This window comes from Nyctereutes procyonoides, unplaced genomic scaffold, assembly GCF_905146905.1.
Source record: "Nyctereutes procyonoides isolate TBG_1078 unplaced genomic scaffold, NYPRO_anot_genome, whole genome shotgun sequence".
In the NCBI taxonomy this organism is placed as follows: Eukaryota; Metazoa; Chordata; class Mammalia; order Carnivora; family Canidae; genus Nyctereutes; species Nyctereutes procyonoides.
Window position 1 is genome coordinate 5,897,415 of NW_026575121.1, and position 144,179 is coordinate 6,041,593.

Below are 144,179 nucleotides of genomic sequence, written 5' to 3' on the forward strand. Positions count from 1 at the left end.
GCCAGCCTACACAGAAATCCAGTTCGAAGGGCTGAGATGGAAGTTTCAGCGACCCCTGGGGAAGGGAAGGGGGGGACGCGGTGATAATACTGATGACAGCTGTAATCAATCATTGAGGGAGGAAGGAAGCATCCCGTGGGGACCCAGGGTGGGTGGAGAAAGATATCGCCCTATTACAAACCCCGGTGTCTTGCTTAATTAGCAGAGGATGAAAACTGGGGGGGGGGGGGGCGCACAGTGGTGGTGTCTGGATCTGGCTCCGGGGGGCAGGGGGGATGTTGTCCCGAGTGGAGGGGGAGTTCTCTCACGTGAGAGTCCCTGTGCAGTGAGGGCTCCCCTCCTTGGTGCCGCCGCCTCCTTGCACGTTTTCCCCCCACGCCCTCATTTCCAACCGTCTCTCTAGGCCTATTTTGGCTCCACCGGGCATCTGTGGACAAGGCACCAGCCCTGGTCAAGACGCGTCCTTGGATCCGGCGTGGCTTGGCAGAGGGAGCCCAGTGGAAGTGTGGTGCCCCCCTGTGGCATCGCTAACATTTCCAGCTCCAGCTCAGCCTCCAGAAACCAGCCCCAAGCCGGGGTTCTAAACCCCTAGTATTCAGACAACAAACACCTGCTGGTATTTAGGAAGCAGAAATAGTCTTTCTCCATGGATCAGTGCGTCCCTCCTTCGCTCCTCCTCTCCCACAAACTTTATGGGGTTCCCATTACATTTCAGTTAGGCCCCAGAAAGACTACAGCAGACGAGAGGCTATTAACCTTCTCAGAGCTCACAATCCGGGGGTGGGGAAGGGACAGAGCAAGTGAGCAGCGCCTCAGAGTCCTAAGAGCAAGTGGGACGAAGAGGGGGGGACCCCCTGGCCGGGGAGAGTGTGTCAGCTATGAAGGTAGAAGACTCTGTTGGGCTGGATGTTCAAAAACCACGTCCCTCCACGTTGAAAGGGGACATGAAGACAGTCCTTCATCAACAGGGGGCTGTGTCATCAACACACCCCGGAGCATCACACGCAGCAAGCCCATCTTTATCTGGGTCCATGTGCTTGCTCCTCTGAGGTCAGAAACAGGCACAGAGGGGGATCCGGGGGGTTCAGCGGCTTAGCACCCACCTTCGGCCTGCGGTGTGATGCTAGAGCCCCGGGATCGAGTCCCACGTCGGGCTCCCTGCATGGAGCCTGCTTCTCCCTATGCCTGTGTCTCTGCCTCTCTCTCTATGTCTATCATGAATAAATAAATAAAATCTTAAAAAAAAAAAAAAAAGAAACAGACACAGAGAGAGTGTGGGGAGAGGGGACAACCTGGGAAGGAGGTGTCCGGGGAGGCTGATCCAACACAGCCCCGTGGGCGCTGGGCCTGGGCCTGGGAAGGACCAGCCCGGTCACTGGGCAGAAGGGAGGTGCATGGGTGAGCCCAGGGGTGCACACAGAGGCTGGGGGGAGGCTCCCACACAGCCCCAGCTGCAGCAGGGAGGACATGGCCCCTTCATCTGGAGGCCACAGCGTCACTGCAAGATGTCACGTGGGGGGAGCAATACAATCAGGTTGGTGTATCACGAAGTGCCTATCTACGGCCTTGTGGTCATGGCTAAGTTCAAGAATGACCCCTGCGCTCGGGATTGGGGGGCCTAACATGAGGGGTCTGTTCACAGGCAATCTGGGAGGGGTCAGAGGACAGCAGCCGCGCCTACTGGGTTCTTATAGAGCCTCTCTGACGTATTCTTTGCTTCTACAAACACATTTTGATTTAAAGCAGGTAACGGATCCTGGTTGGTCATGTGTTGGAAGGACCTGTGAGCATCGAGTAGAGATGTCCAGCAAGCAAGGGACTGAAGGAAAGCCGTCTGCCTAGAGACTTCATTTTTTTTGGGAGGGGGGCTTTTTTTAAAAGATTTTATTTATTTATTCATGAGAGAGAGAGAGAGAGAGAGAGGGGCAGAGACACAGGTAGAGGGAGAAGCAGGCTCCGTGCAGGGAGCCCGACATGGGACTCGATCCCGGGTCTCTAGGATCATGCCCTGGGCTGAAGGTGGTGCTAAACCGCTGAGTCACTCGGGTTGCCCTCTTTTTTCTTTTTTCAGATTTATTTATTTATTTGAGAGAGAGAGAGAGAGAGAGAGAGAGAGAGAGAGAATGCATTCACGTGTAGGGGAAGGGAGTGAGGGAGAGTAGCAGACTCCCCGCTGAGCACGGGGCTCCCCATGGGGGGCTCACCGCCGGACTCCATCTCACCATCCTGAGATTATGACCTGAGTCAAAATCAGGTGTCGGACACTTAACTGACTGAGCCACCCGGGCATCCCTTCACTTAACATATCTTGAAGATGGTTCCACATTAGGATGTATATGCAACTGACTCATTCTTTTATTTTATTTTATTTTTTATTTTTTTGACTGATTCTTTTAAATAGCAGTGTTTCAATTTCTTTATAGCCTGTCCCCTAGGCTGGGCATTAATCTCTTGCTCTTGCAAACACGCTCAATGTAAAATGACATGTCATTTTCTCCTCGTGTGGGTTTACCTGTAGGATCAATTCCTAGCAGTGGAATAGTTCTGTTGTATGTGATTTTTATGAATAGTCACAAATCGCCAAAAAGGCCACCCCAGTTTATAGTCCTTCTAACAATGTGAAGAACACATTTCCTACCACTCTCGCCAACAGAGCGTTTTAACATCTTTTTTTTTTTACCTTTCTGAACCTATTAATTGAAAAGCGGTTTCTTAGTGTAGTTTTGATTTGCATGTCTTTTTTATGAGCAAGGTTGACTTCCTCTTCCAATATTTAAGCTTAAACTGTTTTATTTCTATGAATTGTACTAGTTTTTGCCCATTTATCTGTTGACTTGTTCATTTTTGTTGTCGATTTTTTTTGTTTTGTTTTTTAAGTAGGCCCCGTGCCCATCCTAGAGCCCAATGCAGAGCTTGAACCCACAGCCCTGAGATCAAGGTCTGAGCTGTGATCAAGATTCGGCTGCTTAACCAACTGAGCCCCTCAGGAGGTGCCCCTTGTTGTTGTTGAATTTCTTCTCGACTTTTATCAGTTAATCAAATGCTAAGGAAATCACACTTAGGTCTGTGATGTGAGTTGCAAATATTCATTCGTCTTTTGACCGCTTTCTATGCAGAATTTTTCTTTTAATATCATCCAGTTTATCAACATTTTATTTTAGGGCTTCTAGATGTCACATTATCTTTTGGCAGTCCCTGCCCATTCTGAGATCATGAAAATAAATTTTCTCACATTTTCTTCCAGTACATTTATGGTTTCATTTTTTTTCTTTTCCTTTAAACATATAATCTGTCTGGAGTTTGCTTTGATCTACAGCATGAGACAGAGATCCAACCTCACTTCCCGTCCACGTGTCTACTGAGAAGTCTGGACACCATTTGTGGGATAATTACATCCCCTCTCACTGATGTGAAATGCCTCCTTTAGTATCTGTGTCTGCTTCAGAACTTTCTGTGACAGATGACTTTTCATCCCATTCCCAACTTTATCCTTGAAGGAAAGTTGTTGTTGTTGCTGTTATTATTTTAGGATTTTATTCATTTTTTATGAGACACACAGAGAGAGGGGCAGGGACAGGGGCAGAGGGAGAAGCAGGCTCCCTGCGGGGAGGCTGAATGGGGGCTCCATCCGAGGACCCCTGAGCGAAGGCTGACCTTCAGCCCCTGAGCCCCCCAGGTGCCCCTGCTATTATTTTATTTTTAAATACGGGAGGGCCTTGAGTATGTTTGCCTGGAGGGGGAAGAGGGGCCTGGAAGGCGAGTGCAGAGGGGGTGCAGTGGGGCCTCCAGGGAGAGGAGGTGAGGATGGAGGCAAGGGCCTGGGGGCGGCGGTGCCTGCAGGTTCCACCGGGTTTGCATCCTAGGGGTGGGGGGTGGGGGCCTCCCGGGGCCCCTGGCCGCCACCTCGTGCCCCCCCCCCACCTCCCACTTGGAATTCGCACTCCTCCCCTCAGCGCTTCCGCACCGACCTTCTCCGTCCTTCTGGAAGGCTCGCAGCTCAGCCTGGACGTCGCCTTCCACTCCTCCGGGTCCGGGTCCCTCTCGCCTGCCCCCCGCCACCTTGGCGATCGTGCCCAGCGTCCGGGGCGCTGACCCCTTCCTCCCAGCAAATGACCCCTGGCACCCGGAGTCTGCGGGGTGGGGTGGGGTGAGGTGGGGGGGGCTCAGGAGGCCAGGAAACCGGTTCCCCGAAAACACGTGCGGAAGGTGCGGCAGGTGCGGCAGGTGCAGTAGGTGCGGCAGGTGCGGCAGGTGCAGTAGGTGTGGTAGGTGCGGCAGGTGCGGCAGGTGCAGTAGGTGCGGCAGGTGCGGCAGGTGCGGCAGATGCGGCAGGTGCGGCAGGTGCGGTAGGTGCGGCAGGTGTGTGGCAGGTGCAGTAGGTGCGGCAGGAGGCAGGTGCAGCAGGTGTGGCAGGTGCAGAGCTCATCAGTCTCAACACCCCGAGAGGTTCAGAGACCCCCACCTCAGCAAATCGAGGGGGGCTGGTAGAAGCGTTTTCCTGCTGCGGGAACACTCACCGACGGGGACCGTCGGCACCCCCGTTTCCCCGGCCTTTGGAGGGCGGCAGGCGTCCTCGTCCCTCCTTCGAAGCCAACCCTATGCGTCACCCTGAACCCCAGCCTTTTCCACCTGATTATTCCTCTGAGTCATCCCCTCCCCCCCGCCCCCGGGCTCCTTCCTTTCCTGCAGGCCTGGCCCCTGGATGCGCACCCCACGCCCCTGGGTGCCCCCTCCCGCGGCGCCCACCGGCTGTGCAGGTGCCTGCCCCCGCGGCCTGACGCGGCTGTGCTGTCCCCCCTGGGACCCCGGGAAGCTGGGGACCGCGACCATCCTACGTTTCTACCTCTAGGCCAACGTCTCGCACGCCGCGGAAGCTCCACGCATAGGTGTAGGCACGAGCTCATGGATTTCCTTCTGCTCTAGGCCTCCTTCCTCTGTCTCTTCTTTTCTTTCTCCCACCCCCACCATCAAAAGTATTTATTGATTTACATGTTATGTCTTTTCTTGAGGTATTGAAATCAGAATGAGAAAGTCGGGTTTTTTTTTTTTGTTTTCTAAAGATTTTATTTATTCGGGGAGGTGGGTGGGGGGTAGCTGGGTGATGGCACTGAGGGGGGCATTGGATGGGATGAGCCTGCGATGAGCAACTGTATGTTGGCAGATCGAATTTAAATTAAAAAATGTAAAAAAATAAAAATAAAGATTTTATTTATTCAAAGAAAGGTGGAGACACAGGCAGAGGGAGAAGCAGCCTCCCACCGGGGAGCCCATGGAGGGACTGGATTCCAGAACCCCGGGGTCACGCTCTGGGCCGAAGGCAGACACTCAGCCACTGAGCCACCCAGGTGCCCCAAGAAACAGTTTTCTATGGAGACCCACCATAGGTTTGTCCAGAAGTAGCACCACTTTTCCCCCCCTCGTATTTCTTTCCTCTCTCTCTCTTTTTTAAAAGATTTTATTTATTTATTCCTGAGCAATACAGAAAGAGAGAGGCAGAGACTCAGGCAGAGGGAGAAGCAGGCTCCCTGAGGGGAGGTGGAGCAGGACTCGATCCCTGGACTCCAGGATCACGCCCTGGGGCAAAGACAGGCGCTAAACCTCTGAGATACCGGGGCTGCCCCCTGATTGCTAATTTTAAACAACAATTTATTACAGAACGACTTCCACTTGACAACACTTAAAAAAAATCCATTTCCAACTACTCCCTGTCAGGCTTTTTACTGACTAGGGTGTTTGCTTTCAAGTTTTGCCTGCCTAGGATATATTCCCTTCTTTAGGTAAAAACGCCTCCACTTCCCTTTAGGGATACTTCATGGCACAGAGACTAGAACCGGCAGAGCGCCCGACGAATCCAGGGGCCCATCGGAGCCCTCACGGTGCCAGGGGCCGGCTAGGAGTTGCTACCACGAGGCTGCCATCTTGGCCTTGAGAGAGTGAAGATGCATCCAGCTCCCATCTTGTTCCTAGTTGCCTAGGGCTGCTGCTGCTGCAAAACCCCAAAAACCTGCCGCTGACTTGGCACCTGAAAGCAGCAGAATTTATCTTTCACAGTTGTGGAGGCTACAAGTCCGAAATCAAGGGGTGTCAGCAGGGCCAGGCTTCCTCTGGAGGCTCCAGGGGGGAGTCGTTCCTCCCATCTTCCAGCTTGTGGGGGCTTGTGGCAAATATAACTTTCTCTGATAAGGACACCAGTGGTTGGATGTAAGGCCCACCCTAAATCCGGATGGTCTCATCCTGAGATCCTGACCCTCGCTCCCAATGAGTCACATTCTGAGACTCTGGGTGGACATGCCTTTTGGGGGCCACTGTGCGGCCTACTGCCCTTGGCTCTTCTCCAGGCCTAGTCCTCCAGGTGCTCGGGAGAGACATTTGAGACTCTCTCCTCCCTCCTCTCGCTTCCACCTAGTTTTATGATCTGGGGGGCGTGGCTCTCACTTTGGCTCCCCGTCTCGAGGGCTTCCTCAGACAGTGAACACCTCCTATCCCAGATCCGTGATCAATTGGCAAGGTCGGGCAAGCTTCCTTGCTATTGGTTGGGTTGAAGCTGGCAACTTTTCATCATTTGTCATTTCCCTTTCCTTTTTCTTGTCATTCGTAGAAAGAAAGGCCGAATCAATCATTTTGGATTGTATCGTGAGCCACACGTTGCAGGTCGCAGTGTGATTTACACGTCGCAGCTGAAGATCCGGTGAGGGCTTCATTTCCCATCGACTTCGTGCTGAGCGTGCTTCTTGGTATCAGAGGACTTGAGGGAAGCCAATAAAGTAGGAGTAATCACTGGGTGGAACCTCACCTGGCACATGCATCTGCGCAGCGCTCAGTGTGTGCCCCCTCCCCACGCTTCCCTGCACACGGGCTCGTAACCCCACTACCTGTGCCAGCATATTCCTGATGGAAAGGAGATGCACGATGTCCAGGGAGTCATACTGATAACCGGGGGAGAACTGACAGGTAGGGGGGTGATCTCTCATTTTGGTAAACAGAATACTGGTGTTCTCATTAGAAAATAGGTGGGAATGAAATCTGGGATGGGGGCTAATGGAAGCATCAGCTGTTTTGGCCTGTTACTTTGTTGCCAGTTATAGCACCTCCATTTTGCTTTAGGGAACTACCCCCCACCCCCAACTCTGAAGTCTGTGTGGTTGGGGAAGGGGATGGGAACCAGCCTGGGTTGCGGGGTGTTGTGTCTCCTGACCACGATTGACTCACGGATGAACAAATGACCAAAGCTTGTCCTCAGAGTCAGTTAGCATTAGTCCTTGGGCTCTGGCTGGAATTTAATGGGAAGGAGAAGCTTTCCTTTCACTGGGTGGCTAAGCTGGTAGGATGTCACTTTAGAAGTGCTGCTATCCACATCTGTCATCAGCTAGGAAGCCCACCTAGCCACGAAGTCCACGCAAAGGAAGGCAGGCTGAGGGATAGGAACCCTGATGGCATAATTTGGGCTTTCAGATCTGGCTGTACCCAAAGCCAGGGCTACATTCTGTACTTTTCATTACATGAGGGGATAAACGATCTTTTTTTTTTTTTTAACTTAAGCCAGTTTGAATTAGGTTTCTATCACTTGCTGCCAAGATCTCTGATAAATATAGGACTACTCTGAGATTATATGAGTGGATCTGTCTACAAAAGTTGTCTCAGCGGACTTCTCACCCAGGGGTCTACAATGATAACCACCGTTTATTGTTGGGTTTTGTGCTAATTGTTGGCACGTGTCATCTCTGTAATCCTCATGCCACCCTTTGAGGTATTACTGGTCTCATTTTAAGACCTATTTGGGCTGAGATAGGTTAAGGAACTTTCTCAAGTCTACACAGCTAGTGGCAGGGCCAAGATTCCATTCCAGGCTGGTTTCCAATGTTTATGCTCGTAATTAGCATAGTATCACTAATTCTCCTATGTTAATGAGGGCTCTTGTGCCCAGTGATAAAAGGAGCACATCTGTTCTCATCTCAGAGCGTTGACTGTATGAAAACTTTAGGACTAAATAACTCATCACATGCCCTGTTTGGCCAACATTACCTCATCCTAAGGAGACCAAATGGAAAGGTTAGATGGTAGAGAGGCGGTTATCAGAGACCTGAAATGAGTTCTGCAGTTCTTTGAAATATTCTAGCATAGGTCCTTGAAAATTTTCAGCTTTAAAACAATCACGCCCCTTTGTTTCTCCTTGACATTCCTTTAGCTACTGTCATTGTTCTTTTGTTGGCAAATGTAGAAAATGGTATCCAAAAAGTAAACTCACTTGCTTTCAACGTTCTTTAGTTAAAATAATTAGCTGTCAAGGCACACTTATCTCAGACCTCAACACTGGTGAGTTTTGCTAAGGAAAAGTCACAAGGCAGAGACCACCTCTGGAGTTCATGGTTCGCACGCGTGTGTTCTGTGCTTCCAGGGTATTCAGCGATCTCTTGAGAGCCACCAGCCAGCGCCAAAGATCTTATAACCTACTCCTCCTCCTGAAGACTCTTCCATTTTATTTATTTTATTTTATTTTATTTTTTAAATATTTTATTTATTTATTCATGAGAATACACAGAGAGAAGCAGAGACACAGGCAGAGGGAGAAGCAGGCTCCATGCAGGGAGCCCGATGTGGGACTCGATCCCGGGTCTCCAGGATCACGCCCTGGGCTGAAGGCGGCGCTAAACCGCTGGGCCACCGGGGCTGCCCCCAAGACTCTTCCATGTTAAAAGGAGCCTACAAGAAGGCAATCTAATGAAACCAAACTATCACTGACAGTAGAATCTTGAGCCCCGTGGTAGCTGGCTGGTCAAAATGTTTGAAGAATATACCCTTTTAGGCATCAATTCCCCAATAGGAAGGACAACTTACTCTTCGTAATGCAAGTTATTGTTGGTACTAGTGGCTGCGGCTGTGCGACCTAAGATGATCATGGATATGGTAAGTGCAGTGATTCTCAAACTTTTTACAAAGGATGACCTGAGAGATGGTTACAAGCAGAGATTCCCTGGGCTCTAACCTCAAGGATTCCCAGAGGGGTGGGCCTGGGAACCTGCATTTGATCAATCTCCTCAGTTGATTCTGATGGCGGTCCAAGGATCACAAGAAATAGAAATATGAAAATCTCCTTCCAAGCCCTGAATTTTAAAGATTCATTTACTCATTTGGTATCTGGTGCTATTTAGCTCTTAAAGAGAATGTATATAATCCTTAATAATTAGGCCTATGGGGAGGAAATGAACAATAATTTATGACAAATTTTGAAAGATAGACAAACGGCCCCGGCTGTGCTTGAAGTAGTTTTGGGGACAAGTATAGGCAGACGTTCAATGCACTTATTTTCTACTGCTGACACTAGTGGAGTACGTGCAGCCTTCAGAGCAAGGGCCTAAAGGACCAATTCAGACATGGCTGGGAATCCTCGAAGGCCAGGAGGACAGATCTTTGGTGTTAGGACCCATCAGGCTAACTCCTGTGTGATGTTTATGACTTGGCCAAAGTATACTCTCCTCTGGGAGGCTTCCTTTCACCTTCTAACTGTTCAGATCCCTTTATCTGGGTTCCTGGCATCAGTAGCAAGGACCAACCCTGAGCCCCTGTATTTCTTACATACTGTCCACCCTGGTGCAGTTTTTCAAACACCTTAGAACTAATGCTTCAAGGCCTTTGCATGTGTGGTCAGTCACTGTTCACACTGCTAGCATCTTTTTCATTTTTTAGGTTTTAGCTTAAATGACATCTCTTCAGAAAGACGTTCCTTATCATTTTACCTGAAAAGTTTCTCATCCTCAACTAACCCTATATAACAAAAAATTAGGATTTAAAAAAAGGAGGGGGGATAATCCCCCCACCCCAAATGATAAAAGAATACATGTGTTCTGAAAGAATTTGCGAAGTAGAGAAAGGAAAGAAAAAAGCTGATAATCAAACACTCCTGAAAGCACCCACCGACCGTTGGAAAACAATGGAATCTTGGTGATAAGCCAGTGCTAGCCCTCTTGTGCCATGGTGCTCTTAAGAGCATTTCCAATTTGTCTTGCAGGTCTAAAGAAAACAGTTACTGTTTGTAATTATGTTGGGATAATGAAAACCTGGCAAGTGAGCTGTCTTCCTAAGACGATCCGGTTGGCCAGAATGTATTTTTGTGGAATATTCTCTTTGCCAAGATTGCCTGCTTCAGATGAGTTAGTAATATTAAAACAGAAGAAAAAGAAAAGACTGCAGCTTCTCAGATAGAGATGAAACTTTATTTATACATAAAAAATTATACATCAGGAATTCTTTTCTAAAAACAGTCTCTTATTGTAAAGTTCAAAATGAAAAGATTCAAAGGGGCAGTGTATAGCTCTTTATAGTATTTTACAAACCACAGTCACAGTTAAACAATTCTTGAAGCTGCAAAAAAATATACCTCTCTTATAACAGGAAATGCATGACCTCTGTAACTGCAGACTTAGATCTCATGATGGTGTCAAAAAACCAAAGTAAAATAAATTAATATCATGAAATAGAAGACTTGGCACGGATGTTACACAGGCACTATCTCTAATCACTTTCCTCCATGTTAATTCTTCCCCGTAGGTACAATACTCAACAGAGAGTTGTTTTTTTCTAACAATGTTTATCATCACCATGAAATGATTATAAAAGACACAAGACCAAGGACTCTTATAGTTTAAAAAAACCTATCTCCCATGATTATATGTTTCTGAGTAATAATATTAACATGATCTACCCCATATAAGAAATAAAAAGTGCCGTGATGTTTGGGGACCAAATAATTTATAGAATAACTATTAATCTATTCTGGAGCAAGGAAATTTTGGTACCATGTCAATCTCAACCTCGCTTCTAAAAAAACTCATTAATTAAAAGAACTATTAAAAGTTCAAGAGATAAATTAAATGTGAAATGGCTGCTATATCCAAACATGACTGAAAACCTCTTAGTAAGACCATGATTTTTTTTGTTGTTGTTTTGTTTTTTTTTAAAGAGCAATGGTTTAATTTACAATATTTTGCTAATATAAAAAGGTTCTAATTTATGTGATAATGAATGGTGTACCCACCATCTCTCATCTTCTGTTCCCGTTCCCAATCCCCTCCCTTGCTAATGCCACCATTTATTTATCAGTAGTGGTTATTCATGGAAGTAACTCAGTCTATCTGAGATGACAACTTACAGAGATGGACAAAAATCGTGTAATTTCAGGTACAATGAACTTAGATGTCACCTTCAATAGAAAAGAAAGTTACAGTATCTGCTTCATCTTTTTTTTTTTTTTAAAGATTTTATTTATTTATTCATGAGAGACACACAGAGAAGAGAGAGAGGCAGAGACACAGGCAGAGGGAGAAGCAGGCTCCATGCAGGGAGCCTGACGTGGGACTCGATCCTGGGTCTCCAGGATCATGCCCTGGGCTGAAGGTGGCACTAAACGGCTGAGGCACCCGGGCTGTCCTCAAAATAATTATTTGAAGAAAAGCCCACACTTCCTCAGAAGCCAAAGACACATAAAATTCTATGCAGGGAGCCTGACGTGGGACTCGATCCCGGGTCTCCAGGATCATGCCCTGGGCCAAGGGCAGGCGCTAAACTGCTCAGCCACCGGGGCCGCCCCTGCTTCATCTTTTGAACTTAGTGTTGCTTTTTAATTTTTCCCTTCATTTTTAAGTTTCAAAGGAGGCCACAGTTCTATAAGACTTAGCCAAGAAGTACAATAAATTAAAAAGGTCTTATTAGAAGATGTCAATGATGCTAATTTTCTGCCAGATGAATGGAGACTTGAATTAATTAGGCTTTTTACCACTTTGGAAGAGGGGAGGGGCTGCCCTGAGCACCTTTCCATTCTGTGTAAATAGCAACTCTGTTCTTTTATTATCAATGCTATTCTACTGGGCTTAGTCTCTCCGAAGGGCATAAAAAACCTCTGGTCTGGCCTCACGTTTGATTAAAACTGGGATGGCATGAAAGAGTATTACACCCAAGGGAGCAGTAAGATGGTAACTCATGGAAAGCATCAGGCAGAGAGAAGAGGTTTTTCTCTCTTTGGCAGAGGACAAAGACGCTTCAAGGGGACGGGAAAAACAAGTAACTACATGATGCAGAAATATCCTATCCCCTTAAGATGAATAAAACAAAGAAAAAGAAGTAACCAAAGGTGATATTTTTACTTTAAAAAATACAAAGTTTCCCAAAACTGTATGTTAGAAATTTATAGAAGGGTGAGGAACTAGAAAACATGTCTTCCTTTCGTCCAGGAAAAATTATAACGAAATTAAATGAGAGCAATGGATGCTTTTGCACAATGTTCTGCATTCAGAAAATATTACTAAAAATGACATCTTTAGTCAAATGGTAGCTCTGTTCAATTTTGCTTAGACAAGAAGCTGTTTCAGTTTGCTTAGGAGAATTCATCTCTTTAAAAGCTACGCTCCTTGAGTAGGCTACTGTTTACGCTGATATCATAAAAGAGCAACGAAGAATAACTTGTGCCATAATCCCAACAGTTTACTGTACTCAATTTTCACAAAGCCTAAACGAACTAAGAATCAGAAATGTTTTTCCATTAAAACCTCCCACCTCCTACCTAGTCTCTCATTTTGTGTTTTTTCCCCCCACACAAAACAAAAAAACAAAACCCCTCATGCTTTATCAAAACTAGAACACAGAACTAGTGAACAATTAGTAAGACTCTGTAAGAAAACATAACTAAGAGAATTTTAATTTAGGCTTTAACTATTTAGAATGTTCTATTTAACATCTTAAGAGACAGTGCCTCAAAGCATTACCAAGTTATGTACTCTCATTAGAGTGGTTATGATTAGAGTTTCCATTCATATTTTTGTATTTCAAGATTATGAACTTGAGTTTTAAAAAAGACTACTCATGATTGATATAAAAGATCAGTCCCCAATAAATTAGCTAAAATCTGTTAAATATAAATGGGTAAAATAAGATAATCTCAAAGCAAAGTTTAAAGACTTAGAAAGCTTTAGCTGAGCCCAGAGAGACCAAGTCTTTGACTTCACACCGCTAATGGTTAATGGCATATTTTGTCCCTTAGATTGCCTCTCCTAGAAGTACTTATTAAAGTTGGAAAGATCAAATTAGTTTTTCTTAGTACATGAGATAACATAGAGGCCCTTCTTTCTTACTTAAAAACCAACCAACCAACCAACACAAAAAACCCAAACAAGAAACGAAAAGCCCTGGTTGCCCAAACAAGCAAAACGTCAACAAAACAGACAAAATCTCCAAGCCCTCTATTTGTAAATGTGTATTCACTGGCTGCAGTTTAGAGGGAAAACCCGAACAATTTCAGATGCATGGATTTACTGCAAGGACTCAACACACTTACTCCAGGGCGGGTTAGGAACAGCTGATGAGGAGGTCTACACTGGTGGAGATTTAGCAAATAGTCCTGAACAGACCTTACACAATACTTGGGAGACACCACAAAAATTAGGGAATAGGTGGGAGATCCTCAAAATAATTATTTTTTTTAAAAAAGATTTTATTTATCCATTCATGAGAGAGACAGAGAGAGAGAGAAGCAGAGACACAGGCAGAGGGAGAAGCAGGCTCCATGCAGGGAGCCTGACGTGGGACTCGATCCTGGGTCTCCAGGATCATGCCCTGGGCTGAAGGTGGCACTAAACGGCTGAGGCACCCGGGCTGTCCTCAAAATAATTATTTGAAGAAAAGCCCACACTTCCTCAGAAGCCAAAGACACATAAAATTCTATTCCACATAAGAAATACTGACTTTAGGTTTCCACGTGACTTAAAGGACATACAGCACAAGGTAAGTTTGTATGGTTTTTAAGACTAAAGTAATCTCTAATTTTAAGAAACTCAAAACAAAGGAAAAAGGTGGACAGACTGACAAAAGAGTGTTCTTCAACTTTTCTTCATTGCACAGGGAAATCCCCCTGAAGTAAGAATAAGAAAGTTTAGTAAGTTGGAAATGTTTCTAACCTTAACCGTATTTTCCTTTATTTTTAATTTTTTTAGATTTTTAAGTAATCTCTACACCCCAACGTGGGGCTCAAACTCACACAATACTGAGATCAAGAGTCACATGCTCCACCGACTGAACCAGCCAGCCATGCCCGTATTTTCCTTTAAAGCCATATTTTAATATTGATGTAGGTTTCATACAATTAAAGATTTTAAGGAGCAACCTCAGCTTTTATGTAATTCCTTACTCACCTTTATGAACCCTGGTCAGATTGGGCTTGGATGAAGGATATGATTTTAAACCTTAACTTAAACAGAAGCTTTCAAAGCAATGAATGTTTTCTAACTGTGACCTTGTTTAACACAGAAATGATAAACACATCTCCTTTCTGTCATTTATTTTTTTTTTTCTTCTCGTTCTTTAAAAAAGCATGCATATTTACCCAACCTTAAACCACTCTTTCCTTTGCCATTTCTTTTAAACTAAAATTTAATTTTAGTGTTTTGAATAGCAATGCCTGGTTAATAGCAATGCTTAAAGACAAGGCTACTTTTCCAGTTAACTACATTTTTTACCCCACAGGGCTGAATATTCAAAAACTCATGGCTGACTTATCAAAAAAGATTTTCAGGTTATAATCTACTTTATTATAAAAGGAGATAAATTTTTACACACAATTACTTATAGATAACACCGTATTTAGAAAAGTTTAAATTTATCAGTTTGAAAATATACCTCACTGAGATATACTTACTTATAAAAACATACTGCCTTTGCCATGTGAAAATCTGGTGTTTAGTTCTCTAGATTTCTTTATCAGAGCTTTTTTCTGAGCTTCATCAAACCGATTAACTTTGAGATCTTTATCACGGTCAAATGGTATTCTTTCTTGGGGCTTATTTTTCTCTTCGGCAGCCTTATTTTTTAATTTCTTATGATGAATGTCCATAAGAGATTCTGATCTTTTTGATTCCTAGGGGAGAGGAAGAGGGGTAGAAATGAAAATCTTTACTTGTACAGAGTATGGACAGAATATGATCATGAAGCAAAATGATTAAGCAGTCATGATGAACGAACATTAAGGAGGGCTTTTACAAACCCTAATAGGTTTTGCCAAATCCAAGACAGGATCTGGCCTGTCCTACAGATTTCATTTTTATTTTTTTTTTAAAGATCTTATTTATTTATTCACGAGACACACAGACACACAGAGAGGTAGAGACATAGGCAGAGGGAGAAGCAGGCTCCATGCAGGGAGAACCTGACATGGGACTTGATCCCGGGTCTCCAGGATCACGCCCTGGGCTGAAGGTGGCGCTAAACCGCTGAGCCACCTGGGCTGCCCTATTTTATTTTATTTTAGAGACAGACAGAGCACAGAAGGGGAGCTGGGGGAGGGGCACAGAGAGAACCTTAAGCATGCTCCACAGCCAGCACAGAACCCACCAGAGGGCTCCAACTCAGGACCCTGAGGATCATGACCTGAGCTGAAATTAACAGTCTGATGCTTAAATGACTGTACCATCCAGGCACCCTTTGATGCATTCTAAGGTAAACTGTAGACATCATTACACAATCCCTAAGTACTTTAGCATTCATTTCATTAGCTAGAACTCCACATTTGTTCACAATTTTCTCCTTTAAGGTAAATTTACATGCATAAATCTTTTTTTTTAAAGATTTATTTTATTTATTTATTTATGATAGACATAGAGAGAGGCAGAGACACAGGAGGAGGGAGAAGCAGGCTCCACGTCGGGAGCCCGACGTGGGACTTGATCCCGGGACTCCGGGATCACGCCCTGGGCCAAAGGCAGGCGCCAAACCGCTGAGCCACCCAGGGATCCCCCAACATGCATAAATCTTAAGTGTACAGTCACTAAATTTTATAATTCAAAATCTGGAACATTTCTATCACACTTTGCCCCTTCCTAGTCAATACTCATACCGTGACCCCAACAACCAGTATTCTGATTTTTTTCTACCACAGATTCATTCTGCTTAATGTAGAGCTTCATATACATGGAATGGTGCAGTATGTACTTTCTTGTACATACTTCCTTGTACTCAGTGTAATGACTTTGAGACTTATCCAAGTTCCATTTATTTGTAATTTGTTCCTTTTTGAAAAAAAAACAAGATTTATTTATTTGATAGAGCGAGCAAGAGCATACACAAGTAGGTAGTTAAGTAAGTGTTAAGCAGAGGGAGAGGGAGAAGCAGCCTCCTTGCTGAGCAGAGAGACCAATGTGGGGCTTGATCCCAAGCCCCTGGGATCATGACCTGAGCTGAAGGCAGATGCATAACTGACTGAGCTACTCAGGCTACCCTGTTATTTGTTCCTTTTTATTTCTGAGTAATATTTCATTGAATTATTTATTGATAAGCATCTGAGCTGTCCCCAGAATGTTGCTATTATGAATAAAGCTTTTTTTTTTAAGATTTTATTTATTCATGAAAGACACACAGAGAGAGGCAGAGACACAGGCAGAGGGAGAAGCAGGCTCCCTGTGGGGAGCAAGATGCGGGACTTGATCCCAGGACCTTGAGGTCATGACCTGAGCTAAAGGCAGATGCTCAACCACTGAGCCACCCAGATGCCCCTATGAATAAAAGCTTCTATGAACATTCTTATAGAAGACTTTTTTCCAATGTGCAAATCTTTTTTTTTTTTTTTTTTTTTAATTCAAATTCAAGGGCAGCCTGGGTAGCTCAGCAGTTTAGCGTCTGCCTTCAGCCCAGGACATGATCCTGGAGTTCCGGGATCGAGGATCACATCAGGCTCCCCGCATGGAGCCTGCTTCTCCCTCTGCCTGTGTCTCTGCCTCTCTCTCTCTGTGTCTTTCATGAATAAATAAATAAAATCTTAAAAAAAAAGAAAGTTTAAAAAAAATAAATTCAAATTCAACTATTTGAATTATTTGAACAGATAGTGTATTATTAGTTTCAGAGGCAGAGCTTCTCACAGAAGTCTTTTTGAAGACATTAAGGATAAAGCATATTCAATCTTTGTGGTTAGGTTTTCATTTGCCTTAAGTAGATGCCCAGGGTGATGCTGTAGGGTCACAGGGGAGGTATAGTATAGGAAATGCCTATTTGTTGGGGAATATAAAAAATAGTGAAAGAGAAAAAAGGGGAAAGGAGAGAAAATGAGTGGGAAATATCAGTAAGGGTGATGGAACACGAGAGGCTCCTAACTCCGGGATATGAACAAGGGGTAGTGGAAAGGGAGGTGGGTGGGGGGTTGAGGTGACTGGGTGACAGGCACTGTGGGGGGGGGGCATGAGCTCATCGGTAGGATGAGCACTGGGTGATATGCTATATGTTGGCAAATTGAACTCCAATAAAAAAAAATAAAAGCACAGGTATTAAACCATGTATTAAAAAAAAATGCCTATTTGGAAAAAGGCCCAGCTTATTGATTTTCAGCTATTCTTTTCTAACAGAACTCATTATGGCTATAAATTTTGCTTCTAAGTACCACCTGATAGTGCATTGCATACATTTTTGATATGTTGTATTTTTGTGTTATTCATGTCTAGGTATTTTCTTTCATTATCATGTTGTCTTTTTTTTTTCATGCAAAATTCAAATTCTGAATTTTTCTAAGTTCCACTTGTATAAGTCTTTTTTTTTTATGAAGTCTTTTAAATTATTCTGAATTTTTACTTAAATTTCTTGAGTTCAGAGAACATGGCTTTAATGATAGTGATTCTTAGTTTTTGTTTTTTTTTTTTTAAGGTTTTATTTATTTATTAATGAGAGACATACAGAGAGAGGCAGAGACACAGGCAGAGGGAGAAGCAGGCTCCATGCAGGGAGCCCGATGCGGGTCTCAATCCCGGGACTCGGGGGTCACGCCCTAAGCCAGAGGCAGACACTAAACCACTGAGCCACCCGGGGATCCCTGATTCTTAGTTTTGTTGAGCTTTGACTCTTAAGCTGGTCAGTTTTCATAAACGTCCCATGTAAGTGGAGTTTTTGGTCAGTTTCCAAGAATGTTTCATGTATGCTCACTGTGTACTGGTCTACATATGTCCAACTAATCATGCTATGTTTTTAACATTTATGGAACTTTTCATTAACTAATACACTGAGAACAGGTAATTTTCCTTAAATACCTGAACACTGCAGGGCTGAAAGGTTTAGTAATTTACATTTATTCTTTGAGCTGGAACAATCACCAGTTTTTGTTTTTTGCTTTTTTCTTTAAAGTAAGAGAATATAATGAAATAACAAAATGTCAAATGAATACTAAACTGTTTAGTTTATAAATTTAAGTTCTTTTCTCCAATATTTAAATCTTCACATTGAATATTCCAAATCTGCTTATAATATAAAATACGAACTGAGGATCTCTAGGAATTAGTAAGGCTTTTGCTTTCTTTTATTGCTGTTTAGTTTTTATTTCACAATCATAAGCTTAACTCTTCAATCCAGCTAGACTTGGGAGGGGAGTAAGGAAAATATGGAATCCACTGCACTGCAGTGAGAGCATAGAGATTATCAGATTTTTTGAGCAGATGAGGGTAAAGGAGTGCTTTCCTGAGCTATCAAAGGAATAGACTGGTAGTTAAAGTAAAATACAAGTCAAATTTATTAGATTTATCTACAGTCAGCAATGGGGATCTTCCTGCTGGGCTTGTCACTCCTGGACCCAAACTGCTCCATCGTTTCCATTATATTCATGCTCTCTCTCACCTTGCCAAAGACCACCTGCCTGCCACCCAACCACAGTCTTGGCAGTGCAGATGAAAAACTGGGAATCGTTCGTGTTGGGTCCAGCATTTGCCACGGACAGGATGCCAGGACCCATGTGCTTCAGGATGAAATTCTCATCAGCCAATTTCTCCTCATAGGTGGACTTACCACAAGTGTCATGGCGTGTGAAGTCACCACCCTGGCACATAAGTCCTAGAATAATCCTGTGAAAGCAGGAACCTTATTACCAAATCCTTTCTTTCTAGTACCCACAGCAGGAAAGTTCTCTGCTGTCTTTGGAACTTGGTCTGTAAATAGCTCGAAAGTGATGCAGCTAAGGGGCTCCCGGTCCACAGTGATGTCAAAGAACGTGGTGGGACTGACCATGGCTGGGTGGCACATGTGGCTCTGGGTGGTAGTATCTGCAAGGCCAGGGCTCTTGTTTTCTGATCATCTGTTACTAATCTCTAGTAATTAAATTTCTGATATATAACTTAAGTAAACTGAAAGGGATGCCTGGGTGGCTCAGTGGTTGAGCGTCTGCCTTTGGGTCAGGTCGTGATCCCAGAGTCCTGAGATCGAGTCCCTCCCTGCATGGAGCCTGCTTCTCCCTCTGCCTATGTTTCTTTCTTTCTTTCTTCTTCTTTTTTTTTTTTTAAGGATTTATTTATTTATGATAGACATAGAGAGGCAGAGACACAGGAGGAGGGAGAAGCAGGCTCCATGCCAGGAGCCTGATGTGGGACTCAATCCCGGGACTCCAGGATCGCGCCCTGGGCCAAAGGCAGGTGCTAAACCGCTGAGCCACCCAGGGATCCCCTCTGCCTATGTTTCTGTCTCTCTCTTCCTCTGTGTCTCAAGATTAAATAAATAAAATCTTAAAAAAAATACAAATTGAAAATATTACATGAATACAAAAAAATCCTACAAAAATCCTATAAAAAGGATTTAAGATAAATACATATAATACAACAAAGTGGGATATTTCTCAGGACATACATGCAGAAAAAGATCGAGGTAAAAAGGAAGATGTATAAAAGAAAGAGAAACAAGAAAGACAATACTGAAGGAGAGAGAAAAAAAAAAAAAAGCTTGGGGCACCTGGGTGGCACAGTCAGTTAAGCATCTGACTCTTGGATTCAGCTCAGGTTGTGATCTCAGGGTTGTGGGATCCAGCCCCAAGTTGGGGTCCACACTCAGTGTGGGGTCTGCTTGAGATTCTCTCTCTGCCCCTCCCACAACTAATACATACTCTCTCTCTCTCAAATACATAAATAAATCTTTAAAAAATAATGACAAAACTTATGACCACTCTTAAAAGAAAAAGAAGAAAATAAACGCTTATATATTTTATTCTTACTTACATTGTATGAGGACACCTGCTCAGCCAACCTCTTTTCCCTTCCTGACAGTACATGTTCTTCATCCTTCTTATTAAATGACTTCCTTGCTTCTTGTGTTTCCTGAAGAATGAACACAGATAATATACTATTGAGCCATATAGTTAAGAAAAACTAAAAAAAAAAAAAAAAACTATTATTTTTATTCAGATTGAGTAATAAGAGACTAAACTAAGATTGATGAATCTTTTCCCAATAGGAATATATATACATATAGTTGATAAGGGATTGTTCAAGTTCTACTCTATGATTTTCTTAAAAACAAGAAGAAACCTGTTCAATCAACTAACTGGAAGAAATTCCTTATTTATCAAACCCGCAAAGGAGTTTGACAAACAATGATGACAAAGAGAATAATTAGGGAAGCCAGGGTGGCTTAGCCGTTGAGCATCTGCTTTGGCTCAGGGCGTGATCCTGGAGTTCCGGGACAGTGTTCTGCATCAGGCTCCTTGCATGGAGCCTACTTCTCCTCTCTCTGCCTGTGTCTCTGCCTCTCTCTGTGTCTCTCAAGAATAAATAAATAAAATCTTTAAAAAAAAAGAGAGAGAGAAAATTAGACTTTAAAAGAAATCCTATAGGGGCAACTGGCTGGCTCAGCTGGTAGAGCATGTGACTTGATCTGGGAGTTTTAAGTCTGCGCTCCACGTTGGGTATAGAGATTACTTAAAAATAAACTCTTAATAATACAAAAAAGAAATCTATATTATCTGTTTTTAAAACTCGTAAAGTCACTCTTTAGGTAGAAAAATAAGACAAGGTTTAAGGAGTTTGGAAAAGAAATAATACATCTATCTTTACTCACAGATGATGTGATTATGGGAAACTCCAGGGCAGCCCCGGTGGCTCAGCGGTTTAGCGCCACCTTCAGCCTGGGGTGTGATCCTGGAGACCCGGGATTGAGTCCCACATCCGGCTCCCTACATGGAGCCTGCTTCTCCCTCTGCCTGTGTCTCTCTCATGAATAAATAAATAAAATCTTAAAAAAAAAAAAACCTCCAAAGCATTTATAAAAATACTCCTGGAACTAATAAGCAAGTACACTACAGCAAAGCTGCAAGGATACAAGGACAATATACAATATATACCAACAATGAACAATTGGAATATGAACTTAAAAGAAAATTTAACAACAGTGCGTACACAAAATGAAGTACTTAGGTAAATTTCCAACAGATTTTAATTAGAAAAAAAGATTCTAGAGACTATAGTTCCAACCAGGAATGATGACAGCTCATAAAAAGACAACTGAAAACCACCATTCTCAAGCATATTTTATACTGCTGTTATCTGCTTAAGAAAACCAAGGAGGGGATCCCTGGGTGGCGCAGCGGTTTGGCGCCTGCCTTTGGCCCAGGGCGCGATCCTGGAGACACTGGATCGAATCCCACGTCGGGCTCCCGGTGCATGGAGCCTGCTTCTCCCTCTGCCTATGTCTCTGCCTCTCTCTCTCTCTGTGTGTGTGACTATCATAAAATTAAAAAAAAAATTAAAAAAAAATTAAAAAGAAAACCAAGGAGGTCATCTGCAATTTTTATCTTAATAATGTACAAAACAGTGCTTGGTTAACTCGGTAGAGCATGTGACTTTCAATCTCAGGGTTGTAAGTTCAAGCCTCACATTGGATGTGGAGCCTACTAAAAAACAATGCCGTATTTAATGAAGTATGTTAAAAATACAGAAATAGCTCAGTTCTTGTTTTCTTATAAATTTTTCCTAGGAAACAGAAGTTCTCATTTATTTATTTTTAAAGATTTTATTTATTCATGAGAGGCAGAGAGAGAGAGAGAGAGAGAGAGAGAGAGAGAGAGAGAGAGGCAGAGACACAGGCAGAAGGAGAAGCAGGCTCCATGCAGGGAGCCCGACGCAGCATTTGATCCCGGGACTCCACGATCATGGCCTAGGGCTGAAGGTGGCGCTAAACCGCTGAGCCACCTGGGCTGCCCAGATGTTCTCATTTATAAATATTAAGAGAACAATGATATTATGGTAAATAGAGACAAAAACTTGACCATCTAGGGATCCCTGGGTGGCTCAGCGGTTTGCTGCCTGCCTTTGGCCCAGGGCACGATCCTGGAGACCCGGGATCGAGTCCTGCGTCGGGCTCCTGGCATGGAGCCTGCTTCTCTCTCTGCCTCTCTCTCTATGTCTATAATAAATAAATAAATCTTAAAAAAAAAAAACAAAAACAAAACTTGACCATCTAATAGAGTTAATATATCTAGTCAAGATTGGGAGATGAGGGGGCAGCCCTGGTGGCCCAGCGGTTTAACGCCACCTTCAGCCCGGGATGTGATCCTGGAGACCTGGGATCGAGTCCCACATCAGGCTCCCTGCATGGAGCCTGCTTCTCCCTCTGCCTGTGTCTCTGCCTTTCTCTCTCTGTGTCTGTCATAAATAAATAAAATCTTAAAAAAAAAAAAAAGACAGGGAGATGAGAACATAATAGATGTCAATTTATACTGAACACGTCCATTTCTTTTTAAAGAGCAATCTTACTTCTTTAGGTCATGTTGGCTAAGTGAATGTGAGACTTAGTGGCATGGGAGATTATGCCGGGAAGTCAAATATTAAGAAGAAAGGTAAGTAGAGGGCAGCCCAGGTGGCTCAGCGGTTTAGTGCTGCCTTCGGCCCAGGGTATAATCCTGGAGACCAGGGATCGAGTCCCACATCGGGCTCCCTGCAGGGAGCCTGCTTTTCCCTCTGCCTGTGTCTCTGCCTCTCTCTCTCTCTCTCTCATGAATGAATAAATAAAATCTTTAAATAAAAAAAAAGATGAGTAGAAGAAATAAAAAATACATGGAAAAAATGAAAACAAAAATACAGTGGTCCAAAACCTTTGTAATGCAGCAAAAGTGGTCCTCATAGGGAAGTGGAGAGCAATATAGGTCCATCTCAAGAAGCAAGAAAAATCTCAAATAAACAACCTAACTTTATACCTAAAGGAGCTTGAAAAAAGAATAAGTGAAGCATAAAGCTAGCAGAAATGGTAAGATAGAGCAGAAATAAATGACAAAAACTAAAAAACAACAGATCAATGAAACCAGGAGCTGGTTCTTCAAAAAGAAAATTAATAAAATTAATGAACCTCTAGCCACATTTATCAAAAAGAAAACAGAAAGGACCCAAAAAAATAAAATCGTAAATGAGAGAGGAGTAATGACAACCAACATCCCAGAAATCATAAGAGAATATTATGAAAAACTAGATGCCAACAAATTGGACAATCTAGAAGAAATGGATAAATTCCTGTTAGAATGGCTAAAATAAAAAACACAAGAAATAACAAGAGGTGGAGAGGATGTGGAGAAATAGGAACCCTTGTGGACTATTGGTGGGAACGGAAACTGGTGCAGCCACTGTGGCAAACAGTATGGAGGTTCCCAAAAAGCTACAATTAGAACTATCCTACAGTCCAACAATCACACTACTAGGTATTTACCCAAAGAATACAAAAATACTAATTCAAAGGGATACATGCACCCTGGTGTGTAGGACCATTATCTTCAACAGCCAAATTATGAAACAGCCTGTGTCCATCAATTTATGAATGGATAAAGAAGAGGTGGTGTGTACACACACACACACACACACACACACACACACACAGAATATTACTTAGCCATAAAAAACAATGAAATAAAAAAAAAACAATGAAATCTTGCCATTTGCAATAACATGGATGGAACTGGAGAGTTTTATGCTAAGTGAAGTTACGTCAGTCAAAGGCAAATACCATATGATGTCACTCATATGTGGAATTTAAGAAACAAAACAAATGAGCAAATGGAGAAAAAAAGAGAGAGAGGCAAACCATGAAACAGACTCTTAATTGAAGAGAACAAACTGATGGTTACCAGACGGGAGGTGGGTGGAGGATGGGGAAATAGGTGATGGGAATTAAGGAGGGCACTTGTGATGAGCACAGGGTGAGGTATGGAAGTGCTGAATCACTATGTTGTACACCTGAAACTAATATTACACTGCATGTTAACTAACTGGAATTTAAATAAAAACTTAAAAAAAAAAGATGGTACCATAGGAATAATACAAAATAAAAAGAAAAGAAAGATGAGTGGAGAGAACCTGTCAAAAAGGAAATTTGGCTAAGAGCTTCCATAACAAAAATTAGTCATAAACTATACACAGGATCAAATATACAAGAAAATGAATAGCTCTCTGATACTGTGTAGTTTATGCCATAAATCTAAGTCTGTGGTACCATATGCTTAATATAGTATAGCATAAAATTTAAGGAGTTATTAATAGCCCCTTTATGAGTTCACTGTAATACTGAGCAAAACACTTTCAGTGCCCAAAAGAAGAGGATCTAAAGAACTCAATCACAGGGCCTAAAATCACCTGTCGGTTCACCTCAACTGTCTATTACAACCTTCATCTTCTGGACAAAAGAGAACTTGTGATTTTGACACATATACAAGGTAGGGTGTTAAAGTCTGGAGACCTCACCATATCATCCACATTGTAAGGAAAACACTGTGCATCTTACAACCAATTCTCCACAAAAATGACAGCTCCTTAAGAAGCTTTTTTCATTTTGCTATTACCTACACCCAACAGAATTCCTGGCAGAGAAGGTATTTGATTTATTGTTACAGAATGAAGATAGAAAGCCTCATAATTCTCATTACTGATGGACAGTAATGAGTTAAAACAGAGTTAGGGGCAGAAATGAAGTGTGGAACTACTCAAATCAAAACTGATAAAGCAAAAAAAAAAAAACTGATAAAGCTATAACCCTCGGGTACCAATTATTCAAGCATTTAAATTTGAATTAAAGGGAATTAAGCCTTCAGATGGAGTAAATTTCAAAAGTAGTGCCGGGGCATTTCTAATTTACAATGGTTCAATTCCTAATTTACAATAGAATATTTGGCAATAAGCAGAAATAGTCAATAATGTATTCTATCCATACTTTTTCTTTTTTCCCAAATTATTTAATGTACTAATGAAAGTGCTTCTTTTTAAAAAAAAAATTGAGGTGTAATCGATGAAATACTATATTAGTTTCAGGTGTATGATATAATGACTCGATATTTGTGTATGCTGTAAAATAATCAAAATAAGTCCAGGTATCATCCATCACTAAACACAGTAACATTTTTTTCCACCATGATGAGCACTTTCAAGATCCACTCTCCTAGCTAATTTCAGATATGCAATGCAGTATTATTAACGATAGCCACGGTGCTGTACACTATATCCCCATGACTTAATTCACTTTACAACTGGTAAGTTGTATTTTTGACTCATTTCACCCACCTTGCCCACCCCCACTTCAGGCAGCCACCAGTCTGTTCTTCATATCCATGAACTTGGGTTTACCTGAGGTAAGTTTGAGAGAGCGTCTCTATGCATCACTTAACTTGCTAGGCCAATGTGTGGCTTTGGTTTCATGGAGAGAGTGTGATGTTGTATATAAACACTAGGGGATTTTGAGTTATAGAAAGTTCTAGAATAGAACTACTGTTCATTACGTACCAGCCCTCTAGTTCCAGAAAAGTTGACCTCATAAAAGTTAGTTTTTCCTTCTATAAAATGAAGTCAGTAAGTCCATGTCTCTGGGTTTTCTTGAGATTTAAATGAGACAGCTCACTGGGAAATAGTAAGCAACTGGGATCACTTTCCTTATTTTCTTTCAGGGGGAAATTTGTATTTTCCCTTGGGAATCATAATTTTAAAAATAGTATCTTGAAATAATTATGCCTTTTATCTTTTCAAAATAGAGCAAACACGGGCAGAAATACAGGAACAAACAAACCCTCTTACCTTGGCTTTCTTCTCCCTGTCCGCTGGAGTGTCTGTCCAGACTGATCGATCTCCAGATTTGTCATCGGCTCTTCTCTTAAAAGTTCTGGGCCCAAGACCAAAGTCTTTCATTTCTGGAGGAAGTTCAGTCATCCATGACTCTCTTGTAATTGGTTTAGATGAATCCTTTAAGAGAAGTAAAAAGTGGAAGAAAAAAAAAAGGAGCCTAGACAGAGTGTGTGTGTGTATAAAATATTCTGTAAGTGGGCATGTTTCTTAATTGAGGCTTTAACATTAAAAAACACTTTATGAGAAAGAATTTAATATAAAGGATTGATTTTTTTCACATATGTTACAAATACCTTTGTCTAATTTATTTTTTTTTTTTTGATTTTGTTATCTTTTGCCATACCAAAATTTTTAGATAGGCAAATTTGCCAGTCTTTTCCTTTTTCAGCTTCTGGGTTACCTTACTCCTAAATTTTCTTTATATACATATATGCATATATTTCTTTCATGAAAGAAGCAATGTTGGAAAATTTAGATTTTTAATTCATTTTGCCTATTTCTCAGAGTACAGTCTTTTTAACACTTACATTGTCTCCTTTGGTCAATTTTTCTTTCATTCGTTGGGCTCTTTTTTCAAACTCTGTTGTGACGCTATAGTTAACTGGTCCTTTTGCAGGCATTGGTCCAACAATGTCCTCATCTTCACTACTATCTGTTTCCTTTTGAAATAAGATATTACCTTTAAACCAGGAGCAGAGCTACAGGTTATAGAAAATGATCCTAAATTGCTTAAAATTTCACCAAAAACTGATTACCCAGAGACACTAAAACAAAAATGCAAACAATATATTGCTAGCTAATTGCTGAGCAATGAGGGCCTTTGCCTTGCCTTCCTAAAGTACACAGAACAGAGATGACAAAATCACGGAATGTGGATTGTCCCCACCCTCCCATGTCCATGGCAGGCCTCATTAAATTATTTCTGCTTTCCTCCTGATGGATACAGATGTGGCCTCACAGTTCTTCTTAATATAACGGCCCAGGTAGTTACTACCAACTGGTCAGAGATGACACAAGTTGAAACCATTTTCGTTCCTGGTACAGAAAGAACTCATTGGAATAAGACACACACAATTAAGACATTCTTGGAAACTGTATGAACTTTCATGACTCAGCACAGTGCACTGAAACACAAATGCTGTGCAACAGCCCCACAAATACTGGCCCAAATGAGTTAACTTCGTTCCCAAAGTATCCCCGTTACTGTAAAGATATAATAGTATTGTAATAAGTGAATTCAATTTGCTTTCAATAAATCATTTTATTTAAGATTTTGAGAGAGAGAGAAAGAGAGAGAAAGAGAGCGTGAGCACGAGCAGGGGGCGGGGTAGAGGGAGAGGGAGAAGCAGACTCCCCGCTGAGCAGGGAGCCCCACATAAGGCTCAATCCCAGGACCCCAGGATCATGACCTGAGTTGAGGGCAGATGCCCAAACGATTGAGCCACTTAGGCATCCTCAATAAATCACTTTGTTTTTTATTTCATTTTATCTTATTTTATTTTATTTATTTGAGAGAGAGTGAGAGAATAAATCATTTTAATAAAGAGTTTATGTATAAGACTCTGTGTTAAATGCTATATATATTCTAGGGCTTGAAACAGTCCTTTGTCCTCAAGGAGGAGAAGGTTAAGATGAACAATAATAAGACATCTGTCCTCAGCTCTGATGGGCAGCTTCTTGCTCTTATTTTTTCAAACTATCAGGATCAAGCTCATTTGTGTTGTTTACATGTTCCCCACTAGATACTCAGTGGTAACTTTCTATCTGTGGTTTCTTCTCTGCACCCTTAAAGCAATTGCTATTGGTATAAATAATTAGATAATTACATATCTCTTGGCTTACTCTAAATCACTTACGCACACAAGTACACTCACTTTAACTATGGACTTTGGTATACAATGCACCATTTGATCCTTTTAACAAAACTGTGAAAAGGCATTATTATTCCGGTTTTCTTTTCAAAGGAAACCTAGGTTTAGAGAAGTGTATTTAGAAAGGTTAAACAACTTGTTCAAGGTTATAAAACTGGTATTTAAGATGAAAATATTCTAAGATTGAGGCTAGTATGTTTTCTACTTACACCAGAGAATGCCCTCTATTTTTTTTTTAATTTCAACTGTTAATGTTTAAACCTTAAGTGTTTATAGCTCATCTCTACAAAGGTAAGCTCTTTGATGTCAAAAACATTATCTTTTTTTTCAAAGACATTATCTTAAACATATTTATAGCACTTACAAAATGATACTTGGTGACATCATAAAATGACCCAATATAAAAAATATAATGAACTTTTACAACTATAAGAGGCATGATATCAATATAGTATTGAAATGTAAGATGATGGGATATGCAAATGGTATTTTTACTTCCATAGAATAAGAGATGATTTTTAAAGATAGAATATGGCACATCTTGTACATCATGGTAGGATGATGCCTGGAATTTTTATTTTTTTATTTTTATTTTTTTCAATGGAATTTTTAGAAATAAAAATCGCTTAGGGTGTTGGGAGTTATAAACTAACTGAGGGGTAAGGGAGCAAACCGAAAATTGGGCCCAACACACTAAACTGAAAAAAGAAAACTGGAATCATAATCCAAATCTAATCTAGATACCTAATCATTTTGGTGTCCTGGTAAAATTTTTTTTTTAAAAGGTGAGTTATTTTATCCAGAAATACAGTAGAAATTATATACCTTACTAGTTTATACTTTGGACTATAGTTAGAACTAGTTCCAAGGCCTCAATTTGCCATTGTATTAGCTCTGTGACCTCAGATGTGCTATTTAGCCTTTTTAGGCCTTAGATTTATGTCTTTTATTTATTCATATATTTTAAGATTTACTTATTTATTTGAGAGAGAGATGGGGGGAGGGGGAGAGGGAGGATCCTCTAGCAGATTTTTCTCTGAGCGTGGAGCCTAACTTGGGACTCAGATCCCAGGACCCTGAGATTATGGCATGAACCGAAATTAAGAACCAGCTGCTTACCTGACTGAGCCACCCAGGTGTTCCAGATTTTTGTCTTTTATTTTATTTTTTAAAAAGATTTATTTATTCATGAGAGACACAACTGAGAGAGGCAGAGACACAGGCAGAGGGAGAAGCAGGCTTTTTGCAGGGAGCCAGATGTGGAACTCGATCCTGGGACTCCAGGATCATGACCTGAGCTGAAGGCAGGCACCCAACCACTGAGTCACCCAGGCGTCCCAGATTTTTGTCTTTTAGATCAGGATTATAACAGTTCCAACCAGTAACTGCTCTATTTTTAAAGAGAACCTCATGTGTTGTTCATCCTCTTTGGAGCCACATCTTTCTTAGGAACCTGGGAACTTCCCTAGCTCCTGGGGGAAAATGTTGATAATTCTAAGCCAATCAATTTGGTCAAATTCCTTTTGCCTACCTGACTGGCCAAGGGATGGGCATGTGATCCATATCTGGCCAAAGAAACACGAGAAGAGGTCTATAGGTACTCTACAAATCTCAGCTATTGTTAAGGGCCAGGCCTCTAACACGAAAAACAGCTTTCATATTTGACTCTAAAATCATTTGACCTATCTTTTCATAAAATGACTTAACTCCCAGCTTTGTTATGTACAGGCACCAGAGCTGTAGAGGTAAGAGCTAATTTTATAGCAAAGATCATTGTCAACAAATTCCTCAGCTTTCTCTTTTTCAGGTCAAATCACAATTTTGTAAACTTTTCATCATGTTCTATTTCCTAGCACTTTAAAGCTTCTCTTCAAGGATGAGAAGCACAAATAGGTAACACCTTTGTCAACATGTTATTGCTTTGTTATTTGTCTAACATCTCAGTTCTGGGACAAGCTTTTGATTTCATCTATCTACCTTACAATCCTAGATTAATGTGAATAGGACTGCATATTTGTTACATTTGAATTAAGTGATTACAGTTATTATTCTATAATAATATAGAATATAATATAGAATAATATAATAATATAGAATAATAATAATTCTATAAAGTCTTGAGTTTGCTACATCTTATTCTTTAATCAGAAATTTTCCAAACCTCAGAGTTGAAATATGATGATACTTGTTGTCCTGGATCATCTCTGCCTTTGTCACTTTTCTGTGTAGATTTAATAAAACCGGGTGGTAATGCAGGACCTATTAACGGCCTGAAAAATAAAATGTACCATTACCATTCTCCCTGACTTCAAAAAGCAGTTTTTAGAACAGAAGTTCACAAATATAACAAAAAGCCAAATAATAACAAATGTTGAAAATGAGAATTTTATTTAACATATTATTTTTTATAACCTATTTTTCCACTTAGTAGTATCTTAAAAATATCTGATTTTCTCATTTTTACTTTCTAGTTGTTAGTCAATGCTAAGATACTAAGCCAGTAATTCTCAATCTTTGTGGCAGTAGTGGTTTTTTTTTAATAATTTTTTTTTAATTTTTATTTATTTATGATAGGCACACAGTGAGAGAGAGAGAGAGAGGCAGAGACACAGGCAGAGGGAGAAGCAGGCTCCATGCACCGGGAGCCCGACGTGGGATTCGATCCCGGGTCTCCAGGATCGCGCCCTGGGCCAAAGGGAGGCGCTAAACCACTGCGCCACCCAGGGATCCCTGTGGCAGTAGTGTTAAACCCACTTCCTAAAAGAACTACATTAAATAAAAATAACAAGTTTTTAAAAAGCCCTTATTAAGAAAAAAAATAATAAAAGCCCTTATTAAGAATTAAAGCCCGTGGAGATCTTTTTCTATTTTGTGCCTTAGCTTTTTTTTTTTTTTTTTTTTTTAGGATTTTATGTATTTATTCATGAGAGACACAGAGAGGGAGGCAGAGAGGTAGAGACATAGGCAGAGGGAAAGGCAGGCCCCCTGCGGGGAGCCTGATGTGGGACTCGATCCCAGCACTTCGAGATCACGACCTGAGCCAAAGGCAGACACTCAACCACTGAGCCACCCAGGAGCCCGGCTTTCACTTTTGATAGTCACTGTCCACCAACACACTCTTTAGGGGGAAAATAATTATAGTCAGAACTCCTTAAGTAGAAATTGACTTCTAAAAACATAAACAGTGCACTCAGACAACAGATGTTGGCAATTTATGGTTACATGTGCCATGGTAGTATAAAAACCTAAACGCTGTCCTCACTAGTAGTTTAATAATGATGTGGAGGTGTACAAGAATGAACATAAGTCATGTAAGAGACCTCCAGACAAGGGTAAAGGTGCTGTGCTAAACACATGTCAACCAGAGCACCTCTGTGTTTCCTCCAAACAACCCTAGTTGGGGTAGGTCACTCCATTTTCCAGGTGAGCAAAATAATGCCCAAGGACATCACAAACAAGTAAGTGGCAGAGCTAGAGTTTGAACCCTGGTCTCCGTGATGCCAAAGTTCATTTTCTTTCAAGCTGACCTACTGCCACATTTCTGAGGGAACTGACATCACTCCAAATGGGAGAGGTGTCTAAAATCTGGGTCTTAAGAGAAAGCCTTACATCAGGGAAAAAACAATAGAAACAAGATATTTTCTACTCTCTTCTGTGCTTTCAAGTTTCTTGGTCCTTTCTTTCATATGTGTTTTTCCCAGAGACATCACTGTGCCAGTATTACCAACCAACATGGCACTGAGCTGAATTTTCCAGGTTGCCCTGTGTTCAACTAGAGCCTCACAGACGAGGTTCCTGGCAGAGGAAAAACAGTACTGAGAGTCAGCAGGTGTGGGTTCTGATCCTGGCCATTTAATAGCCAAAGTATAACTCTCAAGAAAGAAATTGCTGTGCATCTAATAATGTGTTTTCTTGAATGTTATGCCCTGGCAGTCAGCAAATTTTCTGCAAAAGGCCAGATAGGACATTTTAGGCTTTGAGGGCCATTTATGGGTCTCTTAGGCATGCCTGTCTTTGTTTTTTAAATGACCCTTTAAAGATCATTCTTGGCTTGGGGGCAATACAAAATCAGTAGAGTCTTCCCTATTAATTCTAAAAGGACCAAAGTCACGTGAAAATTGGAGCTGACAAATGCGATTACAAAGTTTGAATATTAAAATGTGTAGGAATGCCTGGGTGGCTCAGTGGTTGAGGGTCTGCCTTCAGCTCGGGGCATGATCCCAGGATTCTGGGATGGAGTCCCACATCGTGCTCCCTGCAGGGAGCCTGCTTCTCCCTCTGCCTATGTTTCTGCTTTCTGTGTCTCTCATGAATAAATAAATAACATCTTTTAAAAAAAAAGTACAATAGTCTGAGAAGAAGACTATATACTTACTTGGGGCCAGGCATGATGAAAGAGACATACACACACATATGTATATATATATATATATATATATATATATATATATATATAAATATGAAATCTCGATCATCACAATAATTTTGAAAGCTACTTGTTAAACTATTTTTCAGACGGCAAATTTGAGGTACAGAGAAGTCAAATTGTTTAATGGGGGCACAAAGGAATTGCTTCTTCTATCATGAAGTAACTAAGACAGCATCTGATTTTAAAGTCAAATACTACGATTGCAGCCCCAGGTCTACCAGTCACTATGTGTGCAAAACCTTATCTATTTAAAAAAAAAGGAGGGGGCAGCCCAGATGGCGCAGCAGTTTAGCACCTCCTTCTGCCCAGGGCGTGATCCTGGAGACCCGGGATTGAGTCCCACATCGGGCTCCCTGCATGGAGCCTGCTTCTCCCTCTGCCTGTGTCTCTACTTCTCTGTGTCTCTCATGAATTAATAAATAAAATATTAAAAAAAATTCTCTAAAAAAAAAAAAAAGGAGAAGGAGGAGAACGTTCCAATCAGTCTACTACAAAACACTCTTGTGAGCATCAACTAAGAGATACGGAAGTTTTTATAAACTATAGAAGTATTTATACACAATTAAATAACCATTTTTGTTATAGGAAACGACTACTTTTTCCTATGCATTTCAAATGTTATATAAATTTGTAAGTTAAACAACAATTTCAGATAACTCTTTAATGAATTAACAAGCACTAACTGAAATATTTAGAAGAGACAGGCTTGAACTATTTATTATACGTTATCACCTTGGAGGAGAATCATCCTGCTTTTTAAATCCAGGAGGAAGAGCTGGTCCAAAAAATCCTTCATCATCATCATCATCATCATCATCTTGATTTCTCCTCTGTTTTCTAAAAACACAGTAGTGCAATTTTATGCAAATTATTTTACAGAGAAGTTTTAGGTTTTAAAGGAAGCATTAACTCCAACTAGTTGTATAAATACTGAAACAATAAATTAATCTTGCCCAATAAGAACAAATGGATACCACAGTAGATCTTATACTAACCTTTTCCTGGAATTTATTTTTGGCCAAGGATAGAGATTGGTTAATTCTCTATACCAGGAATACTGTATCACTTTTCTGTATTTTCTACATTGTTAAAGATTCTACTTGCTGAGGTTTCAGACAGTCTACTTGCTATACGTTTTTGAACAAAAAGATAATGACTCTGATTTTAATCTCATTCAGGAAGAGTTTTAAGTTGCTATTTCTCTCTCTTAAGATCTTTAAAATGCAACCAAAAAACTACCCAATACTAAACAAAGATTTCACTTCTTATTTACATGCACCTACGGTAAGTAAGGTAGTTAGAGGGAAACCATTCATTTACTTAAGCAAGAACCATCTACTGCATTAACATTTTTTAAAAGAAATGCTCTGGTTTACTTAGAATATGTAGTCACTTCAGTAATACCTTCAGGAAAATCCTTTCTCTAAGAATTTAATTGAAATTCTAGGTATCTCTACAGCTATCTACTACTAGAATAAATTTCTTTCTCCAATGTATAGCTCAACGAGGCAATACTGTATGAAAGGATTTCTTCCCATGCAGTAAAAATACAGATATGGTGTTCTCTGACTGGCTACCTGATCCAGCCAACGAATACTAGGTTTGAAGCTTGGTTTATCATTTAAGTGACTGACCTTGCCGTTGGACCAGTGTCATCTTCTTCAGATTCCTGATTTTCTTCTTCGTACAATGAACTACTGTCTTCATCGCTGTCTGAGGACTCCGAGCTACTGCTTTTATAATTAGGGGGCAGAGCTGGTCCTGCAACTAAAGAAAATTTCTTGTATAAGTCCTAACTAGCCACAACTATTTCAATGAACCCCCTCGCTGACATACTTTCTTTTCTGATATTTTTTTTTTTTAAAATTTTTATTTATTTATGTCAGAGAGAGAGAGAGAGAGAGAGAGGCAGAGACACAGGCAGAGGGAGAAGCAGGCTCCATGCACCGGGAGCCCGACGTGGGACTCGATCCCGGGTCTCCAGGATCGCGCCCTGGGCCACAGGCAGGCACTAAACCACTGCGCCACCCAGGGATCCCTTTTCTGATATTTTTTATTATCATTTATTTATTTATTCATGAGTTAAGACAGAGAGAGAGAGAGAGAGAAAGAGAGAGAGAGAGGCAGAGACACAGGCAGAGGAGAAGCAGGCTCCATGCAAGGAGCCCCATGTGGGACCCGATCCTGGATCCCAGGATCACACCCTGAATGGAAGGCAAATGCTCAACCACTGAGCCACCCAGGCGTCCCTTTCTTTTCTGATATTAACAGCGTTCCCTGAATATCTCTTATTACGAATTTTTTAAAAAGATTTTTATTTATTTATTTATTTATTTATTTATTTATTTATTTGAGACACAGAGACACAGGCAGAGGGAGAAGCAGCCTGCTGGTGGGGATCCTGATGCAGGACTTGATTCCGGGACCCCGGGATCACAACCTGAGCCAAACAATTGCAGATGCTTAACCACTGAGCCACCCAAGCACCCCTTATTATAAACTTTAATCTTATTTGTTCCTGTTTTGTATGTGGTGGTTTTGTCTTTTTAACTCTAGGAAGATAGAAATCGTGTCTTATGCAGTATGAGATTCACAAAAAAAATTAATACCCAAACTTATAACTGTAATTTCCCTGACATCTTAAAATTTTTCCATTGGTTGCAACTTCGGTTGGTGCAACTGCCAGAATAGTTTTGTGACCTTTTGCTCTTACAGACAGCATTTGATAGACAATACTTATGTTATGGTGCTAACCAAGCAACAAACTTGCCATTCCATACTCTAATATAGCGATAATCAAAACTATCCATTCTGATTTCTTTCTTTTTTTTTTTTTTTTTTTTTTCCCATTCTGGTTTCTAATTAAGAACCACCACTTTAAAGAGTAGCTTTACTGGCATCATCATACTTCTCAATTTTCTTTTTGAAATGTTTTTTCAAGCAGAAACAAAAATTAGAGTCACTCTAAGCTCTACTGCTTACCAGTGGAGAGAGACCCAGAGAAGAGGATGAGGCTGCACCAGAATGGGGATGCCAGGGACGGGGGTGTGGTCTTCTGGACCCACTCACAGTGACTTGCTCTCACTTTACAACTTAGCAAAATCACAAATTACCACATGATGCCACTGCATGATATGATGATGTCACACCTGTCTCTGTTGAACCTGAGCAGCAATGCTAAACCTCTACTGCCAGTTCCCAAGACTGGATGTTTATTGCAATCTCAAAAATATTTTTTAAAAAAGATTCCAGGGCCCTTTCTACAGAGATTCTGATTTAGCTGACCTGGAGTAGGGCCTGAAAATATGATATTCCAAAGAGCTTCCCTGGTATGCTTTCATTCAATATTAGTAACAGCAAAAGCTTGAAAATAATAAATAAAAGAAATAACATGTCTTGAGTTCTGATGTGCCTCTGTACTTTTTTAAAAAAGTAATCTCTACACCCAACATAGGGCTAGAATCTACAACCCTGAGATCAAGAGTCATATGTTCCACTGACTGAACCAGCCAGGCACACTTCTATGCCCTGTTTTAAGAGATTCACATGCAGGGGCACCTGGGTGGCTCAGCTGGTTAAATGTCCAATTCTTGATCTCAGCTCAGGTCTTGATCTCAGGGTCATGAGTTCAAGCCCTGTGTTGGGCTCCATGTTGGGTGTGGAACCTACTTAAAAAAAAAAAAGATTCACATGCATTAACCATCAATTTATTTGATTCTAACAACTCTATTAGGGAAGTGTCATAATTTCTATCTTTGAAATGAGGAACCTGAGGCAGAGAGCAACTTGCTCAACTTCACACAATTAAATAGGAGAGTTGTGATATGAATCCAGGAGTGTGATTTCAGAGACTATACCCTTAGTCACTATACTAAACAACATTCAGCAAACAGTCAACATTCATCCATTCAACAAATACTTGCTGAGTAAATACTTCCACAAAAACAACATAAAAAGTAAGCAAATATAAAGAGTGACCGTGAATATGTGGGAAAATAATTTTAAAGACAGATGTCAGGGAAGGCCTCCCAGAAAAAAACATTTGAATGAAGACTTGGCCATCCAACAATCTGAAGGAAGAACATTCTAGATGGAGAAAAAACATTTGAGATGACACTGGCCATCCAACAATCTGAAGGAAGAACATTCTAGATGGAGAAATAGTAATTGCAAAAGTCCTATGGAGAAAACAAGCTTGATATGCTTGAAGGACAAAAAGACTTGTGTGGCTAAAGTCAAGTTAGCAAAACAAGATGAAGTTGGGATAGTTTAAAGGGGCCAGACTGTATGCTTTGGAGTCAGACTCCTTGGCTTTGAATTCCAGCTTAGCTGGTAACCAGCTGTGTGATCTTTTCTTTTCTTTCTCTTTCTTTAAGATTTATTTATTTATTTGAGAGAGAGACAGAGAGCTCGTGTGCGCAGACACACACAGTGAGGGGAAGGGAGAGGGAGAATCTGAAGCAGACACCTCCCACCCCACACTGAGCAGGAATCGGACATGGGGCTTGATCTCACAACCCTGAGATCACGACCTGAGCTGAAACCAAGAGATGGTTGCTCAACCAACTGAGCCACCCAGGAGCCCATAACATACTCTTGATCTATAAAATGGAGTTAATAATATTTCCAATATACTCTTGATCTATAAAATGGAGTTAATATTTCCAATATAACAAGTCCATTGTGAAGATTATGTTAACACATGCAAAGCATCTAACACAGTAGGTGGAATATAATAAGCACTCAATACATACTGATATGAGATGTGGTAAGGAGTCTGGGCTTTAATAACAGGTAGTCACTGAGAGGTTTTAATTCTGGAGAGACATAATCTGAGTTGCTTTTTTGGATTCTTCTCTCACATTTAGGCCTTTCATCCATTTTGATTTTATTTTTGTGTATGGTGTGAGAAAACGGTCCAGTTGGACTCTTCTGCGTGTGGCTGTCCAATTTTCCCAACACCAGTTGAAGAGACTTTTTTCCATTGGTTATGCTTTCTGCTTTGTCAAAGATTAGCTGACCACAGACTTGAGGGTCCGTTTCTGGGTTCTCTATTCTGTCCCATTGATCTGTGCGTCTGTTTTTGGGCCAGTATTTTACTGTCTTGATAACTGCAGCTTTTTTTTTTTTTAAGATTTTATTTATTTATTCATGAGAGACACAGAGAGAAAGGCAGAGACACAGGCAGAGGGAGAAGCAGGCTCCATGCAGGGAGCTCGATGTGGGACTCGATCCTGGGATTCCGGGATCACACCCTGAGCTGAAGGCAGATGCTCAGCTGCTGAGCCACCCAGGCGTCCCTATGACTGCAGCTTTGTAATAGAGCTTAAAGTCCAGGGACTGTGATGCCACCGATTTTAGTTTTCTTTTTCAACGTTCCTTTAGCTATTTGTGATCTTTTCTGGTTCCATACAAATTTTAGGATTATTTGTTCCAGCTCTGTGAAAAAAGTTGATGGTATTTTGGTATGGATTGCAGTGAATGTATAGATCACTCTAGGTACCATACACATTTTAACAATATTGGTTTTTCTCATCCATGAGCATAGAAGGCTTTTCCATTTCTTTGTGTCTTCAATTCCTTTCATGAGCATTCTATAGTTTTCTGAGTACAGATTTTTTGCTTCTTTATTCCTAAGTATCTTATGGTTTGGGGTGTAATTGTAAATGGGACTGATGCCTTCATTCCACTTTCTGTCTCATTGTTAGTCTATAGGAACGCAATGGATTTCTGTGCATTAACTTTATATCCTGCTACTTTGCTAAATTCCTGTATAAATTCTAGCAATTTTGGAGTGGAGTCTTTTAGGTTTTCCACAGAGTATCATGTCATTTGTGAAGAGTGAGTTTGACTTCTTCTTTACCAATATGGATGCCTTTTCTTTCTTTTTGTTGTCTGATTGCTGAGGCTAGGTCTTCTATTTCTTTCTTTTTTTAGCATTATCTTATTTATTTGACAAAGAGAAGGAGAGAGCATGAGCACAAGTGGGGGGAGCAGCAAGCAGAAGGAGAGGGAGCAACAGGTTTCCTGCTGAGCACAGAGCCTGATGTGGGCTTGATCCCAACACCTGGGATTATGATCTGAGCCGAAAGAAAACACCCACCGGACTGAGCTACCCAGGTGCTCCAGAGGCTAGAACTTCTAGTACTATACTGAACAACAGTTGTGATAGTGGACATCCCTGCCTGACCTTAGGGGGAAAACTCTGTTTTTTCCCCATTGAGAATGATATTTGCTGTGTGCTTTTCGTAGATGGCATTTATGATATTAGGGTAGGTTCCCTCCATTCCTACACTGTGAAGAATTTTAATCAAGAAAGGATGCTGTACTTTGTTAAATGCTTTTTATGCATTGATTGAAAGGATCATGTAGTTCTTTTCCTTTCTTTTACTAATGTAGCATGTTACATTGATTGATTTGCGGATGTTGAACCACACTTGCAGCCCAGGAATAAATCCCACTTGGTCGTGGTGAATAATCCTTTCAATGTACTGTTGGATCCTATTGACTAGTGTCTCGATGAGAATTTTTGTATTCATGTTTATCAGAGATATTGTCTTTAATTCTTTTTGGTGGGGTTTTCATCTGGTTTTGGGATCAAGGTAGTGCTGGCCTCATAAAACAAGTTTGGAAATTTCCTTTCCATTTCTATTTTTTGAAACAGTTTCAGAAGAAGAGGTACGAATTCCCTAAATGTTTGATAGAATTCCCCTGGGAAGCCATCTGGTCCTGGACTCTTATTTGCTGGGAGATTTTTGATTACTTCAATTTCCTTGCTGGTTATGAGTTTGTTCAAGTTTTCTATTTCTTCCTGTTTCAGTTTAGGTAGTTTACACATCTCTAGCAATGCATCCATTCCTTTCAGATTGCCTAATTTGTTGCATATAGTTGCTTATAATTGTTTGTATGGCATATAGTTCTTACAATTGTTTATATTTCTTTGGTGTTGTTTGTGCTCTCTCTTCTTTCATTCATGATTTTATTTGGGTCCTTTCTCTTTTCTTTTTTGATAAGTCTGGCCAGGGGTTTATCAATTTTATTAATTCTTTCAAAGAACCAGCTCCTAGTTTCGTTGATCTGTTCTATTCTTTTGGTTTCTATTTCATTGATTTCTGCTCCAATCTTTATTAATTCTCTTCTCCTGCTGGGCTTATTTGCTGTTCTTTCTCCAGTTCCTTTATTTATTTTTAAAAAGACTTATTTATTCACGAGAGACACAGACTGAGAGATAGAGGCAGAGATACAGGCAGAGGGAGAAGCAGGCTCCCTGCAGGGAGCCTGATGTGGGACTTGATCTCGGATCCTGGGATCACACCCTGAGCCAAAGGCAGGCGTCCAACCGCTGAGCCACCCAGGTGTCCCATCTCCAGCTCCTTTAGATGTAAAGTTAGGCCGTGTTTTTGAGACCTTTCTCGTTTCTTGAGAAAGGGTTGTATTGCTATATACTTCCCTTTTAGGACTGCCTTTGATTCTTCCCAAAGGTTTTGAACACTTGTATTTTCATTTTCATTTGTTTCCATGAATTTTTAAAAAATCTTTAATTTGGGGGATCCCTGGGTGGCGCAGCGGTTTGGCGCCTGCCTTTGGCCAAGGGCGCGATCCTGGAGACCCGGGATCGAATCCCACATCGGGCTCCCGGTGCATGGAGCCTGCTTCTCCCTCTGCCTGTGTCTCTGCCTCTCTCTCTCTCACTGTGTGCCTATCATGAATAAAAAAAATAAAAATAAAAAAAATAAAAAAAAAATAAAAAAAAAATCTTTAATTTGGGATCCCTGGGTGGCGCAGCGGTTTGGCGCCTGCCTTTGGCTCAGGGCGCGATCCTGGAGACCCGGGATCGAATCCCGTATCGGGCTCCCGGTGCATGGAGCCTGCTTCTACCTCTGCCTGTGTCTCTGCCTCTCTCTCTCTCTCTCTCTGTGACTATCATAAATAAATAAATTTAAAAAGATTTAAAAAAAATCTTTAATTTCCTGGTTGACCCTTTCATTCTTAGTAGGATGCTCTTTAGTTTACATGTATTTGAGTACTTTCCAAATTTCTTCTTGTGATTGAGTTCTAGTTGCAAAGCATTGTGGTCTGAAAATATGCAGGGAACAATCCTAATCTTTTGGTACCAGTTAAGATCGGAGTTGTGACCCAGATGTGGTCTATTCTGGAGAATGTTCTGTGTGCACTTGAGAAGAATACGTATTCTGTTGCTGTAGGATGGAATGCTCTGAATGTATCTGTGAAGTCCACAGGTCCAGTGTGTCACTCAAAGCCCTTGTTTCCTTGTTGATCTTTTACTTAGATGATCTGTCCACTGCAGTGAGTTGGGCATTAAGGTCCACTACTACAATTGTATTTTAATTGATGTGTTTCTTAATTTTGTTATTAATTGGCTTATATAATTGGCTGCTCCCATTTTAGGGGCATAAATATTTATAATTGTTAGATCTTTTTGTTGGATAGACTCTTCAATTATGATATAGTAACCTTCCTCATCTCTTATGAGAGTCTTTGGTTTAAAATCTAATTTGTCTGAAATACAGATTGCCAGTTCAGCTTTCTTTTGATATCCATTAGTATGACAAATGGTTTTCCACGCCCTCACTTTAAATCTGGAGGTGGGTTTAAAGCAAATCTCTTGCAGATGGCCTATCAATGGTTCTTGCTTTTTTATCCAATCTGATACCCTGTGTCTTTTGATTGGGACATTTAGCCCATTTACATTAAGAGTAACTATTGAAAGATACGAATTTAGTGCCATTGTATTACCTGTAGTCACTGTTTCTGTATATTGTCTCTGTTCTTTTCTGGTCTGTTACTTTTGGGCTTTCTCTCTGCTTAAAGGATCCTTTTAAATATTTCTTGTGGGGCTGATTGGTGATCACAAATCCTTTTGTTTCTCCTGGAAGCTTTTTCTCTCTCCTTCTATTTTGAATGAGATCCTAGCTGGATAAAGTATTCTTGGTTGCATATTTTTCCTCATTTAACACCCTGAATATATCATGCCAGTACTTTCTGGCCTGCCACATCTCTATGGATAGTTCTGCTGCCAGCTAATGTTTCTACCTTTGTAGGTTATGATCTTTGTCCTGAGCTGCTTTCAGGATTTTCTCTTTGTCTCTGAGATTTGCAAGTTTCACTATTATATGTCAGGGTGTTGACCTATTTTTATTGATTTTGAGGGGGGCGGTTCTCTGTACTTCTTGGACTTGAATGTTTCCTTCCCCAGGTTAGGGAAGTTTTTCATTATAATTTGCTCCAATATTATCTTTCTCCCCTCTTTCTTCTTCTTCTGGAACCCCATTTATTCTAATATTGTTTCACTTTATGGTATCACTTATCTCTCGAATTCTCCCCTCGTGATCCAGTAGTTGTTTATCTTTTTCTTGGCTTCTTTATTCTCCACCATTGTCTCCACTTTTGTCCTGTATATCATTAATCCTCTCTCCTGCCTCATTTATCCTAGCAGTTAGAGCCTCCATTATTTTATTGCATCTCATTAATAGCCTTTTTGATTTAGACTTAGATTTTAGTTATTTCTCCAGAAAGGGATTCTCTAGTGTCTTCCATGCTTTCTTCAAGCCCAGCTAGTATCTTTATAATTGTTATTCTGAACTCTAGTTCCAACATCTTACTTACATCCATAATGATTAGGTGTCTGGTAGTCATTACTGCCTCATGTTCTCTTTTTTGAAGTGAGTTTATCTGTCTTGTCCTTCCTGCAGAAAAGTGGTAGCTTTGCTACTTGTAGAGTTGTAGCTATTCTATCCTCAGCTGAGTTTGTAAGTGTTCAGAATGATTTGATGGCTACCTAGTTGAATTCGTAGGACCAGAAGAAACTAAGTTCTCCTAGTCCTCTGCCATCTTGGATTCCAGCCTTTTCTCTATGTAATGCTCTTCTCTAATACATGGAAGACTAAGAGGGAAGTAGGTTTGGAGGAAAAGTCAAGAGTTTGTTTTCCATATCTTTTTCTTTTTAAAGTTTATTTATTTATTTAAATAATCTCTATACTCAACATGGGATTTGAACTCATAACCCTGAGATTAAGAGTTGCAAGTTCTTCTGACTCAGCCAGCGAGGCACCCCAAGAGTTTGTTTTTCATATTTTAACATGCTCACTAAACATGTCAGTGGCACTATCATTGGTACTTGGGTAAGCTGGTATAAAGCTCAGGGGAAAAGTTAGGGCCAGTTTTGGACACCTGGTCTATTTCTGAACATTTTTTCCTATCTCCTCTGGATTTATTTCTATAGAACATATACATAATTCACAGTAAATTGGCTTAAAAATCCAAACTTTTATCTTAAAAAACTTGATGCATTTTTTTCAATATTCTTCTATACATCATTGAATAAAGGTAGGAATTTTAGAACATGCTAAACTAGTAATATAGCATGCCTAGAAAAGATTAGGCAGCAAAAAGAGGAAAACATTAAGAATTAAGGGATAGGATCTATATCTCCAATTTCTGTTCACTCAACCAGCTCAGTGGTTGAGTGTCTGCTTTTGGCTCAGGTTGTGATCCCAGGGTCCTGGAATTGAGTGCTTCATTAGGCTTCCTGCAAGGAGCCTACTTCTTCCTCTGCCTGTCTGTGTCTCTCATGGATAAATAAATAAAATCTTAAAAAAAAAAAAAGATTGAATAGATAGTATGTGTTTCCCAACTATACATGGAAATCATACCTGACTTGCAAGTGTAATGAATAATGTCTTTACTAATTTCTAATTATCTCTTTATTTATATTAATTGCCAGAGAAAACACCTTTTAGACTATAGTAAGAAGGGGAGGATACCACCTTCCATAAATACCCCTTTCTTCAAAATTCTAGAGGTCACAGTTTATCATCAAAAAGATTGGAGGAATTACATTTCCCTTCTATAGCAATTGCTTCTTACATCTTCCTCTTCACTCTACATATTAAAGAGAATATATATATATTCTCTTTTGCTTCCATCTTTTCTTATATGAAACTCTTACCAATGTAATTTGTCAATTTGACACTAACTAGCTAATTTTGGATTGGTTTGGATCAAGAAGAGATTTTACAGGGTGCCCGGCTGCTCAGTCTAGAGATCAGCCATCTCTTGATCTCAGAGTTCTAGGTTTAAACCCCATGTTGCGTATCGTTTACTTAAAAAATAAAACCTGAGAAAAAAAAGAAAAAATTTACTATTCTTTTATATAGTTCAAATGATTACAAGGCTAAATGGTCTAAATATATGCTGTCCTTGGTATTATAACTAACAGATTAATTTGCCTTAAATTTTTAAAGGAATAAGTGGGGTCCATAAAAAAGAGAACACTTACATAGATGAAAATAAAACTCATCTGAGAAGAATGCAAAGCCTTATTTTTTCAAAATGATCACAGGAAAAATAATGTAAGAGTGAGATTCCACTTAAGTTGTATCAAAAGAAGGAATTTTTATACACATACTGAAGTAACAGAATACTAAGAGACAGTGACCTAAAAAGGAAAAAGAATATTAAAAATATAAGTTGATATAAGCCACACTATAGACTTTATCTAATAAAACTAAGGGCATACTTGGCTTCTCTTTTTTATAGGTATCCTTCTTTAGAGGTGTATAAATTGTCTCAAAATTATTTTAGGCATTTGTAATGAACTAGTTCATCTCTGTCCTAAAACAGTAATGCTATCCTAAAAATTATTATTTTTTTTAAATTTTTATTTATTTATGATAGTCACACACACACACACACACACAGAGAGGCAGAGACATAGGCAGAGGGAGAAGCAGGCTCCATGCACTGTGAGCCCGACGTGGGACTCGATCCCGGGTCTCCAGGATCGCGCCCTGGGCCAACGGCAGGCGCTAAACTGCTGCGCCACCCAGGGATCCCCTATCCTATAATTATTAAGGTAGCTCTCCCACTGCAGTGATAATTTTACAAATAAATAATAAATTCCATGAAAATAGGAGTTATGCCTTATATTTCATTATTTGTCCCCTGTAGTATCTGTAACACAAAATTAAGCACAGAAAAAAATGTACTCAGTATAGTACATAAAACCTCATTACAGGGGCACCTGCATGGCTCCGTTGGTTAAGTACCTGGCACCTGACTCTATAGATTTCTGCTTGGATCAGGATTGCAGGGTTGTGAGATTCAGCCCTGCATTGGGTTTGCACTGGACTTGGAGCCTGCTTAGGATTCTCTCTCCCTCTCCATGTACCCCCTCTCCCTCTATCTCTTCCTTCCCCCATCCTCATGTGTACGGGTGCACACATACACGTTTCTGCTGTCTCTAAAAAACAACAATAAAAAAACAACCCTCATTACAGATCAGGAATGGATTGTAATAATAGAGAACACTAACTTAGAACCCCAATTAAACAAAATGTTATTCTCACCATTCTTCTCATTAGATTTATTTACAATGAAATTGTATTCCTTTATGTTTTGAATCTTTTTTTTTTTAAGATTTTATTCGAGAGAGAGAGAGAGAAAGAGAGAGAGAGAGAGTGCATGAGCAATGCGGAGAGGCAGAGGGAAGGAAAGACGGAGAAGCAGGCTCCCCTGTGAGCAGGGAGCCCAGTGCAGGGTTCAATCCCAGGACCCTGGGATCATGACCTGAGCTGAAGGCAGATGCTTAACCAACTGAGCAACCCAAGCTCCCCTGTTTTGAATTTCAACAATAAAAATTTATGAAAATTTGTTTCCTCTCTTATTGTATACATACTTTCACACTAATCTCGATTTTGCCTGTTAACCTGCAAAGCCTAAAATATTTACTATCTGGTCCTTTATAGGAAAAGATTGCTGATCCTGTGACAAGATTAGGCACAGAAATATCAATAAGGAGAACTCAACCCAGTCTTTTGCAAGGAATAGTTACTTACGTCAGATAATGCTTCCTAGAAAAAGTGATGGTTGGAATGGGGCTGAAAGATTCAAGTGAGTTACCTGGACAAAAGGGGTGAGGATTGGAGGAAAGGCAGTCCAGACAGAGGCAAAAGCAACTCCAAGAACCTGGAAGCATAAGGGCCTAGCACATGTAGAAAAACTGAAATGTAACCAGGGAACTGGAGCCAAGAATGGATAGAAAGGAGGGATTCATGGGGTTAGATTGCTTGCTGTGAGGTCAAGTAAGGTCAGGACTCAAAAGAGTGCCTTGGACTTAGCAAAATGTGCTAAAAAGCAATTGTTGGGTGGTCTTCATTTATTATCACAGTGGAATTGGTGACAACATTCTCAGTGGACTGCCAAGAACAGGAGCCAGAATGCAGTAGGTTAAAAGGCTACAACACAAAAGGTAAGGAGAAAATGGAGAGGATCCAGAGAGAGAACACTAGCTACAGGGGGATGTGAAGTAGAGTTTTCATAAAGACGGGAAAGATTGGAATGCTTTGGTCACATGCTATGGGCTAGGAGCCCTGAGAATAAATAAGCAAAGGAATTCAGAGTAAAAATGAAGGATTAACCTTAAAGGAAGGCAGTGTATCTTTTCTACAGTAATCAAAGGGAAGACAAAAAAGATTCATGAAAGTTTTAGGCATAGTGACAGAAAATCGAGGAAGTTCTTTTAAGATGGCATTTATCCGCTCAGCAGAGTAGAGGGAGAGATAGCCTAAGAAAGAGAAAGACGCTTTTAAGAAAACATGGTTGACTACGGGGGAAGGGAGCTGCATGTGAGAAGCCTTTGAGGATTGCTGGGCAGAGCGGAGAACTCACTTAGGGAGAAGATTATAATTTTTAATAACATTAGCCTGTGGAGGTCTGAGGTTTTTTCCAGCAGCTTTGGAAGGCTAGCCGTAGGCTCACAAGAGGCCAACATTTGGATTCATCCAGAGCTGGGGTTTTGCCGGATAGGTTTAACAGATACCTAATGGGTAAAGCAGTTGAAAATACTGCAAGAGAGTGGATGAAGTGATGGCTCATGAAGTCTAAGTCACGCAGGGGCAGAAGTGATTAAAAGGAGGAGACCAACACAGAGGGCAGAGACTGCATAGCCCAATGACGTTAAAGAACAAAAATAAAAAAACAAGTATAAAGGGAATAACTGAGCGAGAATGATGGCTGAATAACAGGTTCCTGCTCTGAATGAAATTTGAACTTAAGTTTTCAGAGATGGAAGAGTCCAGTGTGTGATTCCAAATACAGCTGAAATTAGTGGAGGTGAAGGTCATTGCACATGAGGAATCTGGAGTTGGGAGTCAGAATAGTTAAGGCTCCACTTAGCTTCCACAAAGCAGCTGTAGGAGTGAGTATAGGGACTGTCTTGAGAAAACATCTCCCCCATGATCTGAGGGGACATTCCTCAGCATTCAATATTCTAGACTATTTGAATAAAGTTAATTTGTTCCATCTCAGATCTGTGTGCTCATTCCCTCCTCTGAACTCTGTCAGTGATCTCTTTCAGAGAGGTAGCTGAGTATGCGGAACACGGGCAGATATCTGGCTGGGCTTAAGAATCCCCAACTGAGGGAAATTTTGGCACGTGCTACAACATTGATGAACCCTGAAGACATTACGGTAAGTGAAAGAAGCCAGTCACAAAAAGATAGATACTGTATGATTCCACTTACATGAAAGACCTAGAGTTGTTAAATTCACGAGACAGAAAGTAGAATGGTGGTTGCGAGAGGCTGGAGGAAGTGGGAACAGGGACTCACTATTTAATGGGTACAGAGCTTCAGTTTTACAAGAGGAAAAATGTTTTGGAAATGGATAGTGGTGATGGTTGCACAGAGTGAATGTACTTAATAATGAACGATACACTTAAAAATGGTTAGCATGGCAAATGTTATGTATATTTTATCAGAATGAAAAGGAAAAAAACTAGATGCACATACATGGTCACATGATTTATAAAGGTGACATTATAGTACAGTGGAGAAGGGAGGGTGATGGATCAATTGGATATCTGTGAGGAAAAAAATAAATCTTCACCCCTACCTCACACCACACACAACTACCCATTCCAGATGGACTGCAAATATGTGAAAGCTAAAACAGTAACATTGGTAGTATAGAATGAAGAACAACTCTGTAGCCTTAAAGGAGCTACGAGCCATCACTTCATCTACTCTCTTGCAGATAAATAAATAGGGTACAAAAGGCTCTAACTATAAAAGAAAACAAACTAAAAATCAAAATGTGCTAAAATTAAGAACTGCTGTTCATCAAAACCTATTAATGAGAAAGTGAAAAGGTAAACCACAGAATTAGAGTAGATATTTGCAACAAGCATGACTGAAGACCCGATAAGAATATATAACAAACCCAACAGGTCAGTAAGGAAAGACAGACAAATCAGTGGAAAAACGAACAAAGACTGACACACATCCACATTTCCCAAAAAACATCTGAAAAAGGTAGTCAACTTCATTTGTTATCAGAGAACTGCAAATTAAAACTACCAGGAGATACTGCTGCAAACCATCAGATTAAAAAGACAGAAACAACTAAGTGAGAACATGGAATGAGTGCAAACTGGTACTCCTTTGGAAACTGACAGTGTCCACTAAAACAGAATATATGCATATCCAATGATCCAAAAATTTCAAATGGGACGCACCATGTGTTCACTGAAAGACGTGTACTGTAATGCATAACAGCACTTTATTAACTGCCAAAAAGGGGAAACTACTCAAATGTCCATGAGAGTAAACTAGGTAAGGAAATGGCAGAAAATCCCCCTAATACACTGCTAGGTAGCTCTGACAATAAACGATCTGTAATAACCGCCACAATAATTCATCAACATGATGGATTTCACAAAATAACGTTATGCCAAAATATGAAGCCAGTTGCAAAAGAGTTCATCTTTGTATTTTTCCATTTACTTAAAGCACACAAAACTAAACATAAGTCAAGACAGTAATTACCCTCTGGTGGAAAAAGGGATGGGGAAGCAGGTAGTGACTGGAGAATAGCACAAAGGGAACGTCTAGGATGTCACAGAGTGCATTTCAAGGATAGTGGTACTCATAAACTTAAGAAACCAGACAGAAGCATAATGAGAAAAAAAAAAATCTCAAACATTTTTTGGGCAACAGTTCTAGGATCAGAATTCCAGGAGGTTATGAAGGGAATGGAATTACAGCAGGGGGCATATTTTGTGTTAAAAATGACAGGCTGTGTGCAAGAATTTGTGCTTGGTGAAGAAGTGAAGCCAACAAATATGTACCAAGGATCTTTTATGTGCCAGGCGGGGGTAAAACTTGGTCAGGATTGGGGGAGGGGGGCACCTGAGTAGCTCAGCTGGCTACGGAGCTGCCTTCAGCTTGCGTCATGATCTCAGGGTTTTGGGATTGAGCCTCTCCTTGGGCTCCCTGCTCAGTGAAGAGCCTGCTTCTCTCTCTGCCCCTCCCCCTGCCTGCACGCACACCAGCACTCATTCTCTCTCTCTCTCAAATAAATAAAATCTTAAAAAAACCAAAAAGATAGTGGAGGGTACATACACACAGTGTTAAGTGTTGAGCATGGGGGGTGAGAAGAGAAGGAATGCACAAAAGCAACAAGAATGGACAGAGAAAGGAGTACCTGAAATAAATGCTGTAGAATGATGGAAGTGAATCAAATAGAAGTACCTATTTGGGAGATAGTGGTTATTTACCTGCAAATCCTGCCTTGGTTTAAAATCAGGAAATACGGTGAATCCAAAACAACATGCATGTAGAAACCCAACCAAAAAAACCTGGTTAACCCCACTTTTCTTCAACTTGAGTTAAACGGATCCTTCCTTGCAAAAAGTAAAAAACATGAGTTTATAGCCCTTATGACAGAAAGGAGATCTGGGGGGGGAAAAAAAAAAAGCTCTAGGTGGAAACATGCCCCCCCCCCCCCAGGGAGTCAAAGGATGAAAATAAATTAAGAAATAAGAGGGTAGGGATGCCTGGGTGGCTCAGAGGTTGAGCATCTGCCTTTGGCTCAGGGCATGATCCCGGGGTCCTGGGATTGAGTTCTGCATACGGTTCCCTGCATGGACATGGAGAGTTCTCCCTCCGTGTCTCTCATGAATAAATAAAATCTTTAAAAAAACAAAATAAAAGAAACGAAACGGGAGGGTTACTCTTTCGGCTTTACTCTTTTCCAACTTTGGTGTCAAAACCAGTCTGCAAATTAGAACAAACATTAAAGGAGATAGATAGGAAGCGTTTATTTGGCATATAGGAAGTGCCCACTCTGTGTGTTACAGCGAGAGGATCCTACTGTAAACGGTGCAGGAAGATATGACACGAGTCATTTTTTAAAAGTGTATTAAGGGGAATCCCCGGGTGGCTCAGCGGTTTAGCACCTGCCTTTCACCCAGGGCGTGATCCTGGGGACCCGGGATGGACTCCCACGTCGGGCTCCCTGCATGGGGCCTTCTTCTCCCTCTGCCTGTGTGTCTGCATCTCTCTCTCCATCTCTGTCTCTCATGACACATAAATAAATAAAATCTTAAAAAAAAAATAAGTAGAAGAAAACCCTGTGGGGAGGGGAGAAAAAAAAAAAGGAAGGCGTGTCAATTCTTGGGAGAGTTTGGAAAAGCTTCCCTGAGGCCTTCGCTGACATTCACGCTGGGCCTTGGAGATCGGGGTAGGAGTTTGGCTGAGAGTGTCAAGAAGCGGAGCGAGGCCGGAAAGAGCCTAGAGAAACTCGGGCCTGGTTTCAGCACTGGACTGTGCGTGTCGGATTCAACGACAGGAAGACGGGCTAGGAGAGCGGGTCGGAGCATCTTCTGCAGAGCATCTTCTGCAAGGACCCCGGAAGGCAAAAGGGCACGGAGGTTAGGAGCCCGGGCGGTCGGGCCTCGGGGTCCCCGTGTGCGGCATGGAAATAAGAACAATCTTACTTCCTAACGATATCACCTTACACATATAATAACCACCTTACGCAGTCGCTAGGAGGATGAAGCGACAGTGTGTACCGATCGTCAGCAGAGGCTCCAGCCCATCAGGAGCTAAGTAAGACCTCACCGTCGTAACGATTCCCAGCATCTCCCCGCCCCCCCCCCCCCGCCTCCTCCCCCCCACCCCTCCACCTCCCGCTACCGCTGGAGAAGCCAGGTTAGCTGCGGTCGGCCGCGCCCACTTGCCCCTGCTCCGCCCTTTAAGGCCTCGGACGTCTCTTCACGGCGGGCCCGGGAAGGGGCGGGCAGGCGGGCAGCGTCAGGCGCCGCCGCTCACCGGGGCTGCGGGCTCGCTCCTCCTCCTCCTCCTCCGCTGTCCCCCGAGCCTTGAAGCCGGGCGGCAGCGCCGGCCCGATCAGATCCCTCGCCATCCGCGGGGGCGGACACCCGTCCGGCCCTACGCCTCTAACCACACAGACTCCCGTCCGCCAAGAGGCAGCCCCGGCTCCTCGCGCCGCACTTTGCGCACGCCCTTTTCCGGCGCCTGCCGATGACGTAGCAGCCTGTGGTTGGCGGAGCCGCGCAAGTCGCGAAAAGCGGAAGTGACGCCTAAAGCCCGTTCCGCATTCGCACGCTGGGCTCGCTGCCTGGCGGGAGGCATGGCTGAGCCGGCCGGCGATTCCGTGGCTTCTGCGGGGTGGTTTCCGTCGTCCGAGCTGACCCCGGCGCTGGGGCCTCTGAGCGACCCTGCCTCGCTGCGGGACAACTGGATGCTCTGGGCAATGCTGCCGCCGCCACCGCCGCCTTCGTCGTCGCCTTCTCTGGGAGGGTCGGAGCCTTCCTCGGAGGGGCGGCCCTCCCGGGAGGCCCAGGCGCTCCCCGAGGCGCCTCCTCCCTTCGACGCCCAGATTCTCCCCGGGGCGCAGCCTCCCTTCGACGCCCAGTACCCCCTTGATGCTCAGCCTCCCCTCAACGGCCAGCCGTCCTGGAACTTCCAGGCTTCGACATCCTGGTACTGGAGACAGTCGTCTGGTGCTTTTCGGGGGCATCAGAAGACTCCGGGTAGGCTGTTACCCCCGCCCCCTCCTTACCACCCTTTACTTTCCTTTACTTTCCTCTTCTTCTCCCCTTCCTTCCTCTCCCACTTTCCCCTTTTTTCCTCATCTCTACTTCTGATTCTGTCCTGCAGTCCTGGAGTCTGTCTGCTCATCAACGTCTCACAATTTGTCGGACGGTAATGTTTTCCCCGCCTCTTCAGTCCGGTTCAGGAGTTATTTATTTATTTTTTTCTTTTTAAAGATTTTGTTTATTCATGAGACACACACACACACACAGAGAGAGACACAGAGAGGCAGAGACACAGGCAGAGGGAGAAGCAGGCTCCATGCAGGGAGCCCGACGTGGGACTCGATCCCGGGACTCCAGGATCACGCCCTGGGCCAAAGGCAGGCGCCAAACCGCTGCGCCACCCAGGGATCCCCTGTTCAGGAGTTATTTATCGAATTCCAGCTGTGTACCAGGAACTGGGGATATAGCAGTGATCGAAACATAACAAAAATCCCTACCTTTATGGAGCTTCACGTTTCCTGGCGGAGGAAGACAGAATAAAGCAGTGTGTATTAGAAGGCAGTGAGGGCCATGGCGAGATAGAGAGCCAAAGAGGAATGATAGGGAGTGCAGTTTTAAGTGTCAGTCTTTTTTTTTTTTTTTTTTTTTTTAAAGAATAAATAAAATAAGTGTCAGTCGTAAAGAGTCAGCTTTGGAGCAAAGGCTACAGGGAGGTGAGGGATACATTGGTGGATGACATCTGGGGGAATAGGGATGCAGGCAGAATGAAGTGCAAGTGCAAAGACTTGGAGGCGGGAGCTGTAGATCAGAACCGAAGCCAAGAGGAACAAGCCTGGGGACAGAACTGTAGAAGATCGGGGAAGAGGGCCGACCTGCTAGGGCCTTGTAGACGGTGGGACTTTGACTTTTTGCTCTTGTGATAGGGGTGGTGCAAGGGAGTGACGTGACTTGATTTACATTTTAGAAGGATTAATGCTGCTGCTAATGGTTATTGACCTAAAGGGAGAGGAGTTAGGAAGGTATTGGAGTTATCCAAGTGAGAGATATTGGGGACTCGGACCACCAGGGTGGAGCTCGGGGGATGGATGAAAGTGTTGGATTCTAGATCTGTTTGGAGGGGAGGGAAGGGCCAACACGGTTTGCTCCAGGATCAGATGTAAGGTGTGAGGTCAAGACAAGAATAACAATTTTTTTTTCCCCCAAACAAGCGGAAGGATGGGAATGGAACAGATTTGGAAGGAAGACCCTGGAGTTGAGCTTGGAATATGTTGGTGTCAAATGGAGATATCGAAGAGGCTGTTAGGTTGTACTTTTCAGGGGAGATTGGTGTCTGGAACCAATCAGCTTATAGGTCATAGTTAAAGCCACAAGATTGTTCACTTAAAACCCTTCTCCAATTCTGCATGAGCTTTAATTTACATCAACTCGAATCCAAATCAGCGTTTACTGCTTGCCGAATGCCGGGAATATGAATGTTCTAAGACAGTCCTGAGTCCGGTGAGACGGGTTCATAAATATAAGTCACAGCACAGCATGACTGGTGATGGAGGCATGTAGAGGAATTTGGGGAAGGCTTTTGGAAGAAGCGCGTTGGGAGATGTGTAGGGTTTAGGAAGAGATACTTTTCAGGTATGGGCAAAGAGGTGTGAATACAAGGGGAGTTCTGAGAACTGCTCTGTTCTTGTGTGAGTGAAGCAAAGTAAGTGGAGGGTATGGGGGAAGAGTAGGATGAGAAAATAAACTGGGATCTCATTAAAGGGCTCTGGGAAGCCATTTATAGATTTTCCAGGATTGTGACCATTGGAGGATTATTTTTGTGGTGAAAATGTGTAGAGTCTGTTGGAAGAGAGGGCTTGTGAACTAGAAGACAGTCTGGAAGCCTGTGCTAGTAATCTAGGTGAGATAAGGTTTCAGAGTTGGGTCTTGGCAATAGCAGAGGAAAGAACGTGAGAGAAAATGTATTTCACAACTCTGTTTTCCTGCTGTAAAGTTGATGCTGAAAGTGCTGTATCGGGATTTTATTATTTACATTTCTAATGTTTGAAATAACTGTAACAAATTTTATCAGGTTTGAGTGGCCATTTCTTTCTTTACTTTGACACCTAAAGCATGTATGGACGTGTAAATTGTTACATGTAAATATGTAACAACATATTTACTTGAAAAATACTTATTTGGTAGACTATAGTCTTAATCTTTATTAGTTTGAACTACTTTTCTTCTTAAAAATGGCAGTTTTTACTCAAGTATTTGTGACATGTTAGAACAAATAAAATTTAAAAATTGTATAATTGCAAATATTTACAGGTTTCTTTTTGTTTTTTAGTTAATCATTCTTATTTTCCACGAAAATATGATGCAAAGTTCACTGATGTCAACCTCCCTCCCAGTAGAAAACAGAAAAAAAAGGTATTTTTAAAGATATTCTTGAATGTGACACTTGGGTCCCTAAGTCACTGTTTTATTCCTTGTGTTTCTATCATAACTGTCTCAGTGTTTTACGTCCATAATTGACACAGTGAGGCCTTAACTATAATGGGATCTTTAAGGATCTTAGCTTTAAGTAAAAACTTGAAGCAAAATCTTTTTGAGAAATAAATGGAGAAATTGTAGAAACAGAAAACAGTCCATTTAAGTATATTTTCTTGAATAAATTGAGAATTATGATTACGAGTAAATGTAACTGTTATTAAATCTTGGTAAACTAAAAAAAAAAAAAGTATATATACGTACACACACGTAACTAGAGAATTGAGGGAAGAAGGGTGGAATTTAGGGAGAAGGATGGAAATCCAGACTTTTTCTCCTGTAAAATTGAAAACATGGAGTTAACAAATTACAATGACACAAATCTTTTATTTTTTATAATCTTTTTTGTTTTGACACAGGGATATTTGAGGAACAAATATTTCTGTGATTAAAAAAACATTTGCAGTAGTTTCTTTTTTTTTGTTTCAAATTCAATTAAAATTAAATGTATTTTTAAAAGGTTTTATTTATCTTTATCTGAGAGAGACAGAGCATAAGTGGACATAGAGGCAGATGAAGAAAGAGAGGTATACTCCCTACTGAGAAGGGAGCCTGACTTAGGGCTTGATCCCAGGACCCTATATTATGAACTGAGCCACCTGGGTGCCCCAGCTTCCTTTATTCTGATGAAGCTGATAAATCTGGTCTGTTTTAAGGTATATAAATGTCAGGGTGCCTGACTGGCTCAGTTGGTACAGCATGTGACTCTTGATCTTGGCATTGTAAATTTGAGCCTCACGTTGGGTGTAGAGATTACTTAAAAATAAAATCTAAAAAAAAAAATGTCATTAATTTAGAATGAGTTGAATAAAGTCTGCAGCTTGAAATTATGTCCTTCGTTTTGGCATGAAAACTGAGTCACTAACACTAACAAAATATTGTGCATGTATAATGTATTAACATAATCCCAGCATTAAACAATGGAAGACCTTTTCCTATGTAGTCTATCGTTGTAATCTTTTTTGTTTTATGTTTAAGCATAAAAATAGCAAATTGGGAATAAATAACTGACCTTTACTAAATGATTCTTTTTTTTTTTCTTTTAAAGATTTTATTTATTCATTTGACAGAGACTGAGAGAGCACACAAGCAGGGGGAGTGGCAGGCAGAAGGAGAGGGAGAAGCCAGCTCCTCATGGAGCAGGAAGCCTGATGTGGGGCTAGATTCCAGGACCCCGGGATCATGACCCGAGCTGAAGGCAGACACTTAACTGACTGAGCCACCCAGGCATCCCCATATGCTGTGCTCTTAATTAGATTACCAATTTGAAATCTATTCACAGATTGTATTAGTTCTACTCTGTTAAAAAAAAATTTTTTTTTAGGGATCCTTGGGTGGCGCAGCGGTTTGGCGCCTGCCTTTGGCCCAGGGCGCGATCCTGGAGACCCAGGATCGAATCCCACGTCGGGCTTCTGGTGCATGGAGCCTGCTTCTCCCTCTGCCTGTGTCTCTGCCTCTCTCTCTCTCTGTGACTATCATAAATAAATAAAAATTAAAAAAAAAAAAAACCTTTAAAAAAATTTTTTTTTAAAAAACTTTATGTATTCATGAGAGACACAAAGAGAGGCAGAGGGAGAAGCAGGCTCCTCGCAGGGAACCTGATGCAGCACTCAATCCCTGGACCCTGGGATCACAACCTGAGCCAAAGGCAGATGCCCAACCACTGAACCACCCCGGTGGCTCTAAAATTTCTTTATCATGCTTGGCTTTTCTTAATACATTTCCTAAAAATAAAGTAAACAGAATTATCCCTTCATTAGAAATGTATTCAGAAGTTTCTCCCACATGCAGGGGTTATATGAAAAATCAAAGTATGTACTACTGGAAGGATGGTTATATTTTTGTTATTGGTTAAAAATTTTTTATTAAAAGCCTAATGCCTCTCTGTTTTTCTTTGCAGAAAAGAAAGGAACCAGTTTTTCATTGTTTTTGTGATACCTGTGATCGTGGTTTTAAAAATCAAGAAAAGTATGATAAACACATGTCTGAACACATGAAAGTAGGTTTTTATTGGTTGTCCTGAAATTAATTAATTAATTTATTTTTAAGATTTTATTTATTTATTCATGAGAGACACATAGAGTCAGAGACACGGACAGAGGGAGAAGCAGGCTCCATGCAGGGAGCCTGACGTGGGACTGGATCCCGGGTCTCCAGGATCACGCCCTGGGCTGAAGGCGGCGCTAAACCGCTTGAGCCACTGGGCTGCCCCTGTCCTGAAATTTATTTAGCAAAATGGGTATATTTGGTAGAAATTCTGAACTTTTTTTCCTTAAAAGTTTATAGTTTTCATAGAAAAGTTGTTTGATGACTTGATAAATTGAGACAGTGACCCTAGGATTTGGGGTGTGAGGGTGGGGAGCCCACTACTTCAGGAAGAGGCTAGATGGCAGCAAAGAAGAGAGGTCTGACAGCTGTGTGTATATCACTTCTGCTTTGTAAGAGTCCTGGGCCTCACCTCCAGGTGCTCTATGCACCTTTGTGTGGTTTTTCTGCTTTAAGGCTACCCTTGACCATTTAATCACACTGTGTAATTTGCCATGGCCCATCACTCTTGAAGGATGGTTTGTACCTTATTAAGTACTTAAAAGTACTCCCGATTTGGAGTGCTTTTTGTTTTGCTGTTGACATAAGTATGGGATGATAACAGCACGTAGATGGGATAACTATGTAATTCAACCAGATTATGTTTGAATATGTAGTAGTAGGATAAATTTAATATGGAATATATTGAATAGACTTTTTTTAAAAATTCTTGCAGTGTCCTGAAGTAGATTGTTCTTTTAGTGCACATGAGAAGATTGTCCAATTCCATTGGAGAAATGTAAGTTCTTGTTGCATTTTTGTTTTTTTTCCTAAAAAATTCATGCTTTTTATTTCATTGATTTGTTATCCTCACAGCTCTACATTTATATAGCCTAATAATAAGTAACATTCATGACTACTTGTACTTTGTATTCAATTTTATCTTCATGAACCACTATGTGAAGTAGGTAACTGTTGGTCAGAATTAATAGATTTTAAAAAAATGACTTAACCAGGGCCTTAGAACTGATTATTGTACTTGATTTTCTTGACCACAAATTCTGTGCTTGTTTTATTGCATGGTGCTGCTTCAAATCATTCTGTGTATCATTATTTCTTCAGCTACCTCAATCAGTTTTGGTTGGTAGATTATTCATTTGTGTATTTGATGTCAGTTGAGAAATGGTCATATACCTACTTCGTAACCAAAGTTATGTTACTCCTTTTCTCTTTATCAGTTGCACCAATCTAAACACTCAAGAAATTACTCCTTTTCCTTTAAAGGAGAAGTCATAATGGATGGGTAAAACCTGCTTACTTAGTTTTAAAATTTTCTCTGCTAGTAAATTTAATGTTGAGTACAGAGTCTCCATCATCACCCATGATACTTGAAATTTATCAGAAACATACGATATGGGTGCATCCGAGTGAGTCAGTCAGTACAATATGTGACTCTTGATCTCAGGGTTGTGAGTTCAAGCCCCATATGGGCATGGAGTCTACTTAAAAAAATAAAAAGTTAAAAAAAAAACAATACGTACAATATGCTTCCTGATGTTCAGCAGGCTTTTTCTCCCTAGATGCATGCTCCTGGTATGAAGAAGATCAAGTTAGACACTCCAGAGGAGATTGCAAGATGGAGAGAAGAAAGAAGGAAGTGAGTCAAGAGTTCAGAACTAGTGAAATAACTTTCTTTTACTGTGGCAAGGTTGAATACTTCCAAATAATGACCATTCTGGCACTAATGAGTGATTTGAAAAAGGAAATTTGGGTTTTTTTTTTTAACATTACAAATATTCCTCTGAAAATGACTAGTACTATTTTTGCTGTTCTTCAGACTAGGTATATAGTGAATTTGAGGTTGTTACTTGATGTTTTAAAAAGAAGCATACAATTTTTATTAGTGTAGTCATTGAATTCCCTTATAATGTTGGTACTAGGGAATGGGCTGTGAGCTCTATTACATGAGGCTATTATTGAATACGTTTTAAGAGGACCTAGTAAGAATTCTTTATAAATAACCAGTCATAATGGGACTGTACTCTACTCTTTGAGGGGAGCTCCTGCATGCCACCTTTGTTAGATGTTCAGTGCTCAGGCAATAATGAGTGGGCACTCTTTTTTTTTTGAGTGGGTACTCTTATTAAAACAATACGTAATACTTTACTTTGTTTTTCTTTTTTTTTTTTTCCAACAAAAATTTGTTGAATGAAGTATGCTAGGTATAGGGAATATAGCAATGATACATGAGTTTATCCTTAATTTTAAAAGACCAGGAATTTTTTTCTTTAAGTAATGTCTAAGAAATTTGAGCCTTACCAGGTGTCTTGTAGCTTTATGCTTATCAGAGAAGAAAGTTTAATAGATGTCTAGCTTGAATATTCTCAGGAAAAATCCCAGTAAGACACTATTTTACTGTCTTATTAGAAAGGAATATGACAGCTCATCCTGAAGCCGAAACTAGGTAGAACTATTATTAGAATAGTGAGATGCGTTTTTAAGTCAAATGATGTTTTTCTGGAATTAAAAAATGAGGAGAGCCTGAGATGAAAAAAGGATGGTTATCTTCCAACGTCAGGAAAAATACTTAAAACTCTTGACTGGCAAGTCAAATTTTTACTTTGTTCTTCATTTAACTTTTTGGTTTATTTTTAAATTCAACATTTTTGTTTGTAACAAATAACTTGAAACCATGTGGACTTTATGAAAAGAAGACGTTAGTAAAATTTTAGGTATTATCACCAGTCATCATCCTTAAAGTCTTCAATATGTGAGTCAGATAAGCTTGATCAGATGCCCAGCAAACAATAAAACATGACATGTTTTATTCGTTCATTTATACGTGCCTTGGGTCCAACATGAGGTTGTGAGTAAATGTATGATGAAAGACACGGCAGCATATCTTACTGCTTTTATACAGCACTTTCTCACTTTTAAGCCTCTTACAATATATATTTCTGTGTTTTTGAAAAGTATTTGAGTATAGTTGACATACAATGTCATATTAGTTTCAGGTATACAGCATAGTAATTCCACAAGTTTATATGGTAAGCTGTGCTCACCACGAGTGTAGCTGCAGTCTGTCACTGTACAACACTGGTGTAATATTCCAGTTGACCATATTCCAATTGACCATATTCTTTTTTTTTTTTTTTAAATTTTTTTTTTTATTTATTTATGATAGTCACAGAGAGAGAGAGAGAGAGAGGCGCAGAGACATAGGCAGAGGGAGAAGCAGGCTCCATGCACCGGGAGCCCGACGTTGGATTCGATCCCGGGTCTCCAGGATTGCGCCCTGGGCCAAAGGCAGGCGCCAAACCACTGCGCCACCCAGGGATCCCAATTGACCATATTCTTATGCTGAGTCTTTTATCCCAGTGACTTATTCATTCCATAACTGGAAGCCTGTGTCTCCCGCTCCCCTTCAGCCATTTGGCCCATTTCCCACTTTCTCCTGTTTGGTAATCATCAGTTTGTACTCTGTATCTATTGGTTTTACTCTGCTTTTTGTTTGTTTATTATTTAGCTTGTTTTATTTTTCAGATTCCACATATGTGAGATCATATGGTTTTTGTCTTTCTCTTTCCGACTTACTCTACTTACCATAATTCCCTCTAGGTCCATCCATGGTATCTTACGTTTTTAGTTTAAATCCACTTATATATGTAGTGTTGTGGCAGGTGTTATACCATTAGATGAAAACGTTAGTTACTGCCCTTTAAAGTTGTAGAGGTAATTCTGAGGGAGGCAAGCATAAACATAAAGATTTAGAACCAACTGAGAACAAACAGAATTTAGTTGACGTATATATAAGTATCAGTTATGAATACTGTGTGCAGAGATGGATGAGGGTGAAAGGACCCGCAGAAGAGTTTAATTTTTAAGCAAGTCGAGTCTAGCCAGTCAGCATGGACTCGGTTGATTTAATAGAGTTTCAGTCACATCTTTGGCTAACAAATGAAGGAGTTCAGGCCATCAGGAATAGGGTATACTAGAATGCCTTTTCTCTGTATTTCCGTGGCAGACTGCTGCTATCTTGAAATACTAGTCTTAAATGTCACCTGATTTGTCACTCTCTCCTTAATCTTTATTTTCTTTATCTTGGTGCTGCCAGAGTGCTTGTCAGTAATAAGATAAGGAACTTGTACCAGAATGTAAATTTAAACATTACTTTTTTTATTGAGAGAAAAATCTTGCTAGGAAAAAGATGGTAGGGATCCCTGGGTGGCGCAGCGGTTTAGCGCCTGCCTTTGGCCCAGGGCGGGATCCTGGAGACCCGGGATTGAATCCCACTTTGGGCTCCCGGTGCATGGAGCCTGCTTCTCCCTCTGCCTGTGTCTCTGCCTCTCTCTCTCTCTCTCTCTCTCTCTCTCTCTCTCTCTCTCTCTCTCTGTGTGTGTGACTATCATAAATAAATAAAAATTAAAAAAAAAGATGGTAGCTGATCTAAATATTTTACTTAGTAACATAGTTGATTTTTATACTCTGGCATCAGTGTGTAGATTGTGTGTGGATTGGCTACCAATCCACGGACCACCCTACCCTAAGATACTATTTACTACCTCATTTGTGACTATGTAGCTTTTGAATACAACTTTAGCATCTGTTGCATTGTATCATAGTTAACCCTAGGCTTGGACATCTTTGGTTCTGCTGCACTTTGCACTGCGCCTGGAATTTAGGGTGTAGAGAATAAATATTTGGTGATTGGATTTCTGTTAAAGGGTGCAGGGTAGGAAGACTTGAATTTCGACTTGAAGGGAGTTTAGCCAATTGCATGGTCAAACTTAGCAGAATAGTCAGGACCACGATATGGCTTGACTTAATGAAGAATTCTGAAGCAAGACCTAATTGAAGCACCTCGCTCCCTTTAACTGACTTCTTTATAGATAGTTTATTTTCCTCACAACTCTCTATATGGTTTTTTGCTTTGCTTTTTTGTTTTTGTCAATTGGTTGTATCTTTTTATTATTTTACACAGAGGAATAATAAACAAGAAGAATTAACTCCCATTTCCTGTCTGACACTTAAGTTTTCGAAGAGTGGATGCTGACAGTGTTCTATTAAATGGGATGGAAGTGACCTAACTGCTAAAAACACTACGCTATTCTCCTTGCTACCTAGTTTTGACTTTGATCAGTGGGAAGTTAGTGCAGCTCAGCTGCCAGGCCCTTCTTATGAATGTTTAGTTCTTTTGGGGAGGATGACCATGGTTGCGAGTCAGCAAAGATTATAAAGCAGCTAAGAAATTAAGCAAACTTAGTTTAGTTGTTCAATCTCAAGTCTTGAGTTCACTTAAGGCAATAGGAAAGGTCCGAGTTTCTGATTTGCCAGCTTTGGTTCTCTTCTCTGTAGTGGCTGTATAAATTGAATCCTGATCTCTGGGAAAATTAGACTGCTATTAATGATCCCCACCTTCAACGACTCTGTTCTACAAGTCTAGCTGTTTCACTCTCTCACAATCCTTCCCTCCTCCTCAGCATATAAGAGAAGGATCTCATGTAGTCTGGAGGAGTGCAGTGTTCCTTCACATAGGAAGGTTGAGCTGAGTTCAGATATAACTAGGAAAAGATGAAGGAGAGCATAGTGTGGTGTCAGATGGATTGGCATGTTCTAGGAACTTGAGTATAGGTAAGAGATGATAGAAGTTTTTAAAAGATGGTGGTGGTGTGGACAGAAAGAACTAGGTGGCTATAGAACATTTGGGAGATAAATGGGCACTATTTGGCATTAAATGATAATGAGGTTGAGGAGGAAAGAGGTTTTGAGGAGTCTTCCAAGTTCCTGATACGAGTACCTCTGAAAGCTGAATCCTGAAAGAGGGTTTGGAGGTATTGATTTTAGACATTGTTGAATATAAGGAGATTCTGAGATACTTGACTTAAGATGTTCCATAGACATTGAGACTTGGACCAGACTGGGCTGGATAGATATTTTTAAATCATGAAATTGGAAATGTAAAGACATTCCCCACAGAGAGAGGTTGGAGTTAAAGGAGAAGACAGCCTAACAGAGTAAAAACTAGTAATACTGCCAAGAGAGAGGTAGAAGAAAACTAAGAAAATGACATGTCATGGAAGCCAGTAGAGGAGAGGATTTCAAGAAGGAAGATGTGGTTTAGTAGTAGCAGTGTAGTTTGCTGTGGAAAGGTGAACTAAAACAAGAACAAAGAGTGACTGATTTTGTGACACATAGGGCCTCCTTGATGTGGATGGAGATCATTGCTCCTTCACCCTTCTTTGAATTTCCTGCCCTCTGTCTACACAGCTCTCTGCAGTTTGTTTGTTTGTTTGTTTGTTTATTTCTCTGCAGTTCTAACAGCCATCTGTTAGATGATTGGTAACAAGATGGGTTGCAGTGGGTTGCAGTTGCCTTTGCCATCTGCCCTTGACATTCATAGTAGATGCTCCAACAAAAGCTTGTATACTTGGAATTCCCCTGACTTTTTGAAACTCATAGCTATAATAGTTCATTCAGGACCTTTTTATATGCGGATTTATGGTGTCTTTCACTTCCATGCAATTTTAGCTGCTTCTTACTTCATGATCACAGTCTGGATCCTATTATTCTGGACTTTTTGCAATGGAAATTTTAAAGTTAGGTGTACTCCTGTTTCTAAAAAAATTTTTTTTAAGGTTTTTTATTTTTTAAGTAATCTCTACACCTAGTGTGGGGCTTGAACTCACAACCCCGATCACGAGCATCCTCTACCAACTGAGCCAGCCAGATTCCTCTGGGCATACTTCTCTTGGATCATAACTTCCATTCTGTCTAGCTCTCACTATCGCCTCTGTGTGTTCTTGGACTAGTTGAGACCTCTGATCTCTTACCCCTTTCTGTCATCTGCTTCTGTCTTTACCTCCCTACCCTGTTTATTTATTTAAAAAAAAAAAAAAAGATTTGGGGATCCCTGGGTGGCTTCAGCGGTTTAGCGCCTGCCTTTGGCTCAGGGCGTGATCCTGGAGTCCTGGGATTGAGTCCCATGTCAGGCTCCCTGCATGGAGACTGCTTCTCCCTCTGCCTATGTCTCTGCCTCTCTTTCTCTCTCTCTCTCTCTCTCTCTCTCTCTCTCTCTCTCTCTCTCTCTCTGTGTCTCTCATGAATAAATAATAAAATCTTTATTAAAAATAAAAAATAAAAATTCATTTATTTTAGAAAGAGCATGTGCATGTGCATGCATGAATGGGGGGAGGGAGAGAATCTTCAAGCAGACTCCCTACTGAATGCGAATCCCCACTTGGGGCTCCATCTCATGACCTATGGGATCATGATCTGAGCCGAAAACCAAGAGTCTGATGCTCAACCGACTGAGCCCCAAGGCACCTCTCTCTACCCAGTTTCACTCAGTTCAGCTTCTTTGGTCAATATGCCAGCTCCCTTATTCCTTCATCCTTCATTGCACCTAACTGGCAGAATCTCAGCTCTGGTTCAGTTGCTAAGTGCTGTTCAAGAAAATCACACAGTTGAAGTGTTCTTTTCGCGTGAATACTCAGCAGTGCTATCACACTTAAGGAACTGGCTTGACTGATGAGAATGTTGTTATTTTCTTTGTATTTGTTCTTTATTGTGCAAAATTAGATCTTCAATAGGCATGTATTTCTTAGTTACATAGGTGACTATTAACTAAGTAGTATAATATTTAAAAATAAAGTCATTAAGCTGACTATTTATTTTAGCCAACTGAAATGCCAGTGAAAACAGAGCTCCTTTAAACTGGCAGTCAGGATTCTGTAATGTGGGCTTAACATGTCTTTTCTGATTATTCCTACATTATTTGTTCATAAGAGTTCTTTGTTCTAGCCAGACTCGTTATTTAGCATATCCCAAAACCAAATAGGTTTTTTGACCTTTCAGCCTCAGTTGCTCATGCTCTAGCTTCTAGAAAATCTTACCCGCTCCATCTATTGAGTTTTGCCCTTAGACTAGCTGAAATCATGCTGCTAGAGGGTTTTTTTTTCTGGCTAAAGGAATATCTTGTTATCCTTTTCCATCTGCTACTTTAGTATAGATGGCCTTAATGATCCTGTTAGTGAACTTTGCATATGTGTCTTTTTTAAAAAAATCTAAGTTATAGTCTTAGAAGTATAAGAATTATTTTTTTATGTGACTGTTTATATTCCTTGGTGCCACAGATTGAAGGGATGCTTGTAAATGTTGGTATATGTAAATGGGGCTTGAAAATGTTATCATGGTATAATTTTTTTTTGTGGATGTAATTCTATTTTGGCATACCCAAGTAAGTGGTTGTAGATATCTTATTGAGACTCAAAGGTTTTAATTCATGTTTCAAATGATACATTGGTCATTTTATTTTTTATTTTTTATTTTTTTTTACCTTTGTTGTTTTTAAAGAAGGGTAAAGGTATGTTGATCTGATTAATAATTGTGGTTGGAAATCAGTAATAATAGCTAATGGTACTTAAACTGCTGTTGTTTTAAATATTAAATTCTCACCACATAGGACAGACCATCACTAGGCAAACCAAATTGATCTGTGTTTGAATGCATTACTTTCTAAAGTAGCATTCCCCGTATGAACTATGAACTATGCCTTCTTGTGGTTTTGTGTAACAAGTGCTTTAAAGGAAAAAAAAAAGCACTGGCTAGAGAAATTTAAGGTATATTAATATTTGAAAACAGAACCCAGCTTAGGTAGCAAGTGTAAAAGTTTTGATAGAAGGCTAATTTGATTTTCTAAAATTAGTGAGCAATCTTAGGAACTTTGAATTTGTTATGTTAATGTAGATTATAATATGTTATGATACCTTATGTTAATGTATAATACCTTTGACTAATTTCTTGACAGTCGTTTAGCATAAAAATTAGAGGTAAACATTCAGTATTTGAAAAGGCAAGGATTTTGTTATATATGAATGAGGTCACCAAAAACATATAGGAGTGGACACTTGCCTTTAAGACTCTTACCCTAATGTGAGATATAAGATCAGCGTATATGAGGTAGCCATGAGACCACAGGCAACTCACGCATTAATTTTAGCCATGAAGGGGTAATAATGTCTGGTCAAGGGGTACTTGAAATCTTTGGAAGGCAGGGCTACTAATTTGTTTTGCAAGACTTCTTGTAGGAGGGATAGTGCCCACCCACTATCCTCCCCATTTATTTTAAGGTATGTTGTACATATAGTGAAACCCATCGTTTTTAATACATAATTCTGGCAGATGTATGTAATGTAATCACTACCACAATCTAGATATAGAACTAGATTAACCCCCCAAAATTCCCTTCTACCCCCAGCTGTAGCCCCTGACAACCACTGATCTTTTTCTTCCGCCTATATTCATATCTTTACAGAACATACAAAGATACTGTTTATATGTTACTATTCTGTTCCATTATGTGGATGTACCACCGTTGTGCATTTATTTCCCAACTGAGGGACATTTGGGATGTTACCGGTATATGATGAGTATGAGTAAAACTTTTGTAAACATTGATAGACAGGTTTCTGTTTTATTTAGACTTTTTTTTTTTTTTGACTTGGGTAAATACCTGGGAGTGGGATTGTTTTGTCATATAATAAGTATATGTATGACTTCATAAGATGCATATATTTAACTTTATAAAAAAAACTGCTTTTAGGAGGCAAGTTTTTATTTTTATTTTTCATTTTTTTAAAGATTTTATTTATTTATTTATTCATGAGACACAGAGAGAGAGAGAGAGAGAGAGAGGCAAAGACACAGGCAGAGGGAGAAGCAGGCTCCATGCAGGGAGCCCAATGTGGGATTCAATCCCGGGGCCCCAGGATCAGGTCCTGGGCTGAAGGTGGCGCTAAACCACTGAGCCACCTGGGCTGCCCAGGAAGCAAGTTTTATTTTATTTTTTTATTATTTTTATTATTTTTATTTTTTTTAATTTTTTTAATTTTTATTTATTTATTTATTTATTTTTTTTTTTTTTTGGAAGCAAGTTTTAAATCAAGATATTCCTAGTCGGGTTTGGACAGCACTCAGATTAGAGGATGGCTAGGATGCAGTGGTGCTTGTATCAGTTAGGATCTGTTTCAGGAAATGAAACGAGTTTACTACCTTAGTTTAGCACAAAGGGGTCTATTTTCCCAAGTAGAAAAAAGTCCAAGGCTACTGTTGCTGCTTAGCAATACCATTAGGCACGTTTTCTTGCTTGTTGTTCCTTAGTAAGTGGCTTTTGTCTTATTGTCCACAAGGAGATTCCTGCATATGCAAATATTAAGCCCTCATTCTAGGCAGGAGCTGAGAAAAAGGCAAAAGGCACACAAAGCTGAGTTTGCCTCTTTTCATTGGGACAACAATAGCTTTGTTTTTTAGATCCAACCAGGAGACGTCCCTGTAGCTCTCATTGGCTACGAGCGAGCGAGCGGGTTGCTTGGTCACCTTTGGTGACAACAGAGTTGATGGAACTTCCCAAACAAAATTGTTAAGGAACAGGGGGAGAATAGACAGTGTGCCTCATTGCTTGGTGGCAAAGTTTAAAGCTCATTGTTTTTCAAAACTCATAAGTGGCATTTGGAAGCAGGTCTATCTTGAATAAAGGGTAAACTTTTTTTTTTAAAGATTTAATTTATTTATTCATGAGACACACACACACACACACACAGAGGCAGAGACTTAGAGGGAGAAGCAGGCTGCCTGTGGGGAGCCTGATGCAGGACTTGATCTCAGGACCCCAGGATCATGACCTGAGCCGAATGCAGACGCTCAGCCACTGAGCCACCCAGGTGCCCCAATAAAGGATAAAACTTGAGCAAGGATTTAATATGCTTATTAGTGATGATTTTTATGTAAGATAGGTGAAGACATGGGGGATAGGGTGGAGTGTAGTTCTAGTTTCTAGAATGTAGACTGAAGGTATACTGTGATAATGGATAGAAATGTCTCGGAAGAGGAATGGGCAAAAACCTTTGAAGCGAATAAATGAAGTTACAGATCTATGAAATTTAGAGATGTTTAAAGAGAATGAGGGAATTGGGTGAGGGTGACAATTTGGGATGAAGTTTACTTGTACCTGTGATGTTGCCTTGTTAATATTGTGCTCTGAAATCATCACTTGGCACCTGCTGATTCACCTGAGGTTATTCCAGATCTTGTTTCTGAAGTTCTTTTGCTTTAACATGCCCATACGTTATTTCTATAAATGTACTTTATCAATAAAAAGCATGGGAGACATTTCTCTTTTGGCACATTGGATAGATTTCTCAACAATATATTAACATTCTCTCCACTAGCAGATTTTAAAAAAGCCATTATAAAACTATATTTGCTGTCTAAATATCTATCATTCGCAGTTTAAAAAAATGTTATTTGAAGCCTAAAAAGAATAAATTTCATGTTGATGTAGCAGAATAGCCCTCATGTCTTGAATTTTATCTGTGTGCCACCTTCTGAGGGAAGCATTATATTCTTTAACGTGCAGGAAAGATAAGGTCTGTATGTAACTGCTGTGTTCGAAAACCTTGTTAAAGACTTTCATATAGTAGGGGTTTTAGAGTTGGAAGAAAATGCTAAAGATTTACTTGTTTTGTCCTCTGTCTTTAAAGAAAACACATCTTTGCTTTTTTATTCCTTTAGCTAGCCAAACCCAGAGATGCCCGTTGTGTTTAATTAAAAGCTTTAAGGCTTTCTACTAACCACTTTCAGCCCACCCCTCACCCCACCTCACCCTGCCAGGAGTGATTCTTTCTTAATTCCAGACCCGTGAGGTACAAATGCTGTATGATTTGGCATTACAGATAACAGTGGTAGAAGTTTGCCAGAAACGCTGAAACATATTTTACAGTAGATATGAGTCCACTAGGTGGAGTAGTTTTTTGATACATTTTTCAATATTTATTGTGGTGCCGAGCAAATCCTTTAAAATTGTATCCCCAGTTTCTTTCAGAATTCCAACAGAAGGGGTAGGCTTCTAAAAAATACTATGTCTTTTTGAAATGTAGAAAGACTTTGAAATAAAAATACAGTGGTATAGCTGGTGTTGAAGCAGTTGTGGGTCAACACCAGTAGGGGGATTGTGGTTATATGGAGAATCGTCTTAGGGGAAAAGTCAATAAACGGGTGGTGATTTGAGAGGGAAAGAGTCAGAGTATAATGTAACCAAAATGGTATGTGCTAAGATCACAGTTGGCAGAGTTTTGCCCGTTTATCGATGGTAGTGCTTAAGGATTGTCACTGAAGGCTTAAGGCTTAGGCAAGGGGAGGGCAAGGAGTTGGGAAGACATGAAAGAAGGAGGAGAAGGAGAAAAGACATATGGTTTCAGGGCCAGTTCCTTGGGGAGTACTGGGGGGAGATGGAAGTACAGGGAAAAAGTGATTTTGCAGGTAAAAGAGAAACCAGCTGTGAAAATAGTACCTGTCACGGGTTTTATAAGTTCATAATACCCATTCTCTAACAGGAGACACTGAACTATTTTGTCTGTATGTAATTGTGTAATGTAAGACAGTTTGTGATTTTTTTTTCCTTAACAGTCTTTGGACTTATTTCAGGTGTACTTTAGGAACCTTAACTATGTTTTTTTTTTTGTTTGTTTATCAAAGCTCCAGACTTTTCTTTGTTATATTTTACTATTATGTTGCTGGAAAGTGCTTTCTGGTTGGGTGGTGGTTTTTGCTTTTTTGTTTTGTTTTGTTTTTTAATGTGTAACAAGGTCTTGTGTTTCTAGTTTCTTTCTCTTTTAGATCATTTGCTTTCCACTGCCTTTGTTTTTCCTAGTTTTTAGTCTCTAGGTTCTATGTAAATAAGAATGGTGTACATTTGGAAGAGGGTTTTATAATTTAAGCACTGAAAAATGACATCTTTTTGCTTTGCAAGGGATATCGAAAGATCCCTTACCTTTTAGGAAGTGTTACTTTAATTGGCCAGAAAGAGAAAGTGAGCTGTTCTAAAAGATTTCCACCAAAGGAATTTGCAAAACATCCTTGATGTCTTGCTTAAGGAATTCTTTCCTAGATCTCATGTTAAATCCACTTGCTATAACACTTAGATTTCTTACCATTGGTAAGCACTTAGGTAGCATCTGCTCACTTGTACATTGTACATTGTACACTGTAGTAGCAAATCTTTATTGTTCAGCATGTGGCTCAACATGTTTAGGGTCTGCAATACTCAGAAGAAAAATGTTGGAGACCCTAGTAGTAAGAATAAGTGCATTTCGGAGAGGTGAAGGCTGTTGAGTAGCTGTGAGTTACACGCCTAGACAGTGTGGGGCCTGTGAAAGTCATCACTTTTTCTCACCATTTCTGCTTCTGCATATTTCTGTCTTCAGATTGAAACCAGCTGGCTACCATCCTTTCTGTAAGAGCATTTATTGTCACTTCTCTTCCTCTTTTAAAGGCTGCAGATAGTTCCAATTCCTTTCATCTTTCCTCAGAGGTTTTAGTTTTCATGCTGTTAATCATCTTTGAGTCTCTTCTGAATCCCTTCCAAGTTTTATTTTTCCTTAACATTCCTTTTCAGTTTAGAAGCACAAAACTGAACACAGTGCCCTGAGAGTTTCTGACCACTTTTGAGTCTTGGGAGAGGAAGATTTCACACTTGTACATGTGCCAGACTCCATTTCACATAACCTTAGATTATGTTTGCTTTCCAAAAGTCCAGTCATATGGTGCTGACTGGCCGTCAGATTTTTATCTCCTATGACCTTGATCTTTTCCTCTTATGTTTATTTATAGCTTGTATATTCATCATCTTTTATTTATGGAGTTTACTTTTCTTGGCTGGATAGATCTTGGCTGGATTGCTTTGCACTGTCCTCATTGAAATTCATTGCCTTTTTTCCCTAATTATTTCACCACTTACTCAATGTCATTTCTATGCTTATCTTCCAGTGTGGTCAACCCAAAGGCTTCATATTGTCTGTGCCATTCAAGTCAGCGATGCAAATGTTAAGAAAGAAAAAGAAGGGGGTGGAAACAGTGTCCTAGTAACAATGGGAGAATACGGTTTGTTGATCTTTCTTAAAACTTACTCTGATGACCAGCCAAGCTGAGTGGTAGAGGGCTGTGTTTCCCCTCCCTTTGTGCTTTCTTATACTCCTAGGATCTGTTCCCCCCACCACCAACGTTTGGTACTCACATCACCCACCACACAGCTGTGCCAAGGAATAAAGAAAGCTTTGTCAGAGTAATTCACCTTGCACACTGCTGTCAGATTTAATCTTAATCACTGCCTTGTATGTAGCTCTCCCTGTTCATAACTTTCAGTGGCTCCCCATTGCCACTGAATTAAATATAAATTTTCTAATCTCCTATTCAAGGACGTTTAATGGCCTTAGGCTCCCTTTCTGTCTGATTGCTTATAACTCTTTTATATAAAATGAACCACTTGCCATTCCCTGGATATTTTGTGCACCTTCTGAGGCCTTGGTTTGTTTGTATTGTTTGCTCTGCTTAGAACACAGAAGCTTTGGGATGCCTGAGTGGCTCAGTGGTTGAGCATTTGCCTTTGGCTCAGGTTGTGATCCTGGGGTCCTAGAATTGAGTCCTGCATCAGGTTCCCCTCAGGGAGCCGCCTTCTCCCTCTGCCTGTGTCTCTGCCCCTCTCTGTGTCTCTCATAAATAAATAAAATCTTAAAAAAAAAAAAAAAGAACATGGAAGTTTTCCATTTAATTTCTATTTATTAAAACCATGTAAGACTGACTTTCTTTCTTTCTTTCTTTCTTTCTTTCTTTCTTTCCTTCCTTCCTTCTTTCCTTCCTTCCTTCCTTCCTTCCTTCCTTCCTTCCTTCCTTCCTCCTTTCCTTTCTTTCCTTTCCTTCTTCCTCTCTTTTCTTTCTTTCTTTCTTTCTCTCTCTCTCTCTTTTCTTTTCTTTTCTTTTCTTTTCTTTTCTTTTCTTTTCTTTTCTTTTCTTTTCTTTCTTTTCTTTCTTTTCTGAATTTCTGGTTTTCTCCAGCTAGAGAAAATTTTTTCCTCCCACGTTCTAGTGTTTATACTCTTTGGGGTGCTTATATTATATTTTGATCTTTGTTATAGTTATTTGTGTGCTTTTTTTTTTAAGATTTTATTTATTCATGAGAGAGAGAGAGAGCAAGAGAGAGAGAAGCAGAGACACAGGCAGAGGGAGAAGCAGGCTCTATGCAGGGAGCCCGACACGGGACTCGATCCTGGGTCTCCAGGATCATGCCCTGGGCCAAAGGTGGCACTAAACTGCTAGGCCACCGGGGCTGCCCTTGTGTGCTTTTTTTATCCTTCTATCAGACTACTTTTTTTGTGAACTTTTTCTTCCTCATTTTGGTAAATTTGGGTGTACCTAGTACGTATTTGAATAAGTAGTTGCATAGACTTACTTTTTTAATAGTATTTATGGGTACATGGCATATAAATGAACTATCAGTTTGAGCACATTTTATTTTACGATCTATTTGATTCAAATTCTAGTGTAAGTGCCTCACCTCATAGACTGGTAGCAAAGCTTGTGGACTGAAATCTGGTTTATATTTTGAGTAGCATTGTCACTGTACACTTTTTTCCTTTAAAAAAATTCTAGAAAGAATTAAAGGTTTAAAATGATTTATTATATTAGTCATTAATTAAATAAAATTTGCTAAATGCAGTAATTGTTTGCTTGATTAAATTTGTACTCTTAAAACCCTTTTATAATCGACTTACTATTTTCTAGAAACTACCCAACTCTGGCCAATATTGAAAGAAAGAAAAAGTTAAAACTTGAAAAGGAAAAGAGAGGAGCAGTTTTGACAACAACACAGTATGGGTAAGTTCCTTAAAATTGCTTGCATTCTCCATGTTTATTTTGCTTTATTTTTTAAAGATTTTATTTATTTATTCGTGAGAGACAGAGAGAGAGAGACAGACAGAGATACAGGCAGAGGGAGAAGCAGGCTCCATGCAGGGAGTCCGACGTGGGACTCGATCCCGGGTCTCCAGGATCACACCCTGGGCTGAAGGCAGCGCTAAACCGCTGAGCCACCTGGGCTGCCCTCCCTGCTTATTTTAAATGAGTATTCTTACAAATAAGTAATAAGCAGGAGAATGTAGCAAAATCCTAAAATTTTACACTCCTAATTCTAAAATCTTTGCTTTTATGTTTTTTACTTCAAATTTCTTTAAATTATATTTTTAAATGTGGTTTTCAAAAAGCTCTATTGCTAATAAATCTTTTGTCTTTGTTTCCTAGCTAAATAGTTCTTCTTCCCAGGGACAACCCATTTTATCCTTCCAGAGATACTTCATTTGCATACAGCACATCAGATAATAGTCTTTTTTCCCCCTTTTTTGACATTATTTTACATTTTATTTTTTTTAGCCAAATGATATACTTGGAGATATTAATGCATAACTAGTGTCCTCATTCTTCAAGGATGTGTAGAACCCTAAGGATTCCCACAGGCTTTGCTTTTCTTTTCTTTTTTTTTCTTTTCTTTCTTTTCTTTTCTTTCTTCTTTTCTTTTCTTTTCTTTTCTTTTCTTTTCTTTTCTTTTCTTTTCTTTTCTTTTCTTTTCTTTCTTTTCTTTTCTTTTCTTTTCTTTTCTTTTCTTTTCTTTTCCTTTCTTTTCCTCTTTCTTTCTTTCTTTCTTTCTTTCTTTCTTTCTTTCTTTCTTTCTTTCTTTCTTTCTTTCTTTCTTTCTTTCTTTCTTTCTTTTTCATTTATTTATTCTATGACAGACAGAGAGAGAGAGACAGAGAGAGAGAGGCAGAGACACAGGCAGAGAAGCAGGCTTCATGTAGGGAGCCTGACGCGGGACTTGATCCTGGGTCTCCAGAATCACACTCTGGGCTGCAGGCGGCGCTAAACCACTGCGCCACCGGGGCTGCCCAGGGTTTTTTTTTTAAATTAATTTTCTATTGGCAGATACATAAGTTCTTACCAATATTTTACTAATAAAAATTTGTCATTATTATCCTGTACATACATTTTACACAGATACAAGTATTTCTGAGGATGGATTCCTAGGAGTGGATTTGCTGAGTCAAAAGATGTACGTGTAGTTTTTTTTTTAATTTAAATTCAATTTGCTATTTTTTTTAAAGATTTATTTATTTATTAGAGAGCGAAAGGGAGAGAGAACATGGGGAGGAGGGGAGAGATCCCAAGAAGACTCCCCGCTGAGTGCAGAACCTAATGGGGGCTCGATCCCACAACTCTGAAACCATGACCTGAGCTGAAATCAAGAGTCAGAAGCTTAACTGACTGAGCCACTGAGGTGCCCCTGATGTATGTGTATTTGTAATATTAATGGCTAATTGCCAAATAACTTTCATAGTTAACTCTCCTGCTAGCAATGAGTGAGACACCCTATTTTTCCCAATCCCTCACCTTCATAGAATTTTTTTTCCACTTTCTTACTGAAGTTTTATTTATTTGTTTTTAAAGATTTTGTTTATTTATTCATGAGAGACACACACAGAGAGATTGAGAGGCACAGACACTGGCAGAGGGAGAAGCAGGCTTCTCAGGGAGCCCGATGTGGGACTCGATCCCAGGTCTCCAAGATCACACCCTGGGCTGAAGGTGGCGCTAAACCACTGAGCCACCCGGGCTGCCCTGAAGTTTATTTTTAATATAAATAAAATATACAAATCTCAAATGTACAACTTGAATTTATATACATACCCACACCTACACACCTATGTAACTTCCAAACAGATTAATAATACCACAAAACAGCTTTACGTCATAAATCTTTCTTTGGCTCTCTCTAGTTTATTGCTTCCCCACAAAGATGACCTCTTTTCTGATTTCTGTCATCATAGATTTATTTTGGTTGCTCTGGAACCTTATATAAGTAGAATCATATAATGTATATTCTTTGGTTTTTGATTTCTGTAATTTGGAATTGTTTTGTCCTATTCATCCATACTGTGTGTAGCTCTAAACTGTTCATTCTTATTATCGTGAAGAACTCATTTTTGAGAATATCCATTCTACTGTTGGACATTTGGGTTGTTTCCAGTTTGGGTTATAAGGAATAAAACTGCGATGAACATTCTTTTACATGTCTTTTGGAGACATAAGTACCCATTTTTACTGGTCATATATATATGTGTATATGTAACTATGTATACACACACACCATATATATGTATATGCTGGATCTTTGGCCATCTATATATTTAGGTTTAATAGATAAAGCCAAACAGTTTTCCATAACAGTTGTACCAATTTACACTCCTACTGATTGTGCATCTAATTGCTCTGTCTCTTTGGTTAATGCTTGGTTGCACCTTTTCCTCATGTCCTACCATTTCTCTCTTGACTGGTGATGTTGGGCACCTTTTTATATGCTTATTAGCATTTTGTTATTTTCTCATGAAGTGCCAGTTCAAGTTTTTTGACCAGTTCTTAATTGGATTGCTTTTCTTGATTTCTAGGAGTTATTAACTTAGGACACAAATCCTTTCTTGAGTAGAGCATATATATTGCAAATATACCCTCATAATTTGTGACTTGCCTTTTTACTCTCTTAATGAGTGTCCTCTCCCCCTCCCCCCATATAGTAGTAAGTATTAATTACTCAGACATCTAGAGTCAGCTGGGGTCCAGTTAGACATATCTGCTGATCTTGACAAGGGTCAGTCACAGCTGGGGATTGGTTAGCTGATGACTAATCTAGCCTGGCTGAAGGCTGGGATACCTACATAGTTAACCATTTCTGTACACTTCATTCGTTAGTGTTGATCCATCTTTTCATCTGATAGCATTTTCCTTTTGCCTAAAAGACTCTGACGTTTTGTAGTGAGAATCTGTTGGAGGTGAATTCTTTCAGCTTTGTGTGTAGAAAAAGATCTTTCTTTGCTGTCCTTTTTGAAAGATATTTTTCTTCGATACTCAATTCTAGTTTAACAGATTTTTTTGGTTAGTTTTAGTTTTGCTTTTTTAATTAACTTTAAAGATTTTGCTCCATTGTCTTTTCATTTGCATTGTTTCCAAAGAAATCTGCTGTTATCTTTATTTGCTTCTTTACATAAAATGCTTTTTTTTGCTGGCTACTTTAATATTTCTTCTTTATCACTGGCTTAAACAATTTGATAATGATGTGCCTTTGCATCATTTTCTTCATGTTTCTTGTGCTTAGGATTTGTTGAAATTCTTGGTGTAAATGAGTTTATGATTTTGGAAAAATTTTGATCATAACTTCTTCAAATATTTTTTTCTATCTCTGCCCTTCAGAGATTCCATTTATTTATTTATTTTTAATATAATTTATTTTTTATTGGTGTTCAATTTGCCAACATACAGAATAACATCGAGTGCTCATCCCATCAAGTGCCCGTCACCCAGTCACCCCCCCCCCCCCGCCCACCTCCCCTTCAACCCCCCCCCCCCCCAGTTCGTTTCCCAGTGTCAGGAGTCTCTCATGTTCTGAGACTCCATTTAGATGCATATTAGGCTGCTTAAATTTGTCCCTTAGCTTGGTAATGCTCTTCTTACTTTTTAAAATTCTTTTTTCCCTTTGTCTCATTTTGGATAGTTTCTCTAGCTATGCCTTTATGTTCATTTATCTTTTCTTATGCAGTATCTAATCTTTCATTAACCTCTTGGTGTATATTTTGCCTTTTTTCATCATAGACATTGCGGTTTTCATCTTAAGTTTGCTTTGGATCTTTTAAAAATATCTTTCATGTCTCTACATAATTTTTGAACATTTTGGAATATAGTTATAACTTTCAATTTCTTTTTCTGTTCATTCTAATATTTGTGTCAGTTCTAGATTAGTTTTGATTGATTTTTGTCTTTATCATGGGTCATATTTTTCTGCCTTATTTTTCAGGCCTGGTAATTTTTTATTGGATACTAGACATTAGGAACTTGTTGCATATTTTCATATTTCTAAAAAAATTTTTTTTAAAGATTTTATTTGTTCACGAGAGACATATCAAGAGAGGCAGAGACATAGGCAGAGAGGGAGAAGCAGGCTCCCAGTGGGGGGAGCCTGATGCGGGACTTGATCCCAGGTCCCTGAGATCACACCTAAGCCAAAGGCAGATGCTAAACCACTGAGCCACGCAGGCGTCCCTACTAAAAATATTTTTGGACTTTTTTCTAGGAACACAGCTAAAGTACTTAGAAACAGCTTGATCCTTTAGGTATCTTGGTTTCTCTAGGGTCTTAAATAAATAAAATAAATAAAATCTTTCAAAAAAAAAAAGAAAAGGAAGAATTAACTGTCCTTTGTTAAGAGTCAGCATGACTGTATATGTAAAAAAAAAAAAAAAAACCAAACATCTGTAATTAGAGTTAATAAAGTGAATTTAGCAAGGGTGCTAAATATATATAAAGTCACTATTTAAAAAAAAAATCCATTGCATTTCTACATGCTAACAACAATTAGAAAATGAAAATTTAGAAGATACTATTGACAATACTATCAAAATTTCAAATACCTAGGAATGCATCTAATAAAAGACTTGTAATATTTCTATACTAAAAGATGTAAAATGTTGCTCAGAAAAATAAAGACCTAGTAAATGGAGGGATATGCATAATGTTCATGGACTAGAAGACTCTATATGATTATTTTTCCAAATTGATCCTAGTCAAAACCCCAGCTAGTTTAGTTTAGTTTGTTTTGTTTTGTAGGTAGTGGAAGGGGTTAGTATTAATAAGTTTAAAATTTATATGAAAATCCAAAGGATCTAGACAGCTAAGAAAGAGATGGAAGTAGTGTGGTATTGTCCAAGGATAGGTAAATAGAACAGAATAGAGTCCAAAAAAGATCCTCTGGAAAGCAGTCACCTGACTTGGGACTGGTGGCAATATGATACATAGGGAAAGGATAGTTTTCTACCTTTTCCTTTTAGACTTTCATATGTGTGTATTTAAAAGTTTATTTCTTAAAAAAAAGTGTATTTCTTAGAGAATATATAATCTGGTTTTATTTTTTATTATCTAAGTCCATGATCTTTATCTTTTCATGAAATTTAAAGTAATTAATATAGTTGGGTTTCAGTCTCCCATTACTCCCATTATCCTTTTTTTTAACATCTCCTATTTTTTTCTTTTATTTCCTTCCTTGCCTTCTTTTGTTTGTTACTGTTTTGAGGAAGCTCCATGACCAGCCCCAGCATGGATCTTGAACTCATGACCCTGAGACCTGAGTGGCGATCAAGAGTTCAACGCTTAACCAGCTGAGCCACTCAGGTGCCCCCCCCTTGCCTTCTTTTGGATTAACTGAATGAATAATTTTTTGATATTCTACTTCCCTGTTAGCTTTTTAGTTATAATTATTCCTTAATCTCTCCACTTCACATTCATGTAAATCTGTACTTTGTATAAATATTTTTAAGTGTTGATTAAATAAACTTTTCCTTTTAAATGATTGTCAAGCAACGGTGTAAAGGAACTCCTCCCTCAAAGGTAGGGGTAGTGCAAATACCAGATATACCACTTTCAACGAAGTCTTATTGATCTGATCAGTTAAAGGTCATTCTAGGGGCACCTGGCTGGCTTAGTCAGTATAGCATGAGACTTTTGATCTTGGGGTTGTGAGTTCTAGCCCCATGTTGGGTGTAGAGATTACTTAAAAAAAAATCTTTTAAAAATGTCATTCTAACTCATTGCTTATTAGTGAATACCTTAAAGATGATCATTTAAAAGCCATCTGTGGTCAGGTGCCATTGGAGCAGGAAACAGGGAAGGCATCTGTGAATGGCGTCTAACGAAAGCATTATCCTCATGGGGCCGGTGGGCCAGAGGCAGAAACTACTTGTTTTACCTGTGATGACATTGTTGAGGCCTACCTTCCATGGTTGGAACATTGGAAATTGGTCTATGGCTTTCTGCAAAATTTGGAGTATATATATGATTTTTTGGAACAAGACTGTAAGGGTTATGGCCACCCTAAAAAGGATTAAGAACCTTTGGATTATAGAAATACTAACTGAATATGTTTACCAATTTTTTAGAGAATGTTATAGTAATAATTACCATTTATTAAGGACTCATTGTGGCACTTTATATTAAATCTATGTCTCTAAGATTCCCTTTCTACAAATGAGAGTAAACAAACAATATTGGATATTAATATTGTCCAAGAGGCACAGCTAGTAAGTGGCAAAATTGGAATTTAAACCCAGAGTCCTAATTTCTGTATTTCTAACTGCAGCTTCCATTATTAATGAAGAAAAAAATTCTGATAAATGACAAATGAGAAAAAAAACATGTATTTTTATGAAAACTCAGCCCTACCAAAGGATACCTTGTATTGTTGTCTACTGAGAATGTATAATGAACCTTTTTTTTGGGAATTTTTTCCTACACCTAGTTTACCCTAGAATATGCTCATATAAGCATTTGTTCTTCTTCTAAGAGGAGTAATTATAGTTGTTGAGAGGGCACTTGATTTGAAGTAGCTGTGAAATTGTGCTCAGTTTATAATCTTTAAGTTTATCCTGTAAAGAGAATAGTTACCTGTCTAATCTATTTCAAAGAGTTGTTATGAAGATCAAACAAGGCATAGTATTTGTAAATGCGTTAGAAACTTTAAGACTCTTAGAGAATGAATAGATGAAAGTTAACTAAAAAACACTTTTATGTACAATCAGAATGAAAGAATTCTGCCCATTAAATTCACCTGCTGTTTATCATACAATGTGGACCATTTTCAGAGGGGTTAAAATACGGGAGGAAATGTGCATCTCAGAATTGATAAAAGTATAATATATTGTGGTGTATTATTCTTTTAAAGATCTACCATAAAGTTCTCTGTCTTTGGAAGCCATCGAGTTTATTTATTTTGATTTCTTTAATGTACTAGGCTACAAATGATTGATACGGCAGCTAAATTTCTTTTAGTGGTCAGTATTTTTTAGGTTTTTCTTGAGAGGTCATTGCCTTTCATATTAAGAGTTGCATTTTTCTCACTCCAGCAAGATGAAGGGGATGTCCAGACATTCACAGATGGCAAAGATCAGAAGTCCCGGCAGGCATCACAAATGGAAAAATGACCGTGTTGGACAGAAAGCGGCCATTGGATCTGGCAATTGCTTGCGTGATTCGAAACCTGAAGATCCACCTGAAGCAAATGCAGACCCTCTGGGTGTTTTAGTAAACACTGATTCTGGTAAGCTAAACAGGAAAGCCACGTGTTTACAAATGCATAGAACATGATCCTACAGTTGATTCTTCACAGCATTGTTTGTGGAGAGTTTAATGACAAATATGTAAAAAAAAATAGAATGATGCTTTCGTTTTTATTTGTAATAGAAGTGTCTTGTCAAAACCTTCATTTCAGGATATCTTTTCTGAATCTTGGGGAATGAGTGTGTGAAGCAGGCAGGATATGGAAAAAATTATATTTATTGGCTAATTTTCATAGTATGGTATAATCTTTTAAAAATATTTTATTTATTAGAGAGAGAGGGAGAGTACAGAGGTAGAATGAGAGGGAGAAGCAGACTCTTCGCTGAGCAGAGAGCCTGGCGTGGGGCTTGATCCCAGGTCTCTGGGATCATGACCTGAACTAAAGGCAGACACTTAACGAACTGAGCTACCCAGGTGCCCCCATTGTATGGTATAACCTTGGAAATTGTTTTCAGATTGTTTTGTATGGGAGTGTGTGGGTTAGTTACTCTGCCAGTTAAGCATCCAACTCTTGATTTTGGCTCAGGTCATGATCAGGTCATGAGATGGAGCCCCATGTCAGGCTCTATGCTCAGTGAGGAGTTTGCTTGGGATGCTCTCTCTCTCTCTCTCTCTCCCTTTGTTTCCCTCCTGCCCACCACCCTCCACTCCCGTGCTCTGACTCTCTCTAAAATAAGTAAGTCTTTTAAAAAAGAGATTGTTTTCAATATATTGATGCTATAGATTCAAATTTGCTCAATTAGGTTAATTTTTCCCCACCTATGAAGTGAGTATTTCAACGGAAGCCAGTTATCATTTATGCTGCTGAGCATGAATAAGATCTCTCTGAGTAAATAATACTGTTTCATTATAATTGATACTGTTCTTCCTCAGCGTATAGAATATATTTATATTAGCTTTGAATTCCCTTACTCTGCCTTAATAAGTTGAAAAATTAAAGGACCAAAATGCTGCTAACCACATAAATACCATCCAGCCTCTGAGGCTCCGTTTTCCCTTCTGCAAAATGTAAATGTAGATGTAAATATTTCTACTACCTTTCCTTCCAATAACATTATGAGGCTTTATCTTACTGTATGTGTTTTCTCTTCTGCAAAGAAAGAATATAAGTGAGTGGACCGATGCTAGCAGGCTCTGTTTAGCTTGGAAGATAGTGGCTTCTATGATAAACATATGGCAAATTATTAAACTTACGGATTTTTTTTAAGATTTTATTTATTCATTCATGAGAGGTACAGAGAGAGAGCGAGAGAGAGACATAGACAGAGGGAGAAGCAGGCTCCTTGAAGGGAGCCCAATGCGGGACTCAATCCCCGGACCTAGGATCATGCCCTGAGCCGAAGGCAGATGCTCAACAACTGACCCACCCAGGTGTCCTGCTCCTTGCATTTTAGAACTGAGGGACACAGGGTAAATAATTTACCTTAGCCCAGCTGTTTGAATTTAGGAGTCTGATTCCACTAGACACTAAATGTGAAGTTTGAATTTATCTAAAAAAATACTGTATGAGCCTAGGATAGTTGAGATGTGGGAGAGAGTTTAGAAAAGGCATCATTTAAAAAAAAAAAAGGCATCATTTTATCCTTGCTGATAGCAAAGAAAAGGCAGATGATGTTTGGGGCCAAGATTACTCTTGGGCACTGATTTTTTTTTCCTTCAAAAGATGTTAGTGCCCACACTTTTTCAGATTTACAGTGTATGACCTTGATGATTAAAACCATCTATATCCAAATATGAACTTTCATGTCATTAGAATACTTGAAGCACAGATACAAAGAATACTGTTATAATTAGTAAGTTACTAATTTGAAAATTATGTAATTCTTCATGCAGTTTTCTAAATGAACATTCAAGGGACTCTAATTTGAAGTCATCATTCTGTTAGCTTTGGTAGATGGGTAATTCTGTTTTCTTCCTCTCTCTTTCTCTCTTGCTCTCTTTTTTTAAAAAAAATAATCTCTTGGGACAGCCCTGGTGGCTCAGCAGTTTAGCACCGCCTTCGGCCCAGGGAGTGATTCTGGAGACCCAGGATCGAGTCCCGCGTCGGGCTCCCTGCATGGAGCCTGCTTCTCCCTCTGCCTCTGTCTCTGCCTCTCTCTCTCTGTGTCTCTCATGAATAAATAAATAAATAAAATCTTAAAAAAAAAATAAATCTCTGCACCCAACATGGGGCTCAAATTCCCAACCCTAGATCAAGAGTCACATGCTCTATTGATTGAACCAGCTAGGCCCCTCTCTGTTTTCTCATTTTTATTTTTTATTTTAAAAAATATTTTATTTATTTATTTGAGAAAGAGATAGGGAGAGCATAGAGGCAGAGTGAGAGGAGGAAGCAGGCTCCTTGCTGAGCAGGGAGCCTGAGACAGAGCTAGATCCCAGGACCCTAAGATCATGACCTGAGCTGAAGGCAAACACTTAACCAGCTGAACCACCCAGGCACCCCTGTTTCTCATTTTTATTTTTATTTATTTTAAAAAAGATTTTATTTATTTATTCATGAGAGACATATGGAGAGAGGCAGAGACATAGATAGGGGGAGAAGTAGGCTCTCTGTGGGGAGCCTGATGCGGAACTCCATCCCAGGACTTCAGGATCATGCCCTGAGCTGAAGGCAGAAGCTCAACCACTGAGCCACCTGGGCGTCCCTGTTTCTCATTTTTAAAGCAGTATTTCAATATATGGTAATCTGGTGAAATACCAACAAAAAGATGATTAATATATTTTGCTCTATTAAGCCTGCATCTAGGTCTTCAGGAGATACTTTAGATGTGAGAAACAGTAGTAAGTATCTTTCATCCTCGTGATAGAAAGTGTTGTCAGATTCCTAGGAGTAATGATATGAGAGACCTCAAGTAATTTTGTTTTGGTGTCAGTGTGGAGACCTTTATCTATATTGAGGGCCAAAGATAATTATGTAAGTCGTGAATGTAAAAATCTTACAAGTAAGTTATAGATTTATAATATTACTATTTTTTCTTTTTTTTAAATAATATTATTCTTTAAGGAAATAAAGGATCAAGTTAGGGTAACTTAATTTTGTAGAAAAGATTTCATTTAAATTCATGTCATCCTTTACCTGGAATTTCTTCTGGATATTTACATTTCCCAAATCAATAGTTTGGTTGGTTCTTCAACTTTTCACTCCAGGTATAGCTACAAAAAACTATGTGTACCATTTTCCCACATGCCCAAATATTTCCAGCATGCCTACTCTCTGATCTCTTAGTTTTACACTTGTTTGGAGGCAACTTCCTTCTTAGGCCAGAGCGAGCCAACATTAAGATCAGTTGTGTTCATTATTCAAGGTTGTTGTCAGTGGGGCAGCATTGTAATGATCTGACCCTGTTCATGCTCTAAGGTGGCAGTTAGTACTTTTCATCACTGATTTCACTTTTAAAATGAAAATGTCCTGATGCCTTACATTTCTTTCCTTTTTGGATGGGGGAAGGGGGACTCAGAACCTTATCTGGATATCAGCATTCACATTTAAATAAGACAATAGTTTTTCAGGATATTTACAGACAAGATCATGCTTAGAAAATTAGTATTTTTTGTGATAGTTGGTAGTAAGTGAACTCTCATTAATTAGGTGCTTTAAACTGGGGATTGATACTGCTTCAAAGGGAAAGCCTGTCATTTGGAGTCTCCCAGTTTATCAGTTTGGAATATGGCCTGTTTTCACTAGATGTTCTTAATGGCACCATATTTTTTTTAGTTCCTTGTATGTTCTACTAACTAGTGTCCTCACAATGTTGTTGTTTTAAATCTTTTTTTGGTATCTCATTAGTTAGGACTATGTTTATTTTGTTGCTGTTGTTTAAATGTAAATGCAGCATGTTTTATGTCTTTCCTGACCCGTGGTTTTAATAAGCGTTGTCTGACCTAGAAAGAGAAGAGCTGCTCACTAATGTACATCAAGCATCACTGACTGAAGTGTCTCAGCATCCACCGAACACAAAAGATACAATTTGTTAGTCATTCATTATAGTATAAATATAGCTATTGTCATAGAACCCACTGGAGGATGTCAGTGTCTGCACTGACATTAAGTGAGGTGGGCTTCTGGTATTTAAAAGATAGATGTTAAAATAAGAATAAGCCAGCATATTAGCTGTCGTGAATGTTCATTGTTAATGTTTGTTTTTGAGAGTTGGAAACCATAAAGCAAGGTTTCTTTTTTTTTAAATTTAATTTAATTTATTTTTATTTTTTTATAATAAATTTATTTTTTGTTGGTGTTCAATTTACCAACATACTGAATAACACCCAGTACTCATCCCGTCCAGTGCCCCCCTCGGTGCCCGTCACCCATTCACCCCCACCCCCCGCCCTCCTCCCCCTCCACCACCCCTAGTTCGTTTCTCAGAGTTAGGAGTCTTTATGTTCCGTCTACCTTTCTGATATTTCCCACACATTTCTTCTCCTTTCCCTTCTATTCCCTTTCACTATTATTTATATTCCCGAAATGAATGAGAACATACACTGCTTGTCCTTCTCCGATTGACTTACTTCACTCAACATAATACCCTCCAGTTCCATCCACATCGAAGCAAATGGTGGGTATTTGTCGTTTCTAATGGCTGAGTAATATTCCATTGTATACATAGACCACAGCTTCTTTATCCATTCATCTTTCGATGGACACCGAGGCTCCTTCCACGCTTTGGCTATTGTGGACATTGCTGCTAGAAACATCGGGGTACAGAAAGCAAGGTTTCCATTTTTTTTAGGGTGACTTTTTCAACAGATTGCTTTTTCTTTAGGGTATCTAGAAATCTTCTTGAGGCTAGAGCATGTAATTGTGTTTTACTTCATAAAGGCAACAAGATAGAGTAGGGGGATGAAGGGGGAGAGACAAGTAAATAAGTTGTAGAAAGAAACTGGATGGGAAGCTTTTATATCTAGTGTTTGTACTTAGGCAGGCCTTAAAAAAAGATATATATTTTTTCTCTGTTTTCATTTCAGTAGGGATTTACTTGAGGTGCTACATTCTGCTTGTCCAGTATTATAATTCAGAGAAGTCTCTCTGACTTCAAAAAATCATAGTCCATTGATAAATTTTAGATTAATATATTTATATATTTCGTCAGAGGACATATGATGTGTATGTATGAGATAGAGAGGTATTGCTAAGGTTTTAACAGTAAGAGAAATTATTTGAGCTGGTATTTTGTAATCATTTTAAAGTTTGATTTTATCATCTTCATTGCTCCCATCTTTATACTGGCATTTTTCATTTAGAGAGGGGTTTTGACTGTTTTTGTTAAAAAGTGAGTGAATTTTCTGGAGTCTTATTTTGTCAGCCAGTACAGTGCCTTCAGCATAAATCTTTCCAGCTGTTGAAAATGCCTATATTTGAACTGCTAGTAGATCCAAGGGACTTTGGGAACAGCCTTTTTTTTTTTTTTTTTCCCAGATGAAAAGTCACTAAAAAGGATGTTTTGATAGGGCCAAAACGACTGATAACCTCTTTTCAAAATGTTATTACAGGTCATGGATTCCTGAAACATAACCGAGGGAGAGCAGCCTAGGAGAGCAATTGTTCACTTGTGTGAAGTCCTAACTCTTACCCATGGGGAGGCACTCAAGTATAGTGAACTTTGTGACAGTCCTGATAATGAATACACCACATATCCAGATTGTGGTTTTACCATTCTCCAATTGAAGAAATTAGGGCCTTTTGGAGAAATGATCGATTGTAGAGCTGGGACAGAGAAAATACAGAGTGAACCAAGAGCATCTTAATAGTGCCAGAAGGTAGGAAAGTGCTCAAGAAAGCATCAGAACTATGAACATGTCAGAAGTATATAGGGACCAACTGGAAAATGCTCCCAATGGCCAAAGTTGGAATAATTCAAACCACAAAATAAATAACAATAGATTATAACCCAAAGAATAAAATAAATATCCATGAATCCATACTGATATAAATAAAAAATAAGGAAGAAGGGACGGATCTTACGAAGAATTTTAATAAATAATTGTAGAAGAAGTGAAGGAAATAAAAAGTCATCATTAAAACACCACAGTAATAATTATTTCAGCCAAGATCCACTGATGAGTGGTAAAATTAGTGGCAAATCTTTAAGGTAAAACAGAGTATTTATATAGTTTCAAAGTATCTCCCCCTAAATATTAGTTACCGTGGTGGTTTTAACATATGTCTAAATTTCTTTGCTATTCCTTACTCTAAGAGGCGGGAGCTTAATTAATTCCCTTCCCCTTGAGTATGGGCTAAACTTAATCCTTCTAAAAAAAAACAGAATAATACAAAAAATTGTAACTTTATATAGCAAAGCAGGCAGACCACCAAGAGATCAAGGTTAACATTACTAGTAATAAGCCATGTTGATGTCATGGACTCCTGATATGATGAGATGAGAAGAGCACTACCTAAAATCCATAGCCTCCATGTAATCATCAAAAAAACATAAGACAGACCCTAGCTAAGGGCCATTCTACAACTGACCAGTAGTCTTCAAAAGTGTCAAGTTCATTAAAGACAAAGAAGTACTGACAGATTGTCACAGATTTGGGGAAGACACATATAAGGAGTCACGATAACTAAATGTATAATGTGATATGATGGATTGGATCCTGAAACAAGCAAAGGGTATTACTGGAAAAACTAGTGAAATTACAATATAGTCTGTAGTTTTGGTAGTATTATACCAATGTTAATTTATTTGGTAGCTATGATAATGTGTCATGGTTATATAAGGGGGAAGCTGGATGGTAGGGTAAATGGAAGTTCTCTGTACTATCTTTGCAACATTTGTGTAAATCTAAAATTGTTTCAAATATAAAGTTATTAGGGATCCCTGGGTGGTGCAGCGGTTTGGCGCCTGCCTTTGGCCCAGGGCGCAATCCTGGAGACCCGGGATCGAGTCCCACATCGGGCTCCCAGTGCATGGAGCCTGCTTCTCCCTCTGCCTGTGTCTCTGCCTCTCTCTCTCTCTCTGTGTGTGACTATCATAAATAAATAAAAAATAAAAAAAAAATAAAAAAAATAAAGTTATTAAAAAAAGACAGGGAAAGGGGTGAAATGTAGGCCAGTTAAAGCCTTGCTCTCCACTTCTTGAATTGCGAGGAAATATTTTCCTTCAGAGTTTATTTTCCAGTGTTTTTCTGTTATGTTCTGATTATAAAAACAAAAACTGAAGAGCATTTAAAAAAACCCCTATGTTCTTAATCTACAGAGACAGCCGCTGCTCACATTTTATTGTATATCCTTTTAATATTTTTCTTATGTGTATATTATTTTTAAAAATAAAAATGGAATCATGTTATTAAAGAAAAGAAAGAAAGAAAAAAAAAAACGAGCTTTGAATCCAGACAGAACTAGGTTTGTGTTGGGCTCCACCTTTTCCTAGCCCTATCATTCAGTACCAGTTAGCCTTTTTTTTTTTTTTTAATTTTTATTTATTTATGATAGTCACAGAGAGAGAGAGAGAGAGAGAGAGAGAGAGAGGCAGAGACACAGGCAGAGGGAGAAGCAGGCTCCATGCACCGGGAACCCGATGTGGGATTCGATCCCGGGTTGCCAGGATCACGCCCTGGGCCAAAGGCAGGTGCTAAACCACTGCGCCACCCAGGGATCCCCCAGTTAGCCTTTTTGAACTCATCTTTACTCATTCATGCAACAGTTTGTTCTTCAAATATTTGTTCAGCACTTAGGTACTGTTCTAGGCTCTAAGGATACAGTACTGAACAAAGCCAAACCCTTTCTCTCCTATAGCTTGTACTTGTTCACATCTAAGTACTTCAGATAGTTGTTTATCGTTTTGCTGTAACAGGGAACGGAGAAATGGCAGCATAGCTGGAAGAAGACATTTATTAGCATTTTTATTGACCATAGAGACATTTTGGTATGATGGCTTCATTTTTTTTTTTTTAAGATTTTATTTATTTGTGAGAGACCGAGAGACGGGGCAGAGACACAGGGAGAGGGAGGAGGGAGAAGCAGGCTCCATGCAGGGAGCCTGATGTGGGACTCGATCCTGGGTCTCCAGGATCACGCCCTGGGCTGAAGGCGGCGCTAAACCTCTGAGCCACCCAGGCATCCCCCGAATGGCTTCATTTTAATAAGAGGACTTTATGTATCTGTAGGAGATATTCTAGCCCATTAGTTAAGAATTGGAACTTGGAATCAGCCCCGATTTAACTTTGATCCAATTGTTGTATAATTTTGTTACCTGAAGGGAAAGTTACTCAGATTCTCTGAATTTCAGTTTCATCATCTGTAATTAATAGTGAAAATGATACCTTCTAAGGATTAAACAAACTCATTCTTTTAAGAGCGTTCTAGTCAACTGTATTGTGCTTTTCAGTACCTCTCTTTGAGTCTTAGAAAGAAATAATAGTTTGGCTTATCATCATTTAAACAATGAGATGAAAAAAAATAAACAATGAGATGAACAGTCTCCATATTAATATTTTGTAGATTCTGTTTAGTCCACTAGTAATTTGTATATAAACTGCATACTTTTTCTTTCTCTTTATTAATTCATAAGAGAAGATGAGAAGTTACCTTAAAATTGACGAGCAGTTTTTGGAGGGTATGGTGCTGGGTAGGGTGGATGGGTGGAGAAGAGGGGATTTAACTTCATCCACCCGTATGTGTAGTTCCATATTCACATAGAACTATAGCCCCAATTTCTACTATCATGTTTTGTTTTTCCCTAGACTGACTTGGTGAATGTTCAGTGCTGTCTTGAAATGTTTCGTATTACTTGGGGTTGAGCCAGTACATTACATAGACAGGTTACTTCCTGTCTTCATTCTTCAGTCAGGCTTTATTTTTTATTGATTGTTTAGACTAAATGTAATACATTTTTAGAGCTGCCAAAAACAAATGTTAAGAGGTGGTGTCCTGAGGCTACAACTAGGCTCCATGGGCTCTGATCAAATGCTTTACCTTTGGCAGGCTTTTTGGTACTTGCTAAGTTCTCTGGCTTGGCCTGTTTACTTAAGTTCTTAGAAGTTCTAAATAATAAAAACTTTGGGTGAATTCATTTCAGCATAAGTCTTTGACTAAGCTTTTATATATAGAATGGTTAAATTTTATTTGTGCCCTCAAAACTTAGTCTTAAAAACAAGAAAAGTAGATATTTTTTTAATTATTTATTCCTAATCCAGTGAAGTTAAATAAATTTCTGGCCTTGGCCTTCCTATTACCTAATAAAATTAATTAATAGCATAATAGCCTAATAAGGTAAAATAAATTAATTAGCAAAGACTGTATAATTAACTTAGAGAAGGCTCAAATTCCATAACGTGTGAAGCATGGTAAGTAACTAAGCTGTATATAGCTTCCATTGGCCTTCTGTCTTCTCTTTGGGGCAAGTAGCTTCTCTGACCATGAAGATGTAAATAAACCAAGGAAAAAATTTCAAGTTTCCTGAATTTTGTTTTTGGGAAAGATTAAGGAAATGATCAGAAATTACTTTCTTTTCACTAACATATAAGGAGTAGGGGACCTGTCAGCTTTCTTTTTTATGGTGGTGGATGTTTTTGGTATACTGTTTTATTTCATTCCTGGTTTTTTTTTTTTTTTTTTTTTTTCAGAATCTGATAAAGAGGAGAAACCACAAAGTACGGTCATACCCAAGGAAGTGACACCAGCCCTGTGCTCACTAATGAGCAGCTATGGTAGTCTCTCAGGGTCAGAGAGTGAGCCAGAAGGTAAGTCATGGCCTCAGTTGATAGGTTTGTTTTATTGCTCTTTGAATTTGATGTATACTGTGCATCAGTAGCATCATTTCATGTATGTCTTTCTGAGGACAAAATGTATCAAGAGCATTGTTTATTTAATCTTCATATTTTTCATTTGATTCAGAAGTGATGTTAGCATGGGATAAAGGAAAGCTGGAGAAATGAGGAAATGTGTTGTTAGTCTGGGAGAAAAGGGCAAAAATAATACAGTGACAGAATAGGAAGGGGAAGAGATAATATGCCATTAATGGAATCAAAGACAATTCTAAAAGATACAGCAAAGAAAGTTAATTTGTTGTTTCCTACTCTCAATTCTTGTCTTAAGATGTTTATAGCACCTTTGGTAGATGAATAGAGGTCCTTTGTGACAAAGTGGATGGTAGAATTCCTTACATGTATATAGAACGTTATTTTTTATAGAGCATATTTACATAAATTGCCTCATTTGGAGAACACAATAACTCTGTGCTTGTGGTTGAGTTAGCCTGTATGTTTCAAAGACTGGATAAAATGGAATTCCTTCAAGGTTTTTTCTGAGGAGTCAGTGATGTACAGGATACATGTCTAACCTTTAAAGATGATAATAAACCAGCTTAATGTAGCGTCTTTTTTTAGGGTCACCTAAAAGAGTTATTATGTTATTGATCTAATGTGTCAATTATAAACCCAAGGTTCATATAAATAATCAGCATTTGTTTAATGAATAAGTCTGTGTCCTTCTGTTGGAAACCTGGCTCTGCATGGTGAATTTATTTGGGCTTTACCAACCATGAGAGAATTCCTGTGTATGTGTCTCTGTACAAGATGTATAATCACAGTAGGAGCTGTACTGAAGATAAGAGTACAGGGTCTGCAAGTGAGTGTGTAAAAAGAAAGGAAGATTTGAGTGTAATTGGATGAAGATGGCAGCACTTTTAATGTTGATTAAACTAGAGATAATCACTCTGTAGTTGGAAGATGTTGAAGGAGAAAGAGTTGGGATTTAATATGAAGGATAATGTTTAGATGTATCCGTAACATAGGGATTTTTCTTCTTTTTTTAATGGATCGTGGTTTACTGTGGTAGCTGGTTAAAAGCTACTTGAATTTTGAAATACAAACTACTTTGGCCTTATCAGAGTATTTCTTAACTGATGGTTGCCTCTTCTTGTTTTTATTTTAATTTTAAGAAAAACAGTATTTATTTCTTTACTCTTGTTTCCAGTACACTGATATGAAGATGGAGTTATTCTTTAAACACATATTACATTTCTTGCTTATCGCTGTATTTATGACAGGTGATAGCAATGAAAGCTATTACCAGATTACTGAATCTTATAAAAACAAGCTGCACTAATGCTCTCTTCTCTCTCTCTCTCTCTCTTTCTCTTAAGATGAAACATTTAATACTTTCATTCTCGTGTCTTAATTTTGAGGCTGCCACCATTTTTAAATTAGAAGAAAGAAAGGAAACTGGGAGGGATCTTTGGGATTCCACTCCTTCATTTATGGAACCTTAAGCTTAACTTCTTTGCAGAGTTAGTATGTGGCAGAGCTGTTGTAAAGCCTAGGTTTGGGACTGAAAAATCTTAAACACCAACTTTCGTTTTAGGCATTCTCTGTGTTACATTTACTGTCTTCCTGAACAGAAATGCATCATCAGCTTTATTAAGCCATCCAGATCACGAGCAAGTTTCCAACTTCCATTGTAAACTCTGGGCTGTAGGATAGCATATTGACACATAGGGACTTTGGAAGAAATAAACCAAAGAAATAAAGTGGGCTTTCTCTGAGCCATGAAATAGCATCTAGAAGGCTCCTTACTTAAGTGGATTTTAAATGGAGGGGAGCATTCTGATTCCTCACAGATTTAAACAATTGTATCATCTTAGTTAATATCTATCTCAACTTAGGAGTTAATACAGGTATATAGAGGATTTTAAACATGAATTGTGCTTTTTTTCCAGAAACAGTTTTAAACAAGGAAGACTGAAACAAAACAAGAGGCTATGCTTGGCTTTGGGGATTTCAAAAAAAGCTATACATAGGAAAGAAAATTTCAATGAGTAATATTTCCAAATCAATTAGTTTGAAATCTCTTCCAGATTTTACATGTTAGTTTTTTGTTTTTGTTTTGCCATGTTAGAAGTTAAGCACAGTTTTATAGCTCTCCAAAATTGTTGTTTTTTCAAAATGATTTGGGCTGTGACTGGAGGTCCTCCATTGAAAACTCATGTTTAAAGGCCACATGCCAAAAAGTAGGATTTATAGGTTTGAAAAAGTGCAGTGGTTATATTTTAAATTTATTTGGATTGATAAACATTGCATTAAAATATGATACTAAGCTGGGAAATGTTGTGAGCCTCAAGAAAAATATAAATGGTTCTGGTTCCTCGTTCCTTTGCAGAAAATTGACAGTGTAAGCTCTGATTCATTTGACTTTTGTATTCCTGGATTGGAAGACCAATACTTGAAGGGGAAGGGAATAATAGAAAGTAGAACTCTGTCTTTTCTTTTTGCCTTTTGTTATTATTCTCATAGTTTTGGACTCTATAAACCACTTGAATTCTTTGCTCCTTTTATGGTTACATTTCTGATTTTTTTTTCTTTTTTCTATCACTTTGAGGGCACATCAAAACCACTATCATTATAGCAAATTCTTTTTTTGGGGGGGTATAGAGAGTGTGCATGATGTGCACTTGAGTTGGGTAGAGAGGGAGAGCGAATCTCAAGCAGGCTCCATGCTATGTAGAACCTGGCTTGGGGGCTCAGTCATACAACCCTGAGATCATGAGCTGAAATCAAGAGTCAGATGCTTAACTGACTGAGCCACCCAGGCACCCCTGTCATAGCAAATTCTTTATATAGTGTTGATTCTGGGTCAGGTCCTGTTTTATGTGCTTTACTCATTTAGTTATCACAGTATCTTCATGTAGCAGGTGCCATTATTTGTGAGGATATTTAGGCAGAGATAAGTAACTTGCCTGAAGATCGCAACTAGTATGTGATGAAACTAGAACTTGAACCTAACAGTTTGGGACTAGGATTTATGTTTCTAAGACTTACCCTGTACTTCGTTTCAAAGGTAGTTATCACATTTGGTCTTATGTAATACTTGGGTGTTGAAGGTTTTGAGGGATATGATTAGATTCCTATACTCTTGTCCAGGCAATTGAACCCAGTCTCCCACCTTCTAGAATTGAATTCTTTATATCATATCACCTTGTCAGAAATACAGAATAACCATTTTAGGAGTGAGAGGAGGAGATCCTTAAAACTTGTCAGTTTTCAACTAATCATATGGCTCTTTTCTTTATTCTTCTTAATATGGTGAAATACATTGATTGATTTTCAAGTATCAAACCAACCTTTATTCCTGAAATAAAATCTACTTGGTCTTTTACTAATAATTTATAAAAGATATTTATTAACTATCTTTATTTATTTGTTAAAGGTATTTACCTCCATGGTCATGAAGGATGTGTTTTTCTTTTCTTATAATGACTTTGTCTGGATTTGGTATGAGTGGGATCTATTTCCTCCACCTCTTTTTTAAGGCTTTGTGTAGGATTGCTACCATTTTGTCTTATTTGTAGAATTCAGTAATGGAGTTATCTGTACCTGGCATTTTAGAGGAGGGGGTAGACTTTCAATTATGAATTAAATTTCCTTAATAGGTAGAGGACTATTCAGATTTTCTGTTTTTTCTTGTTCAGTTTGGTAATTTGTGTTTTTCAAAAAAATCTGTTTCATTTCTGTTGTCAAATTTATTGGCATAAAGTTGTTCATAATATTTTCTTGTGATATCTGTAGGATCTGTAGTGATAGCCCCCCTTTGATTCCTCATATTATTAAATGGTATTTTTTCTTTTTTTCTTGCTCAATCTTGCTAGATGTTTATTAATTTTGTTAATCTTTTAGAGTGTACCAACTTCTGATTTTTCTTTTTATATTTTTCTCTATTGTCTGCTTGTAATTCATTGATTTTCACTCTGTTATTTCCTCTCTTCTCACTATCTGATTTAGTGGAAGTTCAGATAATTGATTTTAGGCATTTCTTTATTTCTAATAAAAGCAATCAAAACTATAAATTTGCCTCCATGCACTGCTTTAGCTGCATCCTATAAATTTACATTATGTTTTCATTTTTATTTTTTAAAAAATATTTTCTAACATCTCATGATTTGTTCTTTAACTCATGGGTTTTATTTAGACAGTTGTTTAGTTTCCAGAGATTGGAGGTTTTCTAGATAGTTTTCTGTTAACTGATTTTACTTGAATTCTGTTACAGTCAGAGAGCATACTTTGTACACTTGCCAGGCATTTTTTGTTTATTGTTTTTCCAGCTTATTGAGATTTGTTTTATAGCCTAGCACAAGTGAATGTTTATGTGAACTTGACAAAAACGTATCTTGGATTGAGTGTTTGTCAGTTTGAGTTGTTAGGGTACTCAGGTCTTCTATATTCCTGCTCATTTTCTGTTTAATTGTTCTTCAGTTACTGAGAGCAAAGTGTTAAAAGTCTCCAACCTTAATAATGGATTTGTCTTTTTCTTGTTTCAGTTCTTTTAAGCTTTTGCTACACATATAATGAAATTCTGTTATTAGCTGTTACTGTTTTATCTTCTTGATGAATTGATTTCTTTATCCTTATGAACTGTCCTTCTTTGTCCCTATTCTGAAGTCTCCTTTGTCTGATATTGATGTAGCCGATCCAGCTTTTTTATGATTGCTATATGTATGGTATTTTCTTTCCTCCTTTTGCTTTTAATCTGTGTCTGGTCACAGACAGTCTTTGCTTCATACTTCCTTGATAACTGAGATTTCATCTCCGTTCTGTTTGTGCAAAGCAAGAACTGCCAACAATTTAAGGTTGGTTTCTTGTAGACATTATGTAGTTGATCTTGTTCCCCACACTCTCTCTTCCCCCAGTCTGACCACTCACCCTTTTAAGTGGGATGTTTACATTATTTATATATATTGTAATTATTGATATGGCTGTTTCTTTTTGTCTTTGTTCTATTTTCCTTCTTTCTTGCCTTTGGATTTATGCTGTCTTATTAGGGCAGTGTAAATATGGCTTTATTTGTTGAATCTCTTTGTTTTGCTTTTTAGGAGTTGGTCTATATATAGTATGTAGCTTCAGCTTATCACAATATACTTTCAGTGATATTATACCATTTCATATATGTAATTTAAGAATTTTATAGCAATATACTTAGATTTTCCTCTTCCCTTCCTTTATGCTCTTGTTATCAGATTTTCCTACAGGTGTTATGAATCCCACATACATTGTTTCTATTTTTGCTTAGAGTAGTCAGTTATCTTTAAAACCTTTTTCAAATCAGAAAAAAATGTCTTTTTGTATTTATCCATATATTGACGGTTTCTGACACTCTTCATTCCTTTGGGTAGATGCAAGTTTCCATCTGATACTATTTCCTTCATCAAGATCACTTCCTGCAGCTCTTTGTGGTAATCTCTTCAATTATTGGCAGTTATATTTCCAATCTGAAAAATACTGTACTGCATTGAAAATGCCTAATTTTTATTAATAAGTAGCCAGGATTATGGCTACGGGGGGGGGGGAGTATTATGACTTTTTTGGTATTTTTGGAAGTTTACCTGTTTTTTTATTGTTTTTGTATTTGTTCTCATCATATTTAGAAGCTCCCATTAAGACTGAAGCAGACATTCTGGTGGAAGATGAGGTTCTTCATAACAATACTCCTAAGAGATCAAGGAACAATGTTAAAGTGACTGTTAAAAACTATAGGAGCCCAAAGAAAAGTTTTAAAAAGACAAACCCTAAGAGGAAAAAAGATTATCACAACTATCATACCTTATTTGAACCAAGGACACACCATCCATATCTCTTGGAAATGGTAGGTGACTTTTCTTTACATTCTGATCTCTCTTTTCTTCTCAGGTGATGAAGCCAGAGCCACTGGGTTTCTGCATGGGTTCATGCATGCATGCTTTTTAACGTCACCAAAGACCTTTATTCCTTGAAGACTCATTTGTGTATCTTAATTTTGAAGCTGCATTTGGCATATAGCTGATGTTTAATAAATGTGGAATCATTACACTTTTTAAAACTGCTAAAAATGAAAGCATCTGTAGATTTAATTGATAAGGAAATATGTATTGAGGTGTACTGACATTTTTAAAGTTTTCATTGAAAGCACAGCTAAGTACAATGGCAGACTAAAAGGAGGAAGAGGTTTTTATGTGTTTATTTTGTGCATTATTGGCTTTATTCTCAGTGTGATGTGCTGAAAAATCTTATTTCTTCACATTTTAAGAGGAAGCAGCACATCTTTTGATTCTAAGTAATGGACATGAAGCTGTTCAAAGATCCAGTTCTTTCATACTAAGGATAATAGAAAAATATTCCAAAATTTTTACTAGACTTGTAGAACTCTTTCTTTCTCCCTTCCCTTCCCTTCCCTTCCCTTCCCTTCCCTTCCCTTCCCTTCCCTTCCCTTCCCTTCCCTTCCCTTCCCTTCCCTTCCTTCCTTTCCTTCTTTCATTTATTCATTCATTTATGATAGACATACAGATAGAGAGAGAGAGAGGCAGAGACAAAGGCAGAGGGAGAAGCAGGCTCCGTGCCAGGAGCCCAACGCGAGACTTGATCCTGGGACTCCAGAATTGCCCTGGGCCAAAGGCAGGCGCCAAACCGCTGAGCCACCCAGGGATCCCCTAGAACTTTTGACAATGAGTGAAAAGTCCTTTTTGCCCTGTCAGCTAAATGCTTACACTGTAGCTAAGGTGTTCTGTGGCTACCCTCTTTGAAGTGTTACATGGAGACCCACTTGCTTCTTATTTGAATTGATCTGAAGTGTACTCTCTATTTTATAAATTTCAGTGTTTATATAAAGTAAGTTACATTTTTAAAATACCTTGTAAGTGGTAAATTAAATAAACTCTTCACAGAACGTTCATTCCTCTGTGATGTTTCTAATAACATCAGAAAATAAATTGAATGATCTTACCCTTTTTGGCAAATCATATATGATTCCTTGGTTATGTATTTCTTCTAAATACCAGGAATTTTTTTAGATTGCCTTCAATTGCAACAGGCACAAAAATGAAAAGTCGTAAAAATCCAGGAATGTCGGGATTTTTTACTGCTGGTTTCATCACTACTATATTTACTGTATCTGCTTATCAGTTTCTATACTGTTTGTAGGTTTAGGTTTAAGAGGGTCCTCTTTGGCATGGTTTGTAGGTTAAAGAATTACAGACTTTTAAACCTCAATTTCCTGTCCTTTGTTTAGATACTCCTTGAAAGGACTGAAAATGTGAACATTTATGCTGTTTAAAAACTAGATAGTCTTGGTGTAAGTTAAGAGGAAATGTTCTTGCATTATTTTTTTAGTGAAATGATTTAAATATATATTTATATATAAGTTATAAATATAAGTTATTATAAATATATATCTTTATTCTGTATTCTTTATATGGAAAAGGTACATATAATATTTTAGATTGTGTTTCCTGGATATATTTTATTTACCAGCTAATCATTTTATTTATTGTTTTTTAGCTTTTAGCTCCAGACATTCGACATGAAAGAAATGTGATTTTACAGTGTGTTCGGTACATCATCAAAAAGGACTTTTTTGGACTTAATACTAATTCTGCAAAAACTAAAGATGTATAGGTACCAGCACTCATGTGAAATAGGCCCATCCTAAAGTTAGTGGAGGAAAACCTTTTTTTTAAAAAAAAAACAAACTGGATTAATAATTGTAAACCTTATGAAATATTATGTTGGATTTTTAATTCTTTCCTTTGAATCTATGCAAATAAATACATAACTGGTTTTAAGACTCTGTTGTTGGGGTTTGCCTAATATTTGCTGGTAGAGTTCTACTTTTTACTTATATTTATTTGTATTATTGCTGTCAGGTAAGGAGGTCTGCTGTGGGACCAGTCAAAAATTGAAGGTATTGGGTTAGTAGTAAAGAAAAAGAACTTAAAAATGTTTAATTCAGCAAACATAATTGAGCAAAGCTGTAGGTTACGGAGAGAAGTACAGTCATTTCGTCTTTATTTTATTTTATTATTTTTTAAAGATTTTATTTATTTATTCATGAGAGACAGAGAGAGACAAGAAACAGGCAGAGGGAGAAGCAGGCTCCATGCTGGGAGCCCGATGTGGGACTCGATCCCGGGTCTCCAGAATCACACCCTGGGCTGAAGGCAGCGCTAAACCGCTGGGCCACCCCACCTGCCCCGTCATTTCGTCTAAATACAGGAAAACGAGAATCATCCTTTAACTGTAGCAAGGGGGATTATTTAAATAATAATCCATATCAAATTAATACACTCAAAAGGTCTTGAAATTTAAAATTTCCCAGTTTATTTCCAAGGACATTCGGAAATTCACCTATTGACGCTATTTAAGTAGTTCAAATACTGAATGTTTGGAATATTAACGTAGATAAGGCCTCTGTGTATGTTTAGATTCACTGAAAGTGCTTCTTTTTGGTATGGTTCAGAATTGGACCTTTTTAATTTCTCAAATGTAAAGCATGGTACTTGATGAGGTCCATCTAGTTTGTAGCAAAAACTGTAGTTCGTGAAATAATGTAAAACCTCAGTTTTAAGATTTAAAACTGAGCATATTTCTTAATTGAACCCTTTTAAAATGTTTTTAAATAAACAGATATTTTTTGAGTCTTTTTAATACCAGAGTTTGTTTTTTTTTTAAGATTTTATTTATTTATTCATGAGGGACACAGAAAGAGAGGCAGAGACACAGGCAGAGGGAGAAGCAGGCTCCCTGCAGGAAGCCAGAGGTGAGACTTGATCCTGGGACCCCGGGACCACGCCCTGAGCCGAAAGCAGATGTTTAACCACTGAGCCACCCAGGTGTCCCAATACCAGAGGTTTTGATCTTATGTCCTAGTCACTTGTGCTAGCTAGAACTGGAGCCTTCCTTTTTTAAATTTAAAAGAAAATCTGATGTGGTTGAAAAATTGAATTTTTTCTGACATTGTGATTATTGAAGTCCATGAGTCTTGCCTGCAAGAAAAAGGCAAGCAATAAAGCTGATGGCAGCCCTGAAGAAAGATCTCTTGTTCCTATATTTATAAGGTCCTATCCAGAATCCTGGAACACCTGGCATATAACGCTATGATACTACAGACCAAAGATCAAAATTCATATTTAGGTCAGTGTTTCCCAACTTTGTAACTGCCATACAGACTTTTTTTTTTCTTTTAAGATTTTTGTAATTTATGAGAGACAGAGAGGCAGAGACACAGGCAGGGGGAGAAGCAGGCTCCATGCAGGGAGCCCGACTAGGACTCAATCCTGGGTCTTTAGGATCATGCCCCAGGCTGAAGGCAGCGCTAAACTGCTGAGCCACCTGGGCTGCCCCACCATCCAGACCTTTTTATTCTGTTTGACTCTCCTCCTGCAATGAATCCCATGTTTTAGAAAATTATCTGTCCAGCACATTACTTAATTCAATTTATGTAACACTGTTGAGTGCTTACTTATGTGCTGCCAGTATACATGGATTAAAAATAGAAAAATGAATGAGGCTTGCCTGACTTTAAGGGATTCAGTTTAATTTTTACATTATTCATAGCTGTGACTCTTAACCCAATTCATCTCATCAGGATGAAGTAACCAGCGTTACACACTGGGTTGATATCCTAAAATCTGACTTACTCTGCAGTTTTATCATAGGCTGGTATGCAAATTCCATAGGCTTTAAATACCTAAATGAATTCAGACTCCTAGGCTGCTTTCACAGACCCCCATAACTCCAGGGATGTTCACAATCACTGCTTTAGAGTATATTGTACAAAGTTTTATTTTCAATTTCTCTTGTTTTCTAATAAATGTATTTAAGACCGAAACTGCTCTTCTGAGTATTGCCTTGTCTATATCTGGCCGTCTTCAGCTCTAGTGACTGTCAGTTATTTCTAGTGGGCAATTTCAGATTTAGTTGCCTTTATATTTAACCCAGGAATTCTTCAAGTGCATTTAAAATTTCTAAGCACCATATAGCCTATGTGGTTTCTACTTTATGAAATACACAGTCAATATTTGTAAATATTCTGTGAGTGTTTTCAGGGGAAGGGTGCCTGCCCTTGGATACAAGGTTTTTTCGGATTTAGCTTGTTAGTTGTTCATACCATCTACATTCCTGTCCAACTGTTCGTATAACAAACTGATTTCTGAATGTAAAAGGAAGCATTATATGATGACTTGTCGTGAATTGTGCCTTTTATAACTGTGAAATACTCTTGTCCTCAGTACTCTCTGCATTGACCTATTTTCCCTCAATTAATGTAGTCAAAACAGCTTTTTGGGAGTTCAGTCTAATAGCCTCTGGGGAATTTAATCCACTTATATTAATTGAAATTGTTGAAATGTTTGGAGGGACCGTCCTTGCCCTTTTTTTTTTTTTTTTTTTTGGTATCTTATTTCAGCATTTCAGTGGCGTGATTGTTGTTCTTTTCTCTTCATTTTTCTTTCTAGTGCTTCGTAGACAATTAAACCTATTGCTATCCCTTTAGTGGTTATCTTTTTCTCTGAGTCTGTAGATACAGTGGCCCTATCTTCCATTTCTCTCTGTTAGCATCGTAGCACTTCCCTTCCTGGACATCTCCTTTTGTCATCGTGTGGGATTTGTTTCGGATTCATTTCTGTTACCTTGGTGTGTGTTTGTGTGTGTTTTAATAGTATGCATAGTTATTTAGACAAATACAAGTATTACTGTTTCCTTCTCACTGCTTTTTCTTTCATCCCAAGATTAGTTTTTTGGTTTACTGCAGTGTATCATCAGGTAATTAATCCATCAGTTTGAATCCTCCATTTGAATTTTTTTTTTAAATTGAGTTTAGGGTGTTAAGTTCAAAATCCTTTCCCTTCAGAATTTTGAAGCATTCACGTGATGGTCTGTTAGCATCCAGTATTGCTGATTCAAAAAATCAGACACCAATCTAATTCTCTCACCTTCTCTTTTTATTTATTGATAAAAACCTGTTTTTCTGTCATTGAAAAGCTTTTAGGATTTTCTTTTTATGCTTGGAGCTCTAGAAGTTTTACCATTATGTGTCTAGATGTGTGGGACATTTGTCACACCCCATGGTCCTTTCACTCTGTAGAATTGTACCATTCTTGGATGAAGAACAGTTTCTAAAATGGTTTCTTTAATGATTTTCTTTCCATTTTATTTGTTTCATTTTCCCAGAACTCTTTTTGAGTGTGGGACCTCCTGCCTTGATCTTCTGTCACTGGACATTTATGTTTTGTCTTGGGCTTTTTGCTCTGTTCTGGAAGACTTCTTCAGATATTAATGTCCAGATCACTGATCGCCTTTTCAGGCATGTCCATTACATTAGTATTTTAGCTTCTGTTTCATTTTAAGTTTAGTAATTTGTTTTTAAATATTCAAGATGGCTTTCTTGGCCTAACTGCTTTTCTCATAGATGTGGTATCCTTACGTTTCTGAGGATATCAGTTGGAATTTCCACGTTATTTTCTATTCCTTCAATTACTTGTATTCTCCATTGCCAACTCCATTGTTTTAATTTGTTCAGTTTACTAAATATCTTTACACTATTTGTTTTCTTTAAAGGATCATTCTTACATATGAGATTCACTTGATTAATATATTGGTGATTGGGTGTGGATTTTCCCCACATTGGTATGAGCCTTCTTCTCCAAAAAACAATTACCAGGGCACCTGGGTGGCTCCATCGGTCAAGCGTCTGCCTTTGGCTCGGGTCATGACCCTGGGGTTCTGGGATCGAGCCCCACGTTGGGCTCCCTGCTCTGAGGGTTGCCTGCTTCTCCCTCTGCCTCTGCCTGCCGCTCCCCCTGCTTGTACTCTCTCTCTCTCAAATAAATAAAATATTAAAAAAAAAAAAACGTTTACCTTGACTGAGAAACGGGGACTTGTTCACGCAGACTGTTTGGAGTACATGGATGGGAAGTGGGCAGATCTCTGCTCTTGTCCCATCCTCACCTTCACCTCTTATTCTGAGGATAGACCTCTTCTCTCCAGGGCAGAGCTCTCCCATCCCACCAACCATTTGGTTTTGGAGGTGGGCAAGGTTAAGACTTGATGGTCACAGCTGGAGGCGTCCACCTTTCTGTCACGTGTACACTCAGCTTAGTGTATCCTTGGGATTGCTTTTACCTTTTCCGTTGTTGTACCTTGGGCCGGTTTGGGCTGAGGCTTTCCACTCTTGCTTTTTATCAGTCTGATCAGCTTTATTGTGGTTCCCCAGTTTTTATGGACATCAGAATCACCAAGAGGGCTTGTTAAATCCAGGTTGCAGGGCCCTACCCCCTAAAGACTATAATTAAGGAGGTTGGCATGTGGCCTTTGAATTCGCATTGCTAACAGGTTTATGAGTGATGCTTTTGAGGTTTGTCTATAGGACCACATTTTAAGAACCACTGTGGGGAACTTAGGAGTTTCTCAAAACCACTGGCTCCCCAATATTACCCTCTATCTTGTACTCCTTCCCTGTTGTAATCTCCAGTTATTTTTTTTTTTAAATACCACTTCAAGGGATTTGAAGCATAAAGAGACATAAAAAGAGCTGTTTTAATCTACTTTTAATTTCTTCATTCATTATATTCTTCTGTTTTAGAGTAAGCATCTTTTAAAAAAATTCTCCTTACGGCGTTTTAGAAAGCATTTCATTTTGGAGAATTTCAAACCTATGTAAAAGTATAGAGCGTCATGTAATGATACTCCTCTTCCCAACTATCAGATAGCAGCTTCGATGCTTTATCAATCGGTGGACAGTCTTATTTTCATCTATAACTCACCTGTTCCTCCCCACCCCACCTGAGATTATTTTGAAGCAAATGCCCAGGCATCTTACTACTTTATTCCTGTATAATTCAGTATATGTCTCTAGAAGATAAGGACTTGAAAAAAATCCCCACCATATCTTTACAATTAATAATTCCTTAAGACCATCAGCTATCCAGACAAATTAAATTTCTATAACTTGTTAAGATAACATAGTTGAGATCATTATGTGTATTTCACTTCGTACCTTATCACAAATGCCAGATTAGAAAAATATATTTTGGACATATTTAATATTTGCTCAACTCCTTTGTTGTATTTACTATTATTATCACCTTTCTTTTCTCCATGAAGAAGTAGACCTTTTAGGGATCCCTGGGTGGCGCAGCGGTTTGGCGCCTGCCTTTGGCCCAGGGCGCGATCCTGGAGACCCGGGATCGAATCCCACGTCGGGCTCCCGGTGCATGGAGCCTGCTTCTCCATCTGCCTATGTCTCTGCCTCTCTCTCTCTCTCTCTCTGTGACTATCATAAATAAAATAAAAAAAAAAAGAAGTAGACCTTTTAAATTCTGAAATGGATGCTATATCTTCATTTAATCGTGAAAATGGCAGTGCCAACTGTAGTAGAGCTTGTGGCTACTACTGTTGTGAGAGTGGAGTGGAGGAAGATAGGAACAGACTGTTCCTGCTGAAGGAACAGACCAGGGCAGGTTTTGCCACATATTTAATATGCATTTGAAAGCTGCCCTATTGACTTCCTTTGTCCAGTAACTATTTGCCCCATACGCAAGGCTGATGTGGACTGAATGGTCGCTCTGGGAGAAGAGAAGCCACTTCTACTATGTGGAAGCTGGAGCTTCCGAGGGCAGACTTGCTCCAAAACAGTCTGCTGTCAGCATAGCTGGGGGCTTCTTGGGAGGCACGTACGAATTGATTATTTCAAATCTGGGAGAGGAGAAAACTAGTAAATGTGAGTAAATGGAGTAATAAAGAAGACATATGCAGAACATACCTGAATTGAAATTTCTGTTCTTGATCGCTGTTGCCCTAGACTGTGCCCTGCAGTGCAGTGTACCCTTGTGAAACACAACCTGTGGCTAGTGTTTGGAACACTTTCTGGGTCTTCTCTTGGTCTTTTGTACCTGTTGACTTGAGTGTGTCTCTGTGCATCCCCAGGACAACCTATAATAGTTTTCCCTTTTCATAGATTGTGTGAAAGTTTCCATTATTGTGGTTTCCAGCAGTCTTTATCTCTGGCTATTTGAGGGCAATACCACCATTGCCTGGGTCAAGTATTTGCAGTTTAGTGTCTATACATTTTTCTGGTTATTTTTATATTTTTATTTAATTTGTAGAACTCAACTATAGGCTTTACTTGGATTTCTCCAGTCTTCCATTGTGTCCTTTCTGATGATTAAGTTCAGGATACTGTGCTGTATTTAGTCACTGTGTTTCTCAGTTGCCTTGTTCATTTTGTTGTTTTTTTATGACAAGAGTGATATGCTCATTGTAGGAATTCAAATAATCCAGTTGTATGTATATAAGGTAAAAAAGGTTTGTTTTGCCCTCTACTATTCTTATCCTATTACCCAGAGGTATCACTGCTAATAGTTTGGTGTGTATTTCCAGACCTTTAAAATACATATATTTACAAATACCTAAATATGCTTATATAAATTTTGTGATGAGATGGCCGATAGATATTGCTTTGCAAATTTTTCACTTGACAGTATGTCATGAATATTTATATATGTAAATATATGCACATATGCATATATATGCACTTTCACTTTGTAAATCATTCCCCTATGGGGAAATTTGTTTCCAGTTTTTCTCTAATGTTAATGAGACTGCAGTGAACACTACTGAATTCACAGTGATACTCTGTGTGTGCATATGTGTGTGTGTTTATGAGTATTTCTGTAGGAGTCTTGGGCTTACAGGTCAAATGCCTTTAAAAGGCTATGTTAAATTACATTCTTATTAAAAATATGTTTAGAAAACATATTGAAACTTGAAATAAGGAAAATAGATTCCTGTATACCCTTTCAGTGTCCTACAAGATCATTGGTTCCCAAAGTGTACCCTAAATTTAGAGGGGGGTCTGTGAAATTCAAACTATTTTCATAATTATAGGACATTATTTGCCTTTTTCACTCTCATTCTTTTTATGACTGGATAGAGTTTTCCAAAGGCTATATAATATGTGATGCTATATAATATGTGAAAGCTAATGGGAAGTGTCCTTGGGTATTCGTGTGTGATCTAGAATTTTCTAAAGTGGTAGATTGAGGATAAACATACATGAATTTTTAGAGCTTAACTCAGGTTGTTCTCAGTACTCTTACTAGCTATCTTTAGTTATGCCTGTTATAGTCTTTGTAACCTTGTAATTATTGAATTAATGTCATCAATAAATTATTATTTTGAAATGCCAGTGATCTGGAAAACTGTAAAATGATGCCATTCAGCTCACTAATATTTTTTGTATTAGAAAATAGAGATTAAAAAAAAAAGTTATGTCAATATGTAAATGGTTTGTTGTTTTTAAGTGAATTAATATGCTTAAATTTTGTTTTAATTTCTAATGCTATGTATATTAACAAATAGAATCCACATAAACAAAGGCTCTTGGAGATCTCAATAACTTTTAAGAGTGTGAAGGAGTCCTCAGACTAAAATGTTTGGGAAGTCACTGTACTAGAGCAGTATCTAACAAATCCATCTAATGGTTAACTGACCCTTTTTGTTTGACTGATTGATTAGGGCCCAGACTATGTAATGTCTGGTGTTAACTTGTACAATATCGATAAGCCGCATGTGATTTTTATTTGGTACAATGACCTGTTCATTTTCTCTGGTAGAAAGGATGTCATAATTGTTTAGCCTTGTAGGCCATTGATCATTTGACTTTGTAATCTTATTCCCCTTATCCTTTTCCGGTATTGTCTTTTGTCATCCTTTGGGATTCTTTGGTAAGAAGTGAAATCTTTGACCTGTGTTTACTGTGTTGTTTCCAACTTTTGAAAATTATTCCTTGACAGGTTCACAAGAGGTTCTTTTTATCCACGCTCTTACTAATCTTTTTACTGGTTTTGCTGATGCATGAAATACACCCGGTGCTGTAAGACTTTAAGGCTTTAAAGTCAAAAATTTTTTTTGACATTTCCTCAGAGTTCACGGAGTCCGCTTTACATTCAGATGCCTGAAGAGGATATGAAACTCTAAGAGAAGGACCAGGTGGTGCCCAGGCTTCCCCTTCTGTATCCCACGTGGCCTCAGAGACGGGGGTGGGGGTGGATGTGCCTTTCCTTCAAATACTCCTACCCCAGGAGTTGGTCCCACCAGCAGATACTGGTCCAGAGCAGTAGCAGGTCCTTAGTGTTGGACCTTTCAACATGTAACAGGTTGTTTTTTTTTTTTTTTTTTTTTTTTTTAATTTACGATAGTCATACAGAGAGAGATCATACAGAGAGAGAGAGAGAGGCAGAGACACAGGCAGAGGGAGAAGCAGGCTCCATGCACCGGGAGCCCGACGTGGGATTCGATCCCGGGTCTCCAGGATCGCGCCCTGGGCCAAAGGCAGGCGCCAAACCGCTGCGCCACCCAGGGATCCCACATGTAACAGGTTGTACTTAGATAACCTTGTTGAGGAATGAGAACGTCCCCAAACAGCAAGTAGAGTAATTTTGTTACTTTGTCAGGTGAGATAATGGCATCTTTTTTTTTTTCCTTTTCTTTTCTTTTTTTTTTTTTTTTTTTTTGCATTTTCCTGACACTAGAGGCCAAACATTTCTCCTCCTTTTTTTTTTTGGCCATTGCATTCTGTGAATTGTGTGTTCTAATTCCTTATTTCCTATTGATTGCTTGTTTTTTTTTTTTCTTTCTGATTTGTACACATACTCTATTATGGATCTTAATCTTTTGTTAAGTATTGCAGTCTCTTACTAGCATTTTTATCTGGGGAGAAGTTTGTTCTGTTACTTTTTCTGGGATGGCTTTGTGTTATCCTAAAACATATAAGTTTATGTTTTCTAATACTTTTGTGATATTGTATTTTGATCTTTATTTTGCATATAGTATGAGATAAGGATCTGTGACTTAATTCCTTATTCTATAAAAATGTAGAAGAGGAACTTAAATTTATTTTGCTGTTCTAGTCCCTTTATTTTTACAGATAAAATGGTTTACCTTTTGGGGGTACCTGGGTGGCTCAGTTGGTTAAGCATTTACCTTCAGCTCAGGTCATGATCCCTGGGTCTTGGGACTGAGCCCCACATCAGGCTCCCTGCCTAGGGGAACCTGCTTCTCCCTCTCTTCCCCACTCGTGTTCTCTCTTACTATCTCTGTCTCTCTCAAATAAATAAATAAAATCTTTAAAAAAACAGTTTACCGGGATCCCTGGGTGGCTCAGCGGTTTGGCGCCTGCCTTTGGCCTGGGGCGCGATCCTGGAGTCCCGGGATCGAGTCCTGTGTCGGGCTCCCGGTGCATGGAGCCTGCTTCTCCCTCTGCCTGTGTCTCTGCCTCTCTTTCTCTCTCTCTCTCTCTCATGAATAAATAAAATCTTAAAAAAAAAACCAGTTTACCTTCTTGATTCTGCCGTCTAGATTCTGTGCTCTATAGAAGGGTTTCTGTTTTTCTTTTTTTGAAGATGATAACATGTAATGGGAAATAATCCATTATTAATTTCAGAGTGATTTCTTTTTAATATCTTAATGGACATTTATTTAATCCACGCTGCATTTTCTTCCCATGTTCTTTGCCATGTTTTAAAAACCACTGAAATTGATTCCACGTCTTACTGGAGTGGTAGCAGCAGCCACTTCACAAATTTTGATTTTACACAAAGATTGCCGGTTCTAACCACTAAACTACCTTAAGATAACCAATAATTGGGGCCTTTTTTTATGTCACAGTGACTGCTGATTTTTTTTGGTCCTTTCTCACTGGACTGTGGCCTTCTTCTATCTTGAGAGAAGTCATATGTTATTACCTTGTCTGAGAATATGTAAAATTCTCTACAGTAGACCAGTCAGTATTATTTGCAGATGAATTGTATGAATTCCAGAATATCGAAGAATTCTAAAATGGGAAAATTCTTGAGAATGTTACTGCATTAAAATGAATCTATGGTAATATCTGTTCTTTCAGCTCTGAAAGTATTTTCTGTTTTGTGTTTTTAGACAATATTGGCTCAATTCCTCCCATATTTATTTGTACATATATTTAAAACAATGCTGAATCACTGTAATAGAACATCTACTTCCTTGCAGAGGCAGGAAAAAGAAAAAGTTCTGAATTAGATACATATTTGTATTCCAAGGCTTGGGTGCATTCTTTTGGATATTTTGAATCATGGGGACATATTCGAGAACAGATTTTTAGACCATAACTAAAATAACAAGGTTTGAATTTGGTAGGCACTCGTTAGATCTCATACAGTTTTTGGTGGATGTGATGATATGAAACTGTGAGATTAGATATTCATCAAAAAACATCAAATGAGATATCAAGTCAAAACAAGAAAGTATCAATCACGTTAGGTACTGAATCAGACTTGTAGAGCCCAGTATTTATTACCCTTAATCAACTAGGAAGGAAAAAATGGCATTTGAAAATTAATTGTTCACTGTGTCAGTCACTATTATTTGGTATCAAGCAGGGACTCCCAAACCCAGCTGATCGTCTGAATATAAGTTTCTACCTGTGATTCTGGGTTTTGTAGATAATAGGTTGTAGCTCAGGAATATTTTAGCAAGTTCCCCAGGTGATTAATGTGGTCTGACAGGTTTGGGAAGCACTGATGTAGACCATTGTGTGTGCAGTAGAAGCCCCTGCTGGGTGTCTTTCCGATTAAAATACAGATTGCTGGGACAGCCTCCCCCCCCCTCCCCCCCGCCCATTTCTGACTCATAGTTCTCTGGTTGGGCCTGAGAATTCACGATTCTATTAAGTTCCCAGAAGATGCTGCTTTTGCTGGTCCGGGGACCACACTTTTTTTTTTTTTTTTAAGATTATATTTTATTTATTCAGAGAGCGAAAAAGGCAGAGACATAGGCAGGGAGAAGCAGGCTCCCTGCGGGAAGCCCCATGCGAAACTTGATTCTGGGACCCCAGGATCACATCTGAGCCCTGAGCCGAAGGCAGAGGCTCAATGGGCCACCCAGGTGCCCCATGGACCACACTTTGAATACTACTGACATAGATCTTCCCCAAGACTTCTCAATTCCAGATTGGTCTCGCTCAAAGCAACAACAAGTCTGTGGCAAGGTCTCAGGTTTCTCCGGCTTGAGCCTTTGCATTTCTTTTTCCTGTTCTACATGGCGATTTTCTTGGGAGTTAGCATTAATTGGTGGACCTCTATCCCTAAGAAGAGTTTCGAGTAGAAAGATGTTTGCTGGTTGGGGAGGCTTGGCAGAATGAAAATAGCTGAGGAATGGTGCAGATCTGGGTGGAAATCCCTGTGCTTTGACCCTGGTAATATTTATTGTGACCTTGGGCAGGGACCTTCATCTACTTTGCAGCCACGGAGCTCAGGCCCTTGTGCCTTGCCATGCTTTTGTCCTGCCAGGAGGCCTTTTCTCTTCTCCAGACCTGGAAAGCTCTTCTTTTTCCCCAGTGTCATGTTATTGCTTGCTTAAACTTAGATCTCTCCTCAGCAATCACTTCCTCAGAAAGCCTTTCCTAACCTCCCTAAGTAGGTCAGGTCCTCCTTTACACACTCAGCACCACGTACCTGCCCTTCTCAGCATCACCACAGTTGCCTTTGTATATCTACTTGTGTGATAACTTGATTTGTCTCCTCTACTAGACTGTAAGCCCTGGGACTTAGGCTGTAAAGGGGTGGATCAGTTTGTGTTTCCTCTTGTGGTCCAGCCACAAACATTGGGCCTGGCACGTAGTAGCTGAGTGGATGGAGACATATACAAACAGCTGCAAGGGCAGGGTGGGCATTCCCAAATTGACTGCATTCCTGCCTGTGGGTTTCTAGAAGACACTCTCTTATTCTAATGATAAATTAATTCCCTGTCGTGCATGACTATACTCCTTGGTTTCTGTTACTTGCCTGAGTCCTGACGGTACCACTACGGTTTATTAAGTACTTCTTATAGATGTGAGGCACCAGCTATAATCTCATGTTTGCCGTTGACGTAGGAAGTCAAGAATCTCTGTCGGCTAATATCTTGGGTGTTACTTTTTCCTACATTTCTACCAGCCAGTGTGTGTTACAAAGATATGATCTATAGATAGAAGATGCATTTCCTTAAGGAAATATAACAAAAAACAGCAGAAAGCAATTTTATGTTCAAACTAGATCTCTGAGGTAGATTTTGGGATTGGGGCTGATGGTACCAAAGGGGAATAAGGTAATTTTTAACTACTTGCAAACATGATGGCCCTCTCCATATAGTCATCTTACAATGGGGTAACAACATCTGGAAAGTGTGTTCATTTTATGGAGACAGGATGCTTTCGTTACTGGCCAGAACAGGACCAGAGTGACGATATATATCCAAGCTGCGTCTATCTCAATGAGAAAAGGGACTGATAGCCTATAGTTTACAAAAATCGATTCGAAGAGACATATTGACACTAGGAAAGGAGAGGCCCTGGCCCAAAGATCCAACTGTTCTAGGTCCTGTAGACAAATGGCTGGTGTGGAAACATAAGCAATTCAATTACACAACTAGTTATTCTTATGTAATTATGTGTTTACATGCAAGTTTCAGATGAATGCTGGGTTTTCCCCAGGGTCTCTTGTGTTTCTTTTTTTTCTAGACTGTCTTTACAAGACTGTTTGTATGGCAGCTAACCTTAAAAGACCTATTAGCTCTGGAGCACTGGGCAAGTATGCTTACTGCACATTATAAAAGAATTAGGTTCCCTGAATGTAGGGTTCTCCTCCAACTCAACCCACTACATATGCAGGTGCCACCTAGCCCTCTTCTTGGTGTCACGTGAGAGTTGGGGCTTGAGGTACCAGTGGAAATACTGACTCTCTGGCTACTACCATCGCCATGAGTAGAAAGCCCTTTGTCTCTGATCCAGGAGTTTTGTGTCTTCTGGCTCCCATGCAACTGTGGCTGGCTAACTTGTGGTCATGCTGACTTGGATGTCTCTTTCCTTGTGACAGTGACATGAGGGATTGGTTTGCTTTTGTTTTTTTTTTTTTTAAAGATTTTATTTATTTATTTATTCATGAGAAACACAGAAAGAGGCAGAGACAGAGGAAGAGGGAGAAGCAGGCTCCATGCAGGGAGCCTGACCTGGGACTCAATTCCGGGTCTCCAGGATCAGGCCCTGGGTTGAAGGTGGCCCTAAACCACTGAGCCACCCGGGCTGCCCTTGATTTGCTTTTGTCTCCTTCCATTGTCAATTCTGATTTTGCCAAATTGAGGACTAGTTCCTGGCCTTGGAGAATGAATTAGTAGAGATAAAGACCTCCTGGAAGATAGCAACCAGCACTAGTGTTCTTAAAGCATTGATAGGACTTCACCGGACTTGCATCAGTCAGAATCCAATCAGGAGACAGGAACCATAGCAGGTATTTTTATAAAGAACTTTAATGTGAAGGGTCGCCAGCCAGGTATTAGAGACGCTGAGGTGTCACAGAGGTAAGAACTACAGCAATCACCCCTAGGGCTAGGGTAACAAAAGTATGAGGCTGGGAGTTTTTGAAACTTAGAAGCTTGGTGGAAGGCCCAGACCTCTAGACTGGGCAAGATCCACTTGGTTGGTCTTGGTTCCTTGGGAGCTTAAAAAGGAGACTGTGGAGCTTGTACTCAGATCTCTGATGAGGGGATGCTGGCCAGTTAATATGGGTGCCTCTGAGCAGGGAGGGGTGGTGGTGATGAGGCTGGTTCTGGGAGCATTAGAAGCAGTTGCTGCTGCTACGATAACGCGTGTCATGTGGTCATGGTCACATTCGAGAACTGGACACAGATCACCTCCTTATTTCCTTCTAGTGCCCCCTACTTACAGAGCCAAACAGGGAGCCAGTTGGCAAAGGGAGCATGGCTACGGAATGACACCCTAGCATCACATAGCAGAGGATAGAAATAACCAGTACATGATTTTTATTTTTATTTATTTTAAAAAAGATTTATTTGAGAGAGAGAAAGAGAGTGGGGGAAGAGGCAGAGGGAGAGAATATCCAAGCAGATTCCTGCTGTTGATTCCCACTGAGCGCAGAGCCTGATGCAGGGCTTGATCCCATGAGCCATATCAGGACCTGAGCCAAATCCAAGAGTCGCATTCTTACCCGACTGAGCCTCCCACGTACCCCCTGCATGGGATTTTTAAAAAGCCTATTTAACTAGAGGTTAGAAAATGGGAGGAGATAATTCATTACCTGAGGGTAGTTGGGCAATCACCTCAAGAGTCTCTAGCATTGACTTGAACTTAGTATCTTTAGATCGGGGAAGGGAGCAGCCAGGGACAGTTGACTTGGACATCCTGTATTATTGCTTGGTACCACGGGCAATTAATTACCTGGCCTATTTTGTGGAGTATGCTGGATGGAGGCAGGAAGAAACATGTTCACATGATCCAGAGAGATAGGCCCACTGGCAACTTTATTAGATTGCATACCATTTTATGAGCTTGTCATAGGCTTGTGCAATACCCATGTCTGTCCACACCCCGATAATGACAGATACCTTTTAAGAGAAAGAACACCACAGATGTTTGATTATATTTCACCCATAATTTGTGGTCCACATGACTTCATTGTATATGAGCTGATTTATAAGCTGTAAAGCATAATGCAAATGAGAAGAGGCATTTATTATTTGTATTCTTTCTGGTCTTTGGCTGAGTTCCAAGGAGGTTTCTGTATCTGAGGGAGGATTTCAGAGGAGACAAAGAGAACAGAGAGCAAAATCTCAGAACTTATATAATCACCAGAGCAGTTTTAGAGTTTTGGAGACTTGGTATTTATAAATAATGGCCCTCCTAACTGTGCTTTTTGAAGTCAAAATTTGGACCTAGATAAATTGGACAAATATCTCAATAGAAGGCACTAGTCCATGTATTGTTGCTGTTTCAAAATGGCAGGGACTGACTTCGACTATGATAGTATCTGAAAGTTTAATAATACACATTTTCTTTTCAATCTCCATTTATTTTAATTGAATGGAATTCTTTTAGAATCTGGTACCAGAAATTGGACAAAAGCTCATGCCACATCAGACTTCGCTGGTGGATAATGGTAATATAATAGTATAATAATATTAAATAATATTAAATAAATGATAATCAGACATCAATCTGGATCTAGGTAATGGGCGTTGTTATAACAGGGTGCTGTTCTATCAGACTTTATCCTACCTACCAGTTTATTTTGTCATTTGGATTAGGGGAAAGGGCCTATTTCATTATTATTGTCTTATGACTTTTACTGTAATAGTTGCCATAAGTGAGAATTGAGTTGAATCAGTAGCTGGGTTATATACACATAATATATGATATGCTTAAAATATATATGCTAAATATTATGTATATAATAATATAAAAATAAATAAATAATTACTTCTCAAACAGAGCTGGGAAATTTCTTTCCCCTAAACATAGAGGATGCACACACTTCTGAAATGCCTTTGCTGTGTTTCTAAATTTAACAAGAAGAGGGCCTGAGGAGAGAAAGATGCCCCCTCAAGTTAAGTTAACAGTAACTGCCCTGACTGGTGGACTGGAATTGCCTTCCGCTCTCCTAAGGCAAAGGTCATGAACCATCAGAGCCATTCATTTACTCTGTACCACTCTGGGTGTGGCACTGTTCCAGGCCCTGGACAGTCTTGGAAGAAGGACATAGTCACCGCTGTTTATGTTAACACCGTACGATAAGGACAAGTGCCTGGAAACAAGTAAATGGCCCGTGAACATTTCAGCAAGAAGGGGAACTGGAACCTTCTGGGGAGGCCTGTCATCGGGTGATTTCCAAGTGGTTTTGAGTGTGAAGGAGAGCTCCTGCTCATGCAGGGTAGGAGGGATGGTTCCAGCAGAACAAAGGCAAGAGTCCGTGTTGCTGAGCCTTAGGTGAGGGATCGGTCTGCAAAGCAGAAGGAAGGAGTGAGAAGTAGCTGGCTTATGTGTCTTGGCCTGAAGAGGTGCTTTGAAACTGCTGGAGATACTAACCCTCTTGGGCATCAGAGACTGTGACACCCTGCAGCGGCCTGCCTGGAAAACAGCCCAGGCTCTACAATAAGACACCCGGGAAGGCAGCCTGCTGCGGGTCAGGCTTGCAGGATGGGTGACTGACTGCTATCTCTAGTAACAATCCAGGGAGCTGAACACTAACCTCTGTCACAATCAGCCCCAAATGGCCGGGACTTGATTCATAAGTGACAGCTTCCCTATTTTATCTCCTTTTCCAGCTAAGGATAAATCAGAGAAAGCTAAATATGTACCCCCTACCCAGTCACATAGGATGAGCCGCTTCTAGTTAGCCTGACTCCAGCTGACCCGTGGCAACAGCCTCCAATCAGGGCACTCCCGCAGCCTTCCCTCTGTGTCACTATAAAACATTCCCAGTCCTCTGCCTGCCTTGGAATCTCTGCCAAAATGCTAGTGACAATGCCTGACAACCTTCCTCCAGCACGCTCTGAACAAATAGCCTTTGCTTTTCTCCTTCGGTTGCTCTTACCTTGGCTTCCACAGGAGGGCTGCTGCTGCTGCTTTGGCCTCCCCTGCTGCATAGCGTCCCCCCTTGTGTTTCTGTCTCTACTTCAACAAGCATCGTTTGTCCTTTGCTTGGCATCTGACCCAGAGAAATAACAGAAAAAGATAGATTAACAGCAATGCCGGTGGGAGTCTGCTTTTTGAGGGTCACTAGGAAATGCTGTTGAGGGTCTCCTTTTGGGTAGGGCGGCAAGAGCATGGGCTCCAATGGAACAGGCACTAGGACACGGTGCCTCTCTGATGTGGCCTGGATAGCTTTTTAATTTTAAAGGATGGGTAAGGAGAAATTCAACTCCTCTTGGGTCAGTAATCAGTAGTTGACTTACCCTGTACTTAGTAGTACATCCCAGGCCTCTTTATAAAAGTTTTATTATCCTAAGAGTGGCTCCAAAGAAAGATCTCGTGGTTCAACGGAGTCTAATGGTTGGGAACTGTCTATCGGCGGCATGGAAGATAATTATACGTTCTACTGAGTGCCCCCTCTGAAAATCACATTTGCTTCAAGATTTGGGGCAATACTTACTTAGCCTGCTTTCTCATCTGGTGAGTCTCAGCCCTAGACGCCTAAAGGCAGTACAGGAAAATCGTATCGTTTTGTTCTTGAGTTTTCTTTTTTTTCCCTTTTTCTTTTCTTTTCTTTTTTTTTAATATCTCTGCTATGTGCATTGCCAGAAGTCTTGATTCCAGCCTCCAGATGTTTGGTAGAAGAAACCCTTACATCTCCTTTCCCCATGCCTTACTGTCACATCAGGTGTTTGACAGGCCATGGGTGCAAAACCAAGTATGATGATGATGTTGACAAAGGAAGTGGGGAGGAGGGCTCCCTGTGGAAGCCCCAGTTCCTTGGCTTACATGCGAAGCTTCCTCGACCACCTCATCTTAACTTTTTGGAGCTTCTTCCCCGGGAACCTTAGTTCTAGGGATACCGGCCGTGCGCAAGTGTGTCCTGTATGTATTTGCTTCCAGCATCTTGCTCATGTTACATTCTTCATGCTCTCTCCCCACTACCCGCACCTGCCCAAAGGTTCCTTATTTTTTTAAAAAGTATTTTATTTATTCAGGAGAGACACAGAGAGAAGAGAGAGAGAGACAGAGACACAGGCAGAGGGAGAAGCAGGCTCCATGCAGGGAGCCCGACGTGGGACTCGATCCTGGGTCTCCAGGACTATGCCCTGGGCCTAAAGCAGCACTAAACCCCTGAGCAACCTGGGCTGCCCCCAAAGGTTCCTTATTTTTAAAAGCCCAGCTCAGATTCTATGTACTTTTTGACATTTTGGTGATTTTGTGACAGAAGTGACCTTTTACCTCTTAATTCTCATGGTGGTTCTTGTCCGAACCGCTCAGAGCGCCCTTCCGTGCACTCATCTGTGCAACTGTCTTCATTCGTGCATTCGCCCAATAAATATTTACTGAATGCCCACTAAATTCTCAGTTTTGCTCAAGGCGGGGATATATCAGTGATCAAAACCACAGAAGTGTTTGCACCCTGGGAGGAAAGGCAATGAACAAGATAAATAAATACATAAAACACATAGTGTATCAAGTGCCAGTAGGTCTTCATGAGAAAATGTAAAGCAGGAAAAGGCAGGCTACTGAAATTTGTGATAGGGTGGACGGAGAAGGTCTCACTGAGATCATTTCTACCGGATCCGAGAGGGGGGTCACGAAGCAAGTTATGAAGATATTCCCCTGCTACAGAAAGCGCTTTCCTCCCTGCACAAGTGCAAAGGTCCTGAGGCTGCAGCGTATCTGGAGGATGTGAAGATGACAAGAGAGTAGCATGGCTGGAGCCAAATGCTTTTGGCTGATGGGAGGGGATAATTAATGGGAGGGGACAGTTGCCATGGAGGGCCTTGTCGGTCATTGTTAGGATTTTGACTTCTGTGTGCAATGGGGAAGCCACTGGAGGGTTGTGGAGAGAGAAGTGACATGATCTGATTTGTTTTAAAAGAAGCCCTCAGGGGCGCTGGGGTGGCTCAGTCCATTAAGCCTCCTTTCAGCTCAGGGTCATGATCTCAGGGTCATAAGACCGAGGCCTGCGTGGAGCCCCACATCGGGTTCTCGCTTGTGGGGGAGTGTGCTGGAGATCCTCCGCACCTCCATCAGGCTCCACCTTTCAAAAAAATAAATAAATCTTTAAAAGCAGCCCTGAGGCTGCAGTGTTGAGACGAGGCTGTGGGATGGGGAGCTTGTGGGCCGAAGCAGGAGTGAGACTATCCCAGTGGTCCACGTGACAGATGTTGGAGGCTTGGGCCAGAGGAATGGGGAGAGGTGATCAGATTCTGGATATGGTTTCATGATGGAGCCAACAGGATTTCCCAAGGGATCAGCTGGAGAAAAAGAGACAAAGAGAGAGAATGGAATCAAGGGTGATTCTAGGAGTTTCGGCCAGAGCAACTGGGAGTATGTTGCTGCCATTAACAGAAACGGGAAAGACAGCAGAAGGTTGCAGGGAGTGGGGGTGGCGGATGCTCACGAGCTCACAGTTTCTAAACCTGTTCAGTTGGAGGTGCTCATCCATCACCCGTGTGCAGAGGTCAAGCAGGTCAGCAGGTTGTGGCCTCGGAAGGGCAGGAGGTCTCATGCCTCACGAATCTTCGTGCCTAGGTTGGTGGCTGCATGAGTCGACCAGCTAACAGTGAGCAATGATTCTGAGTAGAGGTTAGGGGAGAAGGTTCTGAGATTTCTCATCCTGAGAGAGGAAAAACATTATTTTTTGTGAAGGTGGTAAAACCTGAAAATGGGAAGATGATGAGTGAGAAGGCACCCCGGGGAGTCATCTCTGTGCCCGTGTCAGCATCTGTGAAGTCTTAGGCCATGAAATACTTATTTTCATTGGTTTAAGAAGAGCCCATAGCATCTCTACTCTCCCCTGAAGATGCCATCGGGGCTCAGGATGTATGTCATCATTCTTGCTGAAGGCGTCGCCGTCATTAGTATCGCCGGTGGCAGCCCCCTATGCACTACGTATAATAGGAGAGTCGATTTGATATTAAGAGTTCAGATGCTGGAATTCTTGAATTTGCACTCCCTTCGGCAGCACATATCCTAAAACTGGAATTCTTGAATTCTGCTTCTTCCCTTTATACGTTGTAAGACTTTAAGCAAATCACTTGACCTTCCTGTGTTTGTTTTCTAATCTGTAAAATGGGTATAATATTAATCACAGTGAGTCATCGTGAGAATTCAATTGTTCCTACACTAAAGTGTTTAGAATTATGTGGCACGTGGTCGCTCGTCTATGTGATGGGTATTATTTTTATATCCAGCACCGCCGATATACTGGGTGCCACGATGAACACCGGATTTGACATCATTCCTGGCTGTGGATCTACTGATGGTAACTGAGACAGATTATCTCACAGGGAAAAGGGAAAATGAGCTTAGGAAGCTCACTCAAGGCAGAACTGCTGGTGGGAAGCTCAGAAAGGAACCAGAAAGACTTCTAACCTCCCACACAACTCGATGTCCACCTAGCACTTAAGTGGCGAAGTAAAGGTCTAAGCGAAGGCCTCAGAGGGCCGTACTTTCAATATCTGGGCGGCTGCCACATGGAACAGGAAGCTACCAAGGCCGGCCACGTTCTCCCAATGCCAGGCCTTGGGGCACCTGGACTCGCACCACCCTGGAGGGGGGTTCTCCAGAAAGAGGAGAAGAGCTCTGTCTCTCTGTCCCAGGGCTGGTCCCTGGCAGGAGCCAACAGACAAGAGAGTATGAGGACGGTCGGCCAAAGCTCTGCCTGTCTTCTGTGAGCAAAGCGGACGAAAGGAAGGCATTAGGGAAGAAATGAGAGCAGCATCCGTGAGGTGGGGAAGGGTATTAGCAGAACAGCCATGTGGTTTCCATCCTGCCTGAAACCATGGCTCCCTGAGACCCGGAGTTGCCTTGCCACCTCTGTGCTGTGTCGGAACCAAGACTACGCCCCTGGGACTCACTGACTGGCTCCCGAATGAATAAGTGAATCAAGTCAGCAACCACTGATATGTCAGGACATGTCAGGAAAGATATGCTGTGCAGATGTTCTTGCCTGACCCAAGAAGAATAGGTTCCTCCTGTTATTTGTTGATTTAAGGGGAAGAAGTCACCTTTACATAAGGAAGGTCTCCCCCCCAAAAAAAAACCCAAAGATATTTTAGGAGACTGATTCATTCGATAAATGGTTCCATGGGCCAAGGCCTGTGCTAGAAAGCTGGGAATACAACAGGATAAGGACCAGACTCAGCCATCAGGAGTTTGCGGGCCACCAGCCCCAGGGTTTGTGGCGTGCGTGTGCGGAACAGCACTAGCCCGTTTTCAGGAGTTCAAGGGTATCAGCCCTGAGTCATGGGATGAGTAGGAGTCGCTAGATTTGGGTAAGGTGAAGGGCAGAGTGAGAGAACCTAAACCAGCCCCAAGGAAACTCCATCATCCCAGTGGCCTCCTGAGCTCAGATCCAGTTTTAGAAACCGAACCTAGTGTTAGGCCATGAAGATGAACTCACCCCAACTGGTCAGCAGGGGCAGGTGCTGTTACCCAAAAGAGCTTCGAGGTTGACTTCGTGCCCTAGGCTGGGATCGCCCCCTGGGAGAGCGGGGTTTAATTGGCGCCCTTAGAAAGGGTATGTCCCGAGCCCACTGAAATGGAAACCGTCCTGACGCCTGCATGACTGGCAGGCAGGGACCCGAATGGCACCCAGCACTTTGGCTAATAGAGATGCCCGGCGAGTACAATATGTTTGGGGCTTTTTCCCAATATCAAATGAGGCCGGGGAGAGGCGGCCTTAGACGCATGGGAACAGGAATAGCTGTTCCTTGTGTCAACAAGGAGGCTTTTTTAGTGTGTGCGGAACTAAAGAAATGCAGCTCGCTTACTGGTCTGGCTAAACTTCAAAAATTTGTGTGTGTGTTTTTTTCTTCCTCCCTGGAACATTTTGTTCACGCTGGTGGTTAAAAGGGGGGCAGCTTTCACATAGAAGTACGGCAGGAAGTATTTAAGTTGGTTAAAAGGAAGGACTATTTGGTAGAATGATTGAGTGCAGGACTGGGTTCCCAGGGGGATTATGGAGTCCAATTTTTATTCATGGACTTTCCTAGTAAATAACTCAAGTAGTAAGGGTGGCAAGGCATTTCAGCGTACTTCACCGCTTTCTAAAGGCCTGCGCTTTGGGATTCAGAGGAAACGGGAGTGACTTGTGACCAGGAGGGTCCAAGGCGGATTCGTTGGGGTGAAATGTCCTTGGAGTTGGGGTCAGATGTGGAAAGAAGAGTGGGGAGGGCAGTACACAGACAGGTGGAGCGAAGGGACCGGGCGGGAAAGCACGTGGGACCAGTAGGGTGACCTGGAAAGTGGTCTCTGAAGAGGGGCATGGGAGGATTAGCGGGTATGGGAGGGCTGGATTATGGAGAGTGTGGAAGGCTTGGCCAGGGAATTTAGATCTTACATGTCATCCTGAAATTGTCAGGAGGCAATAATTAAGCAAGAGTGTTTATTTGGGATCAAAGAATTGCAATTTAGGGTACACAGACTTGGGTGGCAAACCAAAGAGTGTTCCACTAGGGAGCAAAAATCAGGGGTTTTTAAAGCAAAAATGGAATGCTTGTGTGTGTGTGTATATATATATAAGATTTTATGCATTTGAGAGTGTGAGCATGAGTCGGGGGCAGGGAGGGAGGGTCAGAAGGAGAGGGTCCCAGGGAGGAGGAGAAGCAGACTCCCCGCTGAGTCTGACACAGGGCCCCAGGACCCTGGGATCACTACCTGAGCTGAAGGCAGATGCTTAACGGACTGAGCCACCCACGGGCCCTGCCCATATACATTGCTTACAAAGAATTTTTTTTTAATTTTTATTTTATTTTATTTATTTTATGAAGAATTTTTTTATTGGTATTGGTGGCAGCAAGCTAGTCTTAACGGAATAGAATTGGTTGCTGAGTCTGTCACTAAGTGAACCTCCTTACGGTAGCAGGTATTGGGGCTCAGTCCTTAGAATATTTGCACTTTGGCCCAGTTCAAAAGTGTGTGCGGTTCCACGTGCGTAGGGCCCGCCTCCTTAATGGCCTTGACATAAGTGACCCCCATTTCATTTCACCTTTCACATCCTCCACAGGCAACTACAAGCCATTTTTTTTCAGGTTTTTGAGCAGGAAAGGGAAACGATGGACATCGTGCTTTAGGGATCATGGTCTTTTAGAGATTTACAGTGTTAGGGAACTCACAGTCATGTTGTTCAGTGTCTCTCACAGTCCGGTGGCATCCGAATCATCGCAGGGGGCGGGGCTTGTTAAAATTCAGACTGCCAGGCCCTGCTCCCAGAAGTTCTGATTTGGAACCTGCAGTTAAACTGCCACTGCCGATCCTGGTACCGCGGGAGGAAGAGCCACGCCGGGGGAACCCTGCTGGCCTCCTGGGAGCTACTGTCCAAGGGCCCCAAGCACGGAAGCCCCAGGTGAAGCCACAGAGAGCCATTGAGAAAGAGAGTCGCCCCTAGAACCCATTCAGGCCCGGGCAGCAGGATGGCCACCTCGGTCATCACCAGGCCAGCGGGAAGTGGCAGGTCCCCCGTTCTCTCGCTCTCCCTACACTGCGATCTCGGGGGGCCTCGGGACTCTCAGAAGGAAGTGAAATGCGAAGTGGACGGCACCCTGTTCCCTCCACAGTCAACGGGGCCCAGTGCGGTGTGCGTAAATATGTAACCAGCGCACCGCTGTTCCTTAGCCGCACAGCAGCTCCCAAGGTAAAAAGCCCTGCCCTTGGAGCATTTGCCACCTCCTGTGGTGTCACAGTCCCAGCATGGCCACCCCGGGCTGCAGGCTACCAGTGGGATGTCACTGAGCCCAGGGTGGGAAGCCCACAGGTGGCCCTGCTGAGCTGAGAGGAGCCCAGTGCTCCCAGCCTGAAATCATGCTTACGCTGGGCTGGAGGGACAGAACTCTCTAGAAGGAAGACTGAGTTGCTGGAAAGCCTGTGTCCCGCAACCCTGCCTTATTATCTAAAGTGACCCCAGGGCTTTCCGTGACTGCCCACATTTTCCCCCAGTGGCAAGGGGAAAAACGGAGCAGATTTTAGCTTGGGGCCGGGAAGAAACACCAATCGAGTGGCATTCTCGTTCTATGTGAAGATGGTGTCCGCGCAATGCACGGGTTACCTCGGTGACTTTTAAAAACTTGCAAATGACTTTTTTTTTAAAAAGACTGTCATCCAATGGCCACGCAGGACCCGAAAGGTCACCCGGGAAACCTTGGCCCTCGGTGGAGAACCGCGGGGTGTCGAAGGCCTTCCGGCCACGATGAGGTTTGCTTTGCAGCCTTTCGTGTCCTCAGATGTCCCCCCCACCCCCGAAGGACGACCAGTGTCTTTCACTGATTACAAACCCCAGCGTCCGAAACTGCTCAAAGGTGCAAGGAGGGCACAGGCGAGGGTGTCCCAGGTGCCCTGCAGGGCCAGGGCGCCGGCGCCAGGTGCCCGTGTTTCTTCGGAGCCCATCAAGCTCCCGGGGGCTTAGGTTAGGGCCCCCCCCCGCGAGGGCGCTTCCTCGGGGCCACACCTGCGGCCTTAGGGAGCCCCGGCCGGCTGGGCCACCGGAGCCCGCACCCCAAGGGCTCTGCGGACCCGCCCAGCCCCGACGGGCCGCCGCCGTGGGCCGCCCTGCTCCCCGTCCAGTGCTCCGCCGACCCGGGGGCTTCCGCGGGCTCCTCCGCTAGATTCGCAGACCACCGTCGCCTGCTTCGGCGGCGCGAATCCTGCCTTTGCCGTTGTGTCCCCAAGACCCCGGGATGCTCCGGGCTTCCAGGCAGCCGCGCTGGCCCCGGGGACGCAGCGGGAACCTGCCCGGGCCCCCCGGGGTGGGGGTGGGGGTGGAGGGCGGCTCCGGGCCGCGCCCCGAGGTGACCCCGAGGGCTGGAGACGCAACGTGCACCTGCCCGGGCCCCCCGGGGTGGGGGTGGGGGTGGAGGGCGGCTCCGGGCCGCGCCCCGAGGTGACCCCGAGGGCTGGAGACTCAGCGGGAACCTGCCCGGGTCCCCCGGGGTGGGGGTGGGGGTGGGGCTGGAGGCCGGGCTCCGGGCCGCGCCCCGAGGTGACCCCGAGGGCTGGAGACGCAGCGGGAACCTGCCCGGGCCCCCCGGGGTGGGGGTGGGGGTGGGGGGTTGGGGCGGCCGGGCTTGGGGTTCCGGGCCGCGCCCCGAGGTGACCCCGCAGGCTGGAGACGCAACGTGCACCTGCCCGGGCCCCCCGGGGTGTGGGGTGGGGTGGGGGTGAGGCCGGGCTCCGGGCTCCGGGCCGCGCCCCGCGGTGGCCTCGGCTGCGGCGGGGGACGACGGCCGCGCGGCTCCGCGGGCTTCTCCCCGAGTCCGCCTCACGGCCCGGCTCGCGCGCTCTGCGGGATCCCCCGGAACCCGGACGCGGATCCTCGGATCGCGGGGGGCGGGGCGGGGCGGGGCGGGGCGGGGGCAGACGCGGCGCCTAGAAGCGAGCGGCGGTGCGCTCCGGGAGGACGCGAGGGGCGGGCGGGGAGCGGAAGGGGTTACGGCGGCCTCGGGCTCCCCGCAGGCGCAGAAGCGGGTCTGACGCCGGTCGCCCTGCGAGGAGGGCGGGCGGAAGCCGCGGCGAGCGACTCAATTTACCTCCGCCGGCCGCCTCGCTCGTCGTCTCCCACATGGTCTAGCGGTTAGGATTCCTGGTTTTCACCCAGGCGGCCCGGGTTCGACTCCCGGTGTGGGAACGCCAGTCCTTTTAGGGAAACAACCCAATTTACGCCTTCCTTCCCCAAAAGAAGGCAGTTTTTTTTTTTTTTAATTTTAATTTTTATGTTTTACTTTTATTTATTTTTAAAGAAAAACCGATCTCCCAATTTCAGAGCAGCAGGGAAGCCCGGGCCTCGAAGGGCCGCGGGGCTTCCCTCCCCAGAGCCGGCGCGGCCGGCGGGGAGAAAGGCAGCTTTTAAAAATTTTTTTATTTATTTAATTTTATTATTTTTTATACTTATTTTATTTTATTTTATTTATTTTTATTTTATTTATTTATTATTTTATTTTATTTATTTTTATTTTATTTATTATTTTATTTTATTTTATTATTTTATTTATTTTAATTTTTTAAGAAAGGCAGCTTTTGAAACGGGGGAGGGGATTAAACCGCAGCGAAGACAACGGGTCGCGCGCGGTGCTCACACACGTTGCACTGGTGGGCTCCCCGCTCGGTGGGTCCGGAGCCAATGGCCGCGAAGGGCTCTTTTTTGAAAAAAAAAAAAAAAAAAAAAGGCAGAAAAGACGCATCTGGGGAGGCGCGGAGGCTCCCGGGCTGCGCGAGGCCAGGCGGTCGGGGCAGCGGGTCGGCGCAGGTGCAGCGCTCGCCACCGGAAGAGCCTCCCTAACCGGTTAGGGACGCGGGGGCGGGGGCGCGGGGAGGTCACTGCGGAGCCGCCGCTGACCTGCTGCATCCCACACGCCGAGTCTAAGCCTCGCAGAACTCGCGATCCGCTGAACTAGAACCAGGAGTCCCGTCGCCAGGCGCCTTCCAGCTGTTGCCCCGAGAAGTGCTTCCCCTGCGGCGCAAGGTTTATGTCGCCGGCCACCCCCAAGCAGTCGCCCTCCGCGCCCTCCTGGGGCGCCCGCAGGCCACCCACCCGCCCCGGGTCTGGAAGCCTCACCCCCTTGCTCCCAGACTGCCACCAGCACCACGAGAGCCTTGGAGCCCCAGTGACTCTGCGATCTGCTCTCCTTGTGAGGGCCCTTGTGGGGATCCACCCTCAGGGGCGCAAAACCAAAAGCCACGGCCCCTCCCTCGTGAGACACTTAGGAGGCGAAAACAGACCTTTATTTCAAAATTCCTACTAAAGGGGCTGGGAGGAGAGAGTTCACCCTGAGCCGGTGATGTGCGGCTTTGGAAATCAAGTAGGACAGGACTGATAGGAAAATGAAAAGCCCAATCATCTCCTGCTAGGTAATGTCCATGGAGCGCTCGCTATGAACCAGGCCACGTGCTTTACATACCTTTTTCGATTTAATCCTTATTTCGTTACTGGATAATGTTATTATGCCTCTATCAGCCAGGGGCCCTGTAGGAGACTGATGATAAATTCTTAGCAGAGAATTTAATAAAGGCACTTATTGCAGGTTTATTTAGAGTTTAGGGAAACAAAGGATAACGCAGGTAGTCCTCCCGGCTCCCGGGTCTAAATGGGTGGGGGGTGGGGGGGGGAGGGTTGCTGATGGAGAGGCCTGCCAGTGAGGAGTTGTGAGGCTTTTTTTGTTTGTTTCAAAATTTGCTTTTATCTAGTAAGTGAGTTCCATTCACACGAAGGCTGTCAAGTGTACTCAACCTATGAATAATTCATTCCCATAAACTAGATTTTGGGGCTCACGGATTTGACAAAAGCTTTCTTCAGATGCCTATGATAGTTGAGACTCAGAGTGTAATAGGTACTCCTTTTTTTTTTTTTCTAAAATGGGCTTATTTTAGAGAATGCGAGAGAGTTGGGGGCAGGGAGAGAGAGAATCTCCAACAGACTCCCTGTTTGGGGATGGAGTCTGGTGCGGGGCTCCATCCCATGACCCTGAGGTCATGATCTGAGCCAAAATCAGGAATCAGCCGCTATCAACTAAGCCACCCAGCCTCCCCCATAGTAGGTACTTCTTAAGGACATGCTTAATAAAATGAAGGAGTTTGTGGGGGAGATGGCTGTTTGAGTTATATTCTGTGTTTTTAAAGCCTTGCATCTTTGCAAGACATTTTGCCATGATCTTCATTACTAATACAATACTAATACTCACTAATACTTCAATACTAATACTAATACTCGGTCTTTAGATTCAGTGACTGCTTGAGGTGCAAAGGTCCTTAGCAGTCATTTAACTGAGCGCCTGGTGTTAGTCATGAAGCACTGGATCTGGGATTTTATTCCTCTGATTTCTTGGTCTTGGACTTTAGATTTATCCGTAAAAAAGGTGGAATCTCTGCGCGGCATCCTGGTCAGACACCACTCTTTCCAAATCCTGGCTTCAGGGAAGGGCATTGGGTGCAGAAAAGATGAATTTTTAAGTTTTGTCGTATCTGGCTTTTGGTCAGTGTTCACAGAATGCCTGCATGAGCGCAGTCATAACAGATTTGGAGGTTTTAAAAAATTCGTCGTATAAACATTTCTAGAAAGTGAGGATCTTTATTTGGGATATTTGCAGCACCCACAGGTTCTCTGTACGCTTCCATTTTTGCACATGGTCATAAAGTCTGAGGGCGTCTGCATGAGGGTTGCTGTGTGTCCATCCACATGTAGACTTGCAGTCCTGTGGACTGGTACGTATGGCTCCTCAGAGGGAGATGCTGCACGCAGGAAATATCTTCCATGATCACAACACTAAAGCTTCATATCAATACAGGAAAGGGAAGGCAAACTCAGAATTTAACTCCCCCACGTTGTAAAGCTGCATAACTTGGAAAAACACTGAACACTTGGAAAATCACTGGAACAAATCATCAAAAAAATCAATTTGCAAACACCTAGAAGGCCACAGGGTCCTCAGTAATCATCGCACATAGCTTTGTGGAAAACAAAGCTTATCGGATAAATCTAATTTCCTTCTGTCACAGAGTGACAGGCACGGTGGAGGGGGGGGAGCAGCCGAGGTACCGTATCCCGATTTTAGACACCCGGGGATTTTGCCCTTTGTCGTGTACTCATGAAGGAAATGTAGGTAAGGCTATTGCCACCTGGCAGGGACACGTCAAACCCAAGGTCAAGGCTGGGCTTCACCCCGGTGGCAGCCTACACTCCGTCTGTGCAGAAGTGACCTCAACCTTTCCCAGGCCTCTGCTTGATTCCTTATTTTTAAAATGTCATTCGGGTGTTGTTTACGGACATCACTTCATCGGCTCCTCAGTTTCCTGGACTCTAGTTTGGGATTAATAATAGGACCGGCCTCACGGCATCGTGAAGATGAGATCAGAACGTGCATGTCAAGGGCTGGGCGCCGGGCGAGGCGGGTGGCCACCGGTCGGCCTCACCGTTAGCACCAGCGTCCCCACTGCCGGCACGTTTGGCTCCTCTTTCTCCTCTACTCCCAGTCACAACCTACCCGGTCAGCTGCTCACGGGGTCCTGTGTCTGCCTTTACTCTGTGTCCCCTCTCCTGAAACGCTCTAGGGCCCTTTCTCCGCCTCTTACCCATCCTATCCAGCTTCCTTCCAATGTGGTGTCCTTCTCGGAGCTTCCCCCACCTTTCCAGCCACTGGGAAGCTCTTCGGACTCCCCTTTCGTGTCATGTGTACCCGTCCGCTGATGCTTATTCCTGTCTAACTTCAGGTCTCGACTCAGATGTCACTTCCTCCCAAGGTCTGCCTTGCGCCAGGGACAGGGGTCCTACTCGGCTCTGCACGTCTCTGTCTCGCCGCACCTGCCGTGGCCCCACATGATGTGCTCCAAGGCCAGCGCCCTGCACCCTATAAGTGCTTAATAAACATGTGCTGAGGGGCGGTGTGAGCCGGACAAGGACTGTATTGTCCTAAGGGACACCTTAGGCTCCAAGTTACAGAAAGCCACTGGAACTGGTTGGGGCCCAAGGGAATCACAGGCTTATATAACCCAACTGTGGGAAGTGGGGTAGTGTGGCTGGCCTCAAGAACAACCAGAACCAGTGCACGCTCTCTCTCTCTCTCTCTCTCTCATTCTGTGTGTCACACGGTCAGATTTATTCTCATCCCCTGCAGGCCAGCTGCTTCCAAGGCATCTGGGCACCCCCAGCCCCAAGTTCATTCTGCACAGCCTCTCCAACCAAGAGGGAAGGCCTTTCCTAATTTCTGTTGCAAAGTTCCTGGGGAGGAATTCGGTGTCACCTGGGCCCGATGCTCTCCTGGTGGTGGATGCTCCTGGGGTATTAGGGTTGGCAGCCCTCCTTAGAATCCCGCGGTGGAGAGGAAGGAGGAACGGACTAGAATCAAGCCAGATAAATCGTGGTGATGGTCGCCTCACTTTGTGAATGTACTAAAACCCTCTCAGCCGTAAAAGACAGAATTTTATGGTATGTGAATCCCATCTCAATAAAAAAATAATAAAAAGTAAGCCAGAAATAAAATCCTGCTGGCAAAATAAACATTTTTTATGTTCTTCTTATTCAAGCCATTCATTTATTCAGTCAACATTTATAGTGTGTCTCTTATATGCCAGCAGTGGCCTAGATGATTTACAATTTGGTTGGGGAATCGCACACACGTACACACTCATCAGGTAAGAAGTTTGGATCGCATTGTCAATGTGCTGGGAAATCTCTGGAAGTTTAAGCATGGAGGGAGATCTACCCCAGGATGGGATTCCCTGGATTTGAGGGGCTTTGAGAATCTTCTGGCCTGGCCCTCTGCCTCGGGTCAGCAGCAAGCACACTTTTTTTGTAGGAAGAAGAGAATGTTTTAACAGGTCTCTCAAGATGGCCTCACAACCTCATCCTCAGAATGTGGCAACTTTGTCATAAGATAAGGTTTCCTTTTGGGCCACCCTAGATCACATTATACTTTTTCAGCCCGTTTGCCCAAAGTTAGCCAACCTGCGAAGTTGGAAGGCACAGTCCCTAAGCCCCAACTGCAAGCTTGAGGGGCTTGCCGGAACCGCCCTCAGGTCTGATGCTGTCCCAGAAGGACCCACAGGACTCCGTGAAAGCTGCAGTACCATGGTTATGGTTTATTACAGGGAAAGGAGACAGAATGAAGTCACTCAAAGGAAGAGACACATGGGGCAAAGTCTGGGAGGGTTCCAAGTGCCAAACTTCCATCGTTTTCTCTCTCCATGGAATCAGGATGCGTTACCCTCCCAGTGTTGGTGTGTGACAATAAGCATTGAATATTGCCACCAGAGAAGCTCATCTTAGTTTTCGTTGGGGCTTTATTTATTTATTTATTCACAAGAGACACACAGAGAGAGGCAGAGACACAGGCAGAGGTAGAGCAGGCTCCTTGCGGGGAGCCGGAAGGCAGCTGCTTGACCCTAGGTGCCCCTAATTGGGGCTTTATTATGTAGGCATGATTGATGGATCACCCAAGTGGCTGAACTCAGTCTCTAGGCTTAATGATAACAAGTGACCCAGACTCTGAGTCACATGGTCTTTCGGACATGCCCAGCTACCCCCTAAAACTGTCAGGTGTCCCCAGCACCTGTCCTAAAGAAAGATACTCCTAGCAGATATGACATAGATTAAATCTCCCCAGAAACGGAGGGCAAAGCCCAGACCCCCTTCCGGGCAAGTCCAAATCCTTTACTATCCATCCTTTTTCTTCCCCTTAACTCTCTCCTCATTAGAGACAGAGGAGAGAGGATTGGTTATTGCCACGAACTGCAAAACATTGATCAGTGCTCAGGACAGCAGCTCATGCCAGCTCGGGCTGCCCTCCCAGCTTCTCTCCAGACTTCCCGAGGGGCAGTTCCCAAAAGAGGGGTTTGGACAAACCGGGGGTGGAAGAGTAGCAGGTTTTCTCTGAGGCCCAAGCTCTTTGGCCAGCAGTCTCATGTCCCCGTGCTCGGATTTTAAGATGGAAACAGTGAGCCCTTGGGTGTGTCTGCTGCCACCCCAGAACCCCAGGTTAGTTTGGGGAATGTCACCTGCATTAGGATTGCCACCAGAAGCTCGAAAGCCAAAATCACAGAGTTGCAGGTGGAAAATGGAGGCTTTGTAAAGGGTTTGTCCAGTTCTGGCAGCATTTGAGAGTGGGCCTGGGGAGATCACCTCCTCCCTGCCAGGGTCTTGGCTCTGTTGGCCGACGTCTGCAGGACCTTCTCATTATGTATACACTTGGCGAGTCTATTTGCCAAGGGCAGTGACCCCCACCTCCCTGCCCCCCCCCCGTTTATTTCTTGTCTCTGGGTGCTTCATGGCCTAGTGCTGTTTTCCATTCTAAGCTCTAATACAGACAAATTGGAAGTGGGGGAGTGGAGAGGAGGGCAGGGGATTTTGTAAGCATCTCATGTGTTCATTGAGTGGAGGTGGAAACGGTGAACCTGACGGTTATCAGAAGCCGGAGTAATTTTCCATAACCTGTGCTTGTTAATGTCCTGATTGGGGTTAATGGATTCAAGGGAGGCAGAGAGTGGCGCAGGGGAGGGAAGGGAAGGGGGACTAATCAGAAGCTGGCAACAGCTCAGTGGTGGGGTGTGAAGGGAAGGGATGATTTGTTGACAACCCCAAGATGATAAGCATCCCCAGAGAGGCAGAGAAGTGGGGCAGAGAGAATGAGATTTGTCTCCTCTGACAAACCCGAGGCGCTGCTGGGACGTCTAAATGGAGCAACCTCCGAGCTCAGGAAATCGAGGCGGGGACACCTGTGAAAGCAGACACCTTGGGGGCAATTGTCATTTTCAGGCAGCTAGGAGGGGACCTCTGGGGTTTTCTCACCGAGCAGGGCCTGGCTGGTGCAGGGGGCCGGTGGTAGAAAGGGAGGAGAGGGAGGAGCGTGGGCTTGGGAAGGTGGGACAGGTTCTGCTGTGCGTGTGACCTGCGGTGACAGGCACCTCGGGGGCAGGCAGTGTGGATTTGACATTTCGTGTGATGATTCCCTGGCAGATGGCAGCAAAGTGTCTCGGGGAAGGTGTGACTTTTTCTAATTTGTGCCAAGGTACTCTATGAGCTGGCAAAGGCTCTGGGCTACTTGTTAGGTTATTATTATTATTATTTTTATTTATTTATTTATTTATTTATTTATTTATTTATTTATTTATTTATTTATTTATTTTCTATTCGCCTTGCAAATTTTCCAGTCTTTTCTGATCTGGCTGCATCATGTGAGGAAGCGGTCAAAGCCCCTGTGCTGCTGACTATTTTGTAAACTGGGAACTTTCAGCTCGGCACACAGCTTCCCGCATGCGCTTGGTGTGGGATTGCGGGACACCCTGGAAGGGTGAGTGGTACAAATGTCATGGGGCGCCGCTCAGTACGTAATACATAGCAAGAGCCCAGAACGTGTTCCCTTGCTTTCACCTGCTAATCCTACTTCCAGAGACCAGTTCCAGGGAAGAGTCGGGGGAGAGCAAAGGCATAGATTTAAGAGCGAGGACAGATTTAGGAGCAAGGATATTTTTCCTTACTTAGTTTTGATCCATTACTCCTTACGGCGTCACCTATCATTAAAAATGTGGGAAACAATGACATGATAAAAATAGGAGAATGAATGTACAAACCCATATGCCCATATAATGGAATATCGTACAGCTGGTGTTATTTGCAGTCAAGGTTATTTTAGGACACAGAAGAAAGCAGGATCCTGCACTATATGTGTAGTGTGGGTCCAGCTTTGTATGTGATATTAAGATGTTTGTGTAAGCAAACGCACGCACATAAAAACTGGGAAGAAATACACTAAAAAGTTAACAGCGGTTATTTCTGGATGATAGAATTAGAAGTGATTTTGTCCCTTTATGCTTATCTTAACTTTCCAGCTTCTTTGAAATGAGTATATAAATGCTTTTATAGTCACAAGCCCTTTTTTCCCTGAAAAAAATCCATACATCTGGGGAGTGAGTGTGTTGAGAGGTCCTCTCGGGCTCTCAGCACAAGGAGACTTCAGAGCCGTGCAACCTCCTGTCAGCCTCTACTTGCTGTTCTTACCCTTCAGATTTGGGGTTTCAGTGGGGCAGGGAAGGGACAAGGCTCCAGGCCAGCTACACCGGCCCCAGGGTGGGGTGTGGGGGTGGACAGTCCATCTTCTCATCCAGAAATGAAGCCTGGATTCTCTAGGCCGCGCACAGGAAATGCCAGGTTAGTCGTATGTGAGATTCCTTTAGTAAAGCAATTACTGGGGCGCCTGGGGGGTCGGGGGTGGAGCGTCTGCCTTGGGCTCAGGCTGTGACCCTGGGGTCCCGGGATCGAGTCCCACACTGGGCTCCCTGCATGGGGTCTGCTTCTCCCTCTGCCTGTGTCTCTGCCTCTCTCTGGGTCTCTCATGAATAAATAAATAAAATCTTAACAAACAAACAAAAAACCCTCAGAATTAAAAAAAAAAAAATAAACCCATTATTTGGTTTACTTCACCAAAGATGCTTTCTCCAGAGTTTACAAACTGTTTAAGCACACGACTCGGGTCTCCATTAGATTTTCTTCATCCGGTAACTTCCTCCAGTCAGGGCGCTGCCTTTCCTTATTGCTCTGTCGCAAATGAAAACCAAAGTCGTTTTTTCCCTTTTAAAATTATTTTCAGCCTGAGTTTTGATCCATTACTCCTTAGCTGGATGTGGAAGGCCCGGCCGGGGGAGTTATCAAAATGAATTTCTATTTGAGTTCTTCTTGGAGGCTTAGCAGAACCAACCGGTACTTTCACAAGCTGTTGAAGAGGCCAATGTCAGGTATTACAAATAAGACAATAAAAAGGGAAAACAGAACTCATCCCGTACCAGACTCGGCGATGATTAAAAAAAAAAAAAAAGGCCCATAATGAAAAACTTGGATGTTCCGAGAGAGCTCTACCTTTTCAACATGATCTTCTGAGGACACGCTATAAATAGACCCCTATGCAGATGCATTTATACATAGAAAATCATTCTGCTTCCAAGAAAGACCCCAAACCTTCATAAATTTCCAGTCTCCTGTCCAATCTCTCCTTTGCTCAGGTTGTGTCCTGGCCACAGGGCCAAGGGACTTCCAGGGAAGGGAGACCAAGGAAGTAAGGCTCCAGCCCTTCCCTCGGGTAAACGATGATGAAAATTTAAATGTCTTGCAACTTCTGGTTGAGTCTGTAGCTTCTTCGAAATAAAAAGTTAAAAGAAGTTAAGTGAGAAGGATCAACGTAAGGAGCTGGGGCGCGGGGTGGGGATTACGTAGGCTCAAGGCGCGGCTTACAAGGCTGGGCGGTGACCCCGAGGGAAGGGCAGGTGCGGTGCGTGAGGCTAACGGGCTTGGAAGCCGAGCGAGAGCGCACGCGGAGACACTGGGAGAGCAAAGCCAGAGTTCGAGTTCCACCTGCCTGCCAGCGGAGCCGGGAAGCAACCCTTGCATTTCCTTGCACACTTTTTGGGACACTTTTTGGGGTGGGGCGGGGGAAGGGCCGGTGCTCCAGGTGGTTGCGTGGGGTTTAGTCTTTTGGTTCTGCCCTCGCCGTCCTCGTTGACTTGTGGACGACTCGGTGTCGATGCCTGTCCCCGGCGTTGCAGCTCAATTCCGGGGGAGACACTCAGGTCCTTGCCTCGCCACCCACTGCCCAACGCCCAGGGCCGAGCTGGGGGACGCCAGGGCAGCGAGCCGAGGGGATGCTCCGAGGGATCAAGCGTGCAGCCAACGGAGGGCTCTCTCTTACGTCCGTCATGGGTTTGTTGGCCAGCTTCTGCCTGGGCCAGCGGCCACTGTCGAGTCAGATGACCTCAGCGACCAGATGTCCGGCAGAAGGCCGGGCCCATGGGACGAGGCTGCCTCGCAGGCCGCGCCCGCCGGGGATGCTGACGCTGGGCCAGACGGCGGGCGGCAGGCCCCTGGGGCAGCCAGAGCCTTGAGAGGCCAGCATTCGGGGGCAGGCCACCTTGGCTGCTTCCCCCGGCCCCGCGGGGCCAGGGGCCGCGGGCACACAGGCAGGTGCCCGTCCCTTCACCCAGGAACCCGAGCTCTCGCTCCCTCCCTGGCAAGGCCCCCCACCCCCCATAGGGAGCTGGCTCGGGGTCCTAGTGATTCTACGAAGTTCTCTCTCTTGTGAGGGTGAAAACGGAGCAGCCTAAACATCTTCGGAGCCCTGGGATCTGCCACAAAGTGTCCCCCGGGGCACTCGTGACAAGACACAGGGCCCCACTTTCAGAATTTAGAGTAAATCTGGCCTCAAAGGTTTGGTCACGGTGACCGCTTCCACTTAGGGCCTGCTGGGGCTTCAGTGGGTCCCCGAATATTTTGAACTTCTTGGCCAGGCTGCCCCAGACCGCGTACCCTTTATCTTGGCCTCTGGAAGTGTAGACAAACGGAGGAACAAAGCTGGGCTGAGTCCAATAGCCCCGGGAGCACGGCTTCTGCGTAGACAGACGACTTGGAATCGATTCCTCCCATGGGCGACCTTAGGGGCGCATCCTGAATTTTCTTCAAAGCCTAGTTCTTCATCTCAAAAGCAACGGGGGGGGGGGGGTACAGCCCAGGTGGCTCAGGGGTTGAGCATCTGCCTTGGGCCCTGGGCGTGACCCTGGGGACCCGGGATCGAGTCCCCCATCGGGCTCCCTGCATGGAGCCTGCTTCTCCCTCTGCCTGTGTCTCTGCCTCTCTCGTGCTCTGTGTCTCTCATGAATAAATAAATAAAATCTTAAAAAAAAAAGTTCAAAAGCAGCAGCGCGTGCGTGGTAAGGTCAATGTGAGGATGGCTGAACACACAGGCAGGGGGCCCGGGGGCCCCCCCAGGTTCTTAGCCTTCCCCCTCTCTCCACCTGCTTCTCCTATCTCTAGAGCTATGATTTCTCCAAACTATTTTAACTGCTGGAACCTTAAAAAAAAATTTCCAACACCTGTGTAGGTTTGAAGCCCAGCATAGAGAACGGATGAAGGCCCCAAGCTGCCACCAAGGAAGCCCCTGCATTGTCCCCTCTTCTTCCCCTGGGCAGAAGCCTCCTGCAGATTTGAGGCCACAGGGATGGCCTTTCTCGTTTGCTGGGAGACCCTGGGGCACACGGGCACCACGGATTGCTGCCACCTGGGCTGCTCCCCACTTTCCACTGCTCCCACTCCTCCTGGGTCCGGGCAGCTGGAAGCTTCCCATGGAGGGCTCCGGTGTGTTCTGGGTTTAAATGAAAGCACTTTGGGTCAGAGTTCTTTCCACCCTGGTGTTTTCTCTGATGAACTCCCCCCCTCGGAGGGACAGGGACTAGCTGCCTGAGAGCCCGCGCCCAGCCCAAGGGCGAGTCCTTGCGAGTTGTTTTGTGCGCCTGTGTCAGCAATGGGGGGAAGAACTTGGCGTGCACGGCCCTTTGCTGGGGTTGGTGTGCACGTGGAGAAGACTGATAGAATTAGGCATGCTGGTGCAAGAAGGGGGTCAAAGGGTAAAATCACGGGACACTTAGCTGTGAACCAGGCTCTGGTGCCAACTGAGCAGTAGTAGGACCTGCTCCCGCCCTGGGTGCCTCTAGCTCTGGAGGTAGCCTCTGCCTGAGCTGTTCCTACAGGGGGACCCCGGGGCTGTGAGGGCTCCGGCAGGTGCACCCCCACTCCAGGCCCCTGACTTGCCCTATCTCTGCCCCCTTCTCTGGTTGGCCGCCGTTTCCTTTCCTGCAGGATCCTCTGGAGGCTCGTGAGAAGGGGCACATTCGTCCCTCCCAGGGAGGAGGAATATTTGAGGGCTGGGAAGAGGGCTTCTCTTCCTTTCTGGGTCTCTGATTATAGATCGCCGGGTCTGGAGGATGAGGGCAGCCTGGAGTCCTGCCCTGAGCCGGGAGTTGGAATGTACAGTAGTGCTTTCAAGACCTTAGTCATCAGTAAACAGAGCTATTATGCTCCGTGTCTCATGTGCTCTCTCCTCTGCTGGGTCGCCTGTGGTTGCCATGGATATGGCTTTGTCTTCGGAGGCCTATAACCAAGGAGGATTTAAGTAAATCCTCGTGGGGCAGGTCAATATTTCCATACCCCACCCCACCTCACTGCACAGCCCCCAACCCACGCACCCAAAAGAAAGAGAGAGAAAGAAAAAGAAGAAAATAAGGCCACACTTAAACAGCGCCAAGGAATCCTTAAACAGTTCTGCAATCATCACCAAAACAACAACAGAAACCCCAGGCTTTAATTGCCAGGACTTAAAGGGCGCACATTTTTAAAAAAGGACTCAGAATCAGCAGGATGAGGTCCATTAGTGGCTCTGGCTGCAGCCAGCGCCAACGATGGTGTTTCCCGGTTGAGTGCTTTGGACGATATAAAGTTACATTTTTGTTTTCTTGACAGTGCTTAGTTTTCAGAATGCTTCTGGATCTGCCCCGTCTTGAGATGTGTCACAGGCCCGCATATAAACGAACCTGTGTTTCCAGCAAACAGTGGTTGTTTCTGACACGGGGGATTCGGTGACATTTGGGCATGACTATGGAAGATGGGTGGATTGCTTGGAGAGGGCTAAAAAAAGAAGACCTGGTCCCCTCCCGCAGGAACCGAGGGGCCCTGGTGTCTTTGTTTCAGGCACACTCTCCCAGGATCGCTCGGGAGTCACGGTGCTGTCACCTGGTAAAGCAGGGGACGGAGGCTGAGAGCCCATGTGCGGCCACAGGCCCTCCCTGCTTTGGTTCTTTGCTCAAGCACTGCCTTGTTTTTTTTTTTTTTGGCTGCCTTGTTTTGTGTGTGTGTGTGTGTGTGTGTGTGTTTTAAAGATGTATTTATTTATTTATTTGAGAGAAAGTGAGAGCGAGAGGGAGAGCAAGAGTGATAGGGAGAAGCAGACTCCCCGCTGAGCACAGACAGAGGCCTCAGTCCTTGGCCTCTGGGGTCATGACCTGAGCCAAAGGCCGGCACTTAACCAACTGAGCCACCCAGGTGCCTGGGCTGCCTCCTTTTTCAATGGGATGCCCTTTGCGTGCGTTCCTTTGTGTGTGTGTTTCCAGGGACCACACCGCCTTGGCCAGAGAGGCAGGCTGTGGACCACCCCCCGCCCCCCCCCCCGGGTAGGAGGACCCGGACTGAGGTACCCACAGTGTGGAAAGGGCTGCTTCCATAGCAGTGTGCTGCCCCCCACCCCCTTGGGAACAACCTGGGGTTTTGTCATCCATCCCGCTGGCTTCCCTGCTCACTGTCCTTGGCAGCAAGACACTTCCAGTGAAGAAGCAGAGTCTGGCCTGCTTCACCCGGTGACCTCTTGCACCGAAGTGGGGGGGGGGGCGGGAAGTGATGTTAACGTCCCTCCCGTGGGCTTGAGCTTTCATGGGTTTGTACTTAGACTCTGGGTTCATCCAACGCCCCACCTTGCTTGCCCTCTGCAGCCCCCCAACCTCTGCCTGCCATGTTACCTGGCAACCACTGGACCTTCCCAAGTGGAGGATTAGGCCTCTCTTGCTCTGACTCCAAGCGACCCGGGGCAAAGCCCCCTGCACTGTCGGGAACAGAGAGGGTGATAAGGCTGCTGCGGCTGGTTGCCATGGGTGGTGGCCTGTCTGGACAGGAAAGGAATCCTGCACACTTGAGCTGCCTCTGGAGGGCACTGTGACAGATGGCCTGCCTCTTACCCCAGGCGTGGGCTGGCCTCCCCCGGGCTCCCATCCTGCCTCCAACTGCCCTGCAGTCTGGGGCAGTGTTCTAGAGCAGGGGGTGGGGACCAGCAAACAGAGGCCCAGCTCCCAGGTTTGATGAGGTCTACTGTGAGGTGTGTCTGGGAGGCCTAAGACAACTTTGGGATGGGAGGAGGAGTCCCCAGATGGGCAGCTACTAGGTTGTCTAGGCCGCCCTATCGAGCTCCCAAGGAAATTCTTTTCCCTGAGGCTTCCATAAGGTTCTTCCGGGACTGTCACCGAATGGGTGAGATTTCATGGGCAAGCTGAAGGGTATGCTGATCCTTCCTCAGTATCAGGCTGAGAGACACAGTTTTGATCTGGATTAAAAGGAGTTTTCTGGTTTTCCAAGTTGGTAGAATGGAATGGAATGGAATGGGGGTGGGGGGGCTTGGATTTGAGGGTGACTAAAAGGACCCAGGAAAGTCATGAACCTTTAAATGACATCCTATCTGTACCATTACCAAAAAAAAAAAAAAAAAAAAAAAAAATCACAAGCAAGAAAGGGAGGAAGCAGCCAACAGCCAACGTGGTGCAGGGGGAGAGCCACCATAGCTCAGATTTTAAATGAACGCAAACAAAAGATGGAAGGAGGGGCGCTAATGAGGGGTGTCACAAAGGAATAGCAGGAATCTGTATATTAGTGTCAGGAAAACTGAAGTCCAGAATATGCTAAGACTTGTGAAACAGCAGCTGACATGAGAATAATGCTCTGTAGTTTGCAGAGCATTTTCATGTAAATGATCACATGGATCCTCACAATAATCCCTCAGGGTGGTGGGGGGTGGTGGGGGGGTGGGGGTGGGGGCAGTTATTATCCTCAGAGTGTGTGGGGACTTCTCAGAGGCAAAGCTGGGATTTGAGCCCAGATCGTCTTGGGCCGAATGCTGGGTCTTTCCACCACACCACATCACTTTGTTACATGGCTCAGAAGCATGTCTAGAGAAAGACGGGTGGGCCGTGACTCAGGAGACGGTGTCCTGCGGGCAGGTGATAGAGAGCAAAACTAGTTGCATCTGTATTTTCTTCAATTCATCACGAAGCAACACAATCTTCAAAAGCTAGAACAGGGATCCCTGGGTGGCTCAGCGGTTTGGCGCCTGCATTCGGCCTGGGGCCTGGTCCTAGAGTCCTGGGATCGAGTCCCGCGTTGGGCTCCCTGCATGGGGCCTGCTTCTCCCTCTGCCTCTCTCTTTCTCTCTCTCTCATGAATGAATAAATAAAATCTTAAAAAAAAATAGAACACATTTCTTAAGATGAATGAGACCTTGAAGGAGAGCCGAGTTCTCCAAGCCCAGACCTGGCCGTCGGAAGACAGCTGCTTCCAGATGGAAGCTTCTCTTGCATGGCACCTGCTCCAGAAGGGACTTGCTCAGTCTCCGTGTTCCCCACTAGACTTAGTGTCCCGAAGGCGGGGCTACGGCCCCCCTGTCCCTCATGGTATCCCCTTTGGCTGCCCAGGCGATGAATGAATAAATAGCCACAGACCCGCTGGCAGTGATTTTTGGGAACTTCTGGAGAATGGGAGGTATGCCACAGGGAGAGGCTGACGTCATCATGATTTACCAACTGGGGACAAAAGGTAGACCCTAGAGTCTACTTGCCAACGAGCTGACATTAGTCTCTAAAGCATTCATGTTGATTTCAATGATAAAACTGAGGCCCACGTATATAGGGTGAGTCACAGGTGCTCGTCTCCGTCATCCCAGAGGCCTGCTGGAAACTTCTGTTTTGGGGCAATCAAGGCTGAGAGTGAGCCATCGGGGCTGCAGTGTAATAACTGCAGGAAGGAAAGGGTTTCAAGGCAAGAATCTTTTGCTTTAGACTCTAGGCTCTGCTTTTATTTTTTTTTAATTTATTTTTAAAAGAGTTTATTTATTCATGAGAGACTCAGAGAGAGAGAGGCAGAGACATGCTCCCTTCAGGGAGCCTGATGCAGGACTCAATCCCAGGACCCCAGGATCATGCCCTGAGCCAAAGGCAGATGCTCAACCACTGAGCCACCCAGGCGCCCCTCTAGGCTTTGCTTTTAGAATGAGTTGTTCTATGACGCATTTAGGCTTAGAAACAGACTCTTTCCTTCCTGCTTGTGTAGAAGGTACATATTTTAGAGAAGGTGGGAGAGGATACCTGTAACACCAAAGCCGAGCGACGCTGCTGGTTCCTCGTACCTACCATCATGACCATCACTCAAGTGTGCACACGGGCAGGATGCTTTCTAGAGGACTTTGGGCTCCACAAAAGCCAGGTTTCCAGACATTTCTTAAGCTTCTCTCTTCTCAGGAAGAACCTTAGTTAAGAGTAAGAGTCTCATCTCTTTTCCTGACCTCCAGACACATCTGTTCTGGAAGGACACATGTGTGAACTTCCATGGGGCTGGAAGGACCTTGACCTGAGTCCGTCTCATACCTTATCCTCTTCATTCATTTCACGGTAGCCATGGGGGGCTTCCCTGTACCCCTCAACACATCCAGGTGTTCCCACCCCGGAGGCCTGTCACCTGCTTTTCTCTCTTCTGGGGCCCCTTCCCTAGATTATCCCCAGCACTGGCTGGGTGTCGTTCAGGCCTCTCAGCTCAGAATCTCCTGGGAGAGGCCTGCCTGACCCATTCGCCTTGGACTTTCCTCATAGCGCTTTCATCACAATACAAAATTGTTTAATTCCTCTTCTCTCCCTCCTCCCTCCTCCTCTCTTCTCTCTCTCCTTCCTTGTCTCCCTCACTAAAATGGGAGCTCCACGAGGTAGCCCTTTACCTCTCTTGCTCCAGGTATCTCAGCACCTGGGATGGTACCTGAACAGGTGCTCAATATGCATTTGTTGTGTGAATCCCTTTACCCTTTGCCTGTCTTGCTCCAGGTATCTCAGCGCCTGGGATGGTACCTGAACAGGTGCTCAATATGCATTTGTTGTGTGAATCCGGTGACTCGCTCTACCTTTTTCCTTGGCTGCTTCCATTGAGAACACTTGCAGACACTCTGACCACCTATTTTCAATGAAGGCTAAATGAAGGAAGGGAAATGGGGATCATTTGCAAGAACTTTGGTATCCGGAAACAGTCTTAATGTTTGCGGGGTCTCTGATAACCTGAAAACAATCCACGGTGACAGGCTCCGATCACCGGTTCTGGAGGCTTCTCGAAGGCAGAAGAAACTGTGCTTCTTGTCCTGCAGTGAATGAAACCTTAGGGAAAGCTGAGGAAAGGGAACGGGCTGAGGCCATCTGGGAAAGCAAAAAGCACTGCCCTCAGGAGACAGGCCTACTCAGGGTCTCTCTAAATATCCTGAACATGTTGTGCCAACCTGGCCAGTGCCCATGGGCAAGATCAAGGTTGGAAGGAGCTAGGAAAAGGCCAAGGATAGGCCAAGGATAGAGAAGCTTGGGTGGTGGAGGAAGCTGAGGAAAACACATCCCGGGAGGTGGGGGCCCAAGGTGAGCATTTCGGTTGATTTTACTGCACAGTGTGGTCACGCTCCCTCTTTACCTCAGTTTGACCAAACGGGGGTATTACTGTTGACTTTCTCAGTGGGGAAGGTAGGAAGTGGTGAGGGTATCATGCCATCTTTTGAAACAAGGTACCCACAAAAAAACCAGTCAACTAAACAAAAGCCTACACTTCAGCAATGCAGGGTCACACAGCAGCTACGATGTCATCGATCCCCTTGCCTTCTCCTCCTTGTTCGACCATCTTGGACATTGGCCTCATCTGGACCTACCACATCCACATTTAAGCTAGAAGAGAAAAGGAAGGGAAAGGCACTCAACATTCAAGCTCAACGTGAAGAAGGTGCACACATATCCTCCATTCATACCCAATTGGCCAGAACTTTGTCCATGGACGTACCTCAGTGCGAAGGAGTCTGGCCAAAGTGGTCTTGAACTGGGTGGCCACATCCCAAAGAAAAGTTCTACAACCATGAGAGAGGAGGAAATGATGGATCCGGAAGCAGCATCTCTGCCACAGGTGACTGGGGGACATCAAGGCAAAATGCCTTGTGAATACAGTGATGGTTTTCCCTTGCAACCGGCCCAGGGAGGAAAATCAATTAGAAACTGAGAGGCTCTCCGCCAGGTGTTTGCACAGCAAACTATAGGTCTGGAAAAACCGACCGATGACAACTTCTCGCTAGCCCAGTGATAATAAAAGCCTATTAGTGCCATAAAACAGAGATGTAGCGAGTTTGAAGACTTCCTCAGAATGCGGGACCTACCAGGTAATTCCCCTAATCAGTCAGAAGGCTGCTTCCGGCTCCCGTCACCAACTCTTTGGAATTAACAATAAAGCGGGCCTGCTGCGGAGCCTAAATCTAGAAATAAATCTAGAAATACTAGAATGTAAGCTCTGGAGATATTAAAGTCGTGGCAGACCCTTATTCATTTGATGTGTAGCTGCTGAACGCACCGTGCGATGGGAGTGGGGCAGCTGTGCTCTTGAGAATGACAGAGATGTACCTTAAGAGTTCAGCAGCAGAGCGTGTGCGTGTGAATGGGGCAATCATTCATTTATTCACTCATTCATTCAACAAATATTTATTGAACACCTACTTGGTGTGTGGTTTTTTTTTAAAGATTTTATTTATTGGGCATTCCGGGTGGCTCAGCGGTTTAGTGCCTGCCTTCAGCCCAGGGTGTGATCCTGGAGACCCGAGATCGAGTCCCATGTCGGGCTCCCTGCATGGAGCCTGCTTCTCCCTCTGCCTACGTCTCTACCTCTCTTTCTCTGTGTGTCTCATGAATAAATAAAAAAAATAAAATCTTAAAAAAAAAAGATTTTATTTATTTATTAGAGAGAGAGAGCATGAGCAGGGGGAGGCGCGGGGGGTGGGGAGAAAGAATCTCAAGCCGACTCCATGCTCACTGTGGAGCCTGATGTGGGGCTCGATCGGATGACCCTGAGATCATGACCTGAGCGGAAATCAAAAGTCCGATGTTTAACCGACTGAACTACCCAGGTGCCCCTTGAACACCTACTTTGAGTCAGACGAGGCTGAGACATATTGATGAGTACAGGATAAGGTTCCCGCCTCAGAGTGTATATTCTAGGGTGAGGTAAAAGGCAGGTAGGAAGAAGGGAAGGGTGTGAATGGATGGAATATTATATAGTGATAAATGTCATGAAGGAGCCAAGTAGAGTGATGACGGAGAATGTGGGGGGTGAGTAGGAGGGTCAGTGAGGGCTCTCATGGGACGTGATGGTTGGAACCTGGAGGATGAGAAGCCAGCCCTGTGGGGGGCCAGGACCGAACAGGTGGCAAAGAGCTGGGTGTTAGTGGGACAGCAAGGGGACGAGTGGGCCTGGAGCGTATTGAATGAGGGGATGCTGAGGCAAGATGAGATTGACAGGAGAGACCTGGTCCCGGAGAGCTTCTGGGAGGGGTGGAGCTTGAGCTGACCCTTGCAGGCCAGGTAAGGTTTGAGTCTGAGAGAGGGAAACGTTTGCAAAGAGGGAGAGCTGGGAAAGGCTTGGGCCTGGCGTGTTATGGCCCAAGGTGGTGGGTAAGAAGAGCTCATAGTGGGTGAAGCAGTGAGAGAAAAGGCTGGAAAGGCAACCTTGGGAAAATTCTGGAAGGTCTTCTAGGTCAAAGGGCTTGAACTCTTAAGGACAATGAGCCATTTGAGCAGGAAAGAGGCATGATCAAAGTGTGGTTCCAGAAAGATTTTCTACAAGCTAGACAGTGGCTTCTTAGCACTATTCATGTTTGGGGCCGGGTCATTCTTTGTTGTGAAGGGCTTTCCCGTGCCCTGCAGGATGTTTAGCAGCATCTCTAGATGCCAGTAACACCCCTCCTAGCCATGACCACTGAAAGTGTCTCCCCCTGTGGCCACATGTCCGGGAGTGGGGCGGGGGAAGGGCAAAATCACTTCTGGTTGAAGCCAGCACTCCCAGGACCCCAGGATCAGCCCTGAGCGGAAGGCAGCAGCCGCTCAACCACTGAGCCACCCAGGGGGCGCCCCTAAGAATTGCAAATTTAAGTAGGAAGGCAACTTTAGCTCTAGCTGCTGAACATTTTTTTTTGACTTAAATTTAAAGAAAAGCTTATACAAATGAATTTTAATTCACTCCAAAACGAGGCCTTGAAGGCCCTGAGGGATCTTCCTTCTGTACTTCCATCTCTTGGCATTTTGGCCTTCCCACAGTGTGTCCCTCACTCCTCAGCCCCTGAATCTGGGAGGTGGGGGCCGGGGGGGCTGCACGGAAGGAGGGAGGTGTGTACACCGAGCTGAAATCACATTAAAGAGGAGGATTGTTTTGAAATATTATTTTTCCTTTGAGCCCCTACATTGAAATTAGCTTTGTGGGAACTCTTTGGGGTTAACTGCCCTTCAAAACACCCCCTTAAAAGATAGCCTTTCCGTGCTTCCCTTCTCTAGATGATATTTGAAACATATGCAAGAGAATATGAGAAAGAAAATCCAGAGAAAATTTTATTTTTAAAATCTATTTCTGGTCCTGTGACTTTTAAACAGCAAACTGGGTGGGTTGGGTCCCCTTGGAACTTCCGATTGGGAAATAGTCTTTGCAGGTGTAACTAATTAAGATAGATCATACTGGATGGGACGGGATCCCAGACCCAGAGAAGGGTGTGCTCAAAAGAGGCGGGAACGACGGAGAGACACGCTGGGTGGGAGGCCCGTGTGGAGAAGCAGGTAGAGGTTGGGGTGACCCAGGATGAGCCAGAGGACAGCAGGGATGGTGGGGAGCCCCCCAAAGCTGAGAGGAGGCAAGGAAGTGTCTTCCCCTACCGGCCTGGGAAGGAGGACAGCCCCCTGACACGCTGATTTTGGACGTGCAGCCTCCAGAACTGGGGTGGAAGAGAGGCCTGTTGTCTTAGGCCGTGCAGTTTGTGGTAATTTGTGGTAATTACGGCCCTAGGACATGAATACAAATGGTTATTTTATAATCGGGTTGAGTTTTTTATGACCCCTTGGGTTGGCTGGTTTCTGCTTCGGACTCTTCGCCTTTCAGAGCGGGCATGAACCTGCCGCAGAAGGTCAACCTTTGGCCATGGGACTTCACCCCTGCTGGGTGGCCTTTAAAGGGGGCCCACTTCAAGTTCGTTGCCATGGGCCCCCAAACCACGGCCCGAATTTTGTGCAACAAACAGGTTTCCTGCGGGAGGCCTGCACGTGGCAGGAATGCTCCCTTCACACCAGATTCCATGAGGGGAGGGTTGGGGGGTGTCCTCTGTGGTGAGTGGTGGCGGGTCATGGCTCCAGTGTCCCAACTACAGGAGAGGATCCAGCAGCCCTGAATTAGAAGGGAGAGGGGAAGCTTCTGGTCTGGTCCCAGAGAAGAAGAGTGGAGGTGAGTCAGTGGGTAACGGGTGTGGGAATAGGAGGGAGAAGCCAAGGGTGGCGGTGGGGGGTGCAGGGGGGTAAGGGGGTGGGGACAGAGCAAGAGGAGCAGGACAGCTGAATCCTTTCAAGAGGAGAGGAGAATGGTCTTAATTTGCCACAGGCAAAAACAAAAAAGGAAGATTACACAACATTTTTAATGACAGTGTTTCTGTCACTCCCCCTGATGGTGGTAATTATGGCTATTATGCAGCTTGGATGGGGAAGGTGCTGTCCTGCTACCCGGGCTACCGAGGGGGTCCACGGAGGAGGCTGCGCATCCACCCACAGAGCCTGGGGGACCGGGACGTTCTCGTGTATGATTCCACAGCACGCAGTTTCTTGTGGAATAAGCTCTTAGAATGAAAACAGGTGGACATTTTCTCCTCCTTTAAGCTTCGCCCTGTGTCCCGTGTTTATTTTTCTGCTGTTGGAGGAGGGTGGACTCTTGCCTGGCTTGATCTTGAGCCAAAAGAAATAAGTGGCTATACTGCTTGTGCACACATGTTTTTAGAGGTGAAGTAAGTGGCTATACTGCTTGTCTAGAAAACAGCTCAGAAACTCATCGAAACTTCGGGTGGTGTGGGGAGACTTGGGTGGGAGCACCCGGTGCCCAGGGCAGCCCGAGAGCAAACTGCCCATGGTCGGCATTGGACAATTTTGCCTCGTTGAGAAACATTGTGTGTCAGGCACCGGAATAGGGGCTTTGGCTATAGAAATGGCCCTTAAGAAGGGGTCTAGTGTTTAGTGGAAAGATTGGTGATTAAATTCATTCATTCATTCATTCATTCATGACTCCCTTCCAGGCACCAATGACTGTTCCAGCACTCGGGGGACTGAGTACACTGAGCAGAGGAAGGCCTGAAATCAAGGAGGTGCGTGTCGAGCAGATGGAGGAGGCATCCATCGGGCCTGGGGTTGGGGGGGGTGTCAGGGAAGCTTCCCCAGCACATCTGTCAAAGCTTGGAAGGTGCTGAGGCGTGACCGCTGGCTGTCCTCTTAACTGGGACTTTAAAGTTGTTTCCAGGTTTGTATGTGACAATCATCACATTTGCACTTCCTAATCACTGAACAGTGACCTGGCAGAGAAAACCCGGCATCTCTTGAACAAAGGATGGACCTGAAAATGAGGTTTTTTTGGTTATTCCTCTACTCATCACCCCGGTCCACAGACTCATCCACCCTCTAAGTGCTTTTTTTTTTCTTTTTTCACCCTCTAAGTATTAACTCCCTGTGGCTAATGACCCCAAATGCACGCTCTCTGAGCTCTAGGTCCCCTCTCCACCTGCCAGCCCGATGCGGCCACCTCCCAACCTCAGTGACCGGCTTCCGGCACACGTTTCGCGAGCCTGGGGCCACCTGGCATTCCTCATCTTGCTCTCCTCACACTGGATCGTTCTCTGAGCTGTCTCCTCCTCACCACTGCTGGGGGCTGACTTTCCCTGCACCTAAGACCGGAGATTGTGCGTTTGCCCAGGACGCGAGGAGCCAGGGAGGGCCTGGGTGGCTTCCCAGTGCCCCCGCCCCGGGCCTTCCCTTTACGGGCAGGGCATGCAGTCCAGGGCCCACAGCTCGGTGCCCGCCGACAGGAGGAGGCCCCTTTCCTGAGTGCTCCCTGGAGGGTCTCTTGGCTCTCCTACCACCCTTCCTATGAAAAGCAGGAGGGCTCCCTCCAGCTCTGGTGGGTTTCAAGTTCTTAGGCGGTGAGGATCCAGTAGAGAGACTCCCTCCGAGGACTCAGGGCAGAAGAAGCATTTGACAGCAGCTGGGCTAGGCCTCAGTGTGCCAGGGAGAGGTTGGGGGCCTGCTCGACTTCAGAGGTCACGGGCTCCCAGCAGGCGGCCAGGCCACTCTGTCATCTCCGTAGGGTCCCCACTCCTGCGACGGGGCCCCTCTTTTCGACTCCAGTGGTGCTGTGTTC

General features: G+C 42.2%; 2 protein-coding genes, 1 non-coding gene and 1 pseudogene across 3 annotated transcripts; 2 read left to right on the plus strand and 2 right to left on the minus strand.

Moving 5' to 3' along the window:
- Positions 1–10,203: 10,203 nt before the first annotated feature.
- GPALPP1 (GPALPP motifs containing 1) lies at positions 10,204–50,480 on the minus strand. The gene is made up of 9 exons (XM_055336004.1): positions 50,294–50,480; positions 33,797–33,929; positions 32,895–32,999; positions 29,895–30,003; positions 26,390–26,521; positions 25,815–25,979; positions 19,992–20,090; positions 14,681–14,899; positions 10,204–13,897 (listed from the first exon to the last, which is right to left on the minus strand). Exons 1-8 carry the CDS (start codon positions 50,385–50,387, stop codon positions 14,681–14,683), a joined length of 1,056 nt encoding a protein of 351 aa, XP_055191979.1. The 5' UTR covers positions 50,388–50,480; the 3' UTR covers positions 10,204–13,897.
- Positions 18,532–19,014, minus strand: LOC129516532 (peptidyl-prolyl cis-trans isomerase A-like; annotated as a pseudogene).
- A 118-nt stretch (positions 50,481–50,598) lies between the features above and the next one.
- Positions 50,599–96,145, plus strand: NUFIP1 (nuclear FMR1 interacting protein 1). Its single transcript, XM_055335620.1, has 10 exons — positions 50,599–51,018; positions 53,351–53,433; positions 55,454–55,552; positions 56,315–56,377; positions 57,159–57,235; positions 71,191–71,283; positions 78,399–78,592; positions 88,180–88,296; positions 93,972–94,189; positions 95,857–96,145. Exons 1-10 carry the CDS (start codon positions 50,616–50,618, stop codon positions 95,971–95,973), a joined length of 1,464 nt encoding a protein of 487 aa, XP_055191595.1. The 5' UTR covers positions 50,599–50,615; the 3' UTR covers positions 95,974–96,145.
- A 25,264-nt stretch (positions 96,146–121,409) lies between these two features.
- On the plus strand, positions 121,410–121,481 carry TRNAE-UUC (transfer RNA glutamic acid (anticodon UUC)). Its single transcript has one exon. It is a non-coding gene; the product is annotated as a tRNA-Glu (tRNA).
- The last annotated feature ends 22,698 nt before the right edge of the window (positions 121,482–144,179 follow it).

What these genes read in the sequence shown, in the direction of transcription:
- GPALPP1 (XM_055336004.1), bottom strand. Translation starts at nt 50,387, where the DNA reads ATGGCGAGGGATCTGATCGGGCCGGCGCTGCCGCCCGGCTTCAAGGCT. An exon ending in GGAGCGAGCCCGCAGCCCCG is followed by an intron (nt 33,930 to 50,293) that starts GTGAGCGGCGGC and finishes AATTTTCTTTAG; the next exon opens with TTGCAGGACCAGCTCTGCCC. An exon ending in AATTGACCAAAGGAGACAAT is followed by an intron (nt 25,980 to 26,389) that starts GTAAGTGTTAAA and finishes CTTCTCTTAAAG; the next exon opens with GATTCATCTAAACCAATTAC.
- NUFIP1 (XM_055335620.1), top strand. Translation starts at nt 50,616, where the DNA reads ATGGCTGAGCCGGCCGGCGATTCCGTGGCTTCTGCGGGGTGGTTTCCG. An exon ending in TTGACAACAACACAGTATGG is followed by an intron (nt 71,284 to 78,398) that starts GTAAGTTCCTTA and finishes TTCTCACTCCAG; the next exon opens with CAAGATGAAGGGGATGTCCA. An exon ending in TTTAGTAAACACTGATTCTG is followed by an intron (nt 78,593 to 88,179) that starts GTAAGCTAAACA and finishes TTTTTTTTTCAG; the next exon opens with AATCTGATAAAGAGGAGAAA.